The 111,066-nt window shown below is 43.6% G+C and overlaps 27 protein-coding genes across 27 annotated transcripts; 16 read left to right on the forward strand and 11 right to left on the reverse strand.

The window, feature by feature from the left end:
- Positions 1-4,540: 4,540 nt before the first annotated feature.
- O0I10_011534 (uncharacterized protein) lies at positions 4,541-6,626 on the reverse strand (the record flags this gene model as incomplete). The annotated part of the gene is made up of 2 exons (XM_058491499.1): positions 4,541-5,856; positions 5,912-6,626. 2 exons carry the CDS (start codon positions 6,624-6,626, stop codon positions 4,541-4,543), a joined length of 2,031 nt encoding a protein of 676 aa, XP_058337709.1.
- Positions 6,627-9,726: 3,100 nt separating this feature from the next.
- Positions 9,727-11,840, reverse strand: O0I10_011535 (uncharacterized protein; the record flags this gene model as incomplete). Its single annotated transcript, XM_058491500.1, has 2 exons — positions 9,727-11,054; positions 11,120-11,840. 2 exons carry the CDS (start codon positions 11,838-11,840, stop codon positions 9,727-9,729), a joined length of 2,049 nt encoding a protein of 682 aa, XP_058337710.1.
- A 991-nt stretch (positions 11,841-12,831) lies between these two features.
- On the reverse strand, positions 12,832-14,938 carry O0I10_011536 (uncharacterized protein; the record flags this gene model as incomplete). The annotated part of the gene is made up of 2 exons (XM_058491501.1): positions 12,832-14,162; positions 14,221-14,938. The coding sequence occupies 2 exons, from the start codon at positions 14,936-14,938 to the stop codon at positions 12,832-12,834; spliced, it is 2,049 nt and encodes a 682-aa protein (XP_058337711.1).
- A 1,423-nt stretch (positions 14,939-16,361) lies between these two features.
- On the forward strand, positions 16,362-16,574 carry O0I10_011537 (uncharacterized protein; the record flags this gene model as incomplete). Its single annotated transcript, XM_058491502.1, has 1 exon — positions 16,362-16,574. One exon carries the CDS (start codon positions 16,362-16,364, stop codon positions 16,572-16,574), a length of 213 nt encoding a protein of 70 aa, XP_058337712.1.
- Positions 16,575-19,509: 2,935 nt separating this feature from the next.
- O0I10_011538 (uncharacterized protein) lies at positions 19,510-21,533 on the reverse strand (the record flags this gene model as incomplete). Its single annotated transcript, XM_058491503.1, has 2 exons — positions 19,510-20,780; positions 20,840-21,533. 2 exons carry the CDS (start codon positions 21,531-21,533, stop codon positions 19,510-19,512), a joined length of 1,965 nt encoding a protein of 654 aa, XP_058337713.1.
- Positions 21,534-23,415: 1,882 nt separating this feature from the next.
- O0I10_011539 (uncharacterized protein) lies at positions 23,416-25,450 on the forward strand (the record flags this gene model as incomplete). Its single annotated transcript, XM_058491504.1, has 2 exons — positions 23,416-24,136; positions 24,195-25,450. The coding sequence occupies 2 exons, from the start codon at positions 23,416-23,418 to the stop codon at positions 25,448-25,450; spliced, it is 1,977 nt and encodes a 658-aa protein (XP_058337714.1).
- A 2,724-nt stretch (positions 25,451-28,174) lies between these two features.
- Positions 28,175-30,207, reverse strand: O0I10_011540 (uncharacterized protein; the record flags this gene model as incomplete). Its single annotated transcript, XM_058491505.1, has 2 exons — positions 28,175-29,445; positions 29,499-30,207. 2 exons carry the CDS (start codon positions 30,205-30,207, stop codon positions 28,175-28,177), a joined length of 1,980 nt encoding a protein of 659 aa, XP_058337715.1.
- A 2,710-nt stretch (positions 30,208-32,917) lies between these two features.
- On the reverse strand, positions 32,918-35,154 carry O0I10_011541 (uncharacterized protein; the record flags this gene model as incomplete). The annotated part of the gene is made up of 7 exons (XM_058491506.1): positions 32,918-33,357; positions 33,421-33,507; positions 33,574-34,168; positions 34,230-34,448; positions 34,513-34,656; positions 34,734-34,943; positions 35,005-35,154. 7 exons carry the CDS (start codon positions 35,152-35,154, stop codon positions 32,918-32,920), a joined length of 1,845 nt encoding a protein of 614 aa, XP_058337716.1.
- Positions 35,155-36,070: 916 nt separating this feature from the next.
- On the reverse strand, positions 36,071-37,417 carry O0I10_011542 (uncharacterized protein; the record flags this gene model as incomplete). The annotated part of the gene is made up of 1 exon (XM_058491507.1): positions 36,071-37,417. One exon carries the CDS (start codon positions 37,415-37,417, stop codon positions 36,071-36,073), a length of 1,347 nt encoding a protein of 448 aa, XP_058337717.1.
- Positions 37,418-38,721: 1,304 nt separating this feature from the next.
- Positions 38,722-39,295, forward strand: O0I10_011543 (uncharacterized protein; the record flags this gene model as incomplete). The annotated part of the gene is made up of 3 exons (XM_058491508.1): positions 38,722-38,814; positions 38,874-39,064; positions 39,127-39,295. 3 exons carry the CDS (start codon positions 38,722-38,724, stop codon positions 39,293-39,295), a joined length of 453 nt encoding a protein of 150 aa, XP_058337718.1.
- An 11,737-nt stretch (positions 39,296-51,032) lies between these two features.
- Positions 51,033-53,011, forward strand: O0I10_011544 (uncharacterized protein; the record flags this gene model as incomplete). The annotated part of the gene is made up of 5 exons (XM_058491509.1): positions 51,033-51,909; positions 51,974-52,081; positions 52,156-52,248; positions 52,312-52,942; positions 53,002-53,011. The coding sequence occupies 5 exons, from the start codon at positions 51,033-51,035 to the stop codon at positions 53,009-53,011; spliced, it is 1,719 nt and encodes a 572-aa protein (XP_058337719.1).
- A 482-nt stretch (positions 53,012-53,493) lies between these two features.
- On the forward strand, positions 53,494-53,966 carry O0I10_011545 (uncharacterized protein; the record flags this gene model as incomplete). Its single annotated transcript, XM_058491510.1, has 3 exons — positions 53,494-53,542; positions 53,587-53,795; positions 53,862-53,966. The coding sequence occupies 3 exons, from the start codon at positions 53,494-53,496 to the stop codon at positions 53,964-53,966; spliced, it is 363 nt and encodes a 120-aa protein (XP_058337720.1).
- Positions 53,967-60,745: 6,779 nt separating this feature from the next.
- On the forward strand, positions 60,746-62,913 carry O0I10_011546 (uncharacterized protein; the record flags this gene model as incomplete). The annotated part of the gene is made up of 2 exons (XM_058491511.1): positions 60,746-61,499; positions 61,556-62,913. The coding sequence occupies 2 exons, from the start codon at positions 60,746-60,748 to the stop codon at positions 62,911-62,913; spliced, it is 2,112 nt and encodes a 703-aa protein (XP_058337721.1).
- A 725-nt stretch (positions 62,914-63,638) lies between these two features.
- Positions 63,639-65,542, forward strand: O0I10_011547 (uncharacterized protein; the record flags this gene model as incomplete). The annotated part of the gene is made up of 2 exons (XM_058491512.1): positions 63,639-64,230; positions 64,290-65,542. 2 exons carry the CDS (start codon positions 63,639-63,641, stop codon positions 65,540-65,542), a joined length of 1,845 nt encoding a protein of 614 aa, XP_058337722.1.
- A 205-nt stretch (positions 65,543-65,747) lies between these two features.
- Positions 65,748-66,401, forward strand: O0I10_011548 (uncharacterized protein; the record flags this gene model as incomplete). Its single annotated transcript, XM_058491513.1, has 1 exon — positions 65,748-66,401. One exon carries the CDS (start codon positions 65,748-65,750, stop codon positions 66,399-66,401), a length of 654 nt encoding a protein of 217 aa, XP_058337723.1.
- Positions 66,402-75,846: 9,445 nt separating this feature from the next.
- O0I10_011549 (uncharacterized protein) lies at positions 75,847-77,873 on the reverse strand (the record flags this gene model as incomplete). The annotated part of the gene is made up of 2 exons (XM_058491514.1): positions 75,847-77,102; positions 77,156-77,873. 2 exons carry the CDS (start codon positions 77,871-77,873, stop codon positions 75,847-75,849), a joined length of 1,974 nt encoding a protein of 657 aa, XP_058337724.1.
- Positions 77,874-80,672: 2,799 nt separating this feature from the next.
- Positions 80,673-80,943, forward strand: O0I10_011550 (uncharacterized protein; the record flags this gene model as incomplete). Its single annotated transcript, XM_058491515.1, has 2 exons — positions 80,673-80,769; positions 80,831-80,943. The coding sequence occupies 2 exons, from the start codon at positions 80,673-80,675 to the stop codon at positions 80,941-80,943; spliced, it is 210 nt and encodes a 69-aa protein (XP_058337725.1).
- Positions 80,944-81,779: 836 nt separating this feature from the next.
- O0I10_011551 (uncharacterized protein) lies at positions 81,780-82,287 on the forward strand (the record flags this gene model as incomplete). Its single annotated transcript, XM_058491516.1, has 2 exons — positions 81,780-81,882; positions 81,941-82,287. The coding sequence occupies 2 exons, from the start codon at positions 81,780-81,782 to the stop codon at positions 82,285-82,287; spliced, it is 450 nt and encodes a 149-aa protein (XP_058337726.1).
- Positions 82,288-83,225: 938 nt separating this feature from the next.
- Positions 83,226-85,126, forward strand: O0I10_011552 (uncharacterized protein; the record flags this gene model as incomplete). Its single annotated transcript, XM_058491517.1, has 2 exons — positions 83,226-83,817; positions 83,877-85,126. The coding sequence occupies 2 exons, from the start codon at positions 83,226-83,228 to the stop codon at positions 85,124-85,126; spliced, it is 1,842 nt and encodes a 613-aa protein (XP_058337727.1).
- A 1,067-nt stretch (positions 85,127-86,193) lies between these two features.
- On the forward strand, positions 86,194-88,114 carry O0I10_011553 (uncharacterized protein; the record flags this gene model as incomplete). Its single annotated transcript, XM_058491518.1, has 2 exons — positions 86,194-86,827; positions 86,886-88,114. 2 exons carry the CDS (start codon positions 86,194-86,196, stop codon positions 88,112-88,114), a joined length of 1,863 nt encoding a protein of 620 aa, XP_058337728.1.
- Positions 88,115-88,984: 870 nt separating this feature from the next.
- On the reverse strand, positions 88,985-89,365 carry O0I10_011554 (uncharacterized protein; the record flags this gene model as incomplete). The annotated part of the gene is made up of 1 exon (XM_058491519.1): positions 88,985-89,365. One exon carries the CDS (start codon positions 89,363-89,365, stop codon positions 88,985-88,987), a length of 381 nt encoding a protein of 126 aa, XP_058337729.1.
- Positions 89,366-97,291: 7,926 nt separating this feature from the next.
- Positions 97,292-99,336, reverse strand: O0I10_011555 (uncharacterized protein; the record flags this gene model as incomplete). Its single annotated transcript, XM_058491520.1, has 2 exons — positions 97,292-98,562; positions 98,616-99,336. The coding sequence occupies 2 exons, from the start codon at positions 99,334-99,336 to the stop codon at positions 97,292-97,294; spliced, it is 1,992 nt and encodes a 663-aa protein (XP_058337730.1).
- A 2,826-nt stretch (positions 99,337-102,162) lies between these two features.
- Positions 102,163-104,310, forward strand: O0I10_011556 (uncharacterized protein; the record flags this gene model as incomplete). The annotated part of the gene is made up of 2 exons (XM_058491521.1): positions 102,163-102,874; positions 102,950-104,310. The coding sequence occupies 2 exons, from the start codon at positions 102,163-102,165 to the stop codon at positions 104,308-104,310; spliced, it is 2,073 nt and encodes a 690-aa protein (XP_058337731.1).
- Positions 104,311-104,962: 652 nt separating this feature from the next.
- On the forward strand, positions 104,963-106,897 carry O0I10_011557 (uncharacterized protein; the record flags this gene model as incomplete). The annotated part of the gene is made up of 2 exons (XM_058491522.1): positions 104,963-105,593; positions 105,648-106,897. 2 exons carry the CDS (start codon positions 104,963-104,965, stop codon positions 106,895-106,897), a joined length of 1,881 nt encoding a protein of 626 aa, XP_058337732.1.
- Positions 106,898-107,212: 315 nt separating this feature from the next.
- Positions 107,213-109,170, forward strand: O0I10_011558 (uncharacterized protein; the record flags this gene model as incomplete). Its single annotated transcript, XM_058491523.1, has 2 exons — positions 107,213-107,846; positions 107,906-109,170. 2 exons carry the CDS (start codon positions 107,213-107,215, stop codon positions 109,168-109,170), a joined length of 1,899 nt encoding a protein of 632 aa, XP_058337733.1.
- Positions 109,171-109,635: 465 nt separating this feature from the next.
- On the forward strand, positions 109,636-109,932 carry O0I10_011559 (uncharacterized protein; the record flags this gene model as incomplete). Its single annotated transcript, XM_058491524.1, has 1 exon — positions 109,636-109,932. One exon carries the CDS (start codon positions 109,636-109,638, stop codon positions 109,930-109,932), a length of 297 nt encoding a protein of 98 aa, XP_058337734.1.
- A 600-nt stretch (positions 109,933-110,532) lies between these two features.
- Positions 110,533-111,066, reverse strand: O0I10_011560 (uncharacterized protein; the record flags this gene model as incomplete). The annotated part of the gene is made up of 3 exons (XM_058491525.1): positions 110,533-110,627; positions 110,679-110,927; positions 110,991-111,066. Coding segments are annotated over 3 exons (420 nt in total), but the record flags the coding sequence as incomplete, so codon positions are not given.

Raw genomic sequence — 111,066 nt, forward strand, 5'->3', positions numbered from 1 at the left:
GATCACTGATAAAGAGCCTAAGACATACAACCCAAGAGAGCTGCCATTAGCAACCATACACGAGCATCTCCCCTCAAAGAGCTATTGTGAAACATGTACATACCATACCATCCTGATCCAATCCCAATACAATCAATGTAATCGCTCACAGCGGTATCTCTTTTCGCATATCGAATGCTTGAACGAAATCGCCAACCCCACGTTACATAGGTACGGTCCACATTGGCATGCGTGCTACATCCTGACCGCCGTCGACATCGGATAGTGCATCCCAACAATCGATCCATGCAGGTTGCCAATCCGCAACAGAGCCTATTGGTGATGGTAGTCGTCACCGATGTCTAGGTAAGCTGAAAACGTTCCCTCCCATGTAATATTTCGTATCCGTTGTTTAATTCCAGTATCCATGGATACATCCACCTTTCTTACCTTCCATATCAAACCGTTCACAAAAGAAAATACACCTCGAGAAAGACATGGCTGCAAGCAGGATCGTCGTAATGGCCCTCGATATCCAATCATCCAACATGGGTCGAAAAGGGCTGATTTGCTTGTTGACATGATCCATACAGGCTGCAACCCACCACGGATTTGATGCATGCGTCCTCACCAGGCCTGTCGTACGTATAGGCACCGGTACTCCAAATGGAGCATGCTGTCGCTTATCACCTAACATCTTCGATAGAGTATACCAAGTGGATAGAAGTCCATCCGCTTTGTGAAATGGTCCTCTACGTCGTTGATGTTGCATTGTTGTTTGTCAAAAACATAATGATGGTTATTGAATGAAGATAGCATGAAGCACTGTCATGGCGAGAGGCTTCAATAGCTGCCTTTTGCTGTCCTTGTAGACTGAAGATATCTTCTTGGCATAGGTGACCCAAAGGCGATGAAAGTATCAGTGCCTGGATTTCAGTAGCGTCGCGTAAAGCCGTTTGGAAGTTTGCACAAGCTGCCGATGTTGTAGCTCGATCGTACAAAAGTTGACTAATGTTGGCTTGGGATGTCGAATCTCACTTGTGGAATCTGCGGTGGGGGATGTGTTGTGTTGGAATGAGAAGTTGTTGACAATGTTGACTTGAAAATTGGAAGCACATGGAGAGAGAGAGGGAGTAAGCAAGAAAGAGGAAACAGGCAAGCTGAGAAAATACATTGTACGGATATGCAAGGCGGTAACACAAACGTTTTCTGATCATACTGTGATCCTTTTCACAACCCTTTTTGGTGTTCATCTACGACCACAGTCGATATGAATGTTGGAGAAGAATCTAAAGTACTCAAAGAAACATCTGCGTCTCATGCTGCCATCCTGACAGTCTACGCCCTTGAAGGAACATTCGTATGCATGTTATTGTGGCAGGTGCGTGTAATAGCTGCTTGTGCCATTATGCGCTACTCATCGTCCAGAATTAGTTGTAGAACCATGAATGCAAGAGAAAACAAAAGCAATGACACCAATCTTATGTGAGTTCAAAAACGTTGAAGAATAACAAAGCTGGAGCTGACCATTGTTGATAATATGATGAATGGAGACACCGAGAATGGGTGCACGTGATGCCATCTCTTAGTTCCTTAATGCCTATAACACCTGCGAGCAAAACGTACGCCCTTGTCCAAACGCAATGGATCATTGTATTCATCCTTATTTGTGTCTGCACTATTCAACAATGAGACATCCAAGCAATGTAGTCCTCTCTCCTGCCATCATTACTTCGTGGATGAGTGGATTGCCCGTAATAAAGAATCGGCCTTGTTTTTGGAAAAGAATGATGATTGATGTATGGTAGGATGTCCGTTTGACGTGATTGTCCCAGCAATGATATTCAAGGCATGAATACAGGTATCGGTATAGTGTTACACAGCCTTCGATTGGCGATCATCCCATCCCATTCTATACATACAGAGATATGTTCTAATCAACCTATAAGTCAACCCGCTCTGAAAGTGAGAACTCAATTATAAAACCATTGCTTCTTGATAGATTTCCCATACAATGAAAGCCATTTGATAATGCTACGATGTTTTTGTCATAAAACCCAATCCAAGAATGATTACTCTTCATTGTTTTCCTTAATCACAGAATCCTATCTGGGCATCATCATGTTGACATTGTTGGCTGAATCACTATTGCTCAAATGATCCCCTACCAGTGGTTGCCCAATGGGAGGATAAACCTACATTGAAATCGGCATGATCTCATCAAGATCAAAGCCCGTGTAACAAAGGTTGCTGCAAGTTGTACATGTTGTCATGCTCGACAACTGAAAGACACTCTTTGCCCATCATGTCATTACCACTGCTGGTGTCACGAATGAAATTATTTAACATTCGGGTAGCTTGCTATGGTTACTGAACCACTGTGCGTTTCCATGTATGGATCCATTACATGAATCGCGTCGATGACCTTGCTATGTTTTCCGTCATAAGGATAGAAAGACACTTTTCATACAATATGGCAGGATGCATACTTTATGTTACGATTGACAAAGTGAGCATAATACCGAAACGTGTTGAATCATCATCTATTTGGATATTGTGTAACCGCAGCTGATGATTCATCCCAAAGGCGTTAAATGGGAAATGGGTGCTTATAAGCCATAGCTCGTTCCAGGATAAAAAGTGTGTATATTACCTAATCCTCCACACGTGGTAAATCATTCACCATTGACTAAATGCCCATCCCTTGCCTAGTAAGTAAGTGATGGTAAAGGAAGGGTGACACAAGGATGCATGCAGACCTCTTTCATGATTGTATACAACACATGGCACCTCTCGTTGCATACAATATCCATCCTTCACAACACGTTGCATGATTTATTTCGTGTCTGCTCTCGGATGAATAAAATGAATGGCAGTGAAAATGATGATGATTTTGTAGGCCCATACATATCTGGAAGGCTTCCAAAAATATCCGACACCCACGCGGATGGATAAAACTATCACTTACAGCTGGCAAGTCCACCCATCCTGTTGCCTGTCACAGCTAATGGGGAGAAAAAGCCACCTCAAACCAAAACGGTATCAATGTCATTGTTGATGTTTGCAACTGTATCAATCATGCTCAACAGGTGGATGCTGTTCTACATGTTGTTTAAGGTAACATGATGAATCGGTGGTAAATCATGTGAAAAGAGACTAGCTCAATGTACAGTGGATGTGGCTTTCTAGCGTATCATTATCATAGCTTGCGTTATGCTTGACGAGAACAAGCTCTTTCAAATGAGCTATGTTGGTATAGATGGATAAGGCATTTCTCAATGGCATGGCAACTATATTCCCGTCCAACCCAGCCTAAATCCTCCGAGTCAACAGCGTCCGCTTTTTATTCCCCCTTCATTCCAACAACGACAACAACCACTCCTTTCTCTATTTGACCACGCTTTCTTTTTACTTCTTGTCGACATTCCTCGTTCGCCATCTACAGCACAATTGGTGCCATCCAGCATTCGTCTCCTTGGTTATGCGTCATCTCACAAAACAACAACTTCTTTGAGCTCACCGCTTGCTTGTACTCGTTTCAGCTTCTTCTTTTCACCGCTCTAAACAACTTGCACGTTTGATAATACTGCTTTCACTGAAAAACGATCGCCAACAATATGCATCGCCTTCGCTTGTTCGACATCTTGGTGTCAGCGCTTGGTCATCTCTCTACAGCTTCAAAGCAACCAATTCTTCCATGACAGATAATCGTGTCGCCAACAAACCAAGGCTTCTCACAGCCTTGCATATATGCATTTGGTATGTGTGGGGTGATGGGGGATAATAGACACAGAGCCCTAACAGCGATTGCTTGTTTAAAGCTGCACGTCATCATCATCATCATCACGATCACCATCAGCAGCAGCAAGTACTTTTAAAATCACCATCTCCATGTACGCTGGTTGCACGTGGTTCAACAAGGAAGGATTATACGAGATGCAACACCTTTTTGGGAAATGATTCTTTTGACGTGGAGCCAGGATCAACTTGTCTTGAACGTTTATCTTCCACTGTACTCTATCGTGATAATTTGGGATGATGCCATGGTGTCGGAAGTAATGCTGCTGCTGCTGCTGGTACAATCCCTCACCAATCAACCCGTGGATGGTGACGCTCGTGTTTTACAAGGTAGGATTGGATGATGGATATTTTGGACATGCTTGCCAAAGGAGGAGTTGTCTGGTACGTGTATAATCACGGAATCTTGGAGCCTGCGCATGTTGGACGAAACCAGGATGGTTATGGACTTGGTATACCAGTGAATGATACACATTGGGGTAATGTTAGGGATATTAGTTTTGTGGTCCGTTACAATAAAAAATAGCCAGCATACAATCTAAAGGTGTGTAATGGGATTAGTTATTTGTTGGTGGTGGGCATGAAAACACGGATCAAGCAGGTTGTTATCCAAGAGCACATTTAGTTTTAGGTATATTTGAAATGATCATTAGAGTGGTTTTATTGTTGTATGATACGTATAATTTGCAGCGTTCTATATAAAGTGGGGTCTATGTATATGCGTGTGTGTGTACTTTGATTGATCTATCAGAAGAGGATAAAATTAAAAGGGAAAGAGAGTCCCAGGCTTTTTTAGGCTAAATACAAAGTGGAAGGCTCCATTTTCTAAAAGATCAATGGTGCTCCAGTGATATTTGTAGATATTGAGATGAAATGATTCGAGATCCTTGAAACGCTCGCGAAATTGTAATACATCACCACACATCTCGAAAGCATTGATGACGATGCGTTTGAGGTTGCGATGAGAGGACATATGATTAATGTCATTGAAAAACAAAGGGCGGCTCGTGTTGGTTGACACTGTGAGCTGTTCCAGGGCAGGACATCCTTCAGCCAGCTGTGACATGATCAACTCCCAGGACCGACAATAATGTGGGTGTTCGGTGTATAACTCAAGCGTGGTCAACTGCTTTAATCCAGGAATCACTGACAACAAAGGTATATCGTCTAAAGTATCTTCAAAGATATCAATCTTCATTTCTTTCAGGCTCGATTGCTCCCGCAGTTCCAAATGATGTTGTATCAATCGCTCTTCCTCTTCCAACATAGCATAGCAGCCTCGCATACCAAGTCGCTTTAGATGGGAGTAGGTAGGTTTACACAACTCCTGCATGATGCGTGTTTGGTGAGGACCTGCAACAGTGTCGATCGATTCCAAATGAGGTGCATGTTGTATTATCCACAAAATAAACGAAACAAGGCCTTCTTCAGCACCACCTGGATAAGAGATTCGGCGCAACTGCTTGAAGGTTACTTGTTGGCTGGCTGCCTGATGCAGTAAATCGTTGGGCGTATAAAATCCAAAGATTTCGCCAACATCAAATGCCTCAATCGTTTCGCTGTGTTTCACCAAGTATTGCACCATATCATCTTCCTTAAAGCGTCCAAGATAGTCACTGGTGGGAACACTCAGGGCACGTAAACCTGTTCTCTCTGGCGTGTGCAAGATATCAGGAAATTCAACAGGACCACTCGACAAGATAAGGTGTTGTAATAATGGACAATGCTGGTCAATGGCTGAAAAAATCTCCGAGCCTGATACAGGAAGCAACTTCAAGACACGTAGTTGGGGAAATGGTTGCAAAAGCGATGAAACGTTGCCTTCGTTTACTTCGGGATCCCTATTCCGCAACGCCAACTTGATGAGCTTTGGGTATGTCTTGGTGACAGATGACATGTCGATATCTCCTCTACCCACGCTTATTGACACAAGATTGGGGCAAGCATCCAGGAGATCGCATAGTCGATAACGCTGTTTGGGTGTTGTGTGATATCCATATTCAATCTCCAGCTCCGTCAATGTGTTGCTCAATGATCGTAAAGATGAAAGCAGAGACGCGTGCCCTCGTGCGGTAGATTCTAAATGTTACATGTTAGGTTGAAATGCATGCATTTGTATCCTCCTGCTACCTACCATAGATATGCAGCTTTTTCAACATCCTAAAGTTGCCACGCCGTCTGATCATTTTGGATAAGATCTCTCTCATGGACTGGTCGACGGTCAATGATCTCATAAAAGGTGCCATATCGTATACGCGTTCAAATCCATCGGCTGATAAATCCTCAGGTCCAACTTCATATTCCAATCCATTCACTAGTGCCAATCGTTGTCGCCAGCTACGAGACACATCCAAATAGTTGCATGGCTTCCCGAGCTCAACTAGGTTTCGACCTTGCAACATCCTTGGGATAATGTTGTGCATCACTATATCCAATGGCAATCTGCTGATGAAATCGATACGCTTGTTGTTGATGCTGTATGCTGCTTCTCGTGCTTTGACAAGTTGTTCATAGTGTGGGTGAGACTTTGGTGAGCGTTCCAATCCATAATCATACATCTCGATGGCTGACGCGTGCTGTCCTCGAAGCGAAGCAATATCACCAGCACGTAGATAGCCCAAGGGTGAAGAAGGTGCGATATTTATCATGGCGATGGCGTCGTTCAGGGCGAGTTCGAATCTTTCAGCATTCCTGAGTAGCGATGCTCTTGCATTAAGAGTCGACAAGAGCTTTTGCACATGCTCTCGTACATGGGTTGTCAGATCCTTGATCTCCTCGTCAATGGAAGGGTTGTCGTTGAAAACAGCAGATCGGGCAGGGCACAGAATGTCAATGTCGGTCTCGATCATGGTGTCGCAGAGTAAACAGGAAGTGATAAATTCAAGGCAACCCCACTTGAATGGTACGTGCGTGGAGTTACACAGGCGTTGCCTTGCCGACCATTCTACCCCATCATATACATTTTCTTCATCCCCCTACCACTCAAGGTGCTCTGAAATTCGAAATTCACTTATAAAACCAATGCTTCTTGATGGATTCTCTTATACAAGCAAAACGATTTGAGTAGGTTAGCTTTTTAATAAAAGCATTCTATGTGTGATCATCATCTTTATTTTCCGTAAACAGGCCATCATAAGGTTGGCTTTCATAGGCACTATCAGTAACACTGAAGCTGTGTATGTCAAATGATAGTTGCTCAACGCGAGAAAACGCCTACATGTAAATTGGGATCATCCAATATGGATTAAAGTTTGGTGTAACAGCATTCGCTGCATGTCGTACATGATGTTATCATTCACGATTCTGCCGGATGTTCCATGTCGATCATATCATTGCCAATGCTCGTACCACGTAGGATTAAAATACACCGCTTGTGGCCAATAAATCACCGCACATTGAACGCTATGGGTCAATTGGCGTGTAAACTTAAACCTATCAAAGGGTCGTAGCGCGTTTTTTTCGCGTTTGAGATTAAGGACTCCTTTTATCATACAATGGCATGTTCATGGCAGTTGCTTTGGTTGGCAAAGTGAGCGTAAAAGCGAACATCATCTAATTAGATATTGTGTAGCACATGATGATGATCAATCTCAAAACGTTGAAACATTAAACGCATCTTTCAAGGCTGTAGCTCGATACAGGATGAAGAAATAGGTATATGATTGAATGCTCCCCTTCTTGTCTGGTAGATTACACATCAGTTTATGAATGCTCATCAGTTACCTATCAATGTGATAAAGAAAGGGTGACACAAGGATGCATGGAGGGTCTCACAAAGATGGCAAAACGGTTGAGGTGGGGTAGCCAAATGAATTCACTACATGATAGTAGCCTACCCATGGCGTATTTCCTTCCATACAATACCCATCATTCACGACACGTTGCATGCTTCATTTCGTTATTGATACAAGTTATTCAAGCATGTCATGAAGGGTAATGAAAACATGATGATGGTATTGTGTAAGCTGACGCATGTGGCACGTGCTTCTAAAAATATCCGACTCCCACACGGAGGGATAAAGCTATCTTTTTTAGACACACCTGCAGAAAGATGTTGCTGCATTGGATTAGCAATAGAAGACAATAAAACTGGTCTCTACGACTTAGGGCACGCCATGTCAGACAAGTTCAAGGGCACGTTATCAGCTAGATCGGGAGAGGTGATTTTTGACGGGATGATCCCCGTTGGGATGGCAGCATAAAATTCCTTGTGGGAATGCTCCGAGCCAACAAAGCCTCTTTATTCCTGTACTTCAACCACGACTCCTCCTTTCTCTACTTGGACCACCATCTCTTTTCACTCCTTGTCAACATTCCTCGTTCGCCATGTGTCTTCAGATGGGTTGTCAGCCAACATTCGTCTTCTGGTTACGCGTCATCTCTGCTTGTTTGCTTGTTTCGGCTTTTTTTCTCTTGTTACACGCTAAACAACTTGCTCTTTTGACAACGACACCTCCAGCGGGCAACAATCGTCAACGGTGGCCTCCATCTAAGGTCACTCAGCATGGCGCTTTTCAGCTTGGTCATCGTGTATAACTTCAACGGCACCCAGCACTCCCCCTGAATGATAAACGTGCTGCGAACAATCAAGGCTTCTCACCATTTTCCGTAAGTGCACGTTGGCATGGTTACAGGTATTCACGTGTATGTCGAAGAATATGGGATATACTATTGGCAGGATCCTCACAGTGATTACTTGCTTCAAGCTGCTCGGCATCACCACCATATTCGTCATCTTCATCATCAACAACAACATCTTCACCATCATCATCATCATCATCATCATCATCATCATCATCATCATCATCATCATCATCATCATCATCATCATCATCATCATCATCACCAACATCATCATCCTTTCATCTTCATCTTCATCAACATGAACATCATCACAGGAACGGCAGCAGGTACCTTTACAACCACCATCTCCACATACGTTGGTTGCACTTGATTCGATGCGGACGTTTCAGCACTCGTATTATCAGAGAAGGTTTATCCCACACAACGTCTTTTGGTGGAACTATTCGGTTTGATATGGATACAAGCTTCACTTTGTCCCTGTGGTGATGTTTTTGGATGATGCCATTATGTTGGGAGGAATGCTGCTACTATGTCTTGGGTAATGCTTGGATGGTGATAATTGCGTTTATTAGGTAGGTTTGAAAGATGGATCTTACGAATGGCTTGTTGAAGGAGGGTCTGGTATGGTACACGTGGATTAACGCGATATGGAGACCAACGCATGCTGGATGAAGGTGGAAAGGATATCGAGTTGGGATATTGCTAAATGAATGTTATTACTAGAGGCTATAGGGTAGTTTTGTGGTCTATCGCAATAAATAGGATCAGCATAAAAGCTTAAGCAAGAGGATATTCAATTCTATTTGTTTGTGGGGGAGATGATGATGGCTTGTGATAATGGATCAAAGAGCAGCTATGCCGAACGAGAACTCGAAAAGACAACTTTTCAAATAGCATGTTGACCTTATGGCCAACGTTGCTTGTGATCAAGCGATTAAGGATGATGCCATAGTTGATCACTACATTGACATTTCTCTTGCTGGATTCATTTCACCCCATGGCCATACGAAGCCGTGTTTATGAACGAGTAGCATGCAATGCATATTCCTGTTAGGCTGTATGGCCTCCCCAAGTTACCCAACGACATCAATTTCTTCTTGAATGGCTCTTAGCCTACGTTTGCCATTGTTAGCATTGCAAAACAAGTAGAAGGAATCATAGCTATTATGTGAACTTTAATTAACGTGAGCATGGCTGATCGACTATCTTGCAAGTGAGCGGATGGATGATCATCGTACAAGATTTATAAAGATCAAGCATGCATTTACATAATTACAACCAACGATTGTTTGTAGTAGCTTGTCGGAATATAGGAGATGATCCATTGTAGTTTTCCTTGGTATTTATTTATGATCTAATCTAATTCTATCTTATTATAGCGTGATAGAGAAAGGCAGGGATACGAACCCGTTTTAGAGTGAATGTTAATCTAAAGGATCCCCTTTGTAAACGCTCAATGTCTTCCCAGTCGTATTTCATAAGCTTGAGATGCAATGATTCCAGATTTGTGAAATGGCCGCAAAAAAGTGTCACATCACCATGTATTGCTCTGCAATCAATAACGATGCGTTTGAGATTGTTGTGGCGATACATGGGGTCAACAGTATTCATATTCATAGACTGTCCGTCGTGCGTCATTGTGAGTTGTTCCAGGGAAGGACACCCATCAGCCAGCTTTGACATGAACGACTCCAAAGAAAGAAAACCTTGCTGTACATCGGTAGATAACTCAAGCGTGGTGAGCTGCGTTAGTTGAGGAATCAGTGGGAGCCATGCGTGGTGCGCAAAATGTTCTGGAAAGTAAATCTTCAATTCTCTCATGTTTGAATGCTCGCCAAGATCCAAATGATGTTGTATCAATCGCTCCTCATCATCCAATATAGAACGGGTGGCTCGTATACCAAGTTGCATAAGGTTAGCGTGTCGAGGTCGAATCAGCTCTTGCATGATGGGTGCTTGTTGAGGACCAGCAACAGTTCCAATCGATTCCAAATGGGGTGCACATTGGATTATCCACAAGATAAATGGAACAAGGCCTTCTTTAGCATCGAAAGGATACGAGATTCGACGCAATTGTTTGAAGGTTACTTGTCGGCTCGCTTCCTGTTGCAGTAAATCCTTTGGCGTTTTGAATGCATATTCGTATGGGATATCCAAGACCTCCATAGTATCGCTGTGCTTGATCAAGTACTCGAGCATATCGTTCTCAGCGAAATTCCCAAATCCCAACATGTTGCTCATACTCAGCGCACGCAGCCCTGGTCTCTCTGGTATGTCCATAAGATCAGCGAAATCGGAAGATTGCCATGACAAGATGAGCTGCTGTAATACCGGACAACAGCTATCAATGGCTGGAAAGAGGCCCGAACTGGATACAGGCAAGAGCTTCAAAACACGTAGCTGTGGAAATGGATGCAAAACAGATGCCATGTCGCCATCGTACACATTAGAAGACACATTCTGCAGCTCCAACTTGATAAGCTTGGGATACGTCTTGGTGACAGACGACATGTCCACATTCCCACGACACATTCGAAGGGATACAAGATGAGGGCATCCTTCCATAACATCGCGTAACCGATAACGCTTCTTGGGTGTCAGCCGATGTCCATATTCAATATCCAGGTCCGTCAACGTGTAGCTTAATGAACGTAAAGATGAAAGCAAAAGAGAAGGTCCCCGTGTGATGGATTCTAAAAAGAACGCATGTTAGGATGTCATATCTACATCCACCCATATCCTCCTACTCCCTACTTACCAATGATCGTCAATTTCTTCAACATGTTAAATAGACGATTATTTGGCGGTCTGATGATTTTGGATAAGATCTCCCTTCTCGCCTGTGCCACTGTGAATGATCTCATAAAAGGTGCAAGATCCCTTACGCGTCCATATCCATCCTCTGATAAATCACCAGGTCCAACTTCATAATCAAATCCATCGACTAGTGCCACTCTTTGTCGCCATGTACGGCATACATCAAAATAGGGGCATGGTTTCCCAATGTCAAAAACAGTTTGAGCTTGAAGTATCCTTGGGATAATGTTGAGTACCACCACATCCAATGGTAACTGGCTGATAAAGTCAATACGCTTGTTTTGCTTGTCGTATGCTGCTGCTCGTGCTTTGACAAGTTGTTGATATTGTGGGTGAGACTTTGGTGATCGTTCCAATCCATCATCATACAATTTGATAGCTGACGCGTAATGTCCACGAAGGGAATCAATATCACCAGCACAAAGATAGCCCAAGGGTGAATGAGGTGCTATATTCATCATAGCGTGCGCGTCGTCAAGGGCGAGGACAAGTCGTTCGGCATTCCTCAGTAGCGATGCTCTTGCATTAAGAGTCGACAAGAGCTTTTGAACACAATCCTGCACATGGGTTGTCAATTCCTTGATCTCCTCGTCAATGAAATGGTTGTCATTGGCAACAGCAGATTGGGCAGGACACAGAATGTCAATGTCGGTCTGTATCATAGCGTCGCCGGGTAAACAGCAACATGCAAATCCGAGACACCTCCCGCCTGTATTTTATCTACGTCATGTTACACAGGCTTTGGCCGGCCCATCATCCCATCCCACCCCCATCATATGCATAAACGCTCACTTTCCTCACCTCCCTACCAGTCAACTCACTGAGAAATCTAAGATTCACTTATAAAACCAATGTTTTGTGATATACTTCTAGATACAACGAAAGGGCTTTGAGTAGAATACAATGTTTTATTGATAAATCACGCTAAAAATCATCATCATCATTCCTTAATTTTCATCAGCACAGCGAATCCAAAATCAACGTATCATCAGGTTGGCTTTTATCGTCTCTATCAATAACGCTGAAACGGCATCAAGCCGCTGTTGCTCAATGGGAGGATAAAAGCTAGATGTAAATTGGGATCATCTGGTATGGATTAAACTTTGGTGTAACAGTGGTCGCAGCATGTCGTATATGATGTTATCATCCACGACTCTTGCAGACGTTTCCTGCCGATCATGTCATTACCAATACTCGTGTCACATATGTATTACCCAACATAGGATTACAATACACTCCTTATGGTTACGGCAGCTTTACATGTATGGATCCATTGGCATGTAAACTTAAATACAATCTATGGCTCGTAACGCGATTTTTCGTGTTAAATATCAGAGAATCATTTTTCATACAACGTGGCATGTTGTATGCTTCTTGTTATGGTTGGTAGTGTGAGCATAAAAAGCGAAAGGTGTGGAATCATCATCTAGTTGGATGCTGTGTAATGCATGCTTAAGCCAGCATTTTCCTTATTAATGGCTTGATTGCATCATACGTGCCTTCAACCCTTATTCGGTGTTCTGATCCATGATCATTTATTATGATGGAAACCATCTTGGATGGATGTTTACCCTTTGTAACCTCCATGTACAAGCAAGGATTCTTTCAAGGTGATATTGGGATGGTTTATTATGTATGACACTGATAAAAATCCTATCTTAGAGAGTTTCTAAGGAAGTAAGGAAGACCAGACAGCCTTTCTGTAAATACAAATTTGAAGGATCCCTTTTCTAAATCATCAATGTCTTCTAGTCTATATCTACAAAGGGTGAGATGCAATGACTCGATATTCGTGAAACGCTGTCTAAACGTGGACGTATCACCAAGCATCTCTTGACAATTGATGACAATACCTTTTAGGTTGCGGTGACGATCCATGGGATATAGATCACTCAGACGTATAACGTGAAGGTTGCTTGTCATTGTGAGCTGTTCCAGAGCAGGACATCCATCAGCGAGCTTTTCCATGAGAGGAGATAAGGATTTAAACGCAAGGTGATTTAGTATGGCGCAAAACTCAAGCGTGACCAGCTGTGTTAATCGAGGAATCAGCCGCAGCCATGAGTCATGGAGATATTGTGGTGGCAAATAGATCTTCATCTCCGTCAGATTTGATTGTTGTCCAAGTCTCATATGGTGTTGAATGAATTCCTCTTCTTTGTGGAATCGAGAGGGCCTGACTTCCATACCAAGGCGCTTGATATGGGCATGCTCAGGTCGAATCAATTCTTGCATGATGCGTGTTTGTTGATGACCCGCAACAGTATCGACAAATTCAAGATGAGGGGCATGTTGTATCACCCACAAGAGAAATGAAACAAGGCTTTCATCAACATCAGGTGGATAATGGATTTGACGCAATCGTTTGAAGGTTACTTTTTGACTTGACGCATGTTGCAGTAAACTCTTTGGTTTTCCAAATCCTCTTGTTGCCACGACACCAAACGTCTCCAAGGTCTCGCTGTGTTTCATCAGGTATTGCACAATGTCATCCTCCTTGAAGTTGTCACCATGTTGCGTGGTGGGAACAATCAAAGCACGTAAACCTTTTCTCTCTGGCGCGTCGAAGTTGCCAAAAGAATGTGGAGATCGACCCCACAAGATTAGCTCCTCCAATAATGGACAATGCTGATCAATAATGGGAAGGAAGAAAGATTCAGATAACCCAGGGGCGATTTTTAAGAGACGTAGCCGAGGAAATGGTTGCAAAAGAGCTGACACGTTGTCTAGTTTCACTCTGTTCTGCATGTTCAACAATTCCAACTTGATGACCTTGGGGTATGCCTTGGTCACAGACGCCATGTCAATATCTCCATCATCCATTCGTATTGATTCAAGATTAGGGCATGCCTCCAAAATGTCGCATAGCCGATAACGCATCTTTGGTGATTTATTGTAGCCATATTCAATTCTGAGATCCGTTACTGTGTCGCTTAATAAACGTAGAGATGAAAGCAAAAGAGAGGATCCCCTTCGAATAGATTCTAAACGATACATGTTAGGATGACATGTACATGCACTAGCATCCTTCCCCTTACCTACCAATAATCCTCAATTCTTTCAACATGTTCAATCGTAAGGGATGCCGTTGAGTGATTTTGGATAAGATCTCCTTGTCGGGTTGGACGACTGTCAATGATCTCATAAAAGGTGCAAGATCCTCTACACGTTCAAACCCATCCTCGAGTAAATCTGCTGGTCCAATCTCATACTTCAACCCATCCACTAACGGGATTCGGTGTCGCCAGGTACGACACACATCGATATAGTAGCATGGCCTCCCAATCTGAAATATGGATCGACCTTGCAATACCCTTGGTATAATGTTGCTTGTCACGATATCCAATGGTAGCATGCTGATAAAGTCTATACGCTTGATGCTCTTGTTGTAGGCTACCTCTCGTGCATTGACAAGTTGTGCGTATTGTGGTTCAGAAGCTGATACTCGTTTCAATCCATCATTAAGAGTCTCGGTTGCTATCGCGTACTGTCCTCGAAGCGAATGAATATCACTGGCACGGAGATACCCCAAGGGTGAAGATGGTACTAGAGTCATCATAACCATGGCGTCGTTTAGGGCAAGGTCGAGTCGTTCGGCATTGGCAAGTAGCGATGCTCTTACATTGAGCGCCAACAATAGCTTCCCGATATAATCTTGGACATGCGTTGTCTGAACCTTAATGTTGTCGTCAATGGAAGGGTTGTCAATGGTAACAGCAGATTGAGAAGGGCACAGAATGTCAATGTTGGTCTCGATCATGGCGTCGCGGGGCTAAAAGAGTAACGGTTTGATGCCAAGACAACCAGGGCTTCTATGCAGATACGTGATGTTACACAGGCTTGGGCTTAGCGATCACCCCACGCCATCATACACATGAATACCTCTTTTCTTAGCACCCTATTAGTCAACCTGCTCTGGAACGTAAGATCCACTTATAAAATCAATGCTTTGAAATATAGTTTCCCATATATGTAACGAGATCCGAATACAATAAGATCCTTTATGATTGTAATCACTCGAATGACGATGATGATTATTGTTGACCTTCCATAAGACCTGCTGATCCTTATACACCCAACATCGGGGTCTACTCTTTCATATTCATACTACTAAAGAAAGTGGTCAGCAATTGATAGCGTCTACGTAAAAAGGACTATTGCCTTGTAGTTTCATTGTGTTCCATGTCACGTGCATCGGATGAAACAAAGAGATAGTTTTTGTCAATTGTGTTTGGCATCAATGTCTCAGCCCATTGTAGCTCGCATAGTAAAGCACTGTAATTATCTTTGCTTGAAACTGCTCTTGTTGCATAGCAACCCAACACACACCCCACGCGTCATACGCTTCTTCACCACTATTGCAATTCACTTTACAAACACATGCGAGTCCACCTCATTCACTCCATCTTGTTCGCCATCAGCAAACGCCTTGTCACCAAAGCCTCACACAGCGTACCAGCTTGCGTTACGACCATAAACGAAATCGAGGCTATAGAAGGTTACTTTGCACGGTTGGTATCATGTTACATGAAGTCTTTACTGGAGACTTTATTGGATTGGTAGGTGTTGGATGACAGGGAGAAGGTATGCACAAAGGCATGGTATTGGGGATATGATGATGGAGATGATTTCATGAAGATGAGGACCGGCCGTAATCGCGTTTTGTTTTCTGTTGCTGTTTTTTCTCCACGTCTCAATGACCAAATTAGGGTACATGATAGGATTAGAATAGTGTATGGGTGAATAAAATGTCTTTAATTTAAAGTAAGCATGAAAGTCTGCTGAGCTAATCCAAATGATCCAAAGTTTAAACATGTCAGGATTGGGAGGCGTATTTATTCACTTTAAGTGTTATCATGTCTACCATACATTGATCCTGATATCGCCTTTAAGGTTTAATGATGATCCTTTATTGTCACAGCCCACAAAGCTATACTAATACAGCTAGCGAAACTGGATTTTTTTTTACCATACCCAATGTTTTTATTTTCTATGCATGTTGAATGATGGTAGTTTTGGGGTTGCATATAAAAGTGATGGAGAAAGCAGGATAGCGATGTATAGGATGGGGCATGGATATCGGCCAATCAAAATGGGGTGTTACATACCGCGCTTAAGGGGGCTCTTAATTCTCTCAGCATGAGCCTTCTTTCCACTTCCACCACCACTCCCAACTTTTTGACATGCTGCCTCCACCCTCTGTTCCCATGACGATTGACAACCCCACAAGCAATGGCCAACTCCATCAATTGACAACCACCGTACACGATTGCCTTCAACAGCTTGTCGCAGCACTTGACGCCAGAGCTTCTTTACTTGCCGATTGTGGTCAACTGAATCTCGCCATGGGCGATGCATCGGCTATCATGACTATTGCACCAACTTCAGTAACCTAGAAGAGATCACCTTTCAGGTGGCGGGTGGACGATTTATCACTTCGAGGAGGTATTCCGAGGTGCTTGACCACTTTATCAGCTTGATCCATCATGACAACACTTCACACGCCAAATCACATATATAAAGAAGGCTGTGGTCACCAGCACTATCATACACCCTTTCTTTCTACTTTTATTCACATCCTCGCCAATGACCTTTGGTAAGTCAGAAAGATAGTCTTTTTATATGGTCCCCAAAATGGAGGGTACTCATTCATGCGTTCATTTACGACGTAGGTCACTTCATTCACCATTGGTGCGTCATGGCAATCGACTGTGTTCCTGAATGGAGCTTTTGTGGTAGGTACATTTGTAGGGAAAAGGCAACCTCTCAATCTAATGGGAAATTTGGGGCTCCTTTGTAGGTGACATGAGTATATGCAACATTACATCTCGTCGTTGACAATTTCCCTCTTTACGATTGCGTCGTCCTTCGCCAACTTCGGGATCTGAGATTTTATCATTGATTCATCGGCATTGCAGCAACTCTTCATGAACGTTGGTTATCATCGCACGCATGAGGTTCATGATCATCAGGGTGTTCGTGTACAAGTATCACACATTGAGAGCCAACCAGGAATACAACGTACGTTTTCAGTGGATGCCATGATTCGATTTACGATACAGCATGCTGAAACGCTTTAAACCGGTTACCAAGAAGGCCTTTTACCATCATTCAATGATACGATGCAAATGGGCGAGGAAGGTGTATTATTGATGCGGTTGCGTCATATACGTTGTTCTTATGACATGGCTGAAAGTTCCTATGAATTTATGATTTGGATCATCCATTATGCGCCTTACCGGGACACCTTGGAGACGATTGGTGGTAGGCGGCATCATCTGGTTTTACAACAAGTGATTGGGCGCTCTCCTGCTTTGAGAAGGGTTGGGTCATTGGCCCTGTAACCAATGCAAGAACATGAAGAAGCATCATTTGCATACTCAAGAACATTCTACGTGAAGAGACGTCCAGATCAAACGGTTCCGTCGTGGTATCAATGGTGCAAAGCACCTTGTGGATCTCTTCAAAAACGGCCACCATTTTGTCTTGTTGTTTCCAAGAACGTCCGGTGTCCATAGTCTTGGAAGAGTATGCCGCTAAATGAAACGTTTCGAATCCATTCCATCACCAATACATGCCTTCAGGACATACTTGTGTCGCCTACAAAGATCACCTTTCAAGTGGCAGGCGGATTTGTCCGCTCCTGGTTTTCCATCGCTTCAGCTCCAAGATGCTTGAGAACTTTATCACTTCGATCTATCATGACAACAATTCTCCACGCCCCACTCGCATATAAAGAAGGCTGTTGTCATCAAGACTCCATTCTATATCCGTTTTTTTATTTGTATTCACATCTTTATCGATCACCTTTGGTAAGTTTCAAGGATAGTCTTTATGTGGTCCGCAAAGTGGAGGGTATTTATTCATGCATTCATTTATGTAGGTCACTTCATTCACTATTGGTGCGTCATGACATTTGGCTCTTTCCTTGATGGAGCTTTGTGGTAGGAGGTATACCAATCATCCATATTCAAAGGCAACCTCAGTCTGATGGGAAGTCTGTGATTCCTTTGTAGGCGATATAAATACATGCGTGGTTTCCCCTGATCGTCGATATGGCACAAATCATCACATTGGAATTATGGAGTGGGAAAGCCATCGATTGGCAAAGATTGGAATATCCGATTCTATACCCTCGGCTACCTGCTTTCGAGCAACTCACCTTGCGGTGTGGACATTCGGCTATTGGTTACAGAACCGTTGGGCCAATGTGTCAGCACATGCATCTCCAATGCGTTACGTTTAATGGCCCCAGAGGTGCATGGGAATGCTTTTACAGCAAATGTACAACGACGTGCATCGCTGCACCGCATTGTTTTCATATTCGTTTGGAACGACATGGACATACTGGAACAAGGATCATTTTGTGTCCGATATCAAAAGACAAACCTTCACCAACTACAAGATGACAAGCCAAGGCATCACAACGACCACACCAGACACCAATCCCGCAAGAGGACACCGAATGTAACGTTCCTATACCAACACTCAAGGTTCATCGCACAGCGAGCCCCATCATCGCGTGTATCCACGACACCATCTTATGTAAATCCCGTCTCCATGTAGCATCATCACGCAATTATCATAGAAACCTGTATCAGACATGTTGTCGTTGTAGCTGGTAACAGCATCTTCACTTTGAAATACATACATCGATTCTCAACGAGGTCTTTTATCTTCCTTTTCATTTGAGATCTCTCAATCGCTTTGCCTCTTACAGCTAGCTATCATAGGTATGAGGGTACATTATGCATACAATAAATCTCGTATATCATTGCCTTCATGCATATAAGCGTCATCCACCAATCACGTACACAAAGGATACCCATTCAAGGATAAAAAGCACTACCTACATGTAATGTGCGCGACCATTCTTCAGCATCCATTAGTCCCGATTACCCGATGCCAAGTACAATGTCTAGTGATGTAGTCATCATCTTCACAGACATACGGATACCAAAAGCAAGCTTCTGTAAGACCACTATTTTCGCTATGTAGGCAGCTATTCATGTAGGCAATTCTGTCAGATGCATGGTTTTGATGACGATAAGGCCGCCTTAAGCTTAGGTAGCCTACATCAATCGGAATAACCACAACGTGGTATTCCCACGCAAGGGCATGACAGCAATCGTCAACGCACGGATCATCAATAGCGGTAGCAGATGTGAAGAGGAGGATATCGATGGTAGCAATGATACGATTAACAGCACGCATGATGCTAATGAATAATATGATTGCACTTAATGGTACATTACATGTTGCTGACAAGGAATGATGAAAAGCGATATTTATTACAAGGAAGGGATGCTATGTACGTCATAAAGCCAAACCTCAAAAGTAAATGGTAAACATCTCAATGTTTATCTTGATGTCTGGTCTATGATGCTTGAGGTATTTAACATGTTGGTCCTTGACTTCACAAGCAGGGTAGATTGTAATGTATTTGAGCTGGGTGAATGTTCGAATGGTATTCCAAAAGCGGTCAACGTCATCCGTGCCATGGATGGGGAATCCAAACTGCGTTAAATGTTCAAGCTGCTTCAGGGTATTGATGGCAGTGATCGATGGTGCACGTGCGCATTTGAGCTCGAGAGAAGATAAACGAGGGCATGCTTCGACAAGCCCATCCAAAAATAGCTCCATTTCATAGGAACCCAAATCCTCCGTAAAACCGATCTTTAGGCGTTCAAGGTGCTGATGATGGTAAATAGCATCAAGCATGTCGTCGATGTTTTGCTGCTCGTTGTCGAAAAGGATCGCAAGTTCGGTTAGCTGGTGTTGGCGAGCAATGCGATCAAGATAGTGTACGATGGCTGTTTCGTCTAGAGGGGGTTCATCTTCAACATCATCATCGAGTAGTAAATCGAGCGTTGTCAAGCGTGGTGGTATGATGTCAAGCACGGCAGGGTGTGTACGGATGATTCTTGATGTCAACTTCAACTCTTCAAGCATGGGTGCATTGCGTGGTATCTCCCAACCAGGAAAATCAATACGAAGAACCTTGAGATGAGGGAATTCGAGGTTGTCAATGGTGTCGGTATCCCAACTTGTATCCATATCCCATTCAAGATGCTCAAGTGTGTCGTGGTGTTGCTTTATGATAGAGGTGGTATCCTTGCAGGTGTCGCATTCCATTTCGGTTGCCCCGATGATGATCTTTGTGATCCCATGGCCATGGTTTCCTTCATCCAAAAAGGTAAGCGTAAGAGTTGAATCATCCATCCAGAGCTCAATGCAGTTCATTGATGGGCAATGGTCTGAGACAATAAGCGTGGATTGTATGTCGATGCATGATGAAAGTTCAAGCTTCTTGAGTGCCGGAAATCGCTTCCAAATGTCGATGATCTGATCACAGGTGATGGGATCGCGTGCATAGGTAAGAGATAATGTCGTCAAAGTGGGCCATGGTGCCATTTCTAGAGAGGTGAAATCGCCATTCAATGTTTCAGATATGCTGAGCGAAATCAGATTCGGGCATGCCATCATAATATCGGTTGCGCGTAGCTCAGGTCCATCTTCCATATCCGCTTCAAAATGGGTCAACGTGTTGCTGACGTGTTGCAACGAAGATACAAAGTGATCAATGTTGTCGCTCCTGAAGCCTTTTATAAGGAAATGGTAAGTGAATGCCACTTACGAAAGTGATGTACCTTCAACTTACTGTCCATCACTATCTTTTGTATCGATGAAAACGCATTGCCACCGATCAAATCACCTAGCCAGGTTCCCTCCCAATACTCTGAAACGTGCAATGATTGTGTGTGCTGAGCAAATTGAATGACTTGCGACATGTCCTCATCATCTTCATCCACCGTGAAACGTAATCCGTTGAAGCATTCAATGATACGATCGCTCCATACATCAGCCACTTGCAGATAGGAACATGGCGTAGATGTCGCCACACAATTATCATCCATGATCATTGGAATGAGCGTTGAAATGACAATGTCGTTTGGTAATTGGCTGATAAAGTCAATGCATGTGCCCTGCCGTTGCTTTGCATCGATCTTGACTTGAAGTAGTGTGGCATAGTGCGTATCGCTGGTATCAACCATGCTGAGTCCTTTGTTGCATACATCAATCACTTGAAGCTGTTTCCCTTGTTCGCTGTAAATAGTGGCTTCACACAAGTATCCAAGTGCAGCATAAGGTGAGGGTTGCTGTATGAGGTGGGCATCTCGAAAAGCCGATTCATAGTTGACACACTTTGCGAATCCAATGGCGCGTCTGTTCAATGCCGACAAGACAGGTTGAAGTGATTGATGGAGTTGTTGTGTTGATTCGTAGACAAGCTTTGCATACTTTTCAGAAGAGACTGTGAGTGTCGGTTGTTTCCAAGAAGGAGAGTGGGTCATGCTTGGTTGGCTGTGGAACAAAAACACTCCTGGTTTCCCAGACCACGCCCCGCCCCTGATACAGAGTTTATTGGCTCTCGTGCTGCCGCTCAACAGCGCTGCTTTATTCCCTTCACCCCAAAACGTTGCTTTCTATACTTGACACCTCTCTCTTTAATGCTTCGCTTTCGCTCCTTGTCAGCATTCGTAATTCGTCAACTGCAATGGGATTCGTACTCAGTCAGCATTCGTCTCCTTCTTACGCGTCATCTCTTGTTCGCTTGTTCGCTTGTCCCTTTAACTTGTTTCAGGTTCCTCTTTTCCACAACCTATGCAACACCCACGTTCAACAATGTCGACTCCTGTGGAAAGCAACTATTAACAGCGACTATTTTCTAACGCTTCTTCAAGGTCTTGGTGCCCATGGTGGCCGTTTTTACTAAAACAACACTACCACACAAGACTACGGACATAAACCAGCGCTCACCAGATAAGGCTTTTTCGTCCCAACTTGTATGAATACACTCTGGCACGGCTACAGGCATTGGTACGTGGTATGTTATGAGGGGGGATACTGGCAAGGTAAACGTTACTTGCGTCAAGCAACTCATCATTGTCATCGTCATCATCATCATTTGGACCAAGCAAGCATGTTCACCTACTTGTTGGATAAGATGGTTTCCCAAGGAAAAGGTAGCACTCTCTGCTCAAGGATTCTTTTGATTTCATCCTGTCGCAACTGGTCCTATTGTCCTGGTATTCGTGATATGAATTCTCTCACGTTGTGTTGGCGGCTGAAAACTTTGTATGTATACTCAAGGCTGGATGGGATTGCTATGGTGATGATGATCGCTTTTGGATGCTACAGTAATTATGGGTAAGGTATCCTTGGGGTATTCTGGCTGAAGTAGGGTCCTTTTTGGTATACAGGGAGGTGTTTCAACTTGAGAACTATGTGTGTTGGATGAAGCCAAAATGGATATCGTAAGAGCACGAGGTAGTTAGATGATGAACACAGGTGGTTAGCTAGTTGTTTTAGTGCAGCCTTGTTGTGTATGGAAATAAAATGCGGCTGGATCAATAATGAAAAAGAGAATACAAGGATCATTTATGATGGATGTGGACATGGGGTATCCTTTCAGCATACATATTGTTGCAATTTCTACCAGGATATTAGGTCCCCACACAAGGACCCCGTTACAACCATCATCTCAAGAAAGGTCATTTTTATCATGATGGCCAAAAACGATTGACTTGTCGTCCAATACATCGTCTCAAAACCACGTTGCTCCAGTGGTACACAACCATGGATCAAGTTTGGAATCCATAAGCCTTGTCAAATGAATGATTGGGGTCATCTCCCTGCCTATTGTTTGCGTGCCATCATGATCGGGATGGTATAAAGGTATTTTGTATTAGAGACACATTCACGTTTAAGGATGGCTGTTCACACAGATGGTAATATGGATAAAGAACAACTTCGTAAAGGCCAGCCGTAAGCAACAACATACCACACCTTGTAATCCTTCTACCGTAATCGAACTCATTTGGCACATTACCCTGCTATATCGGCATTGTATATCTTGAAGCATTATAAAAGTCGATCATTTCCTTCGTCATCGCAAAAATGGATCACGTTGTCCTAAAGCCTTAGATCAACACAATGACCACCAAGACATTTACTGCTTAATGAAGGCAACGTCATGTGATTTTCCATAACGCTTTGAGGAAGCTCGAGGTATCCTTACTTACACAATTTATAATGTATCAATGAAAATGTTCATATGCACTTGCCACCTGTCTTCCATTGCCACGATTTGCTTTCAATGTCAGCGGGCCGTAAAATACATGCAGGCGGGTCGCCAGCTTCAAGTACCATCATTCTCTTTCCCCAAATACATTCATGACGATTCAAACGCACCTCACCAGTATTCCTTCTTTGCTACGAAGCAATTCCTGTCACCAGCAAGGAGAAAACACCATTTCCACCGCAACAGAGGAGATCGACCAACTTGCATGTCAATTGATGGAGAAGCTCAATGAGCGTTCTACGGCATTGGCGAATGGAGCTCAGTTCGATCTTGCCTTGCGCGATGCTGAAGCTATTCAATTGCTGAACCGATCCTCTTCCATTGGCTACTTGAAAGCAGGCTACATTTATCAGCAGCAAGGACGACAAAAAGAAGCAGTAGCCATATACCAGGAAGGCCTTTCCAATGTGCCATCATCGGATGCGTGTTACACCCACCTCCAAATGCAGAATGCTGCGGCCTTGAATGCAGCCAACAAGCGTATTGATTTCATGAGTCGACTACCTCTGGAGCTTGTTGTGTCAGGGGTACTGCCTTGGGTGTTTCGCAACTATCGCCTGGAAGCAGATGTACGATGCCCATATCTTTATGTCTCACGCACATGGCGGCAGCGCATCTTGAATTGCAACAACTTGAGCTTCGGTGTCAAATGTGGATATCGAGTTATGCCATTACAATTCCGAGAGCTTGAACGATTTGCTGCACATGTCAAAAATTTGTGGATGGAAGCAGGGAGAACAGTATCGTATGAGGATCCTCTTTTAATCTTCGGCGACTTCCATTTCTCCAACCTCACGCATTTCACCCTCTTCTGTAAGTGTCCATGGATAGTGAATTGGCGTGGTACACATATCTAACGTTTGAAATGTAGTTTACGGATATGAGGATTACATGGTCACATCTGCTCTTCAAGCGGTGCACCCTACTCTGACGCATTTGTACCTTTACACGGAGGATAATATGGCACCTGATATCCATTTGGCCTATGTCCTGGACCATTGCCCCAACCTTGTGGCATTGGAGTTGACCTCGTGGACCGTACAGCATCTCACAGTGCAATATCCAAAGTTGACGCATCTCGCCTTGCATGTTGGGATTGAGCCAGTGCCCTATGATACAATGACGAATGTCCTCTCTCACCTCCCATCACTGGTGTTTCTTGATCTATTCCCGGTTCCAGGGTCACGCTTCTTGACATCTATCAGTCAACATTGTCCGCATATGAAGCTCCTGAAATGCAGTGGAACAGTGGGATTCGATCGCGACAACTACCATCGTCATCTTGATGGATTACAGAAGCTATCTTTTGGATTTGATTATGACGAGGAGCCATACAACGCCAACCATTTACTTCACATTTTGCTTGAGCATCGTCGGTCTCTCGACCATGTCACCTTACATGGCAGCATTACTGATCCAAGCACTCTATTGGAACGTCACAACATGGATTCAACGTTGGAATTTGGGCGTTTAGAACAAATTGAAGTCGCTGCGTGCAATATGCAACTTGTTGAGTTCGCCGCATTCATCATCAGCAGATCACCACGCCTTCACAGCATTGCGATGGATCACTATACAGTAAATAATGATGGCGTATGTAGTGCTGTCACGCGATTGCGCAATGTACGCAAGATTACGGCACGAAACGTCGTACCGGATTCTCCATCCTTTGAAAGTTTACTTCACCACCACGCACAGCTAGCCATGAATTCGCCTCTAAAGGAATTGGAGATCACGTTTGGTGTGAGTGCTTCACATTTGCCTTGGGTATCAGCCGTTGCAAGACTTGAAAGCTTGGAAAAACTTGTACTCTCGATAAGGCTTATTGAGATCCCTTCAACGTACGTATCCATCATAGGAATGCTTGCCAAAGGATGTCCATCTTTGGTATACCTGGATTTAGAATCTTGGCGTTGTACAATACCTGATGGAGCGATCGCACAAATGAAACATCATCCCACACTGCAACATCTCCGTATCCATGCATCATCCATTAGTGATAGCGACATCATCAGCCTTTTATCATTCCCGAATCTCAAGCATGTCATCATCGTCTCAACAGTGAAGGATTACCTATTCGAATTGTTACAGAAGCATATTCCACACGTTGAACAAAGACGCTGGTGAATTTCTCTTTCGACTAGAATAGGAGCATGTAATCAGATGTGGCAGCCAATAAAAAGATAATCAAGGACTTTCTGAATCTATTTCGATTGCTTATTAGCCATTTGTGGAATACGACCAATGTGTGATTAGAAAATCGAATCTTGATTAATAAATGCTTGTTTGTGGATACCAATACAACGGCTATAGTAAAGGCGCGCTTGTACATGAATATGACGACATGGCACACCCCTTTCATATGTTACAAAAATCATCATGCTTCAAATGAATCAACTTGTGTTCGTCATCCACGTGATTGAAAAGTAACATCTGGGGTTCTGGTATTGCCGCTATAAAAGAATGTGCTTGCATTCATGACCTTCTTCATCGCAAGCCCTCCTACAATGAAATCATGTATGTTTATATACCTCTTTACATTCTACATCCATCATGCGCCACTACATGTACCATGAAACGGCAATGTATCCAACTTGCTGCTACGCAAACCGAAGGACTGTTTTACCATATACCACCACATGTAGTTACCTCGTGGTAAGCATTGACGACTTTTAAACTTTGCAATCAATGTAATCATCCATGCTTTAAGTAATGCATTCCAACATAGGAATTCCCCCCATCCGCATAACCGCAATTCAACATTCGATTCTCATGGGCTACCTGTAGAACGTAGACAATACCAACAACACCGTTATTAGGTTGATTAGCCACGACGTACCCTCATTCGATTGGATTGTCATGCGCTTGATACCAGCAGGTGCAGAACCCCTGCTTTTATAGTAGAATGCAAAATTTAAGAGAAGGTTGACTTGTGAAATAAAGAGGAAGTAAGCAAAAACATAGGAACCAATGGTATGAAAACGTGGGGATGCTGCGGAATCAATCTCTTGGCAACTGTCTATTTTGGTTATAAATAGAGTCGGGTGGGAGCGAGCGAGCTTTTCGTTTTTCTTTCCCCCAACTTTTCTTCTCTTGGTGTTTACAGGTACGTTTTCCTTTTCTCCCTTCTTTAACTTTTATGTAGGCATTTTGTATGATCATGATGATGAGAGATATTACATTAAGTGATGCGTGAAGCACAATGAAGTAAAAATGGCCAACTCTGAATGAATCATACCCTCATGCATACCTGCAAGATACTTGCACAAGACACTAAGGAGTTCACTTCCCCATGCACATGCTTTAAGGCATTTTGGGACATTAGATGTCGTAAAAGTTAATATGTAGATACCGTATTTTATATAGTCAATAAATAAAGAGACGAATCTATGTTTCGCAGGTCATTTTACCAGGGATAGCTGATAAGCGGGTATGTGGGTGTCATGGAAACCGTTATGGCTCAATCGCCCTTGCAATTTCAGTGTACTCAGCTTCTTCTTCACTCTGCTCGTGCACAAACCCAACGCTGTCTTCGAATTGTTCCCGATCTCAGTCCAACATGGAGCTCATTAGCAAACCGCATGTGTCAAAGAAGGTCAATGATGGTAAGTAGGGAGGAAGTAGGCTGTGGAAGATGCCTTCGCTTGGTTAGGTGCGTGGACTTACAGTCGAGACTTTTTGCAACGCTTCAGTTTTGGAATGTCGACATTCGCCAATGCCAAGAATGCGCAGGTCAATCGTTGCCAAGGCGGTCCACGGCGTCTATGGATAAGGGCAAACCAGAGAATTTGGAAGGAGTACAACAAACGGGATCGTTTGGATTGGCTTGCTACATTGACGATTTTCTTGGAATCAACACGACGAACAGCCTTTCTCATGTCGTCCAATCACGTGTTTTTCAGCAACACGAGCGGATGAAAAGATACCTTGGCTTCTACAGGGTTACAACAATCAACAAGGTGTGACATTGGATGAGCGAGCGGTAATTATTGGATTAAAGGAGGATCATCAACAAACCCAAGCATTGGACTTACCGATTGATGCCTGTAGATGTGGATCGATTAGATGCTTATCCGGTGGCAGTTCCACACGCAACATGCACAGCAAATGAATCACCACACCCATGAAACGCACAACCTCAACCAGCGTATTCTTCAGAAGCGGCAAAGGACGGCATAATGAAATGCCGCATTGGTGTGGAAAGCATTATGAGACAACAACCTTCGCTGGTACACTTTTCGATGTTTGCTATAGTGGTACGTATTGAGGTACATTTAGCACCGCTTTGACGTAGTACTAATGGGATTGTATGTTTGCAAAAGAGCTTTTTGGGGTCGCTATCAGGATCTACCAGCACGACATCGAATTGTCTTCTTATGGATGGTGTTACTATTCTGTGGATCAAATGGAGACGCATTGGTTTCAACCCTATATGCATTAGTGGACGTATACGATGGTAATTACGATTTGTGTGTGTATCATGTACAGCCGTGATGGCTAGTAATGTCCCCCCAAAAACGTCCTTTCGCGGTATCCCAATCCTTATTGCGTTATGCTGCCTTTTGGGTGCCAAACGATTTCCATACACACGCTATCCCAAGCAACGACAAAGCTAAGTAGTAATGCCCTTTCCCATAGACCACTCCAACCGAAATAAAGTTGCCATCATTAATACCGAAAAACCTTTGGGATATACTAGTCACTGATATTCATTGAACTCCATATAGATCGCGCACTAAGCAGTCATAGAGGATGCAACAGAGATTTATTTTATGCATACAAATGAGAATAAAACTAGGGAGAGGTCTTTGTTGGATGGCTACGTGCAATGTATTCTTTGTAAAGGGTATTTCAGAAGCGTGTGAATGTTTGATCGAGGATAATTTTCAAATCAAGACGTTGTTGTTGGAGGCCGCGGATCGCATCCATGTTGGCTGCATTAGCTGGGTAAATCCGAATACCTTTAAGCTGGGGCGTGCCTTGTACAGCATTCCAAAAATCATCATCGCCGCCGATGGACTCGATTGAAAATGCAACTTGCTCCAAACGTGGAAGCTGTTTCAAAGCCTTCATGAAATAGGTCGATGGCGCGGATGTGCACTTGAGCTCCAGACAGGCTAGATTTGGACATCCTTTGACAAGTCCATCAATAAATCTTTGCATTGAATCATAATCCCACTTGTGGGTAGAGGTGATCATTAATCGTTGCAGCTGCCATAGGTGATGGGTCGCAATGAGTACGTTTTCGAAGTGGTGCAAGTCGCAAATATGCATAATGAGCTCCTTCAACTGTGTGTGCCGTGCAAACCGCTGAAGGTAACGTTCGATGCCGGCTTTATTATGAACGTCGAGTTCCTCATCCAGTGCCAACTCGAGCTTTTTCAAATTGGGTGGTATTGTATCCAGGACTGCCATGTTTCCACTTATTGCATCGGCTGTCATCTTCAATTCTTCTAGCATAGGTGCTTTGCGCGGTATCCACCATCCAGATCCAATAAGGTAGAGCTGCTTCAACCGAATGTACTCGATAGCATAGATAGCATCCTTCTCCTCGTCATCAGGAAAGATATCACATTCAATGCGTGCAAGTGTTTTTCGATGCTCACGTAATTCATAAATCAGAAAAGTCCAAAAGTCTTCAGGTGATTCAGCCGTCTCAATATAGATACTTGTAATGCCGATCTCCTCGCATGGGAGCCCTTGGTCCACGTAGACCAGCTCATCTCCAAAGCCGTCGCTCAAGATCTTCAAACGTTTCATCCATGGATAATAATTCAAGACAACGCCTGTTGCAAACGTATAATCGTTTGGGTAAAATGAAAGCTTTTTGAGTGACGGAAAGCTCTCCCCGATTGCTCTTATGTCGTTTGATTTAAAATGGGCTCCTCCAACACACGTCAATGATAAAGTTGTCAACTTGGGCCATGTCGTACTTTGTAGAGAAATAAGATCCGGAATACGTTGCTGGAATATGTCCAATAGCACCAAGTTTGGGCAAGAGTGCATGACATCAGCAATGGATACGACACTCGTAAAAGAGAGCGCTGCATACAAATGTGTCAAATTGCTGCCGATTGGTATCAGTGACGAAACCAAAGGATCAACGCATTCAGCGAAGTACTCTTATAGATATAATGGTAAATAGAAATCTCATCAAGAAGTGGATGTGGCTTACCCCGAATCCTCAACACTCGTAGTGAGGAAAAATCATGATTGCCCAAGAACGCCTCGAGCCATGTTGCATGCGAATATGGTCTGACATCCAATGCCTTGATGTAACGAGAAAGCTCGACAACGTGTGACAGATTGTGATCTTCGTTGTAGTCCACCTCGAACCGTAGCCCATCCAAGCTTTGAATAAAACGATCGCGCCATAAATTGGATACATGTAAGTAGGGACATGGTATCAATGAGCTCAAAGGAGAATTATTCATGATCATGGGAATGAGAATTGTGATAACAATGTCGATTGGTAGCTGGCTCATAAAGTCGATTCGTGTGCTTTGGCGTTGTTCAGCATCCTCTTTGGTTTGTTGCAGTGTATCATAGCACGTATCCATGGCATCGACCATGTTGAGTCCCTTGCTGCAGATACGAATGACTTGAAGCTGTTTGCCTTGTTCACTGTAAATATTGGCTGCACACAAGTAACCAAGTGCTGAAGAAGGCGCGAGTTGCTGCATGGCGTTGGCATCGCAAAGAGCAGAATCAAAGTGGGCGCACTTTGCCAACCCCATGGCGCGTAGATTCAGAGCTGACAAGATCGATTGAACAGGCTGATGGAGTTGTTGTGTCGAATCGTAAACGATCTTTGCATACTTTTCAGAACAATAAGAACCGAGTGTGGGCTGTTTGCATAAATCATTCCAAGCAGGGTGTGTCATTGTTGGTTGGCAGAGGTGAACAAATGCGGTGGCCATGGCTCAAGCTCCACCCAATTATGAAATTGATTGGCTGCAAGGCTCCCAGCTAACCCAAGAGGCGGCGCTTTATTCCAGCACCTGCACACAACTCTCTTTCTATCCTTGTGGGCCCTCTAAAGCTTTACGTCTACTCTCCTTCCCAGCATTCGTAATTCGTCAACTGCCATCGGATTGGTGCCGACACAGAATGCATCTCCAGGTGACGCGTCATCGCTTTTCTTCTACAGCTTGTTACTTATGCTTGCTGCAGGTCCCTCTTTTACCAAGGCTGTTCCAACTTTCACGTTCAACAATGTCGACTCCTGTGGGAAGCAATCGCGAAGCAACCACCATAGAAAGCTTTGTCAAGATCGTGGCGCACATCGTGGTCATTTGAGTATCCAAAAGGTAGGTAACAAGGCTATCGTTATACATGCTTACCTGCAGGCTACGCTTTTATTATTCAAACTTGTATAGATACAGGTTGCCATGGTTATAAGCATTGCTACGTGGTATGTTATGGGGGGAGGAACGCTGATAAGGTGTAAGCAGTGGTTACTTGATTTAAGCTATTAATCATCATCATTTTCCAGTAGCTACTTTTCCAAGCATGCACGCTACTTATCTATTGGGTTGGATCGTTTCAAAAGTGGATGATGACAAGGTACAAGGTAGTCCCTGCTCAAGGAGCCTTTTCCATCATGTTGCAGCGTATCGTACTGTCATCTATTATATGCATTTTGTAGCTTTGTATGGTTAGATGGAGTCGCTCTATGGCTTACTCAATGAGGAATGGAAGTCTTCAGGTGATGATCATCATTTTGGTTCCTGAGGTATATTTCGATGGCGTATCGTTTCGACATGGCTGCTGATGTGGATAAGATTCTGTTGTCAGTGGATTTGGTATAGCTTGGACCTCCTTGCATTGGATGAACGGAGGAATGGAAATGGTAAGAACACATGGAGTTAGGATATAGGTTATGATGCGTATTGTGGAATGGCCGGTTGTATTAGTGTAGGCATTTCGCATAACGAAATAAAAGTGCACTTGGAGGATTATTGTAAAGAGGATAACAGGATCATTTATCGTTCTTATGGACATGCTGCATCCAAGTATTCTTAGGGCATACATATCAATTTCAATACGACCCAAAATTAAGAATCACACATGGTTCCTTTACTAGAACAATGTTCCTCTTCCGAGTCAACAGTAGGTTGTGCCAAAGAATGGAGACCTAGACTGGCAATTGCAAATTGAGTCATTGTCGACACCAGCCAAAACCTTTCCCGTCGTCGTCGAAAAAAATCAACAGCTCAGCCTGATCCCAGGTTGGCTGGTGCCGACATAGCGAAATTTGGAGTTCGCACCTATCTCACCATAGATGTAGATATGAGGCACAATTGAAAAAGACCACTTTTAAAGTATCAGGGCTTTGTAAAACATACAAGCACCTGTAACTCGAAAATTGTCAATGAAGCACGGGATCGTTTTGGGACCAGCATGCTCAGCATGGTCCAAAGTACCTTGTGTGAAAGTATCAAGCTCGAACTCGTCAATAGCAATTTTTACATTTGTCGATCGCAGCCAAAAAGTTTTATTTTGGTGGGTTTGTTGTAGTGCATTTCGGGACCCGTGCATATCGCGATATGCCCTAGTGCATTTCAGGATTCCGAAATGCACTAGGGCATTTCAGTCCTCAGTGCAGATACCGAAATGCACTAGGGCATTTTGGTCATATATATACCCCTTTACCATTTTATGATAGTGACACCTATATATTCAGAATACATTACCTCCTTTTGTTTGCAATACATGGATCATCTAAAACCTTTAACCTCTCCTGAAAATGACTTCCATTTGGGTTTTCCTTTGATGCGTACAAGTAATTTTGTTATCATTTTACCGGCAAGGGTATGCACCGCAAGGTTAAATAAGGTGAAAAGCATACATGTTTAAAAACTCAAGGATACAATTGGGACTGATATTTATGTATGATAAAATGATAAACTGGTAACCATAATACTTGATAGCACTACATTCATTGTATTGCGACATGCTCTACTGGGCGTCTTGATGATCTTGTTTGCCGTGTTGTATGGGATCGTGTGATACGTCTAGGACCACTTGGGCGTTTGCGTTGTGTCTTGCGCCTTTTGTTATGGCCATTGTCATTGTGGCGGTCATGGGAATTGGTACAACCCGAATGTGTTCCCCGATGGCAACCATCATTGCAATATGCGTTGATGCGTCGACATGGGCAACGATTGGTCTTACATGCAGTGGTGCAATTGCATACTTGAGGTACAGGTGGTGCTTGCGATTGGCGACTTAACCTTGCTGCCTCTCGAACAGAAATTGTTGGCGTGTTGTCGTCGATTGGTGACCTTGCAATGGATTCCAAGTCATGAAACTCGTGGTGCGTGAAATCTTTTAGCTCCCTTCCATGGTAGGCTGTTTGGATCAGGCCATGCTTGCATCGCACTTTATACTTACGACAGCTATTCTCCAAATCAACTACGTCATAAACAATGCAAGGGAGGTACCTTGGGTGACGCTTGCTTCGGTCACGAATGTCGATGTGCACTCCCACGTAGTCACCAACATGATATTGCGGAGTTGGTGGTTGCCTAGCAAGTAGCCTTTATATAACACAATGTGAGTACGTGGTGATGATGGTCTTCAATGGTACACTTACTGTTGTTGAATGGATTCTACGTTGTTGTTGTAGTGTGTTGCTGCTGCATTCCGAATGGCACTATGGCGATTGATCGAAACATCACTAAGGCTGCCACCATCTTGATGATCATCATTGCTAGTAAAGTGCTCGGAATTTGCGTGGCCATCAAACTCTTCATTTCGGGCCAATGGTTCAGTGCTTGACAATGATAAAGGTGAAGGAGGTGCAATGCCATGATCATCGTCACTATTCAAAATGTCATCCAATTCCACTGGTACACGTTCACCATTGACACCAATTCGGTAGGCATGACGAACGTTGGATCTAAAGCTGGTGTCATAGATGCCACGAACGCCGTCGGCATCTTCAATAGGTATGGTCATCAATCCACGGCCGCCGGGACCACGCAATTCGAGAAATGTGGCTGTTGCGGTGTCACCAGATTCACTGTTCGCTGTTTTGATGGCGTCATTAGTAAATCACTTGGCATGTATCCATAACAATAATACCGACTTACAGCTCGTCTCATCAATAACACCATGACCTTCCTCCACCTGCAGACGTTCTGTAGCAGTATTGGCAACAATGGCATTTGAATAGGTATCTTGTTTAATTGGTTGTGTCAATTAAAAACGAAATTTAGTATAGCATGAGCAACTTAATCCCTTACCATTTGATGCATGAGATCCACCTTCATCGTCTCCAAAGCCAATGCTGCCATCATCATCTCCAAAGTCAAGATTGCCATCATCACCATGATCGTCATCCTCTCCAGAGTCAAGGCTACCATCATCACCACCATCGTCATCCTCCGGCTCTGTATCCTCTTCTTGTGAAGAAAGCATTGTATTTGCAACATCCTGAGAACGGCTTTCGTCATCACCTTCTCCGCTTTGGTAAACTTCAACCATTTCAGGGATGGCGTCAACAGCTTCGCCATCCACCACATGTTGCCCATTTAAGGGCCGGTCAATGTATTCTTGGTTAACAGTATCATCCGGGTGAGGATCTTGGCCATACAAATAGCGATACGGGGTATCACGGAGAACTCTGGTCCTTGAAGTGTTCATAGCATAAACCACCATCCCTAGACCTTCAGACCAATGTTTGGGGTCTTCCTCGGTAGCGTTTTGATTGCTAACCCAGGCGTTGAGTTTCTGCACCAGCGTTCTATTGCCACGTTCAATCAGGCCTTGCGATTGAGGATGGCGTGGTCGACCATTGATAAAGCGAAGGGTTGGCCAGTTGGATTGGAGTTCATCTTTCTAAAAAAAAAACATGTTGTTATCGACTCATGCATTATACATCATGCGTTGTCACTATTACCATTGCTTGTGCTGTAAACTCGCCGCCGTTGTCGCTTTGTAAAAAGATTGGAGGGCCAACAAGACAAAAAAGGTCATGTAATTTCTTGCCAACAACGCTTGATTCCTTTCGCAAAAGAGAATACGCCCAAGAGAACTTCGACCGATGGTCCTTGATATGGAGGATATAGCGTGGTAGGCCATCGGGAGTCTCATTTCCACCATAGTCAATCAAATCCATCTATAGTACAATTAACATGAATGATAAGCATTCGATACCTTGGTACTTGAGCATTACGACATACCTGAACAATTTCCAAAAAAGACGAAGCATGAATTGCTTGTGCAGCCCGCTGGGTAACGTTGGGCGCATTGGTCGTTGCACAAATGCTGCAATGGTTAAGTACAAGTTGGACAAACCTGTCTGGGCAATAAATGTAGTTCTTAAGCTATATAGATGTAGACATGTTAGGTACATTTGTAGGCATAATCAATTATCCCAAGAAATAAGTCCCAACCATCATACCTTATGCAAAGTTGCATCCCTACCACCATGACTGCAATCTTCATGTGCACGAGTGACTGTATTGTACAATTGCTCCTCGACTGCAATCATCTTTGTTTCATCACGAAGAAGAGTAACGATAGTAATACCATTCGCAAAAACGGTTAGCTTGAAACGTTCTCGCACCCAGGGACCAAATCGGTTCCCACGCTGATGAGAGTAACGGGAATCCTTAACCAAGGCAAGCAATGGTTAGCACAATTCGATAGCGGACGATTGATGGTAAGCATACCTCCAATACGCCTTTGATGTCATTATACATCTCCTGATTAATAAAGACCTTCGTTCGTCGTGTAGGTGATGCCAATGACCGGTAGTGCTCAAGGAGCTCTTGAAACTTGTTTCTTGACAGCCACGAGCACTCAGTAGTATCGCTGTTCATTTTGAATATGGCAAAGAAAGGAAGCTTGAATACGATGTTGCAATCGCTTATGCCATCAGCCGATATTTATAGCTAAACGCCGAAATCGTATTATGTAAAGTATAATATACCACTTACATGGTTTACATGCTTACGCATCACGATAATCATATGATGACTACTATTACTAGCCTAACGTAACATGAATTATCCTATTCGGGATACGATGACAAAGATTTTGTTATGTAAGGTTGTTCTCATCAGATGATATTACTTTTACTGGTAAGATGACAAAGATTTTATTATGTAAGGTTGTTCTCATCACATGATACTACTTTTACTGGCACGATGACGAAGATTTCATCATGTAAGGTTGTTCTCATCACATGCTATTACTTTTACTGGTAAGATGACAAAGATTTTATTATGTAAGGTTGTTCTCATCACATGATACTACTTTTACTGGCACGATGACTAAGATTTCATCATGTAAGGTTGTTCTCATGATATGGTATGGTATGACAATATCCGTGTTTCGGTGACTTATTCACGTGGTACGCATTATTACTACTTCTTTATTCATCCACGTGATGCGTAACATGTATGGAAAAGTAGCTGGTGTATGTATCCTAAAATGCCCTAGGGCGTTTCGGTATCTGCACTGAGGACTGAAATGCCCTAGTGCATTTCGGAATCCTGAAATGCACTAGGGCATATCGCGATATGCACTGAATCCCGAAATGCACTACAACAAGGATACGGTTGTGTAATCAATAACTTCTTTATTCAATACTGCTTCAATTGTGTTGGCTAATGTTGGTGTGATAAAAGATGTGGTAGCTCCCGTGTCAACAAGGGCCATGACTCGTTCATCCTGTATTGTGATAGGTACCATGAGAGATTGTGCAGTGTCAGTAAAAGCAGCTTTAGCCGTGTGTCAAATGTGCGTACCAGTGATATCCATCTTCTCAAGATTGACGGGCAACAGGTGATCCAAAATCGCTTGATCGCGAGACGACGATGTTTGATTGACGTTGATGCTACGATTGTGTACGACTTTTCGTTGTTGATAATACTCTGAGCACTTGTGCCCTGGTTGATAAGGTGCCTTTTTGCAATATCTGCACAAACGTGGACCCTTGTCCTTGATGGGTGCGTGTTGAGATGTTTGTTGCCGACCTTGATTAAGTTGACGTAAAACGAGACAATCGTTTGCTGCATGACTACCCTTGGGGTGCACAGGGCAGTTTCCATATTGACGTCTTTTGAACGTGCCATCTTGATTACCCATGTGTTGCCGCTTGCGTGCAATAGGTGTTACTTGTTCATATCCATCCTCCATGTACTCTCCCATGGCTCCAATGGCGAGTTGAGCCACCTCATTGATTGACGAAGGCAGGTTTAACTCGAACTTGGTTGACAAAATGGGCCAAATGGTTTCGCGTACCGGCTTGAGTAGGGAGTTGACATAATTAAATGTCGTCTGGGGACTTGGTTCACAGTTTGCTTCATACGCCAACTCTTGCCATTCTTCGGTGTGTAATTTCAATGATTGGCCTGGGCGTTGGAACTTTCTTGAAAGCTCAAATTGCTTGCGATAAATGTATAGTGGATTACCATACATGCGTTGAATTTCGACTTGAGCTTGTTCCCATGTGTAATCACGACCAGCAAGACGTTGCGTTGCCCATTGTATTTGTTGAGAATCCAGGGTGGTCCAGATCAACCTTTCCCAGTGGCGGTTGAGGTCCAACGAACGGCTCCTGAGCTGTGCCTCAAAAGCACTACAGAATGCTTGTACGGACTCATGGATTGTTTTGCTTGCATCTCTCATAGGGCCTCCCTTGATCTGCAACATTGGCATGTTGGCGGGTACTATTTGATCCTCCTTACGAGAATGGCCATGGATAAGGGTATGCTGATAAGCTGAGCGAGCTTCTTGCGCTTGACGGTGATGACGCATGGCTTCTTCGTGCTCGGCTTGTGATTTTCCTTGTGCTTGCAACAGGTCTCTTGCTGTTTGCTCCACGCGTTCGTTAAGTTGAACAAGGATTGTATCGACTTGTGGGTGCTGAACAGGTGGTTGAGGTTCTGAAACAGGGGTTTGTTGCTGTTGAGTGGCACCAGAAGGTTGAGGTACATCTTGAGTGTTTGTAGTTTCTTGCTCTGTAGCAGCTTGATTTGTGTCTTGCGATGCTTCAGCCATATCATGGTCTTCTTGCCGATTCTCAGCAGGTGGTTGGTTGCTACCAGCAGATGCGGCTCTTCTTGTACGGCTTGTCATGGTAAGATAAGAGTGAAGTGAAAGAATAAACAAAGGTTTTCAAAGAGAAAAAATGAGGTAAACAAAGATGAAAATAGCAAATAAAGCAAAGGAACAAAAAATAAGAAGTCTCTTTGAGATTGATGTTTATTCTGAAGACGATGCTCCAGTGCTTTTATATCTTAATTCTAGTATCGTGGGTGTAGTATGCTGGTAGAGAAGGATGAAGAAAGGATGAGTGTGGTGATGCATGTAAATGTGGTCGTATTGGATCATGCGTACGTATGGTGGAAAGTGGGTGAGATGTAAAGATCCGCATGTGCTTGCATTGTTATGATGGATAATGTTTAACCGATAATCTCAATGTCACTTGATATACGTGTGCACCACACTTGGTGCTCCTCTCTGTGATACGATACATGGCTATGCCATCAAGATGGCGCTCAAAACGTTCTCCTTATAATGGAATTATTGTGGCGGCAGCAACACAATCATATGGTGACACCCAAAGTGAGGTTCATATGGTTTATTTGGCGGGATACTACCACGCAATGAGGAGTTGGCCTATTGTACTCTATATGCGACAAAGAATCACGAGCACAGCGATGGAATGGCAATGGTGAAGGTGTCGACTTTGTCACTACACGATTGGTATCGCTGCAATTGCGAAGCTTCATACCTATGGCATCAAGAATGGATTATCACGAGGGACTTTTGGACACTGGTGGCATTTATCACTTGGACTGATTGACAACACACAACTATGACAATGGCTTTATGTCACATGGCGGAACCACAGCACAACTGCATGTGTCTCTTTACGTTGCCATGGCATGCCTTTGGCGGTATGTGCATCAAATGATCTTTGAGAAGGCTTACCTCTTACAATTCGGCATCAACAGGATATTACAATTCAGTGACATGGAGGAAGGAATCACTATTGGCATCTTCAGAAGTCGTTATTGGCGGTGATCGCGTTCTCACACAACACGTATGGTAGCGGATGAGGAGTACATTGCATCTCTTGGCGGCTGCAGCATGTTATCGCTTACTACACTTTCAAATGGGGGACAAATTGGAACCAACGCACGTGCTATGACGTTATATTGGATCTTTTCATCATCTACACTCTATGTGATCAAGAAGGCTATCAACTCATATACACATGATTCGTATGGTGTCACACCAGCATTCGCGATATCAACTACGATTGTTATCATCACTCAAGGCTGGATCTTCTTCACAACTTTATATCAATCCAAGGATGCCTGGTGGCCTGTGGACCTTTTCCAATCATTGGCGGTTCACGCATGGTTATGGTGAACATGACGAGGACCAAAGTACCATTACCAAATCAACAAGGTCGACATTTCGGTCAAAGTCAAGACCAAACCGACCAAGGATCGACCATTAAAAACGTATGTATATGATTCGAAAGCACACCTGTTGCCATGACGCTTACCATAGCAGTATATAGATGCAACCATGGAATGTCGGTACCATAGCACAGCGGTCCTGGCGATGGATTCGGGTTTCCTATGCACAGCAATCGCACGATTCCACATTTGAAAAGATATCAATCTATGGCTCTCTCTCTCTTTTACGCGCATACACGTTCACAAATCATTTCACTCAAACGCTCGATCAACCACAATCACAAACATCAAAGTAAGTATCATTGGGTGAATTGGTTTATATACAAGGTCCATATACTAACAAAGGTGTTATAGAACAACCATGCCGAGAAACAAAGGTCAATGGCATCAAGACCGGTCTGGAGGATATGCATCGCTTTGTCGTTCAGGGTCACAGGGCACCGTGCGTCCATCGATTAAGAGTCGCCTGGCCGTTGGGTGCCGTGCTGAATCTGCTCAACAATCTCGACCATCACTCAAATAAGGATTGGCATTCAATATCATCAAGAAGAAGAGAGCCTGAAAGAAGGGTATGTATATGATTGAGATTATCAAGGATGAAAAGTGAATTCTCATTGTAGGCTCGTACGTAGAAACAAAAAGGAAAAAGAAGAAAAGAAGAAGAAAAGTGGGACTTGCAAGAACTGTGCTAGGAGAGCTAGGATCACGCTGGTATCGGTGTTTGACCACAAACGACCTTACGTTGGCACAAGTAAAAGAATACTCAAAAGCATATACGTGCTCCCCAAGATAATGGGTAAGTAGGTTATGGTCATTTCTTTATCCTGCTATTGCTAATATCATCATCCATAGATTGATCACTATGCACATCAAAGCTGCTTTCAATCCAAGATGGCGTATCACGCTGATGGCACAACATCCAAACAAGAACATCAAGCATCAATGAGGAGCACTGAAGTAAGGGCGAAGAATAATTTCTATCAATCGCCAATGGTTGGAAACAAGCATACAGTGGAAAATGTATATTGGCAAGGACATTGTAAGTATGAAGGATGCGGGTTGCCCTTTGCCAGCATGCATACTAATACCTGGAGCATATGCTAGTGGATGCTGCATTTAGGGGCTATACTGTGGAAAACGGCGGCTGGCTTGCAGCTCTCGTTAACGTATCATGGGGGCATTGCTCTTTGGTGGTAGGAGCACTTGTAGACTGGTGGTGGTCGTCCATGTCTTGCTAGATGTATAAATTACTACACTACTTGTAACAACAATACTGCTTGTAATAATATCATCTATACATCTATAAGCGTATGCATAATAAAGCATGCCGAATTTATTATAGTAGATCATACTTTGCATTACGCTAGAGCATATGTACGAAACATCAACATTCAAATGGCGATAATGCTGCGTATGATGCAGCATGCATGATTAGTTTTTAGTTCAGGTATATCCTGATAGAGAATAAGAACGACATGGTACGGCCTCTGTTTGTTGCTAAATCTAGCATAGTGGTTCACAGCATCTAAAATCCACCAGCTAAGAAGCAAACACAACGACAAAGACCAAGTTGATATGATGAATTAATCCCCCTCCTTCGAACTGGTGAATGGGCGCAAAGGCTACTACCTCCAACGGCATAGTTGATATCCCTTTAGATAAAGTCTTGTTTGATTCGGTCGTAGACGCTTTTACTAGATTCATCAACGTCAGCAGCATCAAGCGTAATTCCCATCCCAGCATAAATATCTTGACCACGCGTGTCTCAGTGAACAATGATTTTCTTTTCTTTCTTACGACAACACTTACTCCATATTACTTAACGACTCTATATGGAAGCTATCCTTTCGCGCTTGACTATGCACATTGCAGCTTCTCCATTTGCCATTAGTTTGCTAAGCAGCGAGCATTATGCACAACGTCCTTTCTCAATCACAGCTATTATTGCACTGACAGTATATCGTATTTTTATTTTGATGGGTTCTAAAACTATCTTAATACCACCAGCGAACCACTAACGTATACAATCCATTAGTATTGCAATCCCACGAGCCATCACCAAACCGACCACGGCTTCATTCAGCATGTCCAAAGTCAAGATTGAGTGCACAAAGACGTGCCAGGAATCTCTTTGACCAAGGATATCCAAAACAAAGCCCATCACCCAAGCCTACCTGAGTAACCGAAACTATCATCATCATACTGCATTTGCCAATTCCATATATACAGGTGAAATCCAAAATATGCGTAGCATCCTAAGCCGTTGCCATGGAAAACAATGGATTCAAAGAGATGATTGTATATGGACGCCCGGTCGTGCTGACTAAAGTTGCCATGAAGCTTGCGATCATTCCCTGGTGATCCGAATGCTGAAACAATCCCATGCACCATATAAGAGGACACGCGTGCTTCGAAGATTTCCTACGGAAGATGATGATGAAGATGATGGTGATGATGAGCAGTATCAATTAATAACCACTGTATGCTCTGCAAGCGTCTCCTGCCCAATATCTTCCACATACCGATGCCCGTGTGCATGCGTTGTGTATCTATCCAAGTCCATAAACCTGTTTGCGTCTTAATAACTCCTTCAAACCATATAGCGTTGTTACATACCTTTTGCAACAGTCAACATGACACCTTTGGACACAGGTCTTGAACAACATGAGCCGTCTCAATTGGTCACAGTCATTATGCTGAATAGCTGTAATCGTCAAGCGGGTGCAAATTGTTGAGGGGCAGGTAGGAGATGAACATAAAGCGCGTACAGGTACCAGCACAGCAAATTAGTAAAAAAGCATGCCTTAGTACTTAATGCACCACTCACATATGTACTTGCAGACATACTTAAAGAACGACTAATGAAACCCTCACACCGTGATGATTCAATACAATGAATGTCATCGCTTGCCATGCCGTCTTGTGGTACATTTGCAGAAGGTTAAACGGCTGATGGTGATTCGTAGCATTGTATCGATCCACGTGTCAATGTAATTCTCGTTGCCATGCACTATATCCGTGTTGCCAGGTAGCAGGTACAGATAAACCTCATGAACACGGTTGCTGCTAATGCTGTTTTCACCCGTTAATCATCCTCCTATGATCCACTCCCTTGCCTTCAGTACCACTGCTCTTTGTACATACCATAAGCCGAAACATCCTCTCATGCTCTGTTGTTGCCTTGCTGGCACGTGATCAAGTCGCGGATAAAGGTTGCTGCTATTGAGTACAAGAAACACGCCTATAGAGCACATCAATGAATCCCTTTGCTGCACACGTTTCCAGTCATCTTGCCTACCCCATCAACAGTGCACCTTTTGCCCTTCTTGAACAGAATCTCTTTCCACATTCCTCCTCAATCTTGAAATTGTCGACATTCCGGAAAAAAGAAAGGTGTGAAAAGGCAACCATATCAGTATACACAGCGAACAAGGACAAGCCTATCAACACGTTGCTCACCTTCATTGACACGCTTGCGCATATGAAGTTGGCTAATGAGGGGCTCCCATGTCGAACCACGATCGCGCTTGTTGTGAGGTCTGGGCAAGAAGTAGCAAGGAGAAGCTGAGTAGACAAAGCACCCCTTTTGACACAAGGGTATGGAAATTAGCCACTGCCAATCTTACATGAATGCAACATACACACCGCTCTCGCAGCCGACGCAACCAATTTTTCCATGACAACATGTTTTACTATTGTTACCCTTCAAGAGGTGCCTGAATGAATGATGGGGCGCTCATCTATATAAAGTACAACAGATGAGACACGTTACATCGCATGTAGGAGGATAATAGTATTATTGATATGGGACATAAGGAAAGCTGTATAAATAAAAGGCAATCGCGTTAGTAATGGTATTTTCTGTGTGTTCAATCTTGTTTCAAGGCGGGGTTGTTATTGTGGTACTTCCATTGCAAGTTTTTTAGGCTCGTGCTCGTTATCTATCTTGATCGCATCCGCTTGTCTCTATAATACAAACAGATCCAGCTGCAGCTTCCGATCTATTAAAGTATGATTGAGGTGATTGAGAATGAGCCAAGACAACTTTTCATATAGCATCATGTCTACAGCATAACGACAGCCATAACCCAAAATCCCACAATGAAGCATGGGCTCTTTTTGGAACCAACGTGCTAAGCCCAGCTCAAACAGCCTTGTGTGCCAGTTTCAGGATCGAACTCGTTAATCTCAAATTTGGCCATGTCACCACCCGCCAAAATAAAATCAGGTCGACCTCTTCAAACTTTTTGGGTGGGACCGACAAATGCAAAAATTGCTATTGACGAGTTCGATCCTGGAGCCTTCACACAAGGTACTTTCTACCATCCTGAGCATGCTGGTATCAAAACGAGCCCATGCTTCATTCAAAGGTGTCGAGTTACAGACGCGTGTATGTTTTGCTATTATAAAGGTGGGTCTTTTTCAATTGTGATTCATTTACATTTATAGTGAGGTAGGTGTTAAAGGCGATGTTTGTATACGAAAGCGAAGAAAAAAGGATTAAAAGAGCAATGGATGATATGGGTACACTGTATCACGGTCATTCATACACTGCGAGCTATAACCCAATTCCACCCAATTGAGCCCATTGTGGATTTGACAACGTGTGGTGAATGCGCCTGCTCCAAGGTTCAGATCCATGGTTTAATTACATTGATCCGAGCCGATTTGGATGAGCTACGCTTAAACCAGGTTTTCTCTAGTGGATACATCCGTATGCGTTGCATGTTGGAAGCGATGTACCCATTACGTGGCCGTAATTTCCTCAAATCGGCTCGGATCAAGACACCTGAATGATGGAAATGAATCTTTGGAGCAGGTGCATTTTTCATACGTTATCAAATCCATGATGGTCTTGATTGGGTGGAATTGGCTAATGGCTAGCATTGTATGAATGACTGTGACATGGCGTATACATATGATCCATTGCTCTTTTAATGCTGCTTTCTTTGCATTCTTACCCAAACACGGACTCGTGCAGCTATTGCACCATAAGTGGTTATATGGTTGACAATGGAAAAAGACCGCTTTGTCGTATGGCATCATATTTACAGCATAAAGACAGCCATAACTTAAAATGCCTCAATCAAGCATCGGTTCTTTTTGCAACCACCATACTCAGCCCAGCTCACGCAACCTTGTGTGCCAGTTTCAGGATCGAACTCGTCAATGTCAGATTTGGTCATGTCACCACCCGCCAAAATGAAATCAGGCCGACCTCCAGAAACTTTTTTTTTGGGTGGCATTGCCAAATGCGAAATTTGCGATTGCGCATGTTGAATGTGAAACGTGCACACAAGATACTTTTGACCATGCTGAGCATGGGTGTTCTAATAAAGACCCCCGCGTTTGATTGTGAGGTTTTGAGTAACGACCCGCTTTACGGTTATTACTATGCTTGAAGCATGATCTTAAATAACAAGTGATGTTCAATGATTGTCAAACGTCTCGCACAAGAGCTGAACATGAAGATGAAAAGATTTGTATTCAAAGATTGCTATGGGCAGAGCACCTAGCTGCTATCTATTTTGGATTGTTGAAGGAAAGAATGGATGTCCAAGAAAGATGCCGAAGCAAATACAAGCGAAAAAGAGAAGCTGTATCGACGATGCCGTAACCAAGAGACGAATCAAGATAGCGAACCGAGTTCTCAATTTTGGATCACTGATAAAGAGCCTAAGACATACAATCCAAGAGAGCTGCCATTAGCAACCATACACGAGCATCTCCCCTCAAAGAGCTATTGTGGAACATGTACATACCATACCATTCTGATCCAATCCGAATACAATCAATGTAATCGCTCACAGCGGTATCTCTTCTCCCATATCCATATGGAAAGCTTCAAGGAAATCTTGTACGGTCCACATTGCCATGCTTGCTGCATCTTGACGGGCCATCAAAGTATATCCATACCATGTATTGCATCTCTTGATGTCCATGTATCCTTTCATCTTCTTGCACGGCTATGACCTCACGTGATTGGTACGCCCGAATAAAAGTTGCTGGTGCTAGTTCCAATAGGCTCGTCAATGAACGGTGTCCATGCCAACCAATGCCTTGCTACAAACCTTGCACCTTCGCTTTAGCTTCCTACTTCAACAGAGCACTCGTTGCCGATCTTGAGCAGAATCTCGTTCCACATTCCTCGTCAATCTTGAAATTGTCGACATTCCTGAACCACGACAGCTGTGACAAGACACCCATATCAGTATAGAAAGCCAACAAAGGCAACACGTTGCTCACCTTTATGGGCACCCTCTACCCCACAACCTTTGCTAATGAGCTTTTCCCAATGTCGAATTACGATCGTGTTGTTGTCGAGTCTGGATAGAACCAAGCAAAGGGAAGCTGAGTATATGGCGTACGCATACCTTTTTGATGCACACAAATGAAAATGACCCATTTCCACATGCACCTTTCTACACACAGGCCCACCCAAAACCTCCCACTCTTAGCTGCTTCCATGGCAACCCAAGCTATTACTATCACTATGTGTGGGTCAATGATTGTTTATTTCATATATAAAAGCTACAACATATAAAAGAGAATGCTATGTGTTTATAGACATTGTATTACTTATCTATGAAGATCACCATATAGATACTTTTGTATATAAGAAAAGCTTTATTTAATAAGAGTAAACAACTAGCTGTGCCAATTCTTAGCCCATCGATGAAGATGGTTTCCAGGTGCGACCACGAGGAGGTGATTGGCAATCCACACCCGTAGTTTTGCGTCGTTTCGGACGAATTAGTTTAACATCTTGATCAGGATGCAAGTTTTCGTCATTGAAGACGCAAGTTTTCGTCATTGCAGACGGGCCCCTCGGGCCAGCCTAGTTAACGTCGCGGGACCGACGGACACTTTTATCGTCATTATCAGGACGGACACGTTTATCGTCATTATCAGGACGGATGCTTTTAACGTCGGATAATCAGGACGTCCAAGTTATAGTCGTGGTCAGACTCCCCCCACCCACCCATACACATTCCTCTTTATCCCCTCTTCTTGCCCATCCATTCACCTACCTGTGACACACACACACGCACACAAACACACACAGCCGCCACCACCACCCACACACCCATACCACAACACATGAGAAAAAAGAAAAGAAGACTTACCTTTGAAGACCGTGGGAGGAGAAGTGCTGCCGAAAGAACAACAAAAAATTTTTTCGCCACCGCGACCTCTTATTTGTACCCAAAACACTCAGCCACAACATACGCAAACGCAGTCACCCCACCATGGCACCCGATGTTTTTGCTTATTTTCTCTTTATTCTACAAGTCAACCTTGCTTGAAATTTTGTCTACAGTTATAAAACCATGGTTTCTGCATCTGGTAGTATCAGGCGCATGGTGATCCATTGGTGTTAGGATACTGTAGCATGATTATTATGTGTCCGAGGGGCAGTGTTTCGACCAATTTTCTCTCTCACTTCGTCATCATTCAACAAGCAAAGATCCTTTGATACTCAAAGAGGTCACTAAATGTGCAAGATCAGAAACCCCCTCCGAGCACCTGCTGATCGGTGTTGGCTGTGCATTGGGAGATTAGAAACCATATATGAATGATACATGAAAAAGCGTTGCGTATTCAAATGTGTGCTCTCATGCATTATGCTCCTCAATCCACATTTATCGTGACATGGACACCATATGACAATTTTTATTTTGATGCGATACGTGGCTACCCGAATACAGCTAGCAAGATACTAGTCTACCTCATCCATCGCTCTCGCAATCCCAGAAGCTGATACCGTTTCGCTCGTTACGTGATTGAACGCGTACAGGATCCGGATTCGGTCAATGTATACCACCTTCATCCTCCGTAAACAAGAAAATCCCAAGATTCCCATCATTAAACCTCCCTCATTCACCCAAAGGAACGCCATTGTAGTGTATTTGCTCAGATCCATATATACGATGGACAACCAAGACATGCACAGCATTTGGAGTAGTGTTCATGGAATACATTGGTGGCAAAGACATGAAGGGAATATGGAGACTCGATCATGACAGGACTTGGATGCCTAAACGATATCATGGTGCTTGCCATTATTCTTGGTGGATCCCTTGCGCTGAAATAATCCGATTCAACAACCAATGCAGTGATTGGGCCTTGAATAAGATGATGATACAGTAAGCAGCTTGAAATAGTAACCACTGTTTGCTTTGCAAGCATTTCCCTCCCCTATGTATTCCACGTACCGAGGCCTTTGTTCATGCAAAGCATGAGAAATCCTTGCCCAATCCGACCGCCATCAAGATCACAAAAGCGAATCACTAAATAGGCATGCCTTAGTACTTGAGAAACAAATTCCAAAGCACCTGAACGCATACCTGGAAGAGTGACCAATGAAAAGTATATCTAATCACACAGTGTAGCACCATGATCCGATTACCATGGATGTAATCCGTGGCGTTGCTGTATGGTCTTGAGGTTCCTTCCACGAAGAGCAAACGTATCAGCATTACGCCTTGTATTGTTACAGTGCGCATGCCAATGCTTGGTCCCATCCCATTCAATGCATCCACATCACCAGGAAAGAAGAAATCCAATGATGACGGCAATTCTTGAGGACCCTGCTTTAATCCATTAATCATCCTCCTATGATCCACTCCCTTGCCTTCAGTACCACTGCTCTTTGTACATACCATCTCGAAAAGTCGAAACATCTTCCCATGCTCTGTTATTGCTTTTGCATCACGTGACCCATCGTGGGATAAAGGTTGCTGCTATTGAGTACAAGAAGCACGCCTATAGAGCACATCAATGAATCCCTTTGCGACACACGTTTCCAGTCGTCTTACTTACCCCATCACCAGTGCACGCTTTGCCCTTCTTGAACAGGATCTCTTTCCACATTCCTCCTCAATCTTGAAATTGTCGACATTCCGGAAAAAAGAAAGGTGTGAAAAGGCAACCATATCAGTATACACAGCGAACAAGGACAAGCCTATCAACACGTTGCTCACCTTCATTGACACGCTTGCGCATATGAAGTTGGCTAATGAGGGGCTCCCATGTCGAACCACGATCGCGCTTGTTGTGAGGTCTGGGTAAGAAGTAGCAAGGAGAAGCTGAGTAGACAAAGCACCCCTTTTGACACAAGGGCATAGAAATAAATTAGCCACTGCCAATCATACATGAATGCAACATACACACCGCTCCCGCTGCCGACGCAACCAATTTTTCCATGGCAACATGTTTTACTATTGTTACCCTTCAAGAGGTGCCCGAATGAATGATGGGGCGCTCATCTATATAAGGTACAACGTATAAAAGCAAGATCCCTGCACCGAGGATAGAATACGTTATACCACATAGAGGAGGATTGCAGCATGATTGAATGGTATTGCATGTAAAAAAGGTTTAAAGAATAAAGGAGCACCTTCGCTATGCCCAATGCCTATCGCATAAATAATGATGGTTTCCATATGTAACCACGAGCACGTGATTTCCTATCTACACCTGCGTTTTAACGTCATTACAGACGACTAGTTTATCGTCACATGTTCTTTTCATCGCACATCCACATGATCTCACCATCTTGTCCATGTAGCTACAAGACATATCCAGCTGCAACCTACACTCTATTATGAATTAGATGATTGAGGATGAAAAAAGACCACTCTTCATATTGGTATCATGTTTACAGGATAAACATAGCCGTGACTCAAAATGGGACAATGAAGCATTGAGGTCTTTACTAGAACAACGTTGTACGCAATAGTCAAAAGCAGGTTGTATGGCAGCTTCAAGGTCGCGATGGGAAATCTGAAATTTACGAATCTCGCTAGCAGCCCAAAAAATTATTTAGTCGTCGTTGAAAATAAAATCCAAGAGGTTGATCCGATCCAAGCTTTACTGGTGGCGACATTGCCCAATTTGAGATTACTGACCTCGAACCTGAAACATTCTCACAACGTGCATTCATGCACGCTGACCATCTTTGTTCTAGCAAAAGCCCATATGTTACATCGTGACATTTTGAGATATGGCCATGTTAATGCTGCAAACATGATGCTTTATGAAAAGTGATCTTTGTTCATTTTCAACATGCTTCAACGTAATAGAGCTAGAGAAGCAGAGCTGCATGTTTCTATACGAAAGCAAAAAAGAGAGAACTGGAACGGCAATGGATGAGCATGCTATACTATATAGGGAACTGAACTATGAAGCCGAATGTCTGGAGTAGGTGCGTCGTTCACATGCACTGGATCTCCTAATCAGGCAGGGTCGGGAGAAAGTGGCCATGAGCTGGCAATTGGTGAGGTACTTCAATAATGCAAATTAGTAACACCTATTGACCCCAAGTACCAGAGTATCTATGTGCGATATGCAAACATGCCCTTCTGATTCTTTCTGCCTATCAATGTCTAACCACTTAGCAATAAACAAGGATCACTGGTCATATGGCATCATGTTTACAGCATCAAGTAGCCATAACTCAAAACGTCACAATGAACCATGTGGCCCTTTACTAGAAAAATCTTGCTTGCCTGGTCTAAAGTACCTTCTGCAAAAGTTTCACGAATGTGGTGGTCAATCCCAAATTTCGCGTTTCTCACCACCAGCCAATCTCGGGTAGGATCAACCTCTTGAATTTTATTTTCGACGACGACCAAAAATAAGTCTTTGGCTGGCAGCGATAGACTCATTATTCCGCGCCACAGGCCTACACCAAATATGGTATTTCAGTAGGGTAACGGCTTTGTCTCAAAAGCTGATCGACAATGGTGGTGATTAAACGCGATCCTAAAATTGTATGAGCATGTGGGTTTGCAAGAATCTACTCTAATGGCCTTCCCACGTTATTCAACAAGTAACTTTTTGTAATTGGATACAACAGCATCATCATGCTTCATGCTGATGAGGTTCATTATGACCACCTGGGATGAGGATGTTGCATAACCTCCATGGTATTAGGAATTATTCGTGACTATGGTAGGACTCAAAGTTGCTCATGGAGCAGATAGAACACAAAGTATTGATTGCAAGGTATGTCCATATTTTAATTCACAGGGCAAACAGAAAACGAAATAAAATGCTGCATTTCTATTATTCATAACAACACGTAATGGACTGTAGCAGCTTGCAGGGAAGGGTTGTTGTGTGATGGTTGCCATTGGATACCACTGGAGCGAAGGATGATCATTAGTGCCTTGTGTAAACAACGAGCAAATCGTCATGTGGGGAAAGGTTCATTCAGAGATTGGCTTGTTTCCTTCACTGTGCTTGACGCATCTGCTGACGCAAGTTTCTCATCACGATGACCATACATGATATTGTGGGGGCCTTTCCATACAAGGGGAGGGATGCCGTATACCAAAAAGATGTCAACAACGTGGTAGCCTTGAGCCTTCTCAACGAGCAGCAATATGAATACAAACCTTTCATGCCAATGGTTCCCGAAACGTGCTGGTCCAAGCAACTAACAAGAGCAATCCGTGTTCTATGGTTTTTGGTTCACATGGTATAGAACCCACAAGCAAGCATCATTATCCATAAAGCGATCCAATAATGCCACATCGTTCAATATACTTGCCTTGATCATTGCTTGTATACCACATTTTCATCCATTTGGAGCTGATGTTGGTGGAGGAGTACTATAAAACAAAGATGTATTAACGAAAAGAGGGCAAAGCCAACAACCACACACGCTTTACCTTTGCTTATTCAAATGACCCACACTCCAAATAGAAAGCAAGAGAACGTGCTTGTTACCAAGCGACGAAGTACGTCTACGTGTTTGACTGTAGGCTTTATCGCATATGAGGTTGCACAAGTCAACGGAATTGCTGCTCCCCATTGGTGACATGGCGTACCGTAATGCGCAGAGTTCAATTAGTAGCAAAGGAATCGTGTCGCAAGAGACCTTGTTTGTATACTTGTGGAGTGAGCACGATAGCGTTTGGTGGTAAAAGTGTGTAGAGGAAAGCGGCAAATGGCTCCAGCTTTGGATTTGTGTGTGGGGGGGAATAGCCGCTGGTGGCCTGCTGCGCCTACAACACAACGGCCCCTAAGAATACCACCTTGGCACTATGACAACTATACTAGTTGATGAGCACACAATATAAAGACAATAAAGACACACTTGTTTACCGATTCGAACCTCCATTGAGAAGGATCATGGCAATGCATTAGTGCAATGGGGTGAAATGGGGTGGCGTGGCCTCGTGTATTAAATTGGACGTTTCCAGCGCAACGAATTAACTCCCCTCTCTTTCCAACTTTTGTTCACTTTTGCCATGTTGCTCTGTGCTCTTATTTGTGCTGTTTTTCTCGCATTTCCTTGGCTCATCCCAATTGCTCTTTTGTACCTCGCCTTCCTACTGGTGCTGGAACTTTTCCTTCCTCTCTTGGTGTTGTCTTGTCTCGCCATTTTTTACTACCAGGTTTGGTGCCCTGTTGTTGGCTACTTGGAGACGTTGGTCGCTATCGGTGATTGTTGTTGCGTGTGTCGGGTGGTTGATGAAAGTCCCACCCTGACCATGGACTTGTCTGTTCGCCCTCGTTTGGCTGGTGTTGCTCTTTCTCGCGGTGTTGCTCGTTCTTCTGGTGTTGCTCGTTCTTCTGGTGTTGCTCGTTCTTCTGGTGTTGCTCGTTCTTCTGATGTTGCTCTTTCTCGTGGTGGTGTTGGCTCTCGTGGTGTGGTTGTTTCTTCTCGTGTGGGTGTTTCTGATGACGAAGGCGTTACTGCTTCTGCTGGTGTTGCTGTCTCTGGTGCTGTCGCTGATACTCGTGGTGTTGCTGATTCTCGTGGTGTTGCTCTTTCTGGTGATGTTGCTGCTTTTAATGGTGTTTCCCGTTCTGGTGTTGAAGAAGTTGCTGCTGAGGGTGCTGAAGGTGTTGTTGCTGCTGATGAAGGTGTCTCTGTTTCTGTTGGTGTTGAATCTGCTCCTGTTTCTGTTGGTGATGTCGTTGAGGCTGCTTTTGTCCCTGTTGGTGTTCCCGTTTTGCGTGACGACGATGGCTTTGCTCCTGGTGCTGCTGCTGGTGCTCATGATGGTGTTGTTCCTGGTCCTGTGGTCGCTGATGTTGCTGCTCATGAAGGCCATGTTGCTTTGGATGGTGATGATGAGGATGATGACGAGGATGATGTTGATGAGGATGATGAGGAACTCGGTATGTCTTTCGTATAAACATGTTTCGTTTCTTATACAAACGACTAACATATACTTTTACATAGCATTCCTCATGTACCACTTAAGCGTGCGTGATGATTTTGACGAGGATGCCTACATGGCACCTCCTTTGGATCGCCGGTACGAGGAACCTGTTGAGGTGATGGAGATTGGTAAGTGCTATTGTCACCCAATCGGATGGTTATGAAGGGGTATATATATACTAACATGGAATGGTATTTTCTAGATCCCGACGTGATCTCCATCATGTTCGCCGGCTTGGATTTCCCTCCTTTTTCTCTCGATGACGACGACGATGACGACGACCCCATTGATGTGGGTAAGTACATTGGTATATTACTCCTATGTTTGCATACATATCTAACATATAGAAATTACTTAGATATGCCTTATGAACCTCCCTCTCAACACGCAACACCTCCACCATCACCTCCACCATCACCCACGCCAATCCCAATGGAGGTTGACCCTACATTCCTTTCTCCTGTTCTTACCGCTATGGCTGCCACATCTACCATGAACACCCGCAACACCTTAACAACCATCACCACCACCGCCCCTATGCCAACAACTACCTCTTTCGCTATGCCAACCACTACTACCGCCACCATCCCTACCACCAGCACTCGTTATGTCACCCCTATGAATACCACCTCATCATCATCATCGCCGCCTCGCCATCCTACTGCTACTGTCACCACTAATACCGCCACTCCTATGACCCTCACCACACTCGCTTTTGGTCCTCGACCCTTTATGAACACCAATCAACCACGCCTCACACCTACTCCCATCTCTTCCGCTACCACCACCACCACAATCCGCAACACGACACATCCACCATCACCACGTCCGCAACCACGTGGTGCACAACAAGCACCCATGCCACAGCCAACAATGCGCCCTGAAGACGCAGCTGCCCTTGCGCAATTGTTGCGTGAGCTGGATGCTGTAGCTGAGGAGGAGGAAGAGGAAGATGACAATGACGATGAACAGGAATGGGAAGTTGTCTGGTAAGTTGCTACATCACTCATATGTATTACAATAGCCCTTATACTACCTTCTATTTTAGGCGTCGTTAGTGCTGCCTTTGTCCCTGTGTCTTGCGTTTTGGACGCTACTGGCTTTGGTGCTCTCCCTGTTTTGGGGCTATGTTTTGGTTACGGATGGGATACCCTGCAGTCCAGATCCAAGGCATGGATGATTCTCAGGTACGTTCAGTCTCGTGTGTGGTGAGTGAGAGAGTCGGCATGTAGGTTTCGCGGTGGGAGGATCTGGATGGTCATCGATGACGCTACCTTGGGTGCTGTAAGAGCCAACGAGAAGTCCAATCTCTGCCCATGTTCCAGCAAGCTATGAGTAAGTCCATGCTTTCCTACGTCCTCTCATGGTCTATTTGTCAATGTTACCCACTGAGGTATTGGACTTGCTTATGGAAGGTACGTCAAAGTATTTTGCATTATGATTGGTAATCCTTTTACTCACACAATGTCGTTTCATGTTGTGGGGGCCATCATGGTTATTGCTATCATGATGTGTCCCTGCATAGTGCTACCGCCTTTACATGTTGGATGATCATGTTTTGGCACAAGCGGCAATCATCTTTGAAGTGGGTACTTGAAAAGGAACATCAAGACATGGATGATTGGCATCATAGGCTGGACTTGGATGAGATTGGGCGTCGTTGGTTCCGGTGCCCTTGGTGCAGAGGATAAGACTCTGAAGGATCCGTGGGAGGGAAAGAAACCTGCATGTCGATTTCTTTCATTCATCGCACATGGGCTGGATGTGCCTGGGATGACATGCCACATATTGTTTCTGGTTCTGTGGGGTGTCCCTGTGAACAGGCTTTGGTCACGCGGCATGGTATGTATACCAGAAAAAATGGGTACTTCTTTTCAAAATGCTAATGCATGTATCTATTGGCAATAGGCCTTGGGCTCTTTTCGAGCGAATGCTATCGGCAGCGGCTGCTGTTTTCGAGGACAGGAGTTCTCTTTTCTTTTTATTGGTGTCGTTACCGAATTGGACCTTTAACCTATGGTGATACTGTTGGGCACATCCAAGGGTTCTCTTTTCTTTTTATTGATGGCGCTATCGTTTCGTAACCGATTGTCATGGCGACAAGGCCCAAGGGTTCTCTTTTCTTTCTATGGATGGCGGTATTCTGGTGGTACAAGTATTATCATGGGTTCAAGGCACAAGGCTCCATTTCCTCTATATGCATGATGTTCTCGTTTGGATATACCATTTCCATGCCGAAAAGACACAAGGGGGTCTTCATCTTTTAAGGATGGCGGAATCATGGTGGCCCAACTATTGGGATGAGTTCATGGCACAAGGCTCCCGTTTCTCTTTACCGATGGTGTTCTCGTCTGGGTATTCGATTTCCATGGCGACAAGACACAAGCGGGCACTCTTCTTTTTGCGAGTGCCGTTATTATCGTGGCAAGTCTGTTACGATGGATCCATGGAACCAGGCTCCCGTTTCTCTTTATGAGCACGATTTCCTTTTGGAGATAACGATCGTCATGGAGACACGTGTATGGGTTCTCTTCTTTTTATGGATGGCGCCATGCGCTCTCGTACACGGTGTTTCGCAACGCAATCAAGCTGCAAGAGTACGATGTTCGCTTTTATTCATGCAGTGTCAATGCAACAACACAATCGCACGTTGACATTTAAGCTGAGAGCCATCTTTTCAAGACACTGTTGCTCTCTTTCACGCTGTTGGATGGAGGTGGAGTTACCAGACGTCCATTGGATCAAACATTGGGCATGACAGCAACAATGGACTACTATGCATTGTCATGGCATTTTCAAAACCATCGACAACGATATCAGCAACGCTTCGTATCACGGCGCGTTTCTATCGAAGACTCAGAGATCGGTTGGCATGGTGATTGCATTCGCGTAGCAGCAAAGGATTGCTTCAAGCATCAACTCCCACATCTCCATAGAGACGTGTGGCGCATTCAAAGCTCATGATGGGCTGCATTCGCTGGACAACGTGCCCTTATATTGTGACAGCAATGGTGGAAAATCTATTCCTGGGGCAAAAATGGGTGACACAGCCACATGTTTACTTCATTGGTTGGCATTATGGCAAGCACACAAATGGTTCCCTTCGAGATACATGCCTACTCGGCTTTCGTGGAGTAATCTACTCATGACCCAAGCATCCTTATGGAGCGTTCTATTGATACAATCCAACTCTTATTGGAGCTTCGATGTCTTTCGAAAGCATGGTTACGTTCACGTCTCAATCGGTGGTGGCGTATGCACCTTTTACAATTAGCATTCGGGAAGAATGGTGAACAGCATCAAGATCTTTGAATTGATCGAGGTGGCATGGCGATTCATTATTGGCATTCCTTGAGGTGGATATTGGTGATGATCAATACATACAGCACACATTCGGTTGGCGTATGAACAGGACATCACCTTCTTTCTATCGGTGGCACGATCATGATTCAGAACACAACGCTTTGAAATGGGCGAAACATTGCAACTATGATAACATGACAAGGGCTTTATATTGGAGTTCAGCATCATCGATACAAGACTTTGACAAGAAGACCATCCTTTCATATACAATATGGGGCGTATGGCGGTACAAGAGCATTTACAGCATCAACCTGAATTGCCATTGGGATTTCAACCATGGACCTCCTACACAAGAGCACCTCGATCCAAGAACTACTGGTAGTCTCTCGACGTTTTCCCATTATTCGAATTTCATGAATGATTATCGGCAACATGACAAGGCACAAAGTACATTGTCAAGCCACCGTGGTCGACATTGCAGCCAAATTCATTAGCACATGAAAGCTCGGCCATGAAGAACGTATGTATACCATTCCAAGGCTGATTTGCAACCATTGAACTTACAATGACATTGGATAGATTCAATGATGGAATTCCCCTACCATATCACATTGGTCCTGGCGATCGGTTCTGGATTTCCTATGTACAGCAATTGCAAGATTCCACGCACCTCATACCAAATCAAACAAAGGCTCTCGTTTATGCGCATTCACTTCTTCAATCATTCAATCAGCGCAATATCAAAGACAAACACAAACATCAAAGTAAGTATTCCTTGGTGGATTGGGTGATCTAAATGAAGCAAGTGTTAACATAAGATGTTGTAGAACAAACATGCCGACAAACCTATGTCCATGGCATCAAGACCAATCTGGAGGATATGCATCGCTTTGTCGTTCAGGGTCACAGGGCACCGTGCGACCACCGATTAAGAGTCGCCTGGCCGTTGGGTGCCGTGCTGAATCTGCTCAACAATCTCGACCATCATTCAAATTGGCATTCAATTACATCAAGATCAAAAGAGCCCAAAAAAAAGTATGTATATGAATACCAATACCATTCCTTCATGCAACGTCCTCATTGTAGTCTTTTAGAAGAAAACCAAAAACAAAAAAATGTGGGGCTTGCAAGAACTGTGCTAGGAGAACTAGGATCACGCTGGTATCGGTGTTGGATAGCAAAAGCTCTACACTTCCTCAAGACAAATATTACTCAACCGCTTCACATGATAATGGGTACGTACGTTCGAATCAACCCATTTATTATCCCATTGCTAATATAACCATCATCGTAGGTTCTGCACATGAAACCTTCTTTCCAACGCTGTGAACTTTACACGAGTCAACAATGAAGCAAGGTGCAATGACTGATGACAAGAGGCAATGTGGAGCACGCGAGACTCGAAGCAAGATGGGAATTACTTCTGTGAATGACCAAGCCCTCGGGACAAGGGACAATGGAAAATGTGCATTGGCAGAGGAGTTGTAAGTGTGATTGGTGTGGATTGCAATTTGCCAACGTGGATGCTGATATTTGGGTCACATGATAGTGAATGCGGCATCAAAAGACACCGTTGGAGAAAAGGATGGATTGCCAACATGAGATTTGGAGCTCTCATCAACACACAAACATGCAATTACTCTCTGGTGGGAGGGGCACTCGTTGATTGGTGGTGGTCAACAACGCATTTTCAGACATCTACAAAAAGATGATACTTTGGATTATCCCATACATAGTTAATGCAATACAATGAGACATGTTCATAATAAAGGCCATAGATTTATTCAATAAAGCTATCAATCACTCTATATGACACACGCATATCGAGCATCTTCGTTGATAAAGCTTGAAATTGCTATCAACATGCAGCCTTGCAAGAGTAAGGTGATCGTCACCCCCCGCACATGCATAAGAATTCTTCCGCCAAATGACTCTCAATCAAAAATGACCCCTTTCTCTTTCTTGCTCTTTATACTACACGCCTCTCTTTACAGCTTCACTTTCACTCCTTCTCCACATTGCTCATTCCGTGTTCGCCATCTGCCAACCCAACCATGTCAACATTCGTCTCTCGTTACACGTCATCACTAAAGCCAACTGCTCTTCTTCGCCTTTTCCTTGGGCTTTGTTTCGACTTCCTCTTTTATACCACGCTACACAACTTTGACATTTCACAACAACACCTCCACTGAAAACCGATCGTTGACAATGAGCATCGCTTCAGCGATTTCACAATGTAGTCAACTTGAGAACCTTGACTCGTCCAAATGTGTCCAACGCAGCTATGGAGTATGTACGCTCTGCCACGCAACCAATGGATATGTGCATGGTTATAGATGCTGGTAGGTGTATTATCGTGTGCGTAAAAGTTGCCAGGGTTTGCAGAGCGATTGCATGGTTCAAGCTGCTCATCATAATCAATCATCATCTTTTTGAATGGTCAGATCTCCAAGCAACAGCAGCAAAACCATTAGACTGGATTGGATATATAAGTTTCAACATGTTAGTCATCAGGCAAATCGCACAAGCTACAAGCCATGGATTACCCAAGCACTTTATGATTCAATCTCAAGCAGCTGTTGGCGTCGAATGTTGATGGATTGCGGCATGCCTTTGGAAGCAATGCTGGGTTTGACGGCTCATGGAACCAAGCTGTATATTCCTTGGTGAGGATGCTTTGTAGAACTGAGGTAGGTTTGGTTTGCTGATCTTGTGGATATGCTTGATTAAGGAGGGCCAGGTTTTGTAAGTATGCACGCACGCAATTCAAGGAGCTATTCGCGTTGGATGGGGATGCAATGGATATGCTATGGATATGTAAGGTGGACATGTGCGTTGTTGTCTTGCTAGCTAGCTTAGTGTAGCCTTTGCTTCTCCTGTAATAAACGTGGCGTATAATTGATAAGGATGAACATGGTGATCGTTTAAAATGAACATGATACAATTTTATATGCATATAACGTAATGATCCAGCCAAATAATCATTCTTTGCATCCTGGACCCATATTGTTATTCCTTTTTCTTTCTGGAAATGGATCGCCATTCGTTACACAGCATGCATCCAAAAAGATGATGATCGGATACAGTTTCCTTTCTTGCCTACTTTATTGACCACCCACAAGCGAAGGTACTAGTCATTCGTAAGAGCACAGTAAGATGTAGGTGAAATAAAAAACATGACGAGTTGATAATTTCATGTGCTTGAAGGTGTACAGGCGTTAGGCATTACAACTCCATTATGCTCTTATATTATGCAATGCCTACGTTTTCCTTGTTCAACATGTCAAACATACATTTTAACGGTGACTCTTTTATTAACATGATTATGAAGCAACGTGTACTAGTTATGAATGGCGATCAAAGCTACTTTGGGAAGTTTCAATGGGATGATGATATGGCTGTACAAAGTTTAATCCAAGGCCATGATAGGCGCATTTACGGATTTGATCCTGACACGTTCCCCACCTCACAAACCACGTTTTGCTTATCATGGCAAGTCAAGGCTCATATATCCTTTTATCCATCCATGATATACCCTTATCTAAATCCAACTCACAACCTGCATGATGACCATCCACGTTTACATGGCATGTGCGCACAGGGTACACCGATGATGAGCCGCAAAAAGGGATCTTTATTCGTGAAGCGTAATCCGAGAATAATAACCAATCCCGAAATAACCAACAGATCCATGATATGAAATCCTCAAGGTATCCCGAATGTGAGAGGCGAACACAATGGCAAAGACCAAGTGGCTGTAATAGACCATCTTTGGAAATCGTGAATGGGGATAAGGAGACACACGCATATCCGATGCCCTTGTTGATGCTCCTTGAAATAGATATGGGCTTGTCCTCTTGTAATAGGCTTGCACTTTGATCACCTTAGACATTCATAGACTTCCTCGCTTGAAGTAGGCATGGATGAGCTTGCTTGAAATAGGTATGTAGTTGCCCTCTTGAAATAGATATACACTTCCTCGCTTGAAAAAGACATGGACTAGCTCGCTTGAAATAGATATGGGCTTGCTCTCTGAAATACGCATGGGCTTGTCCTCTTGAATAGGCTGCTCACTTGAAATAGATATGGACTTGCCCACTTGAAAGCATGCATGCACTTGCGCACTAAAAAAAGGATCCCCTTGTTAGGCTCGTTCATCATCATCATCACCCTTCCCACTCAACTCACCAATTCTCAGTAATCATGAAGCTGGTCATTCTCCTTGATATGGTGTCCCTCAGTGTTCCAGACAGCTCGGCACCTTGGTAACAGCAATGTCGTCAAGCGGGTGGCTCATTCCAGAAAACTTTTTGTTTACAATGGCAGCACTAGATGGAGAAGCGAGATTGGTACGCTGGGTGCTTGTGTATGCTTGTTGTATATACCTTACGTGCGCTTGCACGATACCCAAGGCACAGGGGCAAGAGGAGGTGTTGTAGTTGAGTTGGGGACAAGAAAAAGATGTGCCAAGCGACGCGAGCGGGCTGTGTCAGAATTTACACGCCTCAAATGCTTTCACGTGACCTTATCATCTCATTTCCTTCTCTCAGCACTTTCCAAGTAGAATGACCATTCTATTAATAAAATCCTTTGGGAGAATATTAAACCATACACTTTGAGCGAAATGAGGAGCTCATATTACAATGGAACCGGATGGAGCCTGATGAATGATGATGATGATGATGATGATGATGATGATGATGATGATGATGATGATGATGATGATGATGATGATGATGATGATGATGATGATGATGATGATGATGATGATGATGATGATGATGATGATGATGATGATGATGATGATGATGATGATGATGATGATGATGATGATGATGATGACGATGATGGTGATGACTTTTTCGGTTTTAATTGGGACCTTTTATAAATTGCTTGAGACATGTGGCTCTCTTTCTCTCATTTAGACAACACAATCATCATGTCACATGAGGCCAAAGTATGTTTGCATCAATTAGCCATGAACGTTTCAAGCAATGTTAGTAATTAAAAGAGATTGAAGGCATCCTACCTTGTGGCGTTTTGGATTCATGGCATGTGCATGTGGATTCCTTTTGTACACGTTAAACTGTATAGCTTCACGATAATTGTCTCTTTCATGCTGAATGCTTTATTGAGTAGATGATGGACGGAGATGACGAGCATGGTTACACAGCAGCTCATGCAGCAATTGTTATAGTAACCCCTTCTACTTTACTCAAATCACCCTGGATGTATAAGCTGATATATCCAAAAAATCGGTTTATAGGCAAATTCCAAATATTAGAGCATAGTGCCTAGCAAGGTGATAAGAAAAAGAGAGTACATATATACGATGCTTCATTGCTAAGCCGGAGGTGTAAGAAAAAACGCATACATGTATATGATGATTGATTGCTAAGCCTGAAGCCTATGTAACACAATGCAGCTACATGTAAACTGAATGTTGGCAGAGTGATTGTATGGGTTGCTGTTTAGCCCCCACGACCACCATGTTCGAGACCCGAATCGACATTCTGTGTCCTGCCCAATCTGCCGTTGCCAATGGCAACCCGTCGACAGACGACAAGATCAAAGACCTGACAACCAATGCCAGAGATTATATCGACAAGATGAAAGACCTGACAATCCCTGCTCATGACTATATCGACAAGCTCGTGTTGACTCTTAATGAGAGAGCATCGCTACTCGTGAAAGCTGAACGACTCGATCTAGCCATGCAGGACGCGATCGCTATGACACAACTAGCACCTTCTTCGGCATACGGCTATCTCTTGGCGAGCTCTATTCATTCCCTTCGTGGACACTACACGTCAGCTATCACGATTTATGATACAGCATTGGAACATGTACCCAGCACGAGTCCTCGACGTCAACTACTTGTGAGAGCACGTGCAGCAGCAATCAACAAGGTGAACAAGGGTATTGATTTCGTCAGCAAGCTGCCATTGGAGATAGTAGTCGACAACATTGTTCCCAGGATATTGTGTGGACGAACGATAGTCAAACTTGGAAAACGATGGAGTTATTTTGATGTGTGTCGTACATGGCGACAAAGGATGGCGATGATGCATGGCTTGGAATTTGAAGCTGGAGATGAAGCTTTACCAAAGGATGGCTATCAACGCGTATCCCATTTGGCACCCTTTATAAGGGCATTGACAGTCGCACAACCTGGAAATGAAATGTTGTCCAAAATCATCAGCCGTGGGAGATTCGAATCATTGAGGCAATTGACAATCTATCGTATGTTATCGTGATCATTTCGATGAGTACTGCAAAAGTCTAATCATATGTATTAGAATGTATTTCACATGGACCAGAGTTTTTATTTTCAGCTTTACACACAGTAGCCAGCACATTGACTGATCTGCGTATTGAATACGGGCACTACCGATCACCAACGCGAGCCTTTTTCCGCCTATGCGATCTTTTGGATGCATGCCCCAACCTTGTATCAATACATGTGGAGGCTTGTGATATTGACATGACCTCTGTTACCAAGACCTATCCCAAGCTTACCACGTTGGACGTGTCACAACCCAAAAAGAGCACTAGAGTAGACCAAGGCAGCATTTCATCTCTCCTAAAACCCTTTCCTCAACTACGTGCTTTGAAGTTGTTTCCTGTATCAGGATCAGATATCTTGCCAGCGATCGACCAACATTGCCGATTATTACAGCACCTCATCTTATCCAGGCCCTCGTTCCATCAACCTCACTTTCAACCCATGCAACATGATACCGGGATACGCGTATTGTGCATTCCAACTTCCAGCAGTTCCGGCACCTACAAAGAGGATGATGTCATCCGGTATATGATGAATCACAGCAAAACGATTGAGATCTTGGACTTCGAATATGGAAAAGGATTTAATACAATTGGAGGGATGCTGCTAGACCAAGTCGTCATTCAACAAGTGACATTCAACAAATTGCGTGAGATCCGGTACCCTGCCAACGTCAATCCCAGGTTTATCTCATTTGTTTTGTGGGTGATACAACATGCGCCGCAATTGGAATCTGTGGAGACCGTAGCTGGTCCTGCTCAAGAACGTGTCTTTGAAGAGCTTATGAAGCCCACACACCCGCATCTCAAAAGGGTTGGTATGAAATCGGACCGTATAGGATGTGATGGCGAAAAGGAGTTTATGCAACATCACGTGGACATTGGCAATCGATCGAAGCTTCAAGAGATCAAAGTCATTCTTTCACATCGCTCACCATGGCTTTCGTATCTTCCGAAATTATCCCAGCTTTCCAGCCTTGAATTATGTCCCGATACAAAGAATGTCTTCCCAATCCTAGTGAAGTTTATTGAAGACCTTAAGGATGGATGCCCAGCTCTCGAACAGCTCACATTCACAAGCCATCTCAAAAGTATGGTCACTTATGAAGACCTTATCCCAATGCGCGTGCATCACAATCTTAAACGAATCATTATCACTGCGGCTGAAATGAAAGGGGGTGGCGCATCTTCGTTTTCAACTGACGTTACAACCCTTGAATCATTACATCTCAACCTTTATCAATTTGTGGAGTCCGATATTGCTGCTTTAGAAAAAGGATCCTTCAAGGTAATATGTACGCAAAGGAAGTGTCCTGCCGGCTTTCATTTGGGACAATCACGGTCGAGAAGATTTAGTGGCTTTCCTATATAACGTGAGCAACCCCTTTAAGTAGAGTTCAACAGAGGCACTTTGGAGATATTTGATTAGCTAAATAAAGCTGAACCTATATACCTTTGAATAATACCACCAATGCCATGTGAAGTTGCATAGATAGGTATGCGGTAAACGTGTCTATTAAGAAGATGACGGTATCAATAAGGTATACGGTGACACGATTCCTGGGCATACCTACAGCACCGAGATTGCATCATGGTCCCATAGGATGCGTAAGGATATCGTGTATGGTATCTGCTCGTCATTAGAGGTGCGTAGTCTACGAGATCATATAAAGGTTTCAAATGCATATGCAAAAGGCGCGTCTTCTATTCTCACTACACAAACAATGAACCCTGCAATATAATCCTTACCTTGCAGGCTCAACACATGAAGCTGTTGCTGCCGTATTTTCAATAAATGGCTTTATTGATCTATACCATTTCTTCACGTAGAAATCTAAAAAGGAAAACTGGATCAATTTCTTCGATGGGCTGCTTTTATTGAGCAATGGATTAACTAAAGTCAAGGTACCATTCACAAAGGAGGATGATTTCCAATCATGCAGATTCACGTGACACAAGAGCGCTTGTATTTCCATACTCAATCATGAGACATCTTTTCCCGCTCCCATAGCCATATTCAGATCCCTCTCTTTTCTACGCACTTTCTCTTTCAACAACGACTTCTACAACAGCGAAGACAACACCTTTTATTCAGCAATGGAGTACCCCATGAGGAATCGGAGCCAAGATCATGAAGTTGGCGAATCGCTGAATGTCAATGAGGAACTCTTGAGACCTATGGGTGCCGAGCTAGGAAGGTTACTTTCTATGAAAAAGGTCGATGAAGCACTGTCTTTTGCAAAAGAAATGAAGTCTATGGCTCCAGCATTGTCAACAGCTACCTTTTATGAACGTTTGATTGTCAAGGTCAAGAGGCTTTGGGATAATATGGATGAATCGGCAGCATCAATGGCAACACTCAATGACAGCATAACGAAGATCGACTTCATCAGCAGACTTCCTTTCGATATTGCCATCCACGTTGTCGACTATCTTTGGGGAATCGTTTCCAACATGGAGGATGATACGACACCTACGTTTTTATATGTGTCAAAGCATTGGCGCCAAACAATTCTCGAAACCACACCATTCTTGTCGTATTCGCTACCAGCAACAAAGATACTTGACCATGATAAGGCGACCTCCTCACATGCTTCTCGTATTCGAACAATGACGATCCATGGCAATGTCATATCATTTTCAGCATTACTTGGGATACATCTTGCCAATCTCAAGCATCTTTGCATTCGTAAGTTTCATTTTATGCTTTTCAACACACGCCGTTGTTCATACAAAGGTGCTGCATAGATATACCTACTGACACGACATCTTGTATACATGGCTATGAGACGACATGTGCACGTGGCGTATGTTCTGCCGTAAGACACAATTACAACCTGGATGAAGTCATGGAACGTTGTCCAAACCTTGTGAGCTTGAAGTGGAGTGGTTGCGTGTTGAATGGACCGACTACAAAGCAATATCATCAACTACGCGTATTACAACTACGAGATGACGAAGATGAAATCGATGAACTGCTTGTCAAGTTGCCTTGCCTCGTTGTTTTCTCCATTGAAGGCATCCGCGACATCAACTACCTGAAGCGAGTCAGCAGCTATTGCCCGTCGCTAAAATACCTCAAGTACAACGCACCGCATGATGACGTGATCGAATGGCCATACGAATGGGATACGAGCTTGGAACAGGGCATCCAGGAGTTTTCATTCCATAGCGAATGCGATGATGATGTTCCGTTGCACATGATTGAAAACTTGGTGCATGCATCCAAGACGTTGAGATATCTACATATTGGCGAGAATATCTATGCCAATTTTCATCACGCCATGCCTCTGCCGCACGATACATCGTTCTCGCATTTGATTCGTTTGTCATTTGAGTCACAATATGATGATGATGGTCGTGATTTTCTTCTCAGCATTGTACGTCGTTCGCCCTGCCTTGAGACGATCAAATCGGTTCCTCCTTTTCTAAAGTGGGATGAGCAAGAATCACTTGACCTCATGTCATCTTATACTACTCTTGTCAACACAACTGTGATCATGGGTGAAGACGACCAAAATGTGGATGCTTTGAGACGATTCCTCAATACGCATATTGAAAGGGGTGGTTATTCGGCATTGCGGTCGCTGGCGATAGCACCATGGACTGAGGAATGCGCTCAGCAACTTTTACCGCTTATCACACAATTGACATTACTGGAGGACTTGCATATCGCTGTGTCGCTTGATTCACTATTACCCTTGATTATGGACTCAATTGCTACCACCAACGTGATGAAAATAAAGCAACTGAAAATCAGCTTTGTACGACGGCGCATTGAAGATCCTGTATTTGCTCGCTTACAACATGCGCACACTCTCGAGTCTCTTATCATCGATGCAAGTCGACTATCGACCATGGCTGCACTTTCGTTAATTGAATTGACCCAGCTTCTCCATATACAAATCCCATTCGACAGCCTGGACGCTTTGGTTATTGACATTCTTCGCAAGCAGTTCCCCAGTATAAAGGAGTTAGAGCCCCACCATATGCTGAGATAATTCCCACTTCCTTCCACCACATGACATTGCACAAATAAATCGAGATAGCGTTGCCCTCCATATACCCCAAAATAATACTTTATATGAAGCCTTACGAACTCGTACACATTGATCCATATAATTCGTACCAAAAGGATGGTGGAGTCTACAGACCAGAGCAGATGGTTGTCAATATCCTCTCCTCTTATCACGTTTTCGAGCTCACATGGATCAAGATCGCCTTAAGCTTCACTCGTACTTTGCACGCCTGTGCGACCATACACAAGCGACACACGTACACACATCATCTCGTTTGCCCGATACATCCATCTTGACAAGTTCTTTTGTTGAAGCAATGGATGGCAACATGTGGCGCTCAAAAACATACCGAAAGCTCATCGCTCCAGACAATCCATCGGATAACTCCTCTGTGTCATGGACTACATTTTGGCGTACATCTATGAATCATACAGCACGGAATGTTTGGTATCGCCTTCTTCACGATCGTCTTCCTACTTCCAGTCGTGTTCATCACATCGCTCCTGCTTTTGTCACCTCTCATCTCTGCCGTATTTGCTTAACGACGTGTGATGACGATTTTCATTTTCTCATGGGATGCCCCAAAAAAGGCGAAGTTTGGCAACAGGTCTGGAGACCCATCCACTTTGCGGATCCGGATCTCTCATCGCTTTTTCAATGTCTTCGTACCGCCCAATTTCCTGGTTCTGCTCAACAACAACGACAACAAGCTACCCTTTGTTCATGCATTCTCCAAGCCATATGGTGCGCCCATTGGGCTTTCATTTTCAACAATACCACTTTTATCTCTATAGCCGTGGCTGCACATGCCAGCCATCTGTATTCTTCTTTATCAGTATAATTAGCTACCTTATATATAGACATTTACTTTCTTTCATTTGATTACTTTTTGTATCTGCCACGGCCACGTCACTCTGCGATACGAGGTCGTATTACAGTAAATGCCCACGGGCCTTACACAAAAAAAAAAGGATGGTGGAGTCTGTATCATTTTTAATCACAAAATATCAGAGCTAGTGTAATGGATGGCATAATCTTCAACTGGTTTCTGGGATGTGAGCTATAGTAAGAATGCATTGATGGCTCCAGTTGAACACTAAGATTCCTTGACCGCCTCGCTAGTAAACCCATTAACATTGCTGTCACCAATATGGCTCACGTTTGCATCCTGTTATGAGCTCCAACTGTACTCTCGGCACCAAGAGCGATATAGTGATTGCCTTGCATTGAATTACAACCTCAGGATGATGCCACCATGTTGCCATTGATATTCGTTGCGAATGTTGGATAACGTCATAGTACCAGTCGTTGTATGTATCGCACATTGGATATCCATAACGACCAAAAAGTGTTGCCTTCGGGCATAAGTGTAGTTGATCTTCAGACCTCATTCGCTTTTCCAATTATATATAGGCGGGCTGAATACTGATGCTGTACATATAACAAGACGTGTTGCCACTGACTAAATCAGACCTCGAATCGAGTTGCTGTAAACACATTGACCCCTTCGTGCGTGACGCAGTTGAAAGAAAAGACGATCCAAACATGCCCGCCAACGAAACGAACATCATACACACATTGCTCAACAGCTTCTCGCAATTGTTGCCTCCACTGGAAACGATGATTTGTTGATGGCCATAAAGCGGATCCCATTGTCTGTTGTATAGCGTCCATCCACGTAGCTCCATCATTGTATATCTAATCATCATCCACCTTCAATGTTGATCACGAAGTAACCCATGCCGTTACAATAAATCCAAAGGCTGTGCTTGTTGACTATCCTCTTTCGACCCAACGCGAATACGCCAATCATCCACTCTCATTCATTGTTGCGTTGTATAGATGCATCTTGGATAACTGGAATGACTGATCACGCGCTTGCTGCTAGCCTCCATATCGTGTGTTGATGCCCAACCTCAAAACTTCTTGTTTTAGCATTCCAACCTCGTCAATCCATAGTGCCATTGTTCCCTTTTGCCATACACATTTGAAGGCGTTACTGATCCCTTCTTTCTCTGTACGTTGGAAACCCTTGAACAGATTCCCTTGCTCATTCCTCCCCATCGCTGGCGAGTCGCCATTCGCAAACCAAAAAGCTTTAATAAGATAGGGAAGTAAGTTCACACTGCGAACATAAAAAGATGCCCTCCATACGCTTTCCCATTCTTACTCACTCCCATTCTCATTGACGTCCTTCCTTCTATGCAGTTTGCTTCTCCAAAATACGATGTATGTACTTGCATGCTGCATGGCCTTGAGGCACATTCCAAGAGGAGCAAACGTATCAGCATTACGCCTTGCATTGCTACAGTGCACATGCCAATGCTTGGTCCCATCCCATCCAATGTATCCACATCGCCAGGAATGAACAAATTCAATGATAATGGCAATTCTTGAGGACCTTGCTTTAATCCATTAATCATCCTCTTATGATCCACTCCCTTGCCTTCCTTCAGCACCACTGCTCTTTGTACATACCATAAGCCGAAACATCCTCCCATGCTCTGTTGTTGCCTTGCTGGCACGTGATCAAGTCGCGGATAAAGGTTGCTGCTAGTGAGTACAAGAAACACGCCTATAGAGCACATCAATGAATCCCTTTGCTGCACACGTTTCCAGTCATCTTGCCTACCCCATCAACAGTGCACCTTTTGCCCTTCTTGAACAGAATCTCTTTCCACATTCCTCCTCAATCTTGAAATTGTCGACATTCCTGACCCAAAAAGGTTGTGAGGAGACACGCATATCAGTATACACAGCGAACAAGGGCAACCATACATTTGCACTCTATTAACACGTTGCTCACCTTCATTGACACCCTTGCGCATATGGAGTTGGCTAATGAGGGGCTCCCATGTCGAACCACGATCGCGCTGTTGTGAGGTCTGGGTAAGAAGCAGTAATGGGGAAGCTGAGTAGACAAAGCACCTTTTTGACACAAACACATGGAAATTAGACATAGCCAATAATACATGCATGCATGCAACCAACATACACACCGCTATCGCAACCAATGTCTCCATGACAACATGATTTACTCTTTTTGCCCTTCAAGAGGTGCCAGAATGAATGGTGGGACACTCATCTATATAAGGTGCAACGTATAAAAGCAAGATCGCTATGCCCATCATGGAACACGTTATACCAGATATAGTAGAATGGATATCGTACATGAGGAAATCTGTATAAATAAAAGGCATACGCGGTAGTACTTGTGTTGTGGGTATCCAATCTTGCATCAAGCTGGGGTTCTTGATAATGTTACTTCAATCGCCGCTGTATTACAGTATGAATGAGACGATTGGGAAAGAACAAAGATAACTCTTCATATGGCAATCATGTCTAGAGCATAAAGACAGCCACGACTCAAAATGTCGCAATGAAGCATAGGGGTCTTTACTAGAACAATGTTGCTTGCCGTGGTCAAAGGTATCTTGTGCGAAAGTATGAAGCTCGAGATCGTCAATATTAAAAAATCGTGTTTGTCATCACAAGCCCAAATGAAATGAGGTCGACCTCCGGAAACGTTTTGGCTGATATCGACAATGGCGCAAACCGGTATTGGCGATCTCGATCCTGAAACTTGCACCCAAGGTACTTTTGAACCATGCCGAGCAAATTGATTCTATGAAAAACCCAATGCTTCATTGAAAGCTTTCGCGTTACAGACGCTTTTATGTTTTGGACAGCTGCTATAAAGTGGGCATTGGCCATTGTCATTCATACCTACACCTATAGTGAGATACGTGCCAAGGACAGTGTTTGTATACGAAAGCGTAGAAAAATGGATTTAAACAGCAATGGATCATATGGGTACACTGTCTGACGGCCATTCATAGATTGGACGCTATTAACCAATTCCACCCAATTGAGCCCATTGTGGATTTGATAACGTGTGGTGAATATGCCTGCTCCAAGGTTCCGTTCCATGGTTTAATTACATTGATCCGAGCCAATTTGGATGAGTTACGCTTAGACCAGGTTTTTGCTACTGCATACATCTGTATACGTTGCATGTTGGAACCGATGTACCCGCTTCTTGGCCGTAATCCCCTCAAATCGGCTCGGATCAATGTAATGAAACCATCAAAGTGAATCTTTGGAGCAGGTGCATGTTTCATATGGGGTCATACCCATGATGGTTTTCATTGAGTGGAATTGGCTAATAGCTTGCAATGTATGAATGACTGTGACATGGCGTATACACATCATCCATTGCTCTTTTAATGCTGTTTTCTTTGCTTTCTTACCCAAACACGGCCTCGTGCAGCTATTGCACTATAAGTGGTTTATGAGTGACAATGGAAAAAGATGACTTTATAATAACATCATGTTTACAGCGTAGATACAGCCATCCATAACTCTAAAGCTGTCAATGAAGCATGGGCTCTTTTTGCAACCACCGTGCTCAGCCCAGCTCAAGCAACCTTGTGTGCCGGTTTCAGGATCGAACTCGTCAACCTCAAATTTGGCCATGTGACCACCTGCCCAAAATGAAAAGAGGTCGACCTCTTGAAACGTTTTGGCTGGCATCCACAAATGCAAAAATTGCTATTGACGAGTTCGATCCGGAAACTTTCCCACAAGGCGCTTTTGACCATGCTGAGCATGTTGGTTCCAAAACGAGCCCATGCTTCATTGAAAGGTTTTGAGTTACAGGTGCATGTATATTTTGCTATTACAAACGTGGGTCTTTTTCCATTGTGACTGATATGTACCTTTATAGTGAGATAGGTGCTAAAGGCGTTGTTTGTATACGAAAGCGGATAAAAAAGGATTAAAACAGCAATGGATCATATAGGTGCACTGTATCATAGTCATTCATGCATTGCAAGCTATTAGCCAATTCCACCCAATCCAGCCCATTGTGGATTTAACAACGTGTGGTGAATGCGCCTGCTCCAAGGTTCTGTTCCATGGTTTAATTACATTAATCCGAGCCGATTTGGATGAGTTACGCTTAGACCAAAATTTCTCTAATCCATACATCCATATACGTTGAATGTTGGAACCCATGTACCCATTACGTGGCTGTGATTTCCTCAAATTGGCTCGGATCAAGACACCTGAATGATGGACATGGCTCTTTGGAGCAGGTGCATTTTGCATACGTTATCGAATCCATGATGGTCTTGATTGGGTGGAATTGGCTAATGGCTAGCACTGTATGAATGACTGTGACATGGCGTATACATATGATCCATTGCTCTTTTAATGCTGTTTTCTTTGCTTTCTTACCCAAACACAGCCTCGTGCAGCTATTGCACTATAAGTGGTTATATGGGTGACAATGGAAAAAGACGACTTTGTCATATAGCATCATGTTTACAGCATGAAGGGAGCCATCCATCACTCGAAAGCTGTCAATGAAGCATGGGCTCTTTTTGGAGCCAACGTGCTCAGCCCAGCTCAAGCAACCTTGTGTGCCAGTTTTAGGATCGAACTCGTCAATCTCAAATTTGGCCATGTCACTACCAAAATGAAAACAGGTCGACCTCTTGAAACTTTTTGGCTGACATGGACAAATGCAAAAATTGCTATTGACGAGTTCGAGCTTGATACTTTCACACAAGGTAGTTCCGACCATGCTGAGCATGCTGGTATCAAAAAGAGCCCATGCTTCATTGAAAGGTTTTGAGTTACAGGTGCGTGTATGTTTTGCTATTATAAAGATGGGTCTTTTTCCATTGTGACTGATATGTACATTTATAGTGAGATAGGTGCTAAAGGCGGTGTTTGTATACGAAAGCGAAGAAAAAAGGATTAAAACAGGGATGGATGATATGGCTCCACTGTATCACGGTCATTCATAGATTGGACGCTATTAACCAATCCCACCCAATTGAGCCCATTGAGGATTCGGCAGCATTGGTGAATGCTCCTGCTCCAGCCCAACATTTCCATCATTCAATTATCTTGATCCGAGCTGGTTTGGATGACATACGCTTAGACCAGGTTTTGTCTACTCCATACACCCGTATACGTTGCATGTTGGAACCGATGTACCCGTTACTTGGCCGTATTCTCCTCAAATCGGCTCGGATCAAGATACCTGAATATAGGAAATGAATCTTTGCAGCAGACGCATTTTTCATATGTTATCAAATCCACAATGGGCTGGATTGGGTGGAATTGGCTGATAGCGAGCAATGTATGAATGACCATCAGCTATTGAGCACATATGATACATTGGCCTTTTAATCCTGTTTTTCTTTGCTTTCGTACCCAAACACGACGTTCACCAGCTATTGCACTATAAGTGGTTATATGATTGACAATTCAAAAAGATGCCTTTCTCATATAGTATCATGTTTACAGCATAAAGGCAGCCATAGCGCAAAAACTCTCAATGAAGCATGGGCTCTTTTTGGAAGCAACGTGCTCAGCCTAGCTCAAGCAACCTTGTGTTCACGTTTCAGCATTGACCTCGTCAATCTCAAATTTGGCCATGTCACCACCAGCCAAAATGAAATCAGGTCAGGCTCTTGAAACTTCTTTTTGGGTGACATCGACAAACGCGAAATTTGCGATTGCCCATGATGAACGTGAAGCGTGCACACAAGATACTTTTGGCCATGCCGAGCATGTTGGTTCTATTAAAGACCACATTCTTCATTGTGAGATTTTAAGGAACGGCCAACTTTATGCTTTTACCATGCGTGAAGGATCGGCTTGAATAACAAGTGATCTTTGGTGATTGTCAAACGTATCGCACAAGAGCTGAACATGAAGTTGAAAGTATATATATTCAAAGATTAATACCGGCAGGCTAGCTAGCTCGAAAGGCTTTAGCTAAATGGATATCCTCCTATCTATTCCACTTTCCAATTCTAGCATCTTTGGATTGTTGAAGGAATGAATGGATGTAACGTGCATAGTTTCATGGAATAGTAAGCATGTATCCTGCATCATGCTGGTGGTGATGGTGACTGGAGCATTGTATTGTGGCAGCCGGTATCCTTCTTATCCATGTTTGTTGTAATCCCATCGATATCCATGCTCTGCTGCAATGATCCCAAGTGACCACCAAAATCTCATTGTCATTCTGCTTTTGGTGGATCATGGTGAATAGGTTGGCCTTGTGCCGATTTTTCTTGCCACCATCCAGTCCCATGCATACAATGATATAGCTCAACGCTAGCTGCTGTTTGTGCATCTTGTATTGTGGATGAACCGAAAACTATTGCCACGACGATGATAGTGTTCCATTTGTAGATGCCATTGGTGCTGCCTTTTCTATGTAGCCACTTGAATGGGGATGACGTGGATACTTCTTTGCTACCATGTCACAAAATGCATCCTCTTGGTTTGTTTCCGAAGATTTCTGTAATGTCGCAAAATGGCTTCCATCCATCCACAGTCGCTATTACACGCGCCACCCTCATTGTATTCTCTCCGGTCGACCAACACCCATACTTCATCCCATACCAAAAGGAACCATAGATCCAGGGTCATGTGTTGAAGGGATAGCGATTGTTGACGATCGTGTTTATCCATTCATTCATCCAGCTGCAAATCATAATCATCTTGTGGGTATCAACTTGGCTATGTGTGGAGGTGTTGCTGTGAAGGCTATTCGACCTCTCGAGGTGTTCAAAGAAGAAGCTGTATCGCCCATGCCGTAACCAAGAGACGAACCATGACAGCGAACCGATTGCCAGGTTACGAGTGATGAACGCTTAGAGAGTCATCAATATTGGATCACTGATACAAAGCCTGAGACATAACACAAAAGCGAGCTGCATTAGCAACCATACGCGAGCATTTCCTCTCAAAGAGCGATTGTGGAACATGTACCTACCATATGCCCCGATCCAATCTCAATACAATCAATGTAATCGCTCACAGCTGTATCTTTTCTCCTATATGGAAAGGTTCAAGTAAATCGCAACGCCACGTTGCATAGCAATAATCCACATACCATGCTTGCTGCATCTTGACAGGCCATCCAACTACATATACCCATATCGTACCGTTAATTGCTTGTCTTACTTGTTTGCTCCATTGATTATGGTCCAATTGCATACCTTGCTGCTTCCTATAGCATTGTACGTACGCATTGCATTTCTTTATGTCCATGTATCCTTTCATCTTCTTGCACGACTATGACCTCACGTGATTGGTACGCCCGAATAAAAGTTGCTGGTGCTAGTTCCAATAGGCTCGTCAATGACCGGTGTCCATGCCAACCACTGCCTTGCTACAAACCTTGCACCTTCGCTTTAACTTCCCACTTCAACAGAGCACTCGTTGCCGTTCTTGAGCAGAATCTCGTTCCACATTCCTCCTCAATCTTGAAATTGTCGACATTGCTGAACCCAAAAAAGCTGTGAAAACACAACCGTATCAGTATACAAAGCCAACAAAGGCAAGTCTACTTTTGCACTCTATTACGACGATACGCACCTTTATGAACACCCTCCACCACACAACGTTTGCTAATGAGCTCCTTTCCAATGTCGAATTACGATCAGTTGTTGTTGTCGAGTCTGGATAGAACCAAGCAAAGAGAAGCTGAGTACATGGTGTACGCATACCCTTTTGATGCACACAAATGAAAATGACCCATCTCCACATGCACCTTTCTACACACAGGCCCACCCAAAACATCCCATTCTTAGCTGCTTCCATGGCAACCCAAGGTATTACTATCACTATGTGTGGGTCAATGATTGTTTATTTCATATATAAAAGCCACAACATATAAAAGAGAAGACTATGTGGCTATAGACATTGTATTATTTATATAATAAGATGACCATAATAGATGCTTTTGTATATAAGAAAAGCTTTATTTAATAAAAGTAAACAACTAGCTGTGCCAATTCTTAGCCCATCAATGAAGATGGTTTCCAGGTGCGACCACGGGGAGGTGATTGGCAATCCGCACCCAGTTTAACGTCGTTTCGGACGTGGTCAGTTTTGCGCCATGAGCAAGGGCGGAAAAGTTTATTGCCATTTTCAAGGGCTGACACCTCTTAGACATCGTTATCAGGACGTGCAAGTTAACGTCGTGTTCAGACGGATAGTGGTAACGTCATTATCAGGACGCAAGTTTACGTCATTGCAGACGGACACCTCTCACATCGTTATCAGGACGTCCAAATTATAGTCGTGGTCAGACTACCCCCCCTACCCACCCTTCTCACCCATACACATTCCTCTTTATCCCCTCTTCTTGCCCATCCATTCACCTACCTGTGACACACACACACACACACACACACACACACACACACACACCACCACCACCACCACCGCCATCCACTCACCCATACCACCACACATAAGAAAAAAGAAAAGAAGACTTACCTTTGAAGACCGTGGGAGCAAGAGCTGCGGAAAGAAAAACAAAAAGTTTTTCACCCCCCTGCACTTTTTTTTATACCCAAAACACAAAGCCACATCATATTCAAACACAGCATAGACGTATCATCACACCACTGACCCCTTATTTTCTCTTTATTCTACAAGTCAACCTTGCCTGAAATTTTGTATACGGTTATAAAACCATAGGTTCTGCATCTAGTGGTGCCAATGGCATCGTGATCCATTGGAATTAGGAGATCTTGCTCGTTATGCGTTGGAGCCGGATTGTTTGGATCACAACATTCTACAAGTGAACCTCGTCTGATATCCCGTATTCGGTTATGAAACCATGGTTTCTCTACACGTTGGTATCAAACAGCATCAAGGTTGGTTGGAATTGGACTATAATATCACTCTTTAACGATCTTGGGCTTTAGTGATTCTGATCTCTTTCGTTAGGCCGCATTGCAACCTTATCTGAAATTTGATTTACGAATATAAAACCATTCTTCTGCTCCATATTGGTATAAGGTACCGTAGCAATTAAATGCGATGCTGACACTACACTCTGCATATGGCCTATTCCTGATCCAATCTTCATCGCCTACTTTCTCATTACTCCGCAAATAGATCCAACGTGAAGTTTTAAATTAGCGTACACAAATGTGGTTTCTCTGAATCTTTGTATTAGAAAGCATAGAGATTGGAGGCGATCTTAAGCCTACACATAGCGCTATACATTATGCTTTTTAGTCATCTGCACGCGATTTCATTCAATGCAGCGAATTGGGATCATCTACATGATCATGTTTTCTTGCAATTATGGTATCAGGGAGAATCAAACGTCACCAACTACGATGTACATATGTTATCTCTTTTATTAGTTGTATGGTGTACATGTCGATGTATCTAATAGCCTAACCTATGGAAGGTAATACTTGTGAACAGTGGCCGCCATTCAATCATATCCTTGGATATCAGAAATGTCTAAATGCGTCGTCGACGATGACCTTCATGTCAGGCCTTTGTGCTCTTAGATGCGTGATTCTTCTCATCTGGACTGAAATCGATGGGTAGATCCGCACACATTTCACTTGTGATAAGGCTTGAACAGCATCCCAAAAGCGTGGATCGCCATCGTGCCAATGAATCGAAAAGCTAAGTTCCTTAAGGTGCTCCAGCTGTTTTAAGGCATTGATAGAATACGTCGTTGGCGTACCGCTCAGCTCAAGGCGGGTCAAACGAGGACATCCTTTCACAAGCTTGCCAAAAAACCGTTCCATTTCCATATAATTCCAATCGTATGTATAAATGATCGTCAAACGCTCAAGCTGGTTCAAACGAGAAATGGCATCATGTATTTCCCCAAACGTGTCTTTGATTTGGAAATGTACAACAAGATGATAAAAATGGGAGTGCTCAGCCGTGCGATTGAGATATTGTATGATGGGGGTCTTGTCAGGTAGCGGTGATGTATCAAATCGTAGAGATAGCTTTTGCAGGTTGGGCGGGATCGTACTAAGCTCTTCATCAGTGACATTGACGGCGCGCGTTGTTATATCCAATTCTTCTAGCAGTGGTGCGTTCCTTGGTAACCACCATCCAGAGCAACGGATAACAAGTTTCTTTAGCTGAGGATACTGGATGCTGTAGATGTCGTGGTTTTCCATATGAAGATCGATACCCCATTGGAGGAAATGTAGTGTGCTCTGATGCTGTTTTAGTAGACTGCAGATCTCCTCGTAGCTGAAACTGAATGGTGAGTAGCCATCGAAAGTAAGATCGGTAATCCCGTGCTCTTCAGATCCATGTTCTTGATCCAAGAAGGTAAGTGCCGTACATCCACTCTTCATGTCAAGTGCGATCTTCCTCATTGACGGGCAATAGTCTGACACAACGAATGCTGATTGGATATCTGAACATGGATGTAGTGCAAGTTTCTTGAGTGAGGGAAAGCGTTTCCAAATCTCAACCACATGATCACTGGTAATCTCCTCTGTTGCATTCGTGATCGATAATGTTGTCATTTTGGACCATGTTGTCATAGGCAGGGCGCTGAGGACGACATTGGAGGGTCGTGTCATTGCCAAAGAAACAAGGTTGGGGCAAGCCATCAAAACGTCTGCTATGGGTAATACGTAGCCATCTTCCACCCTGATCAGGAGATCCGTTAACGTGCTGCCGATCGACTTTAATGATGAGACGAACGTGGTGATTTGCTGGTTCGCGAAGCCTTTGAAAATGATGGTGAATGAATAGAATAATAAAAGATGGATAGCAACTTACCATGGATACGTAACTCCCGTAAGGAGCAAAAAGTATTGTCACGTAGTAAATCACTTAGCCATGTTCCTTGTGAATAATAGCGAACATTCAATGACCGCGTATCCTGGGAAAACTTTTTGACTAATGAACACCATGCTGCATGGTCGTACTCGAAAACAGAATTAAAGCGTAGTCCATCGAGATACTGGATAATACGATCATGCCAGACATTGGACACCCGCAAATATCGCAATTGTACAGATTCATCATCCAAAGGATAACGGTCAATAAACATCGGCATGAGTACTGTAAAAACAATATCGATAGGAAGTTGGCTGATAAAGTCGACACGTTTACTGCTTTGATGCATAGCGTCCTCTTTGGCTAGTTGTAGTGTTGCATAGTGCGTATCCTTAGTGTTGGCCATACGGAGTCCATGGTTGCATATATCCACAACACGGCGTTGTATCCCTTGTGCACTGTAAACTTCGGCTGCACGTAAGTATCCAAGTGCTGAAGAAGGCGATAGCTGTTGCATGGCGTTTGCATCGCGAAGAGCAGCATCAAAGTTGGCGCATTTTGACAATGCCATGGAACGTAGATTCAAAGCTGACAAGATGCATTCAAGGGATTGTTGTAGTTGAGTGGTTGAATCGTGAACAAGCTGTGCATAGTTGGCAGTGGAAGCTGGAAGCGTGGGTTGTTGGAAGAGGTCCGGCCAAAAAGATAAAAGAAACATTATGTGCTGTGTTGGTAACCAAGAAGGAACACCCACCTCAATTTCTATAGCAATCGGACCTGGTTGGATCATCATCACCCATCCCTGCATGATTGAATATGAATATCTTTTATCATATGCAACGAATGGCTTGATGTAAATGGATTTATATGGGGTGGTGTTATAAATACGAGGGGGAAAGACAATGGGTGAGCCGCCATGCATCGCCCACATCAGCCGTTTTACTCTACTAACAAGATCCTGCACGAATCCTTGTGTCACCCATCCTTTATCATAATGAAAGCAATCGATCAGGAGTCATTGAATGGATGAACATCCATATGCATACAACGTAATCATTCAGCTAAAATACTCATTCTTTGTATCCTGGATTGGGCTATGTGGCCTCCACCATGGTTATGCCTTTTTACTTTTTGGAGATGGATCATCAGCTGTCGTTACACAATATGCATCCCAAAACGCTTCAATACCTACTTTATTGACCGCCCACAAGCCGATGGTATGTACTAATCATTCTTAAATGTAAAAGGCACTATAAGTCGTTGGTGGGAGACAAAAGATGACGCGTCAATTAATTCATCAGCTTGAAGGTGTACGGGTGCTAAGGATTACAACTCCATTGTGCTCTTAAGCTATGCAATGCTTAAGTTTTCTTATTCAACATGTCAAAATGCATTCCAGTGGGTTGACTCTTTTATTACAAGGACTATGAAACAACGTGTACTAGTTGGGGATGGTGATGGGAGCTACTTTTGGACGTTCTTTAGAACAAGGCCATGATAGGCCCGCTTATAGATTTGATCCTGACACGCTCCCCACCTCACAAACCGTGCTATGCTGATCATACCACACATCAAGGGACACGTACACTTTTATCCCAACCATGATATCCTTACCCAAATCCAACTCTCTGTCTGTATGATGACCATCCGCGTTAGCATGACATTTGTGCACAGTGCACACTAATGATGAGCCGCAAAAAGGGATCTTTATTGGTGAACCATAATCCCAAAATAATAACTGTTCTCGAAATAACCAACCGATCCATAATATGAAATCCTCAAGGCCTCCCAAATGTGAGAGGCGAACACAATGACGAAGGCCAAATAGCTGTGATTGACTGATTGACCATCTTTGGAAATCGTGAATGGGGATAAGGAAACACACGCATATCCGATGTCCTTGTTGATGCTCCTTGAAATAGATATGGACTTGTCCTCTTGTAATATGCATGCACTTGATCGCTTTAGCTAGACACAGACCTCCTCGCTTGAAATAGATATGGACTTGCCCTCTTGGAATAGGCACGCTCGAGATCACTTTGGATATCCTTGGACTTCCTCGCTTGAAACAGGCATGGATGTGCTCGCTTGAAATAGGTATGGACTTGCCCTCTTGAAATAGGTATGGACTTCATCTCTTGAAATAGGCATGGGTTTGCCCTCTTGAAGTAGACATGGACTTCCTCGCTTGGAAAAGACAAGGCCTTGCTCACTTTGAATAGACATAGACCTGGTCGCTTGAAATAGATATGGACTTGCTCTCTGCAATGGGCATGAACTTGCCCTCTTGAAATAGCCATACGCTTACTCACTTGAAATAGATATGGACTTGCTCACTTGAAATCAGGCATGTACTTGCGCACTAAAAAGGATGCCCTTGTTAGGCACGTTCATCACCATCATCACCGTCCTCGCTACTCCACTCACCAATTATAAGAACAGGATAGCACCAAGCTGCCTTTTCTCCTTCATAAGAGTGCTTCAGGTAAGTCGGCATCTTGATAACAGCATGTCGTCAAGCGGGTGGCTCATTCCGGAAAACTTTTTGTTTACAATGGCAGCACTAGATGGAGAGACGAGATTGGTACACTGGGTGCTTGTGTATACTTGTTGTATTTACCTTACGTGCGCTTGCACGATACCCAAGGCACAGGGGCAAGGGGAGGTGTTGTAGTTGAGTTTGGGACAAGAAAAAGATGTGCAAGCGACGCGAGCGGGCTGTGTCAGAATTTCCACGCCTCAAATGCTTTCACGTGACCTTATCATCTCATTTCCTTCTCTCAGCACTTTGCAAGTAGAAAGACCATCCTATTAATAAAGTCCTTTGGTAGAATACTAAGCCATACACATTGGATTAAACATGGAGCTCACATTAGAATGGAATCGGATGAAGCCTGATGGATGATGATGGTGATGATCACGATGATGATGGTTGTTCGGTTTTAGTTGGGATCTACCCTGAAGGCAGATGGATACCATTTTCACAATTATACAGCATCTTTCATGTTACATGAGGCCATTGGCTGTTTGATTCCATTACCTCTGAACTTTTTTGTCAACATCAGTAAAAAAGAGATTGAAGGCATCCTATCTTGTGGCGTTTTGGATTCTATGGCATGTGCGTGTGGATTCCTTTGTACACATTAAACTGTATAGAGTCACGTTAATTGGCTCCTCCATGCCGTATGCTTTATTGAGTAGATGATGGACGATGATGATGAAGGGCATGGTTACACAACACCACTTGGCCAATCAGTACAGCAATTGTTATAGTAAAACCTCGTATTTTACTCAAATCAACTTGAATGTATAAGCTTTTTTTATCCAAAAACATCGGCTTTATAAGTGAAGTTTGAATCTTAGGCTATGATGACTAGCAGGTTGAAAAGAATGAAGCAAGGATCTATATGATGATTGACCGGTTGGGCAGCCGAAGCCTATGTGATACAAGGCAGCTGCATGTAAGCTGGGTGTTCGCATTGAATTTTATGGGTTGCTGTTTACCTCCACGACCACCATGACCGAGACATGCGTTGACATTCTGTGTGCTGCCCAATCTACCGTTGCCAATGGCAACCCATCGACAGACGGCAAGATCGAAGAGCTGACAACACGTGCGTAAGACTATAAAGCTCATGTCGACTGTGAATGCAAGAACATCGGCACTCGTGAAAGCTGAACGACTCGATCTAGCCATGCAGGAAGCGATCGCTATGACACAACTAGCACCTTCTTCGGCAAGGGGTTATCTCTGGGTGAGCCATATTCATTCTCTTTGTGGACGTTAACAACTTGTGAGAGCACGTGCAGCAGCAATCAACAAGAGGAGCAAGCGTATCGATTTCATCAGCAAGTTACCATTGAATGTTGTGACGCAAAACATTGTTCCAAGGAGATTGGTGGCCAATCGATAGCCAAACTTGGGAGACGATGCGACTATTTTGATGTGTGTCGTGCATGGCGACAAAGGGTGATAATGATGGATGGAGATGAAGGTTTATCAAAGGATGGCTATCAACGCGTATCCCATTTGGTGCCTTTCATGAGGACATTGATAGTTGCACAACCAGGAAATGAAATGCTATTCAATCACCAGTCGTCGAAGATTCTAATTATTGAATCAATTGGCAATCTATGGTAGGTTATCATCATGATGGATGGAGGGATAAGGGAGACTTCAGATGTCTAATGGTACTTTTTTAGAATCTATTCCACGTGGACGCGAGCTTTTACTTTCAGCTTTACTTTCAGCTTTACGCGCATTGGGCAGTACATTGACGAATCTGCACATCAACTATGGGCTCCATTTTGCGCCAATGGAAATGTTACCACCTATGTGATGTTTTGGATGCATGCCCCAACCTTGTATCAATACGTATGGTGCGCGGTGATATTGGCATGGCATCTGTTATCAAGACCTATCCCAAGGTTACTACATTGGACGTGCCTAGGCCCCATGAGATCATTGTGATGAACCAAGACATCATTCCACCCTGTCGTCAATTACGTGTATTGAAGCTGGCTCCTGTATCACGATCGGATAGCTAGTCTGTGGTGGATCAGCATTGCCCACTATTGCAGCAACTCAGCCCATCACCCGTTTGATCAAGCTCATATTCAAGACATGCATGAAGATACTACTGGGCTACGTTTATTGTCCATGACGACTCCTGAAGAATCTAGCAATTACAATGAGGATGGCATGGTTGGCTATATGATGAAGCACAGCAATACGATGGTGGTTCTTTGAAATGATATATGGGAAATGATTCAATACTACTGCAGGGACGCTACTGGAACAAGACGCCACCAAACAAGTCACCTTCAACAACTTGCATGAGATTCAGTACCCTGCCAACATCAATGACAGCTTTATCACATTTGCCATGTGCATGATGGAACATGCGTCTCATATGGAATCATTGGGAACTGTACCTGGCTCTGGTCAACAACGTGTCTTTCAAGAGCTTATGAAGCCCCCACACTTGCATGTCAAAAGGATTGTTATGAAAGCGGATCGTGAAGAATGTGATGAAGAGGAAGAGTTTATTCAACACCGTGTGGACCTTGGCGTTCGATCGAAGCTTCAAGAAATCAAGGTGATTCTTTCACGCGGCTCTCCATGGCTTTGATCTCTTCCGTATTTATCCAAGCTTACCAGCCTTGAATTACGTGGCGAGGCATTTGGGAATCATTGCATCTCAACCTTAACGATTTCTGCCGTCCGACATTGCTCATTTGGAAAAGGATCCTTCAGGTTACTATGCACACAAAGTAAGTGTCGCCCGATTTTCGTCCTACACAACCAGCCTGCAAACGAGATAGAATGCCACACTATTTTTAACATGAGAAGGAACCGCTTAATCTATAATTCAACCTTGCATGTAGTAAAGGAAGGCCATCTGAGATGTTTGTTTATGTAAATAAAGCTTCACCCATATACATTTGAATACACCATCATACTTACCATGTAATGTTGCATAAGCAGACATGCTGAAAATGTGTCTTTCAAACATAACGGGATCACTGTAGTATGCTGACATGATTCCCTTGCATATGCATGGCAGCATCAAATCCGCATTAAAGTTGCCCACCCATAGCATGCCTAGGCGTATTCAATATGAGATTTTCTCGTCATTTCGGCACGAGCATTCTACGAGATCATATAAGGGTGTGCAAAGACGCCATCTACTATCCTCATTGCACAAACGATGGACCCTGATACATACCCCTTGCTTACAAAATCAGTACTTGTAGAAGCCGTTCTTGCCATATTGGTGCCTTGGCGGATACTATTTATTCATGTAGGAAAAGCAATAACTGGATACGTTATCCGTAACGAGCTATTTCATCAGCCGATGCATTAGCAAAAGGCAAGGTATCGTTCACAAAGGATCAAGATTTTCAATCATGCCGATTCACGTGACACAAAAACGGTTGCTCCTCAATCCTCAACCTTGAGACACATTTTCCCGCTCACATAACCATCGTCAGCTCTCTCTCTTTTCTACGCACTTTCTCTTTCAACAACGACCTCTACAACAGCGAAGACGACACCTTTTATTCAGCAATGGCGTACCCCATGAGGAATCGGGGCCAAGATCATGAAGTTGGCGAATCGCTGAATGTCAATGAGGAGCTTTTGAGACGCATGGGTGCTGAGCTAGGGCCTCTACTTTGTATGAAGAAGGTGGATGTAGCACTTGCTATTGCAAATGAAATGACGTCTATGGCTCCAGCATCATCAACAGCTGCGTTGTATGAACCTTTGATTACCAAGTTCAAGGAGCTCTTGGATAGAATGGATGAAGCTACAGCATCAATGGCAACACTGTACGACAGCATAACGAAGATCGACTTCATCGGCAGACTTCCTTTCGATATTGTGATCCATATTGTTGATTATCTTTGGGGAATCGTTTCCAACATGGAGGATGATACGACACCAACCTTTCTATATGTGTCAAAGCATTGGCGCCAAACGATCCTCGAGTCCACACCATTCTTGTCGTATGAGCTACCAGCAACAAAGCTACTTGGCCATAAGAACGCGACCCTATCTTATGCTTCTCGTATTCGAACAATGACAATGTATGGCAGCGTTATATCATTTTCGCGATTACTTGGGATACATCTCGTCAACCTCAAACATCTTTGCATTCGTAAGTTTACTTTTATGCTTTTCAACGCAAGGTTTGTTCATACATAATTACTGCATTAGATATACCTACCGATTGGACATCATGCATACGTCTCGATCCATCACGTGGGCGCGATGTATGTACTGCTGTACGGCACAATTACAACCTGGATGAAGTCATGGAACGGTGTCCAAATCTTGTGAGCTTGAAGTGGTGTGGATGCGTGTTGAATGGAGGGACAACAAAGCAATATCACCAGCTACGCGTATTACAACTACGAGATGACGAAGATGAAATCGATGAACTGCTTGTAAAGTTGCCTTGTCTCGTTGTTCTCTCCATTGAGGGTATCCTTGACGTCGACTACCTGAATCGAGTCAGCGGCTATTGCCCATCACTGAAGTGCCTCAAGTACAACGCACCCTATGATGACGTGCTCGAATGGCCATACGAATGGGATACGAGATTGGAACAGGGCATCCAAGAACTTTCTTTCCATGAAGAAGACGAGAATGATCATACGCAGTATGTGGTTGACAACCTAGTGCACGCATCCAAGACATTGCGATACCTGCATGTTGGCGAGAATCTCTTTGGCAGTTATCATGAAGCGATGCCCCTGCCGCAAGACACAATGTTCCCGCAATTGATTCGTTTGACTGCTGATCCAGAGTACGATGATGATGAACTTGATCTTTTGCTCAGCATTGTACGTCGTGCACCACGTATTGAGACCATCAAATCGATTCAATCTTCACTAAAGTGGTATCGTCCAGAACCAGTTGATCTTATTGCATCTTGCACACGGCTTGTGGAGTCAAACGTCATCATGGATGATGAGAATCAGGACCTGGATGCTTTGCGAAGATTCGTCAACACGCACATTGAAAAGGGTACTTCTTCTACGTTAACATCGCTGGCAATAGCGCTATGGAGCGAAGAATGTGCCTATGAGCTCTTACCGCTTCTCACACAATTGACGTCGCTCGAAGATTTGCATCTCGCCATCTCGCTTCATTCACCAATGCCAATGATTCTGGACGCCATCAGTACCAGTAATACAATGAAGATCAAGCAATTGAAGATCAGCATTGTGGGGCGACACGTTGAAGAACCTGTATTTGCTCGTTTACATCAAGCACGCACTCTCAAATCATTAGTCATCGATGCCGACCACCTATGGACCATGGCAGCACTTTCACTTCTTGAGGTGACCCAGCTCACCCATTTGCAAATACCATTTGAGGGCTTGGATGATTTGATCATTTATGTCCTTCGCAAGGAGTTTCCTAATATGAAAGAGTTAGAGTCCCACCACATATGGAGATGATTCCCATTTCTTTCCTCAACCTACCATTGCATGAATTAATCGAGATGTGGATACCCTCAATATAGCTTAAATAATACTTAATCATGAAGCCTCGCAAAAATTGGAAGGGAGTGGTGGTGCGTATTCGTTGTGCAATGATTTTACAATGCTTGGATAATTGCATGTCAACCTTTATCGACTTGTGGACTCCAATATTGCTGTTGCGGAAAAAGGAGCCTTCAAGGTAATATGCACACAAAGAAAAAGTTGCCCACTTTTGGACTTGGATGGCCTGCATGGAAGCAAAGACATAGAAGATACACGGTTCTTAATGTCATTTTACCCCGTTACGTATGGTTCAACCTAGCGGTTAGTAATGGAAGGCCCTCTGAGAGGTTTTTGTTAAAGATAAATCTGCCCCCACATACATTTGCATATACCATCCTATATATCACGCATGCCATGTAACGTTGCATAAGCAAGCATGCTGCAAACATGTCTTTTTGAAATATGAAGGGGTGATGTATCATGCTCTTCAAGCCCATAAGAAAGTTTATAGGTGCTTTAAGGGTACATCTTGAAATGATTTCAGTGCGTATGCATGACAACGTCATAAATGTGCCAGGGCCCATGGTATGCATACGAATATCGGTAATGGTACCGGCTCATCGTCATGGAATGTCCAGTACATAAGGGTATCATTAGATGTACACGGAGATGCATCAATCATCCTCATTACACAAACAATCAACCCTGCTATATTAATCCTTTCTTGCACAATCAGCACATGAGGCCGTTGCTGCTGTATTTGTGTCTGGGATTACACTATTTATTATTGTAGAAATACAAAAAACGACAACACTAATATGGTTGAGAGGCTAAAAGTGAAAACTGGATCCAATTTCTTTCATGGTATTGCTATTACGGCTTTTATTGGCAGGTGGATTAAGTAAAAGGTAAGCTTTTCAATCATGCAGATTCACGTGACACAAGAGCGCTCCCAACTCCATCCCTATCTTGACACATATTTCCCCGCTCGCATAACCAAAACCCACCCTCTCTCTTTTTTACGCACTTTGTCTTTCAACATGGAACCCGATGACAGCGATGACGACAACATGTATTTCGCAATGGTGGATCTCATCTCGAATTGGTACCAGAATCAACGAGTTCGCCGACCCCTGAGTGCCAATCAGGAGCTCTTGAGACGCAAGCATGCCGAGCTAGGACCGTTACTTTGTACGAAGAAGGTGGATGAAGCACTTGCTGTTGCAAAAGAAATGACGTCTATCGCTCCAACATCATGGGCAGCTGCCTTGTATGAGCGTTTGATTACGAGGTTTAAGGAGCTCTTGGATAGCATGGATAAAGCAGCTGCATCAATGGCAACACTATACGACAGCAGAACAAAGGTCGACTTCATCAGCAGACTTCCTTTCGATATTGTGATCCATATTGTTGATTATCTTTGGGGAATCGTTTCCAACATGGAGGATGATACGACACCAACCTTTCTATATGTGTCAAAGCATTGGCGCCAAACGATCCTCGAGTCCACACCATTCTTGTCGTATCAGCTATCAGCAACAAAGCTACTTGACTTTGATAAGGCGACACTCTCACCTGCATCTCGTATTCGCACTATGACGATTGGTGGTCGAGTTATATCATTTTCGCAATTACTTGGTAATCATTTGTGCAACCTATCGCATCTCTGCATTGGTAAGTTTACTTTTATGCATCTCCATGCAAGCGTTGCTCATTGAAGCTGTATACATAGATGTACCGTTCAACGCTGCCACATGTACCAACGGCGTACCATTCGCTAACAATGACATGTGTCTCGATGTACGACACAAATACAACCTGGATGAAGTCATGGAACGGTGCCCAAACCTCGTGAGCTTGACGTGGAGCCATTGCGTGCTGGGTGTAGCAAATGCAACAAAATACCGTCAGTTACGGGTATTGGCTGTGGGATTAATCCACGGCGTTGAGGGGTTGCTTGCCCTTGTGAAAAAGTTGCCTTGCCTCGTTGTTCTCTCCAGCTTCGACGTCCTTCATATCGCCTTCCTGAATCGAGTCATGAAATGTTGCCCGTCACTGAAGTGTCTCAAGTACAACACATCTATTAATGGCGTGATCAAATGGCCATACGAATGGGATACGACTTTGGAATCAGGCATCCAGGAGCTTTCCTTTCATGGAGGATACTATGAGGACATACCAGAGTATGCAGTTGACAACCTAGTTCGTGCATCCAAGACATTGAAGTATCTGCATTTTGGCGAGGACAGCTTTTACTACCAAAGCGTGATGCCCCTGCTACCGGATATAAGCTTCCCACGTTTGATTCGTTTGTCAGGTTCCCCAGGGTATGGTGACATTCGCCTTATTATGAGCACTATCATTCCTCGCGCACCATGCATTGAAACGATCAAATTCGGCGATCCTTTTATCATGTGGAAATCTCGAGCACCGGTTGACCTAATGGCGACATGTGCCAAACTTGTTGATGTCAACGTGATCATGGGTGAATTTCAGCAAGACTTGGATGCTTTGAAACGATTCCTCGGTCCACATGTTCAAAGGGGTAGTTCATCGACGTTACAATCGTTGTCAATTGGATTATGGAGCAAGAAATGCGCCCGTGAACTTTTACCGCTCATCACCAAGTTGCCATTATTGGAAGACTTGCATCGCGTTGTTTCGTTTGATTCACCAATGGCCATGATTCTGGATTCGATATCAGGCAACAATGTGATGAATGTAAAACAACTGAAGATCACCGTTCTGGGATGCTGCGTTGAAGAACCTACACTTGCTCGTTTACAACATGCACACACTCTCACGTCTCTTATCATCGATGGAGGTTATCTACCGACCCTGGCTGCACTTTCTTTGCTTGCTTTGACCCAGCTTAAACATTTCCAAATTCCATTCGAGGGACTGGATGATCACATAATCGATATTCTTCGCAAGCAATTCCCCAATATGATAGCTCTATAATCCCACCCTATTTCCCCTTTGCTTTTCCTACATGTCCTTGCGCGAATAAATTGAGACGTGGATGCTCTCATTATAGCTCGAATCATACTTTATTATGAAGCGTCACCAACTCGTGGATAATGATGCATGAGATTCATATGAAAGGGATGGTGCGTTCTTTGTGGTTTTAACGATGAAATCCCGGAGCTAGTGTAATGGATGGGGTGATCTTGAACTGGTCATCTGGGGTGTGGAATATAGTTGGCATAGTTGATGACTCTAATTGTGTACTACGAGTACTTGAACGCCTTGTATCAATCCCTCTATCATTGCCATCTTCAATATGGTACACGCTTCTAGCCTAGCTTGAGCTCCAAATGTAATCTCCACGCCAAGAGCGATACAGCGCTTGTCTCTCGTTGGATTGCGTCTTTTGGATGATGCCATCATGTGCCCGTTGATATCAGTTGCGAATGATGGATAGCTTCGTGTACCAATATTTGTATGTATAGCCCATTGGATATCCATATAGGCCAAAAATTGTTGCCTTAGGGCATAATCGTAGTTCATGTTCATATCTGATTGATGTTTCCAATCATAAATGGGCGAGCTGAATGCTGATGCCGTATAGATAACAAGACGTGTTGACACCAGAAAAAAACACATACGTCAGGTATCCAATCGAGTTGCTGTAAACACATTGTCCCCTTTGTGTCGCAGTTGAAAGAAAGAAACATGCCCACAAGGAAAAGATCATACGCACATTGCTCAACAGCTTCTCGCAATTGTTGCCTCGACTGGACACGATGATTTGTTGATGGCCATAAAGCGGATCCCATTGTGCATTGTATAGCGTCAATCCACGTAGCTCCATCATTGTATATCCAAACATCATCCACCATCAATGTTGATCACCAAGTAACCCATGTCGATATAATAAATCCAACGTCTGTAATTGTTGATTACCGTCCTTTGATCCATCACGTATACGCCATCATCCAATCGCGTTGTATAGATGCATCTTGGCAACCTGGAAGCCCTCATCATCCACTTGCTGCTAGCCTTGTGATGTCTAACGTCAATCCTTCTTGCTGGTAGCATCCCAATGTCGTCGATACGTAGTGCCAATGAAGCCTTATGCCATACGCCTTTGAAGCCGTTACTGCTGTCTTCTGTCTCGGTACGTTCGACACTCTTGAACAGATTCGCTTTGCTCATTTCTCCCCATCGCTGGCGGGTCGCCATTCGTAAACCAAAAAGCTTTAAAAACATAAGGAAGTAAGTTAACACTGCGAACGTGAACAAGACGCCCTCCACAACCTATTCCTTTGTTGCACACCCTCATTGACACCCTTCCATACATGTCGTTTGCTAATGAGCTCCATTTCGAACAAGAGTTGGCATCGTGGTTTGGGTTGGTGTAAGGTTTCGGTGAAAAGTAGGAAACAAGGAGGCGAGCACACGTACCACAATTTCGAGCTGCATAAGCATGCACAAATTTGGCTCCCGATTCCATGGACACAGGCATCCACCTCCATTCACCATAGCAACATCCATATGATTACTGCTCTCACTTCCTGATGCATACCCATCACTGTCATTTTACTCATAAAAGCTGTCATTAATATGATATTTTTGCGATAAAGACGGCGACCGTGATAGATGCTTTTGTATATACGAGAAGCTTTAATAATAAAAGCAAAGAACTAGCTATGCCAAATTCTTAGCCAATCAAACAAGATCGTTTCCAGTGCAACTAAATCGAGGTGATCAGAAATCTGCACCTGTAGTTTGGCTTCATTTCGCACGGCTAGCTAATCTATCCTACTATTGCATCCTATGTTAATGCTACGGGCGCGCATCCCTTTCCACTTGGCGTGTCTTTTATCAGTACAAGGCCTACTTACATGCGTATGAATAAAGCTGCGATAAGGCGGTAGCGCCTGTCACAAGGTGGGGCTGGTAATGATAGCACGTACTCGGGATCAAAGTTCATTGCAGCCTCTCTTGTTTGTAATACAAGTAGAACTTGCCGCAAGTTTAACTCGATCATGGATGAGACAATTGGGAATGCACAATGCCCACTTTTCATTTGCCATGACGTTGAAGCATAGGGCTCTTTACTAGCGCAATGTTGCACGCCGAGGTCAAAACTATCTTGTGTTAAAGTACCAAGCTCGAGATCGTTACTATCAATAATCGCATTTGTCATCACCCGCCAAAATGAAAACAGGTCGACCTCTTGAAACTTTTTGGCTGGCATGGACAAATCCACAAATTGCTATTGACGAATTCGAGCTTGATACTTTCACACAAGGTAGTTTCGACCATGCTGAGCATGCTGGTATCAAAAAGAGCCCATGCTTCATTGTGAGATTTTGAGCTACAGGTGCATGTATGTTTTGCTATTTTAAACGTGGGTCTTTTTCAATTGTGACTCATATGTACATTTATAGTGAGATAGGTGCGAAAGGCGATGTTTGTATACGAAAGCGAAGAAAAAAGGATTAAAGAGCAATGGATGATATGTATACGCTATCTCACAATGATTCATGCATTTCAAGCTATTAGCCAATTCCACCCAATCCAGCCCATTGTGGATTTGATAACGTGTGGTGAATGCGCCTGCTCTGTGAGCGTTCATTTCGAGGATCCGCACATTTCAAGATTCGAAAATGCACTAGGACATTTCAAGTACTCGGAATGTACTAGCACATTTGAAGCATTACCTAGGTCATTTCGAGTATTTCAAAATGTGCTAGCACATTTCAAGATCATAAATCCTGGTGGATCCTGTTTGTGATACAATGGTAGGTTTCGGTGTTGGCATTATGTAGTCATCGAGAGCTAATGAGATAGCGTGTTGTAAATAAAATTACATGGCATAAACCCTCCATCAAATACGTAATATGGGTTCCAATCCCATGCTGGAAAATAGTTTTCAAGCCCGTCCAAGCATATTACTTGTTTTATCAAAGAGATTCTCGTTATTATGAGTGAACAGCACAATATACCATTTGCCGAGAGACATTGCCATGCAAGGTTTGATCCATGACAAGCAGCTACCCATGCTAAAAGAAGAACGCAATATGCACCAAGCATTGTCACCCCGATCTTTCTATGCCTTGTTCCAATGCCTGGGTCAATGAACAAGTCACCACGCACCCACCTAGACAAACTAGAAATAGAAAAGCACGAGTTACCAAGCCTACACCAACCCGCCCATTGACTAGAGCACTTACACACCGTGAGACAAGGAGATCCAAATACTACAACTAACATCGTGATTAGCCACATTAGAATAAACATGGATAGCAATAAAGTTTTTATCAAGATGACACGACGTTGCAAACATAGAAAAGATTGCTATATTCTATAATGGTTCCCATGCAACATGTACTGTAGTGAGTGGGATGAGGGTTGCCTGGCAACATGTACTATAGTGAATGAGATAAGGGATGCTTGATACAACAATAAGAAGTGAAATGAAGGTTGTCTCGAGATGGCTATTCACAAAACAGTGCACACTTGAAATGACCTAGGACATTTGGGGGATTCGATAATGTACTAGGTATTCCTTGAAATGTACTAGGACATTTGGAGCATTCGAAAATGTACTAGGACATTTCAAGTACTCGAAATGAACTAGTCAATTCTTGAAATGACCTAGTCATTCCTCAAAATGGCCTAGTCATTCCTTGAAATGGCCTAGTCATTCCTTGAAATGTACGAATCCTCGAAATGAACGCCAACATGCTCCAAGGTTCCGTTCCATGGCTTAATCACATTGATCCGAGCCAATTTGGATGAGCTACGCTTAGACCAGGCTTTGGCTACTCCATACACCCGTGTACCTTGCATGTTGGAACCGATGTACCCGTTACTTGGCCATAATTTCCTCAAATCGGCTCGGATCAATCTAATGAAACCATCAAAGTGAATCGTTGGAGCAGGTGCATCTTTCATACATTATGAAATCGATGATGGTCTTGATTGGTGGAATTGGCTAATGGCTAGCAATGTATGAATGACTGTGACATGGCGTATACATATGATCCATTGCTCTTTTAATGCTGTTTTCTTTGCTTTCTTACCCAAACACGGCCTCGTGCAGCTATTGCACTATAAGTGGTTATATGAGTGACAATGGAAAAAGATGACTTTATAATAGCATCATGTTTACAGCGTAGATACAGCCATCCATAACTCGAAAGCTGTCAATGAAGCATGGGCTCTTTTTGCAACCACCGTGCTCAGCCCAGCTCAAGCAACCTTGTGTGCCAGTTTCAGGATCGAATCGTCAAACTCATGTTTGGCCATGTCACCACCCGCCAAAATGAGAAGAGGTCGACCTCTTGAAACGTTTTGGCTGACATCCACGATCGCAAAAATTGATATTGACGAGTTCGAGCTTGATACTTTCACACAAGGTGCCTTTGACCATGCTGAGCATGCGGGTTCCAAAAAGAGCCAATGCTTGATTGTGAGATTTTGAGTTACAGGTGCGTGTATGTTTTGCTATTATAAAGGTGGGTCTTTTTCCATTGTGACTGATATGTACACCTATAGTGAGATAGGTGCCAAGGACAGTGTTTGTATACGAAAGCGAAGAAAAAAGGATTTAAACAGGGATGGATGATATGGCTCCACTGTATCACGGTCATTCATAGGTTGGACGCTATTAACCAATCCCACCCAATTGAGCCCATTGAGGATTTGGCAGCATTGGTGAATGCTCCTGCTCCAGCCCAACATTTCCATCATCCAATTATCTTGATCCGAGCTGGTTTGGATGAGATACGCTTAGGCCAGGTTTGTCTAATCCATACACCCATATACATTGTATGTTGGAACCGATGTACCCGTTACTTGGCCGTATTTTCCTCAAATCAGCTCGGATCAAGACACCTGAATATAGGAAATGAATCTTTGCAGCAGACGCATTTTTCATATGTCATCAAATCCACAATGGGCTGGATTGGGTGGAATTGGCTGATAGCGAGCAATGTATGAATGACCATCAGCTAGTGAGTACATATGATACATTGGCCTTTTAATCCTGTTTTTCTTTGCTTTCGTACTCAAACACGGCGTTCACCAGCTATTGCACTACAAGTGGTTATATGAGTGACAATTCAAAAAGATGCCTTTCTCATATAGTATCATGTTTACAGCATAAAGGCAGCCATAGCGCAAAAACTCGCAATGAAGTATGCGCTCTTTTTGCAACCACCGTGCTCAGCCCAGCTCAAGCAACCTTGTGTGCCAGTTTCAGGATCGAACTCGTCAATCTCAAATTTGGCCATGTCACCACCAGCCAAAATGAAATCAGGTCAGCCTGTTGAAACTTTTTGGGTGACATCGACAAACGCGAAATTTGCGATTGCCCACGATGAACGTGAAACGTGCACACAAGATACTTTTGGCCATGCCGAGCATGTTGGTTCTATTAAAGACCACATTCTTCATTGTGAGATTTTAAGGAACGGTCAACTTTATACTTTTACTATGCGTGAAGCATCATCTTGAATAACAAGTGATCTTTGGTGATTGTCAAACGTATCGCACAAGAGCTGAACATGAAGATGAAATTATATGTATTCAAAGATTAATACGGGCAGGCTAGCTAGCTCGAAAGGCTTTAGCTAAATGGATGTCCTCCTATCTATTCCACTTTCAAATTCTAGCATCTTTGGATTGTTGAAGGAATGAATTAACGTGCATAGTTTCATGGAACAGTAAGCATGTATCTTGCATCATGCTGGTGGTAATGGTGACTGGAGCATTGTATTGTGGCAGCCGGTATCCTTCTTATCCATGTTTGTTGTAATCCCATCGATATCCATGCTCTGCTGCAGTGATCCCAAGTGACCACCAAAATCTCATTGTCATTCTGCTTTTGGTGGATCATGGTGAATAGGTTGGCCTTGTGCCGATTTTTCTTGCCACCATCCAGTCCCATGCATACAATGATATAGCTCAACGCTAGCTGCTGTTTGTGCACCTTGTATTGTGGATGAAGCGAAAACTATTGCCACGACGATGATAGTGTCCCATTTGTAGATGCCATTGGTGCTGGTAGATTCGCTGCATGGTGCTGCCTTTTCTATGTATCTACTTGAATGGGGATGACGCGGATACTTCTTCTTTGCTACCATGTCACAAAATGCATCCTCTTGGTTTGTTTCCGAAGATTTCTGTAATGTCGCAAAATGGCTTCCATCCATCCACAGTCGCTATTACACGCGCCACCCTCATTGTATTCTCTCCGGTCGACCAACACCCATACTTCATCCCATACCAAAAGGAACCATAGATCCAGGGTCATGTGTTGAAGGGATAGCGATTGTTGACGATCGTGTTTATCCATTCATTCATCCAGCTGCAAATCATAATCATCTTGTGGGTATCAACTTGGCTATGCGTGGAGGTGTTGTTGTCAAGGCTATACGACGTCTCGAGGTGTTCAAAGAAGAAGCTGTATCGTCCATGCCGTAACCAAGAGACGAACCATGACAGCGAACCGATTGCCAGGTTACGAGCGATGAACGCTTAGAGAGTCATCAATATTGGATCACTGATACAAAGCCTGAGACATAACACAAAAGCGAGCTGCATTAGGAACCATACACGAACATTTCCTCTCAAATAGCTATTGTGGAACATGTACCTACCATATGCCCCGATCCAATCCCAATACAATCAATGTAATCGCTCACAGCTGTATCTTTTCTCCTATATGGAAAGGTTCAAGTAAATCGCCACGCCACGTTGCATAGCAACAATCCACATACCATGCTTGCTGCATCTTGACAGGCCATCCAACTACATATATCCATATCGTACCATTAATTGCTTGTCTTACTTGTTTGCTCCATTGATTATGATCCAATTGCATGCCTTGCTGCTTCCTATAGCATTGTACGTACGCATTGCATTTCTTCATGCCCATGTATCCTTTCATCTTCTTGCACGGCTATGACCTCACGTGATTGGTACGCCCAAATAAAAGTTGCTGGTGCTAGTTCCAATAGGCTCGTCAATGACCGGTGTCCATGCCAACCACTGCCGTGCTACAAACCTTGCATCTTCGCTTTAACTTCCCACTTCAACAGAGCACTCGTTGCCGTTCTTGAGCAGAATCTCGTTCCACATTCCTCCTCAATCTTGAAATCGTCGACATTCCTGAACCCAAAAAAAGCTGTGAAAGCACAACCGTATCAGTATACAAAGCCAACAAAGGCAAGTCTACTTTTGCACTCTATTAAGACGATACGCACCTTTATGAACACCCTCCACCACACAACGTTTGCTAATGAGCTCGTTCCCATGTCGAATTACGATCAGCTGTTGTTGTCGAGTCTGGATAGAACCAAGCAAAGAGAAGCTGAGTACATGGTGTACGCATACCCTTTTGATGCACACAAATGAGAATGACTCATCTCCACATGCACCTTTCTACACACAGGCCCACCAAAAACCTCCCACTCTTAGCTGCTTCCATGGCAACCCAAGTTATTACTATCACTATGTGTAGGTCAATTATTGTTTATTTCATATATAAAAGCTACAACATATAAAAGAGAAGACTATGTGGCTATAGACATTGTATTATTTATATAATAAGATGACCATAATAGATGCTTTTGTATATAAGAAAAGCTTTATTTAATAAAAGTAAGCAACTAGCTGTGCCAATTCTTAGCCCATCAATGAAGATGGTTTCCAGGTGCGACCACGGGGAGGTGATTGGCAATCCGCACCCAGTTTAACGTCGTTTCGGACGTGGTCAGTTTTGCGCCATGAGCAAGGGCGGAAAAGTTTATTGCCATTTTCAAGGGCTGACACCTCTAACATCGTTTATCAGGACGTCCAAGTTAACGTCGTGGTCAGACGGACACCTCTTAGACATCGTTATCAGGACGTGCAGGTTAACGTCGTGTTCAGACGGATAGTGGTAACGTCATTATCAGGACGCAAGTTTACGTCATTGCAGACGGACACCTCTCACATCGTTATCAGGACGTCCAAGTTATAGTCGTGGTCAGACTACCCCCCATTCCCACCCTTCTCACCCATACACATTCCTCTTTATCCCCTCTTCTTGCCCATCCATTCACCTACCTGTGACACACACACACACACACACACACACACACACCACCACCACCACCATCCACTCACCCATACCACCCCACATAAGAAAAAAGAAAAGAAAACTTACCTTTGAAGACCGTGGGAGCAAGAGCTGCGGAAAGAAAAACAAAAAAGTTTTTCACCCCCCTGCACTTTTTTTTATACCCAAAACACAAAGCCACATCATATTCAAACACAGCTTAGACGCGTCATCACACTACTGGCTCTTTATTTTCTCATTGTTCTACAAGTCAACCTTGCCTGAAATTTTGTATACGGTTATAAAACCATGGTTTCTGCATCTAGTGGTGCCAATGGCATCGTGGTCCATTGGAATTAGGACATCTTGCTCATTATGTGCTGGAGCCGGATTGTTTGGATCTCAACATTCTACAAGTGAACCTCGTCTGATATTCCGTATTCGGTTATGAAACCATGGTTTCTCTAGACGTTGATATCAAACAGCATCAAGATTGATTGGAATTGGACTATAATATCACTCTTTACCGATCTTGGGGCTTTAGTGATTCCGATCTCTTTCATTATTCCGCATTGCAACCTTATCTGAAATTTGGTTTACGAATATAAAGCCATTCGTTTGCTCCCTATTGGTATAAGGTACGGTAGCAATTAAATGCGATGCTGGCACTAGACTCTGCATATGGCCTATTCCGGATCCAATCTTCATCGCCTACTTTCTCATTATTCCGCAAATAGATCCAACTTGAAGGTTTACATTCGCATACTCGAGTACCGTTTCTCTGAATCTCTGTATTAGAAAGCATAGAGATTGGAAGCGATGCTGAGCCTCCACATAGCGCTATACATTATGTTTTTAAGTCATCTGAACGAGATTTTATTCAATGGAGCTAATTGAGATCATCTACGTAATCATGTCTACTTCCATCGATGGCCTCAGGAAGAATCAAAGGTCGTCAAGTAAGATGTATGTTATCTCTTTTATTGGTTGTATTGTGTACATGTCGATGTATGTAGTATCCTAATCATTGCTGGGTCATACACGTGAACGGGGAGGCGCCATTCCAATTGTATCCTTGGATATCAGAATTGCCTAAATCTTTCGTCGAGGATGATCTTCATGTCAGGCCTTTGTTGTCTTAGATGACTTATTGTTTGCATATCCTCTGCAATCCTTGGGTAGATCCGCATACGTTTAACTTGTGACAATGCTTGAACAGTATCCAAAAAGGGTGGACCGTTATCGCACCAACCGATCGAGAAGGTAAATTCCTTAAGCTGCTTCAGTTGTTTCAAGGCGTTCATGGAATACAGCGATGGTGGGGCATCTGCTTTAAGCTCAAGTCTGGTCAAACGCGGACATCCTTTCACAAGCTGGTCGAAAAACTCTTCCATTTCATCCTCTTCCCAATGGTCTGTATAAAGGATCGCCAAATGCTCAAGCTGGTTCAAACGGCAAATCGCATCAAGTATCTCCCTCACGAGGTCATCGCTATGTAAGTATACGGTAAAATGCGTCAAATGGCAATGTTGAGCAATACGACTGAGGTATTGGGTGATGGGTGTCTTGTCATGTAGCGATAATGTATCAATTCCCATCGTTAGCTTTTGTAGCTTGGGCGGAATCGTTTCAAGTACTTTATCAGTTGTCTCGATGGCGTGGGACGAGATGTCGAATTCTTCTAGCAGAGGCGCGCTCGCTGGTAACCACCATCCACATCCAATGCAAGAGATAACAAGCTTCTTCAGCTGAGGGTAACAGATACTGTAAATGTCGTCATTTTGGATATGAAGATCCATTCCCCATTCAAGAAAATCCAACGTTCGGCAATATCGCATTAGTAAATTACAGATGTCGTGGTAGCTGATACTAGTGGGTGAACCGCCATGGAATGAAAGATCGGTAATTCCATGCCCTTTGAATTGATGCCCTTGATCCAAATAGGTAAGCTTAGTATGCCTACTGCTCATGTAGAGTCCAATCTTCCTCATTGATGCGCAATAGTCTGATACAACGAATGCTGATTGAATATCTGAACATGGATGTAATGAAAGTTCCTTGAGTGAGGGAAGTCGTTTCCAAATCTCCACCACATGATCGGTGGTAATGTCGTCTGTTGCGTCGGATACAGATAGTGTTGTCATCTTGGACCACGTTGTTGTCATAGGCAGAGCGCTGAGGTCGACATTTGAGGGTTGTTTCATTGTCAAAGAAACAAGGTTGGGACAAGCCATCAAAATGTCGGCCATCGGTAAGACATAATCATGTTGCATGCTGAGAAGGAGATCGGTTAAAGTGGTGCTGATCGACTTTAGTGATGAGACAAAGGGGGCGATTTGGTGATTTGCAAAGCCTAATACAGACGATGATCAGTCAATGGATACCAAAACATGGGTGACAGCTTACCATGGATACGTAACTCCCGTAATGAGCAAAGGTCATTGTCGCGTAGCAAGTCGCTTAGCCACGTCCCATGTGAGTATTGGCTAATCACCAATGATCGTACATCCTGGGCAAACACTTGCACTAATGAACACCATGCCGCGTTATTATTCTTGTATTCCAATTCGGATGTAAAGCGTAGACCATCGAGATACTGAATAATACGATCATACCAGTTATCGGACACGCACAAATATCGTAATGGTATAGATTGATTCAAGGGATTACGATCGATGAACATTGGCAAGAGCACTGTAGCAACGATGTCGAAAGGAAGTTGAGTGACAAAGTCGACGCGTTTATTGCTTTGGTGCATAGCATCCTCTTTGGCTTGTTGCAGTGTTGCATAGTGCGTATCCTTAGTGTTGGCCATACGGAGTCCATTGTTGCATATATCCACAACACGGCGTTGTATCCCTTGTGCACTGTAAACTTCGGCTGCACGTAAATATCCAAGTGCTGAAGAAGGCGACAGCTGTTGCATGGCGTTCGCATCGCGAAGAGCAGCATCAAACTTGGCGCATTTTGACAATGCCATGGAGCGTCGATTCAAAGCTGACACGATGCATTCAAGGGATTGTTGTAGTTGAGTGGTTGAATCGTGAACAAGCTGTGCATAGTTTGCAGTGGAAGCTGGAAGCGTGGGTTGTTGGAAGAGGTCCTGAGAAAAAGGTAAAGGAAACATTGTGTGCTGTGTTGGTAACCAAGAAGGAACACCCACCTCAATTTCTATAGCAATCGGACCTAGTTGGACCATCATCACTCATCCCTGCATGATTGAATATGAATATCTTTTATCATATGCAACGAATGGCTTGATGTAATTAGATATATATGGGGCGGTGATATAAATACGAGGGGGAAAGACAATGGGTGAGCCGCCATGTATGGGCCACATCAGCCGTTTTACCCTATTAACGAGATCCTGCACGAATCCTTGTGTCACCCATCCTTTATCATAATGAAAGCAATCGATGAGGAGTCATTGAATGGATGAACATCCATATGCATGCAACGTAATCATTCAGCTAAAATACTCATTCTTTGTATCCTGGATTGGGCTATGTGGCCTCCACCATGGTTATGCCTTTTTACTTATTGGAGATGGGTCATCAGCTGTCGTTACACAATATGCATCCCAAACGCTTCATTACCTACTTGATTGACCGCCCACAAGCCGATGGTACTAACCATTCTTAAATGTGAAAGGCACTATAAGTCGTTGGTGGGAGACAAAAGATGACGCGTCAATTAATTCATCAGCTTGAAGGTGTACGGCTGTTAAGGATTACAACTCCATTGTGCTCTTAAACTATGCAATGCTTAAGTTTTCTTATTCAACATGTCAAAAATGCATTCCACTGGATTGACTCTTTATTGCAAGGACTATGAAACAACGTGTACTAGTTGGGGATGGTGATGGAAGCTACTTTTGGATGTTTTTTAGAACAAGGCCATGATAGGCCCGCTTATAAATTTGATCCTGACACGCTCCCCACCTCACAGACCGTGCTATGCTGATCATACCATACATCAAGGTACACGTACCCTTTTATCCCATCCATGATATCCTTATCCAAATCCAACTCTCTATCTGTATGATGACCATCCGCGTTAACATGACATTTATGAACACTGATGATAAGCCGCAAAAAGGGATCTTTATTCCCGAACCATAATCCCAAAATAATAACTGTTCTCGAAATAACCAACCGATCCATGATATGAAGTCCTCCAGGTCTCCCAAATGTGAGAGGCGAACACAATGACAAAGGCCAAGTGGCTGTGATTGGCTGATTGACCATCTTTGAAGATCTTGGACGAGGATAAGGGAACACACTCATGTCCCATGTCCTTGCTGATGCTCCTTGAAATAGATATGGACTTGTCCTCTTGGAATAGGCATGCACTTGATCACTATAGATACCCATAGACTTCCTCGCTTGAAATAGATATGGACTTGCCCTCTTGAAATAGATATGGACTTGTCCTCTTGGAATAGGCACGCGCTCGATCACTTTAGACATTCATAGACTTCCTCGCTTGAAACAGGCATGGATGTGCTCGCTTGAAATAGGTATGGACTTGCCCTCTTGAAATAGGCATGGAGTTGCTCTCTTCAAGTAGACATGGAGTTGCTCTCTTCAAGTAGACATGGACTTCCTCGCTTGAAAAAGACAAGGCCTTGCCCACTTTGAATAGACATAGACCTGGTGGCTTGAAATAGATATGGGCTTGCTCTCTGCATTAAGCAAGGACTTGTCCTCTTGAAATAGGCATGCGCTTGCTCACTTGAAATAGATATGGACTTGCTCACTTGAAATCAGGCATGTACTTGTGCACTAAAAAGGATGCCCTTGTTAGGCTCGTTCATCATCATCATCAGCAGCAGCACTCTCTCTGCTTCACTCACCAATTATAAGAACAGGATACCACCGAGTTGCCTTTTCTCCTTCATACGAGTGCTTCAGGTAAGTCGGCACCTTGCTAACAGCAATGTCGTCAAGCGGGTGGCTTATTCCAGAAAACTTTTTGTTTACAATGGCAGCACTAGATGGAGAAGCGAGATCGGTACACTGGGTGCTTGTGTATGCTTGTTGTATTTACCTTACGTGCGCTTGCACGATACCCAAGGCACAGCGGCAAGGGGAGGTGTTGTAGTTGAGTTGGGGACAAGAAAAAGATGTGCCAAGCGACGCGAGCGGGCTGTGTCAAAATTTACACGCCTCAAATGCTTTCACGTGACTTTATCATCTCATTTCCTTCTCTCAGCACTTTCCAAGTAGAAAGACCATTCTCTTAATAAAATCCTTTGGTAGAATACTAAGCCATACACATAGGATTAAACAAGTAGCTCATATTACAATGGAACGTGATGAAGCATGATGGATGATGATGATGATGATGTCTTTTTCGGGTTTAATCGAGATCCTTTCACAAAAGCCTTGATGCAGGTGGCTATCTTTTCTCATAATTAAACAACGTGGTATTAAGTTTTATGAGGCCATTGGCTGTTTGAGCCCATTAGCACTGAACGTTTATGGCAACCAGCAAACAAAAGAGATTGAATGAACCTAGTCTTGTCTGTGACGTTTTGTATTCTATGGCATGTGCGTGTGGATTCCTTTTGTACACGATAAACTGCATAGGGTCACGTTAATTGGCTCCACCATGCCGTATGCTTTATTGAGCAGATGATGGATGATGATGATGAATGGCATGGTTACACAACACCTCTCGACCAATCCGTACAGCAATCGTTATGGTAACCCTCTCCTATTTTACTCAAACCACCTTGAATGCATAAGTTTATATATATAAAAGCATCGGTTTTATAAGTGTATTTTGAATCTTAGAGTATGCTAACTAGCAGGTTGATATGATAAGAAGTTGTCATGTATATGATGATTGATCGGTTGGCCAGCCGAAGCCTATGTGATACAACGCAGCTGCATGTAAACTGGGTGTTCGCATTGAAATTTATGGGTTGCTGTTTACCTCCACGACCGCCATGATCGAGACCCGCGTTGACATTTTGTGTCCTCCCCACTCTGCCGTTGCCAATGGCGACCCATTGACAGACGACGAGATCAAAAACCTGACAACCAATGTCAAAGATTGTATGCAAAAGCTCCTGTTGACTCTGAATGCGAGAGCATCGGCACTCGTGAAAGCTGAACGACTCGATCTCGCCATGCAGGACGCGATGGCTATGATACAACTAGCACCTTCTTCAGGATCAGGCTACCTCCGTGCAGGATCTATTCATTTTCGCCGTGGACACTACGCGTCAGCAATCAAGATTTATGATACAGCATTGCAACATGTACCCAACTCTAGTCCTCGACATCAACTACTTGTGAGAACACGTGCAGCAGCAATCAACAAGAAGAACAAGCGTGTTGATTTCATCAGCAAGTTACCATTGAATATTGTGACAGAAAACATCGTTCCAAGGATATTGGGTGGCCAATTGAGAGTCAAACTTGGAAAACGGTGCGACTATTTTGATGTGTGTCGTACATGGCGAAAACGGATGGCAATGGCAGAGGGCTTGGAATTTGAAATTGGAGATGAAGGTTTATCAAAGGATGGCTATCAACGCATATCCCATTTGGCGCCTTTCATGAGGACATTGACAGTTGCACAACCAGGAAATGAAATGCTATCCAAAATCACCAGCCGTGGCAAATTCGAATCATTGCAGCAATTGACGATCTATGGTATGTTATCATCATCATCATGATGGATGGAGGGATAAGGGAAGGGACTTCACAAGGCTAATGGTATGTTTTTAGAATCTATTTCACGTGGACCGGAGCTTTTATATTCAGCTTTACGCACATTGGGCAACACATTGACGAATCTGCACATTGAATATGGACTCCATTTTGCACAAATGGAATGTTACCGTCTATGTGATATCTTGGATGCATGCCCCAATCTTGTATCAATACGTATGGTGCGTGGTGATATTGACATGTCAACGGTTACCAAGACCTATCCCAAGCTTACTACGTTGGACGTGTCCAAGCCCGATGACATTGATATGGTGAACCAAGAAATCATTTCATGTCTCTTGCGACACTTTCCTCAATTGCGTGTATTGAAGATGTCTCCTGTATCAGGATCGGATATTTTTCCAGCAGTTGATCAGCATTGCCCATTATTGCAGCAACTCATCTTAACCGATCGCCCATTTGACCAACCATACATTCAAGGCATACAAGAAGATACTACTGGGCTACGTGTTTTGTGCATGGCGACTCCTGACGAATCTAGCAATTACAACGAGGATGATATGGTTCGCTATATGATGAAGCACAGCAATACGATGGAGGTCTTTGAAATGGTATTTGGGAAAGGATTTACTACTGATGGAGGGATGCTGCTGGAACAAGACGCCACCAAAAAAGTGACATTCAACAACTTGCGAGAAATCCAGTACCCTGCCAATGTCAATGACAGGTTTATCACGTTTGCCATGTGGATGATGCAACATGCGCCTCAATTGGAATCTATGGGAACAGTAACTGGTCCTGGTCAACAACGTGTCTTTCAAGAGCTTATGAAGCCCGCACACTCGCATGTCAAAAGGATTGTTATGAAAGCGGATCGTGAAGAATGTGATGAAGAGGAAGAGTTTATTCAACACCATGTGGACCTTGGCGTTCGATCGAAGCTTCAAGAAATCAAGGTGATTCTTTCACACAGCTCTCCATGGCTTTGGTCTCTTCCGTATTTATCCAAGCTTACCAGCCTTGAATTATGTGGCGAGGGATTTGGAGCGTTCGAAATACTGGAAGAGTTTACTGAGGAGCTTAATGATGGATGCCCAGCTCTGGAACAGCTCACATTGACAAACAATACTGGAAGTCCTGGCTCTTTTTACGACGTTATCCCAATGTGCTTGCATCGCAATCTCAAACGAATCATTATCACGGCTAATGATATGAGAGGGGGTGGTGCGTATTCGTTTGCCACCGATTTCAGAACGCTTGAATCATTGCATCTCAACCTTTATCGATTTGACCCATCCGACATTGCTGATTTGGAAAAAGGATCCTTCAAGCTAGTATGCACGCAAAGAAAGTGTCGCCCTACTTTTCGTCTTTCAAAACCAGCATGGAAACGACATAGAACACCACACTATTTCTAACGTGAGGGACCCCGTAAAATATAGTTCATCCTAGCATTTAGTAATTGTTTATGTAAATAAAGCTGCATCCAAATACATTTTCATACACCAGCATACTTGTCACCCATGTCATGTAACGTTGCATAAGAACGCATGTTGTAATGTGTCTTTTCAATGTCGGGAACACCAAGGTGTTTGCTGACATGATCCCCTGTGTATATGCATGGCAAAACCAAATATGCATAAATTCCCGTAGGATGCATCGGGATATTAAATGTGATATCGTCATATCATGAAGTGATGAGCAATGTATGAGATTTGAAGATGTGTGAAGGTGCATCTACTATCCTCGTTACACAGATGATGATCCCTGATACAGAACCTTTGGTTACATAATCAATACACATGGAGTCGTTGCTGCCATATTTATGTATTGGCGTATACTATTTATTCATGTAGAAGTACAAAAAGGGAATCTGTACACATGTCTTTAATGGAAGTGCTACTACTACTACTATTGACCGATGCATTAACGAAAGGCAAGATTTTCAATCATGCATTATTCACGTGACACAAGAAGGCTTGCACCTCCATCCTCAATCTTAAGGGACCTTTTTCCGCTCCCGCAACCAAAGTCAGCTCTCTCTCTTTTCTATGCCCTTTACTTTTCAACATGGAAGCCAACAACAGCGATGACAGCAGTATTCGTTCAGCATTGGTGAACCTCATTGGGAATCGGTACCAAAATCCAGGAGTTGACGAATCTCTGATGGGCAATGACGAGCTCTTGAGACGTGTGAGTGCCGAGCTAGGAATGCTACTTTGTATGAAAAAGGTGGATGAAGCACTATCTGTTGCAAAAGAAATCATGTCTATGGCACCAACATCGTCGACAGCTGCCTTGTATCAACATTTGATTACCAAGTTCAAGGAGCTCTCGTATCAGATGGACCAAGCAGCAACATCCATGGCAACACTCTATTACAGCATAACAAAGGTCGACTTCATCAGCAGACTTCCTTTTGATATTGTCAGCCATATTGTTGATTATCTTTGGGAATCCATTCCGACCATGAATGCTGCTACGCCTACGTTTCTATATGTGTCAAAATGTTGGCGCAAAAGGATTCTCGAATCGACGCCCTTCTTGTCATATCAGCTACCAGCAACGAAGCTACTTGGCTATGATAAGGCGACCTTCTCACATGCTTCTCGTGTTCGAACAATGACAATCCATGGCAAAGTCATATCATTTTCGAGATTACTTGGCAATCATCTTTGCAACCTATCGCGTCTCTGCATTGGTAAGTTTATCTTTATACTTTTCAACGTACGCCTTGCTGATAGCGTTCTCATAGATATACCTCGCGACTCGGCATCCTGTATACATGGCCATCCATCATGGGTGCACGACGTATGTACTGCTGTACGGCACAATTACAGTCTGGATGAAATCATGGAAACATGCCCAAACCTCGTGAGCTTGAAATGGAGTGGTTGGGTGCTGAATGGAGGAACAACAAAGCAGTATCACCAGCTACGCGTATTGCAATTACCAGATGACGAAGATGAAATCGATGAACTTCTTGTAAAGTTACCTTGTCTCGTGGTTCTCTCGATCCGGGGTATCCGTAATGTCGACTATTTCAATCGAGTCAGCAACTATTGCCCATCGCTAAAGTGTCTAAAGTACAACGCAGCCCATGATGATTTGATCGAATGGCCATACGAATGGGATACGGGCTTGCAACAAGGCATTCAGGATCTTTCGTTCTATGAACAACCCCATAATCGTCGTACGGAGCACGTCATTGACCCCCTAGTGCACGTATCCAAAACGTTGAAACATCTACATATTGGCGAGAATATCTATGGCGATCGCCATGATCCGATGTTCCTGCCGCACGACACAACGTTCCCGCATTTGATCCATTTGACATGTGATCCAGAATACCGTGATGATGAACTTGATCTTTTTCTCGATGTTCTTCGTCGATCACCTTGCCTTGAGAGGATCAAATCGCTTCAATCTTCTGTAAAGTGGTATGAGCCAGAACCAGTTGACTGTATGGCATCTTGCACACGGCTTGTTGAGGCGAACGTGATAATGGATGAAGACCACCAAGACGTGGAGGCTTTGAAACGATTCCTCAACACGCATATACAAAGGGGAAATTCTTCCACATTACGATCACTGGAAATCTCACTATGGACCGAGGAATGCGCCTACGTACTTTTACCGCTCATCACACAATTGGCATTATTGGAGGAGCTGCATCTCGCTTTGTCGCCTAATTCACCAATGCCCATGATTATGGACACGATTGCTACCAACAATGCGATGAAAGTAAAGCACCTCAAAATCAGCGTTGTGGGATGGCACGTCGAAGATACTTTCTTTGATCGTTTACAACATGCACGCACTCTCAAATCACTGATTATCGATGCGGATCATCTACGTACAATGGCTGCACTTTCGTTGCGAAAGCTGACCCAGCTCACTCATTTGCAAATTCCATTCGAGGGCGTGGATGGTGTGGTCATTGATATTCTTCGCAAGCAGTTTCCCAACCTGAAAGAGTTAGAGCCTCGCCACATATGGCAATAATTGCCCATTTCATCCCACAACATGACATTGCATTAATAAATATACCTTTATTATGAAGCCTTCAAGGCAATGCAATACAAAGAGTTAAAAATAATAGGCTAAAACGGGTGTTTGGATACGTTTTCCATAATGAGATTATTAACCTTGTCTCCATTAAAGGCATGTCATTCACAGAAGAACTCAGATTTGAGTCATGCAGATGGATGTGGTACAAGAGCGTCTCCATCATCCATCTAAGGACGTTTCTTCTTCTCCCACAACCGCTGCTTGACCCCGTTTGACTTCGTTTGTTATCCCAGCTCTTTAAATTTCAACATGGAACGCAACAACAGCGACAATGACAACGCTCGTTCAGCAATGGAGGACCTCATTAGGAATCGGTACCAAGATCCAGGAGTTGGCGATTCTCTGATGGGCAATGACGAGCTCTTGAGACGCATGGGGCGCCACGTAGAATCGTTACTTTGTACAAAGAATGTGGATGAAGCCCTTGCTGTTGCAAAAGAAATGACGTTTATGGTTGCAGCATCGTCGACTGGTGCGTTGTATGAACGTTTGGTTATCAACTTCAAGAGGCTCTTGGATAAGGTGGATGAAGCAGCAGCACCAATGGCAACACTATGCGACAGCATAACGAAGATCGATTTCATCAGCAGACTTCCTTTTGATATTGTGATCCATATTGTTGATTACCTTTGGGGATCGATTTCCAACGTGGAAGATGATACGACACCAACGATTCTATATGTGTCAAAGTATTGGCGCAAAACAATTCTCGAATCTACGCCGTTCTTGTCATGTAAGCTCCCAGCAACGAAGCTACTTGGCCATCAGAAAACGACATCAGCATCTGCTTCTCGTATTCGAACAATGAAGATTCGTGGCAATGTCATATCATTTTCACAACTACTTGGGATACATCTCGTCAACTTGAAACATCTCTGCATTTGTAAGTTTACTTTTATTCTTTTCAGCACACGCGTTGCTCATACATAGTTGCTGCATTAGATATACCTCGCCACAGGACATCTTGTTATTATCGCTATAATGCAGCATGTGCGCGTGGTGTGTGTACCTCTGTAAGGCACAGTTACAATCTTGATGAAGTCATGGAGCCATGCCCAAACCTCGTGAGCTTGACGTGGAGTGGGTGCGTGTTGAATGGTGGAACTGCAAAACAACATCACCAGCTACGAATCTTGCAATTACGAGACGAGGAAGATGAAATCGATGAACTTCTTATAAAGTTGCCTGGTCTCGTGATTCTCTCCATCCAGGATGTCCTTGATGTCAACTACCTGAATCGAGTCGGCGGCTATTGTCCATCACTAAAGTGTCTCAAGTACAAGGCACCCCTTGATATCGTGACCGGATGGCCATATGAGTGGGATACAAGCTTGGATCAAGGGATTCAGGAAATCTCTTTCGATGGCAAATACGATGATGATGATCTGACTTACGTGATTGAAAACCTGCTACAAGCATCCAAGACGTTGAGACATGTACATATCAGCGAGAATATCTTCCGCTATTATCATGAAGTGATGCCTCTGCCCGAGGAGACAACGTTCCCGCATTTGATTCACTTTTCGTGTGATTCAGCCTACTATCGCGATATTGATGAGCTTTACTTTGATCTCTTTCTCGTTACTATTCGCCGTTCACCAAGCATTGAGACGATACAATCCGGTTATCCTTTGTTCATGTGGGATGCTCCAGAACCGATTGACTTGATGGCATTATGCACCCGACTTATCAACGCAAGTGTGATCATGGATGAATACCACCAAGACTTGGACGCTTTGAAACGTTTCCTCAATACGCATATTGAAAAGGGTACTTCTTCAACATTACGATTGCTGTCAATATCACTATGGTCCGAGGAATGCGCCAATGAACTTTTACCACTCATCACACAACTGGAATTATTGGAGGAGCTGCATCTCGCATTGTCGCTTTATTCACCAATGGCTTTGATCATCGACTTGATTTATACCAACAACGCAATGAAGCTAAAGCCACTCAAAATCACTATTGTGGAATGGCAGGTTGAAGATCCTGTATTTGGTCATTTACAAGATGCGCACTCTCTCAAGTCACTGGTCATAGATGCGGATCACCTATCACCAATGGCTGCACTTTCACTACTTGACTTGGTACAGCTTGACCAATTACAAATTCCATTCAAGGGGCTGGACAATTCGGTGATCGATATTCTTTCCAAGCAGTTTCCAAATATGAAAAGAGTAGAGCCCCATCACATGTGGAGATAATTCCCATTCTGTACACAACATGTCCTTGCACGAATAAATCGATATATGGATGAGCAACGCTGTAGCTCTTATAGTACTTTATGTAATCCAAAAGGTCTATTTACTATCCACATTGCACTAATGATGCACCCTGTAACGTTATGCTTGCGTACAATGTGAAGCCCTTGCTGGCATATTTGGTATCAATTTAGATTTATTGGGGTATAAACAATACGCGGTAAGAGAATGCAATGGGTGCAGTATAAAGGCTAAAACGGGTGATTGGATACATTTTCCATAATGAGATTGCTAACGTTGCCTCCATTGATGGCATGTCATCCACAAAGGAACCAGGTTTAGAGTCATGCAGATTGACGTGACACAAGAGCACCACCTCCCAATTCCATCATCAATCATGGGACATTTCCTCTTCTCCTACAACCCCCTATTGCCTTTCTTTGTCTTCCGATCTCTTTGACATTCAACATGCAACGCATCAACAGCGGCAACGACAACACCTGTTCAGTAATGGCGGACCTCATTAGGAATCGGTACCGAGATCCAGGAGTTGGCGATTTTCTGATGGGCAATGACGAACTCTTGAGGCGCATGGGACGCCATGTCGATTCGTTACTTTGTACAAAGAATGTGGATGCAGCCCTTGCTGTTGCAAAAGAAATGACGTTTATGGTTCCAGCATCGTCGACTGGTGCGTTGTATGAACGTTTGATTACCAACTACAAGAGGCTCTCGGATAAGATGGATCAAGCAGCTGTAGGTTGAATGAAAAGATAGGGGACCACATTTCTACGCACTGCAAAAAGTTGTGAATGTCGCTTGTTCTTCATAAAACCTTACCCATATATACATTCGGACTTCGACAATCCACTGCTGGTAACCATTTGTATCTCCGACCTCTGATTGGCAAGAAATCGCCGAAATAAAAACGTCTCCTTTTCACTGAATTGACCATATCGGCATACGATGTCAAAAACGTACTCCGATGTTCCTCCAAATTTGGTCACATATGGACGCCGCAATACGAAATCTGGGAAAAAAAACCCGAACTTAATCGAATCAAATGCGCCCATGTTATGAGGGAAAAACTACACAAATTGGGTGGATTTTTACTAAGTCGAGAGCCTACTTCTGCCAAGTGGGGAAAAATGTTGCCGTAACGAGGCTATGATTACCTACTATGTTCTTCGAGGTGCTCCAAATACGCTGGTGCAACCCCGAAACTCCGCCGACCACTAGATTACGAGCTATGACCCTTTCTTTTTTAATCAATCATATATACAGCAACTTTTAATCTATTCCATTACTGCTTCTAACGTGACTGCAGTGGACTTAGTAAAACAAATAAATGTCTATGGACTTTGTTTATTGGCCTCTAGGGCGTTTTCTATGAGAGTCAGCTGTGTATTCACCTGATGTGTCATCATCATCCTCGGTATCGGTTTCCCATTGCGTATTATCTAATCATTGACTTAGCTAATCATTGTAGATTTTCAAGTCAATTCACTTACCATTGAACTCCGAATCATCGTGATCCAAATCGCTACGTTCCCGTTTGACCTCTGTATAGATGAATTCTTCATCTATATCATCCGAAGAAGTAACCTTGTCAAAGGATACTTCTTTTAATGCCTTGATAATGCCACCCCAGAGGTCCCCAGCATGCTTGCGACGGAAAATGAACTCGGCAAGACGATACTTCATGATCGGAGCTGTTCTGTGGCGGGCCTTAATAATGGACTTGATGCCATTCCAGGTTCCTAAATCATATGACCAATTATTACCATATAGTAACAAGATCGTGATTATATGTAGTACTTTACCTTCGATGGTGTTTGTATGAACACCAGCCGCAGTCTTGAACTCCTTGGCGTGGTTGACAGTCTCATGGCGGTAGCC

Source organism: Lichtheimia ornata (genome assembly GCF_029851405.1).
Source record: "Lichtheimia ornata isolate CBS 291.66 chromosome Unknown scaffold00093, whole genome shotgun sequence".
Lineage (NCBI taxonomy): Eukaryota > Fungi > Mucoromycota > Mucoromycetes > Mucorales > Lichtheimiaceae > Lichtheimia > Lichtheimia ornata.